The 121,896-nt window shown below is 40.1% G+C and overlaps 2 protein-coding genes across 12 annotated transcripts; one reads left to right on the top strand and one right to left on the bottom strand.

The window, feature by feature from the left end:
• Positions 1 to 3,551: 3,551 nt before the first annotated feature.
• Positions 3,552 to 80,110, top strand: ano2b (anoctamin 2b). Of its 7 annotated transcripts, XM_026146593.2 has the most exons (27): positions 3,552 to 3,708; positions 13,594 to 13,790; positions 15,363 to 15,404; positions 18,926 to 19,327; positions 30,389 to 30,487; positions 30,836 to 30,987; positions 31,368 to 31,422; positions 31,516 to 31,567; positions 34,944 to 34,999; positions 37,082 to 37,129; positions 37,859 to 37,923; positions 39,474 to 39,608; positions 40,265 to 40,425; positions 42,811 to 42,893; positions 43,197 to 43,286; positions 46,220 to 46,303; positions 52,303 to 52,377; positions 52,874 to 53,075; positions 54,326 to 54,437; positions 54,569 to 54,626; positions 54,747 to 54,847; positions 56,330 to 56,472; positions 63,160 to 63,312; positions 63,893 to 63,945; positions 65,675 to 65,853; positions 73,597 to 73,702; positions 76,232 to 80,110. In XM_026146593.2, the coding sequence occupies exons 1-27, from the start codon at positions 3,672 to 3,674 to the stop codon at positions 76,610 to 76,612; spliced, it is 3,321 nt and encodes a 1,106-aa protein (XP_026002378.1). In that variant the 5' UTR covers positions 3,552 to 3,671; the 3' UTR covers positions 76,613 to 80,110. The 7 variants fall into 7 exon arrangements, with proteins under 7 accessions (XP_026002378.1, XP_026002379.1, XP_026002380.1 ...); XM_026146594.2 differs by lacking the exon at positions 15,363 to 15,404; XM_026146595.2 differs by lacking the exon at positions 46,220 to 46,303.
• A 14,523-nt stretch (positions 80,111 to 94,633) lies between these two features.
• LOC113009178 (uncharacterized) lies at positions 94,634 to 105,432 on the bottom strand. 5 transcript variants are annotated; one of them, XR_003270124.2, is made up of 7 exons: positions 105,241 to 105,430; positions 105,042 to 105,097; positions 103,624 to 103,734; positions 103,432 to 103,500; positions 95,554 to 95,649; positions 95,230 to 95,331; positions 94,634 to 95,002 (listed from the first exon to the last, which is right to left on the bottom strand). XR_003270124.2 is itself a non-coding variant. In XM_026147353.2 (6 exons), the coding sequence occupies exons 2-6, from the start codon at positions 105,081 to 105,083 to the stop codon at positions 94,913 to 94,915; spliced, it is 408 nt and encodes a 135-aa protein (XP_026003138.1). In that variant the 5' UTR covers positions 105,084 to 105,097; positions 105,241 to 105,432; the 3' UTR covers positions 94,634 to 94,912. The 5 variants fall into 5 exon arrangements, 3 of the variants coding, with proteins under 3 accessions (XP_026003138.1, XP_026003139.1, XP_080147498.1); XM_026147353.2 differs by lacking the exon at positions 95,230 to 95,331 and having other exon boundaries at positions 105,241 to 105,432; XM_026147354.2 differs by lacking the exon at positions 95,230 to 95,331 and having other exon boundaries at positions 105,042 to 105,103; positions 105,241 to 105,426.
• Between the last annotated feature and the right edge of the window lie 16,464 nt (positions 105,433 to 121,896).

Below are 121,896 nucleotides of genomic sequence, written 5' to 3'. Positions count from 1 at the left end.
AGGAGCATCGGGTGAGGGTATGACCTGGTTATATTAGGGTTAGGACCTGGTTTGAGGTTAATTAGAAATAATTAGTGTGTGTAGGGCTGTGTAGAACCAAAGGTTAAAGACTGCAAAGGCACTAAAATAATTGTGTGTGTGTGACTTGTGCATGCACATGTGCACATATCTGTGTATGCACAACTATGTTAATGTAAATGCTGTTAAACCGTATGTGCATGTATATGCCTATGATGTGTGGGTGTGATTCACTCTGTTTGTGGTGGGTGTTTTGAAGTGGCTTGAAGGGCATAAATATAGATTTGATGCTTTCTCTCTGAATTCGCAGTGTGAGTGTGAAGAGTACATGTTAGCTGTCGAAGATGTCTCCATTCATGCGCTTACTTTTGATCTTTTTTGCCACTGTAGTGTACATTTTTGAAAAATTAGATGTGAAATGAAATTTCATGATAGGTAAACAAAATAATTACCAAACCATTTGTAATATTACTGCATTTTACACATGTATTTCTTGGGGATACTGGCAGAAGAATCTTCCAGACCAACCGAATCAAGAAATCGCTTAAATAGGGGCAAGGTTTAAATAGCAGTTTGCTGATCTGGACCATTCTGGTGTGTGCTAACACAATACCACAATCTTACCAGGAGAGGAGATCCCAGGAAATTCCCCTTAAGAGAAACTGCAAAAAATTCAAGAGCTACATTTCAGACTCTTCAGGCCTCAGCATGTTAAAGATCATGACAATCAAAGAAAGACTAAGAAAGCCTCTTTTCTCTGGAAAAAGAGAAGTTGTATCTTAACAAACCACAAGAACTCTGGAGCAATGTCATTTGAACAGATTGGAGATTGGTTGGCCATAATGCACAGTGCCACGTTTGGCAAAACCAAAATACAGCCTAACAGCACAAATACTTGATTAAAAATGTCAAGCGTGGTGGTGAAGAGGTCATGATTTGGGCTTGATTTGTGGCCACAGGAGCTGGGTACTTTACAGTCACTGAGTCGACAGTTAACTTCTTTGGATAACAAAGAATTCTTGAGTCAAATGTGAGGCTGATAAACCTTGGACAATGATCCCAAGCACAGCAGAAAATCTGCAACAGAAATGCCGAAAAAGAAAAGAAATAGCTCAAAGTTCAGACCTCAACCTGACTGAAATATTATAGATATTATAACAAAATGACAACTGAACTAAAGCAATGTTGTAAAGAACAGTAGGCCAAAATATTATATATTACATATATTAGCTTCACACCCTGTACCTGTATACTTTACATTGCTTCGCCAAATGGTCAACCACATAACCACAGTCTGTAGTCTGAACATGACCTTTTACCGGTTTCCACGATTACAACACCTAGCCGTTAAAATTACAGCCTTTAATATTTAACGCCCTGAACATATCTGTACCCTCTGTAACTGGAGAATGAACGTGGAGTTGTGTCTGAGTACACACACGTGTGTGTCAGTGTGCCACATCAGATACTTTTACTGACAGAATACGAGGGTGCATGAAAGTGTGTGTTAGTGCGTGCATGCATGTGTGTGTGCAACCTGATGCTGCTTCTCGCACTCTATCTGTATTTAGCATCAGTTACCATCGGGTAGAACAATTAGTCACTGAGGAGAGAGGCCAAGCAGGAGGAAGTTTAACACACAAACCTGTAGCTAATTAGATCATTTATTTAATTAATTACTTTCCAAGAGAAGAAATAGAGAAGCAGTAAGGTCGAAATATATGCTTTTACTGATATGCAAATCCCATTTTAACCGTGGTGATTAAAACAGATACTTTGGTCCCATTTATTTAGCTGAATCACAGCTAAATAGTTTGACAGGAATAAAAATTATTTTTGCACTAACAAGGTGGTTCTGCACATCACAGTGTGCAGTATGTTCTTTTTTCTGAGAAAACTGGATAACTGGAGGACAAAAAAAGAAGTGACAGCCCCCCGCCCCCCAAAAAAACCTCCACAGCAGTGAGTATAAGACCTGACGCACAACATGAGAGATGCAGAGAAGACCTGAGAAAAAGCTGAAAGTCAAAGACAAAGGTGTAGCTAGTCATTTTGATTTTAATCGAATGAAGAAATTGTAAAAATGGCCATAAAATCCAAATTGGAAAAAGTAGCTACTAAACAGGACCCACTCAAAATCAGGCCAGCAAAGAAAAACACAGCTAATGTTAACATAACATAACTGACGTCCCCTAGCGACACACAAGAGTATATATTGATATAGGAGACACATAAAAAGGGGAAAACTAACACAAACAACAACCAAAAAGCCCTAACGTAGCATAACAATTTTTTTTACAAACCAACATTTATCATATTTATCATATTTATATAATCACATTTGCCATGACCCTCTCAACCAGCCAACCAGTCCTCTTGAGCTTAGGGAAACACAAGTAGCATTTGAGCCAATGGTGTTGAATTTGATGGAACTGTGAATGCAGATCAAATTTTAGATCTGTAAATCACACTGCACACTGTGCACACACCGGAAATTGAGTAGAAGCATACCTGGAGAGAGAAAACACAACATGCAATGCTATCAGTCATGGATTGGCCTCCCCAGAACCTTAACATACCAAGGAACAAATATCCAAAGAAGAGCTTTGAATGTCCTTCAAGAAGGACATGGAGAGCCATATCTGAAGGCTTCTACTTTCACTGGTTTTTTTTCGCCCTTCCTGACACAACTCCAGAAATAGTTGTGCCTTCTCCCAGGATCAAACTAGAGAACTACTGTTTGTTAGGTGAATTTATAAACCACTACACTATGGAGCCAGTCAAAGAAATGACTAAAAAACTGGCCTAAGAGAGATGTGTAAATGTGGCCATTGCAAATATTTAAACATACTGACTTTCAACCTCATTAAAACTGTACAAAAATTTTAAAAAGATCAAAATCAGGCCACTTCTATAAAATTGTTGCGACTCATAAACAAGTACCACAAGTGATAACACCTGACTCATCTCCATGTCACGATTAAAATGACAAAAGGGAATTAAATGTCGCAAAGGACTCTTTTACACTTCAACCTAGTGCACATATAAAGGTATAGGGCTGTTTTTCACAATCTTGCTTGAACATATATTCTTTATTCTTGCTCTATAATTAGCTAGTAATATCTGGACTTGTTATTGCCCTGTTGAAGGTGCACCTAAAGTCCGTATGTGCTGCTCCTAATGCGAACTGTCACTATCGCGCTCTCTGCTCCTTGTATAATTTTAATTTGTCCCAGGATGCCTCTCTCAGGTCTTAAGTCCTTTAAGACACCACAGGTTTGCAGCTAAATCTAAACAGAAGGCACAGTAATTACTGCACATTTGATGCCCCAATAATCTCCGCTCAAGTATGCGGGGCTATAAACACCCAATCAGCCAGCTGGTCTCTTACCCATGAGCCTGGTGTACAGTGCATTAAGCAAGTGTACACAATAAGCTGAGCTACAGAGTTTCTGTCGCCCTGCCAGCCAGTTGGAGAGGAGCATTATCCCATCAGAGCTAAGCTTCATCAGAGCTTAGGATTGTACTACTGAGTCAGAGTGTTGCTGTTCTTCCTCTTACCTGCTGCTCTCTGCAAAACAGCATGGTTAACTGACTGGCTGACTGGGAACTTATGGGAAACGAGTCTCTGCTTCAGTAACAGAGTTGGTGAAATGGCCTTCCGCAGATCTCCCTCCTCTACCTGTGCAGGTGAGTGCTGCAGACACAGATAGAAAGGCCTTGTCTCTTTCCTTTGTGTGGCCTGTGTGGCCTGTCCCTCCTGTATCTTCACCTAACAAAAGACAGGACCACTGTAGAGTAACCCACCTTTTGTACCTTCCCTGTTCCCCCAGTGTGTGTGTTTGTGTGATTGTGTCAGCAGGCCACGTGGGGCAGCCATCAACAGGCAGCTCTTTACAGCAGGCAGGGTATATGGTTGCATGTGAGTTTAATACAGATATGCAGTCAGGCCCCTCTTGAGCCTCTTGCTGTTCTCAGCTTGTCTCAGAGAGGAAATCCTTTGTCATATTTGAACAGAATTAATCAGTTTTGAGAGATGACTGTTTCTCAGACATGTGCTCTCTCGAGGTAAGCCTCAGGCAGAGCAGTAATCCCAATTTATTTACATGGCTGACTGCTGCTGTGATTCACTGTTAGTCAGGCGAGGAGCCTCCTGGGCCTAAGGTGAAATTTTATTTTTGGGTTTAAACAGCAGGATACTGGCAAGGCAACATTCTCAGAAACTCAGAAAGACATAGGTTAAAAGAAACCGTCCTTTTATGCCCCACCACCCCCACCTGGAGGCTTTCTCTCCCAAAGTCAATAAGAGAATAATGACTGATAATTTATAACTGTCTTTGATCTACTGCCCATGCTACCTTCTTTTTCATTTAATAGTGTGTACAGTATATGTGCATAAAAATACAGACACATGAATGAATCTGAAAGACACAAGCAGAAATCTGTAGTTTTTCTTGGGGGAAAGACATGGTGTGACATAAGGTATTGCCGTTGGTAACTGCAATACCTTATGGTAACTGTGAAGCATGGTGGCTTTGGCCTGCTTTGTTACCTCAAAGCCTGGATGCCTCTAATTGCTGGGAGAAAGCCATTTACCCATATTGTCCATAACAGAGAAAGTCCTTTAGCCAACATGAATAATTTGTTTAATTATTAAGTTATTCAGGTAACATATTGGTACATTAAAAAACTAGTTCTATATGATATTAGACACAAAATACCTTTTACTTCACAGAAAAGTGCCTTCTCGTGGATTAAACATTACCATTATGTAGGCTGGACCATGACTGGTCTTCAAACCATTAACTAAGACTGATATACAAAACCCATCAAGAAATGTGAAATTCATTTTTCATCAAAGGGGACTTTGATATGTGACAAAAATTCTTGTGCAATTCAGCCCAGCTCAGTGCTCAGCTAATGGTGGAAGTCTCCAGCGCTGTAACACAATCATTTTTCCCTCTAATTAGTAGTTAATAACATAAAACCAAATAAGACACTGTTCAGGCAGATGTGTCCGTGCAATCAGGCAACTAGAGCTGAGGCAGCATGTACTAAAAGCATCAGCATTAAGTCTATGTGCCGTGCTGCTGCCCATTAGCTGTTCTCTGAAAGGTGCCCTTTGTCTCTGCCATTAGAAATCAGTGTGAAAATAGAGAGAGAGTTTATCTTACACAATCATTCTGAGAAACAGACGCTGGATGAAACTGCAAGAGCTTCTGGTATAAAGCAACAAGGAAAGTGAGGAAGCTTTTTTATGTCAGGCACCTCAAAAGAGATACAGCGTCCCAATTTAGAATAATATGTCTCATGGGACACTCCTTGCAGTGCAATCTCTGAACACAAAATACAGAATAAACGTTTTGTATTCACATATTTTCCAATCAATTTTCAGAGTACAGAGATTAAGCTATCACTTTTTCAGATTTGGACCCCCGCATGCTCCCTCTAAGACCCCCTGCTGCTCCCGAGAAACCATTTCATGAACAGTTTGTCATTTGCAAAAAATATATTTAATTACCTGCTGTGTTCTTTTAAGTTGGACTGCCTGTTGGTGTGTATGGCATCAGGGCCATAGGGGACACCTCGGGTAGCAGGGATAACCACAAAGGTGGTTTGGAGTGTATTGAATGGTATTTATTAGAGCCCGAATGAATGATTTTGGCATCTTTTATGGTTTTGGGGGGATACAATATTAGCTTATTAGCAGATATTTGTTGTATAAATGCACAGATACTGTTTGTCCACACACTGAGTTATACTGAGCAGAGAAAATGATGGGGTCATTATGTCACAAGCTAGTTCGCAACTTAATGTAAAGACCGCACTTGACTCATCACCTGCGCGGCTGTGATGCTACTCTGCGATGTGCCGCAGAGAGTGCTGCAAGCAAGGAGTTGGAGCTGCTCTCCTGCTCAAACTGTGTGATGACCATTGTTTGATGACACTTTCGGAATAACCCCTGGCATGTTTTTCTGCATTATGTTGTGTAATGTTGAACAAGCTGATATCTGTGTTAGGCCAATATCAGATGATAATATTGTCAGGCTGTCCTGTGAAGATATATTTATGTTCTGTGGACTGAATCTGTCAGTACAGTAGTTTTGCAGCTGTGTAAAACTGTTGCAGGTGTTTATTAAAGGTCATGTATGAAGATGGGCGTGGTCTGGCTCAGGACTACTACTATATCGCTGGTACACATTCTTTTTAATTACCTCTGCCAAAGAGGTCATGTTTTTTTAAGCATTTGCATATCATACTGTCTGTAAACATGGCAGCTCACAAAGATTTAAATGAATTCTGATGGCTTACATCCAACAAGATCTCCGAGGTCAACCCAATGATTTATTGGTTGAAAATTGACAAAAAAAAAAAAGAGATTTTTACAAGTATTGTGTGTATTGTCAACACATAGAAAATACCATTTAAAGATTTCAAATAACATATTTCACCTCTGACCTCTCCTTCAATGTCAATAGATTGATCCGAAGGTCAAAGTGATAAGAATGCTTCATGGAGCTGTCTATTAAAACTATGTTTCCACCTGCTATTATTTATACTGACAACATACACTCAACAAAAATATAAACGCAACACTTTTGTTTTTGCTCCCATTTCCCATGGGATGGACGTAGAGACCTAAAATTCATTCCAGATACACAATATAACCATCCCTCCCAAACAGTGGTCACAAATCAGTCCAAATGTGTGGTAGTGGGCACATCTGCTATATTGAGATAATCCATCCCACCTCACAGGTGTGCCACATCAGGATGCTGATCTGACATCATGAGTAGTGCACAGGTGTACCTCAGACTGCCCACAACAAAAGGCCACCCTGGAATGTGCAGTTTTGTCTCACAGCAAAATGCCACAGATGCCACAAGCAATGAGGGAGCATGCAATTGGCATGCTGACAGCAGGAATGTCAACCAGATCTGTTGCCCGTGCATTGAATGTTCATTTCTCAACCATAAGCCGTCTCCACAAGCGTTTCAGAGAATATGGCAGCACATCCAACCGGCCTCACAACCGCAGACCTCGTGTAACCACACCAGCCCAGGACCTCCACATCCAGCAGGTTCACCTCCAAGATCGTCTGAGACCAGCCACCCAGACAGCTGCTGGAACAATTGGTTTGCACAACCAAACAATTTCTGCACAAACTGTCAGAAACCGTCTCAGGGACGCTCAACTGCATGCCCGTCGTCCTCATCGGGGTCTTGACCTGACTCCAGCTCGTCGCCGTAACAGACTTGTGTGGGCAAATGCTCACATTCGATGGCGTCTGGCACGTTGGAGAGGTGTGCGCTTCACGGATGAGTCATGGTTCACATTGTTCAGGGCAAATGGCAGCTGAGAATGTCCCAGTTCTTGCATGGCCAGCATACTCACCGGACATGTCACCCATTGAGCATGTTCGGGATGTGCTTGACCAGCGTATACGACAGCGTGTACCAGTTCCCATGAATATCCAACAACCTCGCACAGCCATTGAAGTGGAGTGGACCAACATTCCACAGGCCACAATTGACAATCTGATAGACTCCATGCGACTATGTGTTGCACTGCATGAGGCAAATGGTGGTCACACCAGATACTGACCGGTTCTGGGTCCCCAGACCCCCAATAGAACAAAAAACTGTAAACTTCCAGGGTGGCCTTTTGTTGTGGGCAGTCTGAGGTACACCTGTGGACTACTCATGGTGTCAGATCAGCATCCTGATGTGGCACACCTGTGAGGTGGGATGGATTATCTCAATATAGCAGATGTGCCCACTACCACACATTTGGACTGATTTGTGACCACTGTTTGGGAGGGATGGTTATATTGTGTATCTGGAATGAATTTTAGGTCTCTACGTCCATCACATGGGGAATGGGAGAAAAACAAAAGTGTTGCGTTTATATTTTTGTTCAGTGTATATGCATATAGGGAATGATATAGGGTGATTCTAAATGTCACTAAATGTCACTACTTTGGACCTCTGACCTCGTCTTCAAAGTCAAATAAGGTTAAAAATTCAGAAATTTTCCATTTATCTTTAAAACGATGCTGAAAATTCTACTGTCTTTGTTCGTATTGTATTGTATGTAGGAAATGATGCAGTTATGTGGGGGTTTTGACTATCACATTATAGTTTGCATCCAAATATCATCTCACATTTAACCTCAGATCTCACTTTTACATTTCACATCTGCCTTTCTTTTAATTGTTAAGAGAAATTATTAAGAGAAAGAGAATGAACTGCCTTGTTAAAGTATTTAGAAATATACTGTAGTATGATATTATATAATAACCTAAAAATATTCTTTACAAATAAACACCTATTATCCGTGACCTACTCCTACATAATGTTTGTGTAATCAAAGAAAACAGATGTTATACTACCCTTAACTCATTTTTGCTGCACTACAACTTTTTTGGTCATCTGTGTTTGAAGCTTGTGAGCTTTGTGTCTCTTCTTGTGCCCTTATGTTTCTTCCTGCTATTCCCTGAGTAAGAGTATTCTTTTAAACACTTTCATTTAATCTAATTTTGACTGTACATATTTGTTCTGAGCGTTTTTACTTTTTTGGGGCGTGTGGTGTTCATCAAAGTAAAGGTAAAATTTGAAGATGGGTGTAGTTGGAGAACTTGCTAAGATGATCTCAAGTTCATGTTTTATTTGACAATTTAGACACACTAAGTAGGGCTTTACATAAATATATAGTTTATGGGGATATTCTCAATAATTTCCCCCTCCTACCAGATTTAAATTGGCGACCTTCCAGTGACAGGCCTGCCTCTTGCACCTCCAGGCTACTGTGATGCTATATACAGTGGGGCAAAAAAGTATTTAGTCAGCCACCGATTGTGCAAGTTCCCCCACTTAAAATGATGACAGAGGTCAGTAATTTGCACCAGAGGTACACTTCAACTGTGAGAGACAGAATGTGAAAAAAAAATCCATGAATTCACATGGTAGGATTTGTAAAGAATTTATTCGTAAATTAGGGTGGAAAATAAGTATTTGGTCACCTCAAACAAGGAAAATCTCTGGCTCTCACAGACCTGTAACGTCTTCTGTAAGAAGCTTTTCTGTCCCCCACTCGTTACCTGTATGAATGGCACCTGTGTGAACTCATCATCTGTATAAAAGACACCTGTCCACAGCCTCAAACAGTCAGACTCCAAACTCCGCCATGGCCAAGACCAAAGAGCTTTCGAAGGACACCAGGAAAAGTATTGTAGACCTGCACCAGACTGGGAAGAGTGAATCTACAATAGGCAAGCAGCTTGGTGTGAAAAAATCAACTGTGGGAGCAATCATCAGAAAATGGAAGACATACAAGACCACTGATAATCTCCCTCGATCTGGGGCTCCACGCAAGATTTCATCCCGTGGGGTCAAAATGATCATGAGAACGGTGAGCAAAGATCCCAGAACCACACGGGGGGACCTGGTGAATGACCTGCAGAGAGCTGGGACCAAAGTAACAAAGGTCACCATCAGTAACACACTACAACGGCAGGAAATCAAATCCCGCAGTGCCAGACGTGTTCCGCTGCTGAAGCCAGTGCATGTCCAGGCCCGTCTGAAGTTTGCCAGAGAGCACATGGATGATACAGCAGAGGATTGGGAGAATGTCATGTGGTCAGATGAAACCAAAGTAGAACTTTTTGGTATAAACTCAACTCGTCGTGTTTGGAGGAAGAAGAATACTGAGTTGCATCCCAAGAACACCATACCTACTGTGAAGCATGGGGGTGGAAACATCATGCTATGGGGCTGTTTTTCTGCCAAGGGGACAGGACGACTGATCCGTGTTAAGGACAGAATGAATGGGGCCATGTATCGTGAGATTCTGAGCCAAAACCTCCTTCCATCAGTGAGAACTTTGAAGATGAAACGAGGCTGGGTCTTCCAACATGACAATGATCCAAAACACACCGCCCGGGCAACAAAGGAGTGGCTCCGTAAGAAGCATTTGAAAGTCCTGGAGTGGCCTAGCCAGTCTCCAGACCTCAACCCCATAGAAAATCTGTGGTGGGAGTTGAAAGTCCGTGTTGCTCGGCGACAGCCCCAAAACATCACTGCTCTCGAGAAGATCTGCATGGAGGAATGGGCCAAAATACCAGCTACTGTGTGTGCAAACCTGGTAAAGACCTATAGTAAACGTTTGACCTCTGTTATTGCCAACAAAGGTTATGTTACAAAGTATTGAGTTGTATTTTTGTTATTGACCAAATACTTATTTTCCACCCTGATTTACGAATAAATTCTTTACAAATCCTACCATGTGGATTCATGGATTTTTTTTTCACATTCTGTCTCTCACAGTTGAAGTGTACCTCTGGTGCAAATTACTGACCTCTGTCATCATTTTAGGTGGGGGAACTTGCACAATCGGTGGCTGACTAAATACTTTTTATATATATATATAAAATTGTGTGCTTGAAATCCTAAAAACATTTTACCCCTCTTGACCTCACGGATAGATCTCATTGTCATACCATATTTTTTAGCATGGTGCAACTATTTGGATGACCAAGAGAAAGAGCTGTCCGTGGTACTGAAATGAGAGCACAGCACGTGGCCTGGTGCGTTACTATGGCTACAGCTGTCTGTATCCCTAAAATAACCATACACACACACAGAGAGTAACCTTATTACAAAAAAATGGCAATCTGTTCAGTTCCTGATAGCACAGTGGTCACACTGATAAAAGCGGACAAATATCGTTTTTGTCACTAATGCTCTCAAACTCCCTCCGAGGTACCATTTGGAAAATCAGCACTCAGTGCTATGCAACAAGTAACCTGCTGTTTTTTTCTTCCTTCGTGCCCTTAATGCAGGATAAAAATGAAGTCTACACGCTTACAGTATTTTTTTTGTTTCTTGTATTTTTTTTTCTTTGTGTTACAATGTGTCCTTTGTGCTCTGAGGCAAATTGAGAAGTTGGCACTTTGTAGGCTTGTCTTTTGTAAAGTGCTTTGAGACAAACTTTGTGATTGACTGACACATGCATCAATTTGCACAGTGGGAAACAAAGCTCCACCGGGCCACTTTGCATATTTGCAGCTCCAAATACAGAGAAAACTGGCTGAAAATGTTGAACGCAAGACTGCCAAACCTGTGTGACACACTGACCTGGGGATAAAATAGTGTATATACCCATTTTCAAAAGGACAGATGGCAGCATGTTTATTGGTGGGTCACCTTACTTTTTGAAGCTGAGTATATATTATGTTGCATTATGGAGAAGAAATGCAGTAAACAAAAGCTTAAGATAGTGAAGAATGGTGGAACAAAACAGTTCTGGGATATAAATGACCTTACTGAGAGTTAGAGATGATACCTTCCATTCTCTTCTGCTTACCCAATTCAGTGTCACTGGAGTGCTGGAGCCTATCCCGACTGTCACAGGGTGAGAAGACAGGGTACAACCTGGACAGGATGCTAGAATTTCACAGGAGAAAATACTAGAATTATTTATGTATTTAATATACACCAAGCAAATGTTTCGAATGTTTTAAACTTTTTAAACAGATACAGTGCATCCAGAAAGTATTCACATCCTTTGCTCAGCACCTTGTTGAAGCACCTCTGATAGTAACTACAGACTCTTTTTCATTAGGATGCTACAAGCTTGGCACACCTATTTTTGGGAATTCTCTCCCATTCTTTTTTTGCAGAACCTTTCAAGCTCATCAGGTAGGATAGGAAGTGTCGGTGCCATTTCTCAAGAGAGGTTCAAGTCTCAGCTCTGGCTTGACTGGTCAAGGACATTCACAGAATGATTTTAAAGCCACTCCTTTATCTTGGCTGTCCAGAGTGCTCAGGAGCAGGTTTTCATCAAGGATGTCTTTGTACATCGCTGCATCCATCTTTCCCCAACCGTAACCAGCCTCCCAGCTGCCTCCCAGCTGCTGAAAAACATCCCCACAGCATTAAACTGCCACCACCATGCTTCACTCTAGGGATAGTATCGGCTAGGTGATGAGTGGTGCTGGTTTCCTCCTGACATGAGGCTTGGTATTCCTTTTTTTTTTTTTTATCAGATCGGAGAATTCTGTTTCCCATGGTCTAAGAGTCCTTCAGGGGGCTTTGTCAAACTCCAGGCATACTGTCATGTACCTTTTTCAAAGGCGTGGCTTTCTTCTGGCCACTCTACCATACGGGCCTGATTGGTGGAGTGCTGCAGAAATGATTGTCCTTTTGAGAGATCCTCCTTTCTCCACAGAGTAAAACTAGAACTCTGGATCGCTCACTTCTTCCCTTTATGGATGTTGGAGCCGACTGTGCTCATTGGGACCTTAAATACAGGAGAATTTTTCTATACCCTTGCCCTGATCTGTGCCTCGATACAATCCTGTCTAGAGGTCTACAGGCAGTTTCTTGGATTTTTGGTTTGTGCTTTGACATGAACTGTACATGACTGAATCTTGTATAGACAGGTGTGTCCCTTTCCAAGCCATGTCCAATCAACTTAACACAAGTGGACTCAAGTTGTAGAAACATCAGAGAGATGATCAGTGGAAACAGGATGCACCTATGCTCAGTTTGGAGTGTACCTGTTATATTGTTGTATTTGCTTTTTTAATACATTTTCAAGAGTTTCTCTTTGTCATTATGGGGGATTTTGTGTAGAATTTTGAGGTGAAAAATGAATGAAATCTATACAAGAATAAGGCTGTAACATGACAAAATGTTGAAGAAAAGAAGTGCTGTGAATACTGTATCTGTATGTAAATGTACAAAATATGTAGACCAAGGAAAAGCTTTCAGGCACTGGAACCTTTCTAGTTTCTGTTTGTAGTACACCTGTCGTCCCAGTTTTATTGACTGGGCTTGTATGAGCAGTCTTTGGTTACATGCAGGTAAACAGTCCAGGTGGAGAGTAAAAGAGCGATTTCATTTCAAACACATCTGCTGTCATGTGATGGTAGACACTAACTTTAAAAACTGTACAAACGATTAGTTTTGAACTGGATAGCCATTATCTGCTATCCACAGATCCTGGCTAAGTGAACAGACCAGCAGGTGTGTTCCACAATAGTCTGCAGCTTAGCATTAAAACATAAGTCAGACAGAAACAATTGGACAATGGTCGCACAGCCTGACTGGCGACCTGTCCAGGTTGTACCCTGCCTCTCACCCTAAGACAGCTAGAATTGGTCTAGTTTGCTTCAAATGTAACTAAATTTGTTGTTAAGTTCTTAGGAAGTTTGCCGGTTAACATGTTTAATCTTAATTGTGGTCAGTTTGGGGTTTTACGGAGAGATTATGTGTTGAACTATGTCTTGATGGGGAAACAGCAATTTCCTGAGACCTGGAAGCCAGTAACTTCAGAAACTCACTGCACCTGGTTACTCAAGTCACACAGTGAGTGTGACTTTACATGAAATCACACACATGAGACTTGTGTTTCATAATAGACAGATTTTTCTACATATACATAAATTACAGCTAGCTCATTGTTGTTTCTTCAGTAATTGTATTAAATAAAACTGATATGTGAACAATATCAGTTCACAAACAGTTGAATAATCTGCAGCTGTGTTTAATTTCCAAAATAAATGTCTTGCAGAGTCATGGCCTAATGGTGCAGGCTTCAAGCGAGTGGCCACAGTACTCAGCGAATCTTCCTCAATCCATAGTGATGCGCTGTGCTACCTGAACAAGGACATGTCCGGGATTGGACTGGAACCCATGTCCTACAGCACCCTGGAGCCTGGACCTTATAGAGAAGAACCATGGGCTGAGGAATCACAAAGTCTGCTACAGGTAACTACAGGACCAGAGAAAATGTGCATGTGTGGGGAACTATAATAACATGCTTAAAAAGCTATAATATTTTTTGGGGAACCAGTCTAATGTTTTTTTCCCCCTTTCATTCTTTCGTTACCAACTTCCTCAACTAAGCCAATCACGTAATATTTCCTGTGAGCTCATGTGTTTCATTGCATTGCATCATTGTATGATTTATCATGTCTCATTAAAATGACCCCAGATAAGACTGTGATAATGATGAAGGAGGCCAGTCTCTGAGGTTTAATGATGTTTGTTCCTGTACTCTTTCAAAATAAAAGTCGCATCTGAGATATTTGAACAGCCTAGAATCACCTCGGACTGACTTTGAGAAGAAGTTTAAAATGATTGTAAGAGTAAGGAAAAGACTTGAGCTCAATCTGTGTGTGTGTGTGAGTGTGTGTGTGTGTGTGTGCGGGTGGGGGGGGGGGGGGTTCTACAATACACCCTTTATAATGCATCAAAACACAGTTAACAGAACATGTATATACTGATGCAACACAAAATGTGCTCACTTCTCTTTCTTTTCTTTGCATACCGTTTCCTTACACTTGTACGTTAGTCCCTCCATCACACAAGTACAAGCGCACAAAAAGAAAGAAAAATCGTTCAAAATTTAAATTGGAAAAACGGGCATGCTGTGAAAAGCACAGATATGCTGCTGGGGCACAAAAGCACTGTTTCAAAAACATTTTGTTGCTTTAATGATGTGAAAACACAGGTCTCCCTGCAAGTTACATCACCGAAGTGTGGAAACAGCCAATGCTGCTCCCTCTCTCCACGCTGCAAAAAGTGTCCATCCTAACCATCTTACCCAAAACTAAAAATGAAAAGTAACAAACACTGGGGAGTCCTATATTTTACTGTAAATAAACTTGGTCTTTTTTTCAGGTGGTTGAATGTCATATACACTAAAAAAAAAAAAAGAAAAAGAAAAATCTACCCAAAATGCTGATTTTAACTAATAATGTAAAATGTCCACGTAATTTTGTTAGGTACAATAGGTACAATGTAAAATGTAATTTTACATTCAGGTTAAAGATTAAGTATGTAAATAAATTAATCTTTGAATATAGCGACATGTATACTCAAAAAAGGAAAAAAATATTCAAATTAAAAAACTCAAATTAACTGAGGGTGTTTTTTTTCTTCTTTTTTTGAGTATACATGTCGCTATGAGCAGCAAGACGAAAACAACATATTGGAGATGGGCATTTTTTACAGCGTGGGACGCTCCGTGCCAAAAGCGCAGGCAGCGCGCAGCCAGCCTCCAGATCACACAGTTGGATAGATGGGTATCACCAGCATGTGATCAGGCTGCCGATTGCATACGAACTGCCTCATACATCTGACAGACAAAGAAAATAATGAAACCTGAGACACTCGATCCGTCGCTCCACCTGGACTGTCGACTAACTGGAGTGACTTCATGAATCTGATGGGAGGGATGGGAGGGATGATGAATCCGGAGGTATTTTTCTGCCTAAACCGCCAACTTTCACTCCTGCTCTTCTTCTTCTCCCACTACTCCTCTGTGTGTCTTTAAAGCGCAACAGCATGCAGGTCTCCCCGAGTGAAGACAAGATCCCAGTAAGTACAACGACAGCCTCCCCGCACGCCGCTTCTCTTGGTCTTCTGGTCGTGGTCTGGAGTTAGTTTTTACTACACCTCAGTGTTCGTGACATATTTACGACTCTCTATGGTAGTTTTCATATTCGTTTTACATTTGGTGACATTGCCGAAAGCTCGGCTTTAATTTTTGATTTGAAGTGTTTCTCCATCTACTATATTTACTTGGAACCTATAATTAGTTAATTTGTCCATGGGGCTACAAGAAACGTAAGACGACGCTTTCGATTATACGTGAGAACATCATAATTGGCTATCATATACCACTTTATGATGAGCAGACAGGTGAGGCTCAGTAAAAGGTTTGGCAACCTCCAGGGAAGGTCTTCCCAGGAGTTTTCATTAAGCTCTTAACAGAACAACAACTACCGGGGGATTCTTGGTACTGGTTAAACTAAAGCAACTAAAAATCCCTGCACACCTGTCTCTCTCGCTCTGTTATGTGTGAGCAAACACAAGCACTATAGTGAAGCTCCAGGAGCGTGACTGTAGCAGCGTTTGTGTCCTGCAGAGTAGTGCAGACAATATGTATTGTTGTGCGGTTATGCAGTCAAAATAATTAGAGCTTTCGTAAGTAATTTGAGTAATAGTCTATAGACTTTGTACACATGCAGCAAACAGTTTTTGTAATAGCAACTGTAGCTGAAGCACAAGAACACCCGAGACATTAGGAACAATGCGCTGGAGTAATTTACACCGTTACACAGGTGTCTGTTGATTAGACCCAAGTCGGTCGGCGCTATACTAACTCAGCTTTTCTTGGGAGTCCGCTCAGCAGCGACTTTTAAAGTTCACATGGAGTGTTGTAAACTAAGTGGAATCTGAAAGTGAAGACACGGCTCAAAGGTGAAATAGGGTCTTTCATCCAGCAGGTGCAGCTAATTAGCTTGATAGAAAGAAACACCTTGAATAAACTACACCGATAAGCTAATCTGGTGAGACTTGGCAATACATGCTTCAGGAACATCTAAACTTGTTTTGACTTGCCTGAGCCATGAAATAAGTCGGTAATGCACACCTTCCTGAATTTGCACTCATTCGGTTTGTTCTACCGTACTAGACAGGAATTCAAATGTCTAAAAAAGGCCTAGCTGTTTGGTGTGCTGTCTGTTTGGTTAACAATTGGCAAGTTAAAGGTAGCTAAGGGAATTATTATTATTATTAATTATTGTTTTGGTCTTTTTTTTTTTTTTTTTTAGTTGCTTCAGTCATTTACTGCAATGTGTTTGCCAAGGGTGTGTCCAGAAGAAGGGCATGGGGTGGCACTGCTTCTCCCAAAAAGGAACAATTTCTGTCATGCTTGTTTCTTTGCCTCTATTCTACTATATATTGCATTAAAATATTATTATTTTTTATTTAGCTTCTAATCACATTGTTTTAAATCATGCTACTCAACAACATATAGGAAATTAAAACCATCAGCTGCATCATTAAAGTGATATAGAGTACACATTACTGAACTGGTAATCATGACATCCTCTACTTAGGATGAATTACAGATACTAGTGTTTAAAAAAAAATGCACCAGTAAAACTTCAAGAGCTGGTTCATTTTATTTACTCAAGTAAAAGTGGAAAATGAGCAGGTTCTGAAATGTACTCTAGAAAAGTTTAAAAAGTAGCTCTTTGGAGGATGTTTCTACTACCTATTTAACTCTAGTATCTATTTTTATGCAAAGCAAACTGAATTTTGTGCCATATTAATGTCACATAAAAATAATATTAGTAGACAGGAATACAAATATGATTTCTGTCTAAATTGTAATTCTAATAAAGGTACTCAACTTGAGACAGGTAAGCAGAACATGAGCAGAGAAAAGGAAGGAGAAAAAAATAGCTCCATTTTCTGTTGCCTGCATTGTAGAGGGTGACTTTCCCTCTAAACAAGAAAATGAGTAGGGTACAGGTTAAAGTGGGATTCAGCAGGTGGGGGAACCCTAAAATCAGCTGAAATGGCCCAACATCGGAACAAGAATCACAACTCACAATAATTTTTATCGAGGGGTCAAGTAGATTTTCTTAATGTACCTGCTGTGATCAGTTGATTGGGGATACTGCAGCTCTGAGGTTTACTGATCTTTGTGGATATACACTGAATTTAATACGATGTCAGCAGGTGTTTCATGAGTTGTCCTGATTAATCTCCATCCTCTACACTGACAGTATGCTGTTTATGCTGTCTTTATACTCTAGGGCATACAGTTGGCATGAAAGGTGGAATTCAGCTAATGAATCTAAGCATCATCATCATTTAACTAAATTAATCTCTGGTGCCCTTTAAACCATGCCTCATTTTGATTTGCTGCATGTTTCACAATATGAAAACCCCCCATAATACCACAAAAACATGAGGACTTGCATGCAAGCTTTACATTTCCATTGATCAAACACAACTGAGCAGTTCTTACCTTTAAATCTAACTTCTCTTCTTCCTCTCCTGTCCTGTCTTTTTTATCTTTCTCCATTTCTGAGTGAAGTTCACTCTTTCTTTTCTCTCACTATGGAAAAAAAGGATAAGGCCTACACTGTTGTCTCAAAGTTGCTCTTGTAATGTAGTTTTCAATCAGCTTTAGTGATATTAAGTATTGGCAAATTCAACAAAATTTACTTTCAATAGTGATGCTAGCTTTTTCTAGCTATATCATATCAGATATTTCTAAAAACCAAGCTGTTAAACTTAGCATGTTTTTTCTTTCTTTTCTTTTTTTAGTGTACTAGTCTATTTCATGCTCAAATAGTTTAAAATGTAAGCACTTTGTGATCGTTCATGTACATCTTCTCTCTCCCTTGGTCTCTGTTTTGTCCTGTTTCTGGTCATGGCAGATGGTTACCCCCTCCCTGAGCCTGAATCTACTGGAGGTTTCTTCCTGTTAAAAGTAGTTTTTCCTTCTATTCTCACCAAGTGTTTGCTCATGAGGGATTGTTTGACTGTTGGGGTTTTCTCCAGAATACTCTGGTCTTTACTTTACAGTATAAAGATGGCACTCGCTGTGATTTGGCGTTATGTGAAAAAACCTGATGTGTATTCAACCGAAGCACAGTGTGTGTTTAGGTTAAAGTGTAACAGAGTAATACAACAACATACATTGATGGTAAGAAATCTCCCATCATGCTCAGAGTATAGAGCTTTGCCTCTTGTGTCCTCCATGTTTAGTCTCGCTCTCTGCTTTCCCTCTGTCTAAATAAAGAATAAAACAGCCAAAGGTGAGCTGACTGCCCACTCTGCTGCTGAAGGTTCTCACTTCAGTGTTTTTGAGAACCTGCCAAAAGCCACTTGTGGTTGTGTGCACTGACACTGCAGTAATGTTTAAGTTCATTCAAACACTTATTACATAACTCCACTGCTGCTTAAAGGTGTTGTATGCTCTCTATAACCAGTTTGTATTTGACTGGGATACGCTACAATAATTATTCTAAATCTTTTAGGTTTTTTAATATATAGTGCACCAGTATTGATGTTTGCTTGATATTTATATTTTACAGGTCATGGGATCAACTTCAGGTCCTCATGCCATCGGAGAAGGCCTTTACTTCAGTGACGGCCGACGGAAAGTCGACTATGTTCTGGTTTTTCATCAGCGAAGGCACACCTCGATACGATCTCCTGCTAGTGCCTCCGTTTCACAAGACCGGTTATCTATTGTTTCTAATGGCAACTTTCCTTCAATGGCGGCCTCAGATGTGGCACCAGGTGGAAGTGGTGGTGGTGGAGGCGGCGGCATTCCAGGAGGGGAGGGTGCGGGCGCCAGCGAGGTGTTCATGGAGCTTGGAGGAGCAGGAGATGGCGAGCCAATGGAGCCCGGTGACCATGAGATGCGTCTAATCAGGCAGGAGTTTGAGGCTAACCTACTAGAGGCTGGTTTGGAGATTGAGAGAGACAGAGAGGTGAGTGTGTGTATGGTCATGCTAAGCTTCTTTTATTCTCATTTGCACAACACTGGCTAAATTTAATGCAGCTGACAGGTAGGCTTTAACAGACACTTTCCAAAGACATGTAGTTAGTGGGATCAGGTTAAATGGTCATTCTAAATGGTGTCAGTTGGCGACCTGTCCAGGGGGTACCCCACCTCTCGTCCTATGGTAGTTGGAATAGGCCCCAGCCCCCCTGTGACTCTGATGAGGATAAGCGAAAGTGGAACTGAAAGTGGTATTTTAACAAAGTGGAAGGAAGCAATTGGGAACAACAGCAACTAAGCCACTAAGTGGTAGAACACGTAAAATCGCAGAGCTAGGTCAGCCAATGCTGAGGTGAATAGTGCGCAGAGTTCAGGTATATTTAAAAACCATTAGTTTTCATTAAGGCTTGGAAAAAACAAAAGCTTTGTTTTTTATTTTATTTTATTATTATTTATTTATTTATTTTTATCCCAAATCCTTGAGAAATAAATGGGATTATAATTTGACACACTAGACTCTGTGTTTTTGAACACAGGCTAAATTCTATAGCTTCACTGACTTCACAGGCTTTTTGAAGTTGAACCTCTACACAGGATCTGACGTAACACTATCTTGAGCTATTTAAGGTGAGTGCCTACATAGGAGCCTGGCTCAGATAGTAGAAGGAGGTGGGAGAGACTGTGTAACAACAGCAGTTGAGCTTGTCTTGAGGTTTCTGCTGATTGTACCAAAGTGTTCAACCTTCTTTAATCATCCTGCTGCTGTGGGACAAAACAACAGAAAACCTACATGAGTCATCCCAATTTAGGGCAGCTGCAAAGTGGGTTTGTCTTTAGGGGCTTTAAGTTGGTGATTATATTTTAGCCTAAACCATATTACGATATCGCCAGTTTCTGTCTACTTATGTGAAATTATGAAACTTTATTCCTCTACATAATAATAATAATAATGGATTGGATTTATATAGCGCTTTTCAAGGCACCCAAAGCGCTTTACAATGCCACTATTCATTCACTCTCACATTCACACACTGGTGGAGGCAAGCTACGGTTGTAGCCACAGCTGCAACCGACAAATATTTCCATAGGTACTGGTTTAGACACCCCCATGACTCAGGGGTTGGCAATCTCAGTCCACGAGGGCCGGTGTCCCTGCAGGTTTTAGATCTCACCTTGGGTCAACACACCTGAATCACATGATTAGTTCGTTACCAGGGCTCTGGAGAACTTCAGGACATGTTGAGGAGCTAATTTAGCCATTTAAATCAGCTGTGTTGGTTCGAGGACACATCTAAAACCTGCAGGGACACCGGCCCTCGTGGACTGAGATTGCCCACCCCTGCTCTATGGGCTCCTGAGGTGTGGGGAGGGTAAAAAAAAAAAAAAAGGGTACAAGGAATTTGCCACTTGAATAAACACACATCAAAATAGAGATGCTTTACAAAATGGAAAGTCAGAATAAATGTCAGCATTGTGGGAAACGTGGACAAAATTCATCACTGAAGTTCACCAATAAAAACAAACAAAAACCTCTAGAACTTAAAGCAGTTTCACAGAAACTTCAGTAACGTTGTGGTTTTAGAGAATGGCGGCTTTCTGTGTCAGAAATGGCTTGTATCCAAGGGCAACCCACTGATGCATAACTTGGTGCAAGCTGCACCAAACCTGCAAACCTGAGTGATGGGAGAAAAAAGTCAAGCCTGAGTCATTCAGCCTTCTGCCTTCATCCGTAAATGCCTGCAGAAAGGAAACCTTTAACTGTCAGTGTTTTCTACCATTATAGATGGATCTGTGTCTACTGTGTCTACTAAAAACACAGAGATTGCTCACTGTTGAGCATGGGGTGGAATATAGCCAAATTAGCAGCTCAACAAGTTGAATTTGGTGTGTGCACATTCTACAGCGTTCCCGTACACTGGGCTATGTCTATTTACCACAAGTGATTTCATCACGTCAGATGTTTTGCGACGCACCTTTTGCCGCAAGACTTTTGCAAAGTCTTACCTTGTGACTTACCTTTGCTGCTGTTTTCTGGTTACTGGCAGTCTAAATTTAAATGTTTATTTATTGTAATTTAACATATCAGCAACTTGATGCACTGAGGCAGGTAGCCCAAATTGAGCATGGGGAAGAAGTGACTTTGAGCATGGCATGGTTGTTGGAAATGGTTGTTTGCGTTGGTGGACCTCTTGCTAAAACCCAGGTATGCATAATCTGTGAATGCACAACATGTCAAACTTTGGAAACTGATGGGCTGAAGGAGCAGAAAACTGCATTGGCTGCCACTTCTGCTGTCTAAGACCAGGAAACGGTACCTGTTATACAACCTGGTGTGATGAGTTTCAATTACTGCTGTGACATTTTGATCTGAATTTGGCACAAATAAAATGAGGCATGGATCCATCCTGGCTTGTATGAACTGTTTAGGCTAATGGTGGTGGTGTTTTGATATGGGGGTGTAGTTTCTTGGCAGACCTTAGTACCAACTGAGCATCAAAGCTCAAATGATCTCAAACTAGTTTCTTGAACATTGTACTTAAATGGCTTCCAGAGTCACAGCTCTCAATCCCGCAGAGCACCTTTAGGAAATGGTGGATCATAGATTATGGATATGCAGCGGACAAATCTGCAACAACTGTCCATCCATCCATCCATCCATTCGCTTCCGCTTATCCTTTTCAGGGCCGCGGGGGGCACTGGAGCCTATCCCAGCTGTCATAGGGCGAGAGGCGGGGTACACCCTGGACAGGTCGCCAGTCTGTCGCAGGGCCAACACACAGGGACGGACAACCATTCGCGCTCACATTCACTCGCACATTCACACCTAATGGCAATTTGGATTTTCCAATTAACCTATCCCCACAAGCTGCATGTCTTTGGACGGTGGGAGGAAGCCGGAGTACCCGGAGGGAACCCACGCAAACACGGGGAGAACATGCAAACTCCACACAGAAAGACCCCGGCCTGATGTTGGAATTGAACTCAGGACCTTCTTGCTGTGCGGCAACAGTGCTAACCACCGTGCCACCGTGCTGCCTTAAAACACCTTGTTGAACCATGAAAAACAAAGAAAGTTCTGATGGCAAAAGGGTGCCCAAGCTGGGTAAAAGCAGGGTGTACCTAATAAAATGTCCAGTTAGTGCAGATCCTGTTTGTTTTGAGTCAGCATCCACAGTGGCCTTGATGTTTCATCGGTGCTAAAAGCCTTTAATTCTGGTCACTTTAGCTGACACAGCTGCTGCTCTGACCTCTGCATCGATTTCCTAATTTGGCCTAAAACGGCTAATTTTGTTTTGACACGCACAAATCACTTTTGCTGTCATTGTGTGTTACTGGCGCTAGCTTGTGTGGCTCTGTCCTGCTTTTGTTGTTTGTGCGTGTGTGTGTGTGTGTGTGCGCGTGCATGCATGCTTATGCGTGGCACTTGGCACAACACACGGCCTATGTGCTCTGCCTGCTTGTGGTAATGATGCTCCAGGCTTACTGCCACAAAGTTGTACAAATGCAGTTTTTGTTAAACTTCCGTTTGTCAGTTAATGAGCTTCTGCTGCACTTTGGCTTCAACAAGAGGATTAAATTGTTAAATTTAAGCGATGCTTACTTGTTTCGCTCGTAAAGTAAAAAAACAAAATAGATTTTTTTTTTTTTTACACAGCACAAGGCAAAAACAGCATAAAAGTCTCATGTACTCTAAAATGTTTAAGAAATAGTGTACTGTAGTGTCTAACTTACCAGTGCAGGGCTTGTCGTGTGTATGATACCCATTTTGCTGTGTGTGTGCGCGCGTGTGTGTTGGCTGGCAGCCAGTTGGCAGTGTGTGGAGTCTGCAGGCTAGTATTAATCAGATTGTTGACAGTGTGGCAATGGAGCCTAAGCCTGGATGAGATTAACTGACTGACTGATAGCTTTTTATCTCGTCTCACAGATCTAGGGCTAAAATCTGCCACCGAGAGAAACAAACATCCCAATATCCTTAATTTGAACAAAGTGGGAAGCACTCTGACAAACATAACTGCTCTCCTTCCATCATTGTATAGGCCGCAATGGGTGAGAAGCAGCCTTACAGATATAATAAGTCATGTACCAAAAATCAATTTTCCACTGTACTCTGTGTGCACATAATCGGGTGAAGCTGTTCAACATTAATCATAGTTAATCAAGTGCATACAACAGAAGTACAAACTGCACCTCTAACTTAAAATAAAGCAGGTAATTAACGGATGGCCTGCTGGCGTATGTTGGTAGTTAAATGTTTTCCAAAGGCTTTGGAAGACACTTTTATTTTTGAGAGATTAGGGTCAGTGTAAGTGTCTCACTCGACATGGGTAATGATAAATGTCAAATGTCATTTTGCTTGAAATGTTTTAGCATTTTGAAGTTGGTAACATTAGTCTTTTTTTCCCCCAGTGAGAATCTGATGCGTTTTAAAATGTTACTTTATTTACATCTAAAAGCTTTCTATCTAACATTTGAACGCATTCACAGTCTGATTAACGCATCAGGAGCAACTCACGGCTTAGTATCTTACGCAAGGGTACTTTGGCACGCAGACTGGAGCAATCAGGGATTGAACCAGCAACTCTGAGATTAGTAGATGGCCTATCTACCTGAGCTACAGCTATTCTTGAGTGAGGTAGAAGGAATAGTTTTTGCTGTTCTGTTTTAAAGATATATACATTGAGCATCACCATTAGCAAAGTATACTTTTTATATAATAAAAAAGATGATCCTTATTGTGCCCAACCTGTTTGACTTCAGATTAACTTGATGCTGGTAAAGAAGAGTGACTCAAATGTCAAACTTGTTGATTGTGTCTCAGGATTATTGCGCTGACCTTTGATCTCTTAGGGACATCCTCTTAGAGAACATGCTTAATTAAATCAGAGCGAGATTTTAATTGAAGAAGTAGAGCTGGGACTTGTCAAGATTTCAGTCCATGGGGTTTTTAGAAACATTTTAAACACTTAAATGTTATGTTAGTATTTTTAGATGAAGGCATGGGAACATTAATAATCAGAAAAAATAAGTATGTTCCACTCGTCTTCTAAAACATATTTGTGTTGCTGTGGACTCCATGCTAGGATTCATCCGGCATCTTGCCTTAGTTTTAATTAACCAAATGAATAACAGCTCTATACTTGTGCTAAACATGCAAACTGCAAACCATACAGTATTTTTATACATGAAACTATTTTTCTTCCATTCTACACCGATACAGTGACTGTGTATTTGGCAGTAAGTGCTGCCAGAAAGCAGCACTATGTAGATAAAAATGTAGCGCCGAAACTGGTGCTCTGCTAATATTTTTGTCCTGTTCTTCCCACGTAGACATTTTTGTCAGCAAAGTAATTGCAGCTTCAGTCCATCACCTGTCTGTAACTGAGTATATGCATACACAGTATCAAGTGTATGTTACCTGCATTTTGACTGCGCTCTCCATCTAATACACCAGCAATGGGTTTTGTTTTTTTTTGGCTTTGTTTTATAAATTAATTTTTTTGTTGTTTTCAGTGTAAAGGTCAAAAATCCAACAACACTTGTGTGTGTAGAACACCTTGCTAGTCTAGACCTGTGTGTTTCAGAAGTAGGCTAAGGTGTATGAAAACCACCTACTCTGTTCCTAGTGCAAAATGAAATTTTATTTTATTATATATATGTATATGTATATATATATATATATATATATATATATATATATATATATATATATATATATATATATATATATATATATATATATATATATATATATATATATATATATATATATATATATATATATATATATATATATATATATATACATATATACATATATATATATATATGTATATATGTATATATGTATATATATATATTTTACTTGTTGAATTGCCATGAAAAACACACTGCACATTACGAAATCCAGTATATCCAGTCTACTGAACAGAATCTGAATCAGTCTAGCATTTTCTGAACCAAAATAACTGTTAAATCTACTCTGTTAATGTTGCAGATGGGCCACACTAATGACTGTTACAGATTAGCCTAGACTTTAACAGTTATGTTATTGTTAGCTTTAGCAGCTAACCAAAACCGTCATGATAATAGACCGCTAATGTGGCTAACACTTTAACTGCTAATAGTTATATGGGTAACATGAAAGTGTATGACGGCCAGGTTAATGTTAATGAAAAGTTTTTAATACTTAACTGTTTTCAAAATGGGAGCTTTACTCACCTCTCGAAATTTCTCCGTGTTATTTAGTGTTGTCAGCATCAGCTACGGTTAATGGGAATTGAGTTGTGTGTAGGGCTGCTAAATGTCCCGTTTAAGCCGGGACATCCTGTATAATGAGCAAAATTTGTTTGTCCCTTATTCCAACTTAAATGTCCCATATATTGACCATTACTTGAAATGTCACTTTCTGACCAACAGATTTGCACTCTTATAAATATCTAATTTGACCACAGTTATATCAGACGAGTGATTGTGTCCTGGAGTCGTGACTCGTAAAAAGACGGTGCTGTTTGGTCTACGCAGCATATTAACCTGGGTAATTGAAGCCTGTATTTGAATATTTTTTCTCTTTTGCTTATTTTTCAAAGGAAATGCCCATAGGATTTCTGTCATCACTTAATTTATTTTTCTTTATTGTTTTAGATGAGGTATTGATTAAACTTAATACTAACATTTTACTGGATTTTTACTGTAAGAAAATGAACATACATATTTTCACTATACACACCTGTCTGTGCATTGTGCTTCTGGCACACCAGACTGTCGCTTACTTGATAGTTAAAAAGGTAGCAACCCTAGTTGTGTGTCAGCTGCATTGCATTTAGTTTGAATGCTATGCACCTCCTGCATTTAGTTTATTCATTCTTGATGGCTGGAATGACTTCTTGCTGGGGGCTTCATGATTGGCAAGGTACACCCTGAACAGGTGTCCAGTCCATCACAGTGCTAACACAGGTGAGTTTTTTGCTAATTGATTTTAACAACAAAGAAAAAATCTAGCTACCTACAGGTATGATCCGACCACCTAGAGATCTGTAGAAAGTTACTGATGTCATCCTAACACCTAGCTATAGATGCTGTAAAAGATAGATGTACCTTGTGGATTGGAAAATAAAAGTGCCTCAAACCTGCATCTATCTTAAGGCCACCACATAGCGATAGCTGTGCTTGTAAAAGGACTTCTGGTCCTATAGAAATCTGACTTGAGCTCTGTAAACACTTTCTTTACCTTCTGTTGGCTGCTCCCTGTAGGGGACCACAGCAGATCATTTGCCCACGTCTCACCCTCTACTATCCTCCTCTGTCACACCAACCCTCTGCATGTCCTGCTTCATGACATCCATTAACCTCCTCTGAAGTCTTACTCTTTTCCTCCTCTCTGGCAGCTCCATATTCAACATCCTTTGTTCAGTGTATCCACTATATCCCTCCTCTACACCTGTCCAACCATCTCAGCTTTGCCTCTCTAACATTTTCTCTCAAACACTCAACCTGAGTGCTCCCTTTGAAGTACTCATTCTATCTTGTCCATACTGTCACTCCTGATGAAAATGTTAACATCTTTAACTCTGCCACCTCCAGCATTGCCTCCAAATTCCAATCTTGGAATTTTGCCTATGCCCATGTTTCCCATGGTTCAGTTTGTTTTTTGTATTTTCTTTGTTTATCTCACTCAACCAGTCCCCCCTCATCTCTCTTGATTTCTCTCCACTTCCTGCTATACTTTTCTTCCCAGCCATCCCATCACCCACCTGATCACCCTCTCATAACCCACCACCCTCCTACCCAAAGACGCCCCCGGCTGCGGCCTAGTTACGCCCCCAACAGAGATAAAGAGCTAATTGGAAATCGCTCTACTAATTAACCTTCTCCAGGCTAAAAGGTATTTATATCATCTGCTTTTTGATGGAGCGATAGCAATGGGAGGAGAGGTTGAGGAGGAGGAAGAGGGAGGAAAGGATTGGGAGACAGATGATAAATGTTGATTAAGCAGGTGAAACAGAATACTGGTGAGAGGGGCTACAAAAAAATTTCAAAGGAGCAAGTCGAGATGGAGTACATCGGCAATTCATTGCTTATTTCTCAGTTTTGTGGCAGATGGTCAGTTGTAAGGTTGCAAAATTTTCAGCCATCAGTTTGCTGCTTGACAAACACAGAAAAACCAGGTCAGTGTGGAGTGAAACCTGCTGGATTGTTTTGTCCTAAATTGACTGAAGTGTCTGCGTTTTTGATGATGGCAGATGGGGAAAGGGGTGAGGGTAAACCCTTGGGGGTGCAGAGGGACCTCGGGGGAAATGTAGTCTCTGGATACGTGTAGTCTAATTTTGTAAACTTTATCTAACAATAACACAGGCAGTAGAGTTCAACGGTTCTATCAATGGTACTTATGACAAGGATTACAGTTGATTACGCCAGAAGTGTTTACATTTTTTTTTTACTTTTAGTACTATGAATATTGTCATGAATCTAAATTTTGATTTAGACAAGAAAAGAAAACTTTCCTGAAATGATTAGATGAATTGTGGGAGTATCAAAGGAGATTGAAAAGGAACTGAAATATAAATCAAGAAATGCCCACAAATATAGGCCAGGCACTGCAGATTGTATAACATGTCTCTTAGGATATTCACCTAATGTTCAGGGGTTTCTTGAAACTCTGAGGTCTATAGTATTTTCAGTGTTGCACAAATGTGGTCTACACACATCATGCAGAGTATCTGATTTAAAGAAAGGAGACAAAGAAAATCTCCTCTCCAAAAAAAGTATGATATGACTTTGTGATTTTGTTTTTGAGGAAAAGGATCTAATATCTGCTAGAAGGAAAAACTGTGTCTGGTGTCAAATATTTTTAGTTGCTGTTTCCCCCTCGACTAAAGATTTCTGGGAATTGCTAAATGCTAATATTTCAAATATTTATTTCAACATACAACTGTTATACAAAAGAGGTGAAAACCATGAGACCATGTTTCACAGGTGTGATAACACAGTTGTCCTGCAGTGGAGTAGCTCCCTTCATCTGAACATAAAACTTCTCATTAAAACAAAAACTTCTATTTTGGTCTCATTCATCCCAATAACAGTCATTGTTTAAGCAGCCATCTGGCTCATCCATGTGATCTTTAGCAAACTGCAGATGGGCAGCAATGTCCTTTTTTGTTTTAATCCTGCCATGCACACCACACATTCAGTGATCTCCCGGTGATGGACTCATAAACCTAAAACAGTAGACCAGTTTTAGTTGCAGGCTTTTGCTTGATTAGACGTTGCTCTGGACTTTAACACCTCTTACTCGTGGAATGATCTTTGCTGATCGACCACCCGTGAGGAGAGTGGTAGTGGTCTTTGATTTCCTTGATTTTTACATTATCTGTCTGTTTGGGATGAATTATGTAACCCTTTTATAGTCTGATAAGCATAAACAACCTCTCAAGTCCTCAGGAATGTAAGCTTTTTGCCATGACACATAAACATACTGTGATGTGACAGATCAGTGTGTAACAGGACAGCAACAAGGTGAAAGCACTTCAATTTCACATTCAACTGAGTCTCCTCGTACTTTAGTGAGATAATTTACTTGTGTTTCTTTTAGTTATTTTTCTTCTATTTTGGTCATCTGTAAATGGTAAAAGTACATTTATTTTGTATGTGTGTGTGTGCCCGCACATGGATTATTTATAACAAATACATCTTATTAAAGTGAGGTGAATCTCAGGTGCCTTCGCATTCAGCTGTATGCAATGTGTGGGACTAAAGTCTGTGTGGATGTGACAGAGGGAGAGAGATGATAATGAAATAAGAGCAGTAAGACTGACAGTGAAGCAGTCAATCAGTCAGTGAAACAGTGTCTAGCGGGCAGCACAAGCTACAGTAATATATGTGAGGAGGGGAGGGTGGTGAGGGGGAGTGAAAGATCTCAGGAGAGTAGGAGTCGAGAGGAGAAAGGGAATAGTTTCAGGTTTCTGTCATTTGCCATACCACCTTTCTCTTTTCACTTCCCCCCCCTCTTGCAGAACCTAATGGGGGGGTCTAAGGAGGGTAAGGTTACCTGGCTGTCATCCCCCACTGGCTCCGCTTTCATTTCATTTACTCTCTCACTCACACTAAAAACCAGGTCCATCAGGCCTGCTGCAAACAATTTTTTTTGAATTTACTTTTGGAACAAATTTCTTGGAAATGTGTTGCTTCACTTATACTTTCTATTTATATTCAGCCACAGGAATCCAGAAGAAGTTTTGTCATCGCGCTCGTATTCAGGAATTCAATCATGTATCTCTTGGTGCTATTTGAAGCAACCAATTATCAAATTTTGCTAATGCATATTAATATTAATATACTAATTACCGTGTGGGCACTGGAACATGATTCATTAGCAGCTAGATGAGTCAGAATTTCATCTTACATACAATTAATATGTTACATTTGAAGTTGGAGGTAAAATCACAAAAAACAAACCTCCAATGTGTTAGGAACATTCTGCACCAAACTGCAAACGGCTCCAGGCTTTGCTGTAGGAGCACAGGACACATCTATCTTTAATAGATATCAGAGGAATGCTGCTGGCTAAACAGGCTAGCCAAAGCTTTTCTGTAGGTCAGAATGATGGCAAGGATTGGTTGCATCTGGCTTGGATTTCAAAGAAAACTCCGTGTTGAATGCAAAATGTTGAGTTGGCCCTTGCAGATGTCAACTGTAAGGCCTGAAGGGAAAAAGCACTGAGAAGCGAAAATATCAAGTGAGGAGCAGAATGTATTTAGGTCTCTCCTGCTAAAACAAAGTCTGCTGTATTGGATTGCAAAGCAGTATTGGCAGATGGTCTGGTAAGCCATTTTTAAACAGCAGGTACTGTCAGCCAAGCAGTCTGCTGATACATTTCCCCGAGCATAAAAAGTTGAGGGCAATAAAGCATTATTGGTAGAAAACAAGCTCAGTCATGGTAAGTGCTTGTAAACACTGAATCATGGCTAATCAAAACTGTGTTTGGATCTGATTAGCATGTTTAATTTCCCAAATTGCTTACATAAACACAACTGAATGTTTTTGTTTTTTTCAGTTAAAGAGCCATGGCCCCAGCTTTACCAGAGTCCACGCACCATGGCCAGTATTATGTCGAGAGGCCGAGTTTCTCAAGATTAGAGTCCCCACCAAGACGGTAAGATCAGAGTACCTCACTGCAGCAGTTTCTTGTTAGGTTAGCAAACAGCTGAAGTTGATATTGTGTCTCTGTAGTTATTTTTTTTTCTATATAATGGCTATTACAATAAACTTAAGGGTTGTAACATTTTAAGAAATTAAGTCTAAGACTTTGGTATGCCAGTTTTTTTAAAATTCAGTTAAAAGTACAGAGACAGTCATACCCATAATTATATTTACACGTGGGGTTATTACTGCAGTACCACTCAGTGTTAGGTCTTTAATTCTCAGACAGTGTTAAGTTCTTTGGATGTGTGTATCTTACAGGTAGTAACATGGTTAACTCTGTATGTTTTGGTTACCCCAGAGTTATGAAATCAAAGAGGAAACTGGTTTCGGCTCCAGTATGAGCACAGTGTGGAGAACGCTGACCAAGCCTTTCCAGCCTAAAGTACCACATCAAGATCATGGACGCACCAAATTTCTTTCACACTGCTTCTCCAGGGACAAGCTACACTTGTGAGATAAATATGAACACAGATTTATTTTCTATAGAGCCTTATTTTATGGTTTCAGTATAAAATAAGACTAAGTAATGATAAGAAAACCAACTGTCTAGTACGAGGGCTGGTCCTTAGTTGGATCTGACTATGGATGCTATAGTCACAACCTTCTATTAACCTAAACAACAAATGATGTCAAATCATTTATTGTCGAAAAGTCACTACACTTGTTTTTTTGTTTTGTTTTTTTAAACCACAAACTTGTAACACACAGCCACCTGTTTGGTGTTGTTGCAGGTGCATTTTGTGTTTAAAGTTGAAAAGACTATGTTTTGCAAAAACCTTAGCAGCCCTGCCATAGTGTACCATAGTGTTCATTGGTTGTGTTTCCTTCAGGTACAACATCACATCTAAAGACACTTTCTTTGACAATTCTACAAGGGGCAGAATAGTAAGTCTCTATGTTTACATCACTACCTCCTGTATCATATTTTTTTCAAGATTAGTCAATTTTTCCAGTCTAACAAGCTGAAATGTTCCACAGGTTTATGAGATCCTGAGACGGACGGTGTGTGCACGAACCTGTCAAACCATAGGTGAGGGTACAAAGCATTTCATTAGAAGTTTGCTGTGCCTCTGCTTTATCAGTGTTTAAATGTGTATTCCAATAGACTCCAATAGCAGATCTCAAGTGGTTTGCTGAAGGCATCAGTGTCTAATAGAAGTCACTAAGTTATTCACTCATTTTTTTTAACTGTCATGTTGCTAGTCTAAAATAGTTTTCAGTATAATTGATCTCATTCACCTGTGCTGGAAAGCAGCAACACTCCTCCAATCATATCCTTCCCAGCCTCCTGAAATTTGGTCCGCCATTGGTTACTCCCAGAACTAACTCATTTTAGATTATTTCTACACCAGTGCTTCTTAACAGAGACACACTGGTATGTCTTGAGGAAAGTTTATGTGAATTTATCATTTGCTAGCATAGTGTCAAGCATTATTTATTTATTTATTTATTTTTAAGTGCAAAAGGATCTGGTGTTCCAGATGACATAAACACTCTCTTCTGCAGATATAAAAACAGGTGTTGCTGGAAATTTTGCTTTGCTCTTTAGTGTGCCATAAAAACCTCTAAACCACTGGTCTACACCAGAGCCTATGACAATAAAACCCTGCTTCAAAATATGTTTGCATTCAATATGGATGTGTAGGTTCTCAGTCATCCAGATCATGGTAATCTCAATCTCATGGTAATCGAATCGAGGCACTCGGAAGAAACGTGACTGGACTTTCTATAGGCTTCTACTGCTGCAGATATGTGGATGACACCTGGGTCAAAATCAAAACCCAAGAAGTAGAAGCCTACACTGTTCACCTCAATTCAGTGGATAGAAACATAAAGTTCACCAGGGAAGACAAGAAGGATAATAGTTTGCCATTTCTGGACTGTGCTGTGCACATTGAAGAGAATGGAAACCTCAACATTGGAAGTTTACCAGAAGCCCACACACAGACCAGTACCCACTCTTTGACTCCACCGCCACCCTCTGGAACACAACATTGGAGTAATCAGAACCCTAGAACACCGGGCTGAAAACATTCCCTGTAAGCCAGAAAGGAAAGAAAAGGAACGCACACATGTAAAGAAAGCTCTTTAAACAGGTGGTTATCCCAATTCATCGAATCTGTAAAGATGCACAGGATAAAGGTCAGACACCAACTAGGAAGAAGCAGAATGACAAATGAAACAACATTGTCTTGTCATTGTCCACTTTGGGGTGGCTTACAACACCAACTTACAAGCCAGTTTTGAGATCCCTCCCCAGACACCTCAACGCCCACTCACATCTTCTGTGACTTGATCTCAATAGGTCACATGATCGGGTGAGCCAAGGTCTCACAATAGTTTCACCTGAAAACTCTGCTGATAATGACCCACACCCTTTTCACACCTTGGCTCATGTGATGAGGCACATAATCAATAGCGGGTCAACGGCCCTCTTAAGGGTTAATCCCACTAGGGATTAAATACTCCACCATTTGGTTTTAGAAATGAAGAAGCTTCTCTGATGAAGGTGAAACATCTTCAAGAAACCTAAAGAAATCCACTGGCTTTTCTTTCCAAGCTACTTAGATCTGTATACAATACGTATACAATACTGAGCATTTTGGTTACACCTTTGGTATAACAGCACATTGACTACACCCGTTTTATAGCACCCTTCAAACAGGGTGTAGCAATCAGGCAACATTTATTTGAGTCAATGATGATAAACTAAATAACACCCGAGCATCTCATATTGTCTTGTTCTCTGTTGTGAAAGGTAAAACTATAGATTTGTAGTTAAATGTTATACAGCAATAATTCTTAGTTTAGGAAGAAGAAGGTACTAGAAGGTCGCAGAGCCATGCAAGCTGTTTGTGCACTAGAGAGATAAAGTGACGTTCAAGTGGTTGTCTAAACAATGAGTGCTGTGCTGCATAGTTGGATGACACAGAGATCATTTTCCCAACAACCTATTCCCACCAGGCCGTTCCTAGAAAGGCTGCTCAATAACAATTCCTTTAACCATAGACACCCATAGGGACATTCAGCAGCTAAGTCAATATGTTCAGCCGCACTCTTTGTTTGTGCAATTGTGCGTGACCCATAATTTGTTGAGGTAATCTAGAAAATAAACATGCAAGGCACGCAGATGACGGCTGTCTTAAAGGCTTCATTGTACTTTCATTGGAATTTCCATTAAAATATATCCACCACTGTTTGTCCGTATGAGACATGAAAGAACTGCATGGTATCAGGTATCCCCTGATTCTTTGTTAGTGCAGCTCTTTCCTGTTTATATAACTGTAGCATTTAATTAGACGCAGATTATGGTTGCATCTGCCTGTCACACTTATAATGCCCATCGGTCCCATATAGATATGCTGATCCCAGTTTCATTTCTAATGTCCACCATATGTCTGGTTGGCTTGCCTATCACAGCAGAAGGTCTCAGCCAGCGGGTACTAATGAAGCTGTAGGGCAAGAAGGGACGAGAAAAATAGAGTTGCATCTTTTTAACCTCTATTTTCTCTCTTCCCCTCCCCCCCGCCCACCCAGGCTCACACAATCCCCACACACACACTCTCCCTCTCTGTCTCTGTTGCTTTACTCCATCTCTTCTACAAGTGGGTCATACTTCCCGGGTCAGGCTGAGATTGAAGCAGGGGCCACTGGGAGTTGTGGTTGTTTCTGGCTGGTTGAGTGAGCATTCATGCGTAGGTGTATGTGTGTTGGTCGTGATGTTCATTAATAGCACAGCTAATCGCTGCATAGGTCCGTGTCCCCTTTGAGGCACTGATAATTGATTAGTTAGTTTGATGGAAGAGGTAGTTGTGTATGCCGCGTCATGTCATGCATCAGCGTCCACCCCTGACATTGACAGGTAACGGGCAGGCCACGATTTAACGTGTGAAAACTTTCAAGGGCAAAAGACAGAACCAGTCTGTCTGACACTGAAAACCAGACTTTTTAAAATGGTACAGGCTATACAATACGTGTGGGGAAAGAACCATTTTTCTTTTTTATTATTATCCTTTTGGGACAACAAATCACATCCTTAAAAAAATCGAATCACAAGTAAGTAGTGCTGGATATTGGATAAATAAAAGGAGGTGCTCTTTTTCATTGTCTAAAAATGAATTTCCTCTTAGCCTGGAACAGTTATTTTAACCTCAATCCTTAATTCTTTTTCAGTAAAAAATGTGCTTACACACCTCTTTGTAAGTGCCTCAAACACTTATTTTTTTAAAAGCCCAGCCAGCTGTTTGAGTTTCTGGTTGAAACCTCACTTGCCTTTCAATGCAAGTAAAAACTGCCGTCTTTTCAGAGGATGCAGTTCACGATGCTTAGCAGGAAAAGGAAACCCCTCATAAATGACACTCAAACTCTCTTGGGGTTGTCTCACGTCTCTGCTCTCTCTCTTTCAGGCATCAGCACATTGATAGCTAAAGGCGTGTATGACGCTGCCTTCCCTCTTCACGATGTAAGTGCAAAGTCCCCTGAGACGCTGATGGTTTTAATGTGTTTTACTAGATTTCAATTTTCAGTGAGTGGAAACATTCTTGGAGTAGAAATCTTACACTCTGACAAATGACGTAGCAAAATACTGACTAGTGCAGGAATTTCTCAAGTTTTGAAATTAACGGGTACATATAATACATAATTGGGCCTTGAGGCGACTTATGTTGTGATTTGGCGCTATATAAATAAAATTGAAATTGAAAATTGAAATATAAGGAAGAATTACTGTTCTGTGTTAATTTTTGATTATCTAATTATATTTTGTGAGTGATAATTCAATTCAGTTTTATTTATACAGCACCAAATGACAACAACAGTCGCTTCAAAGCACTTTGTATTGTAAAGACCCTACAATGACAGAGAAAAAAGCCCAAAAACATATGACCCCCTTTAAGCTAGCACTTTGCGACGGTGGGAAGGAAGTCTCCAAAAGTTGATTCTGTTCATCCGGACGTAGCGTTTTGTGGAAGAAACGTTTCGTCACTCATCCAAGTGACTTCTTCAGTCTGCAGTCAGCTGAGTCTGAAGAAGTCACTTGGATGAGTGATGAAACGTTTCTTCCACAAAACGCTACGTCCAGATGAACAGAATCAACTTTTGGAGATTTACTTACCTGGATGATTGAACATGCATCAAGAAGTGGGAAGGAAGAACTCCCCTTTAACAGGAAGAAACCTTCAGCAGAACCAGGCTAAGGGAGGGGCAGCTATCTGCTGTGACAGGTTGAGGGTGAGTGGAAGGAAATTGGACAAAACATGTACTGAGGAAGAGAGCCAGAATCGAATATCTGATAATTAAATGCTGAGGCAAAAACAAGTGAGTGAGAAAGAAATGCTAAGTGAATCATGGAAAGCCCCAGCAAGCCGTGTCTATTGTAGTGTTTAGTTACACTAAATTCAGGATCACCTGATCCAGCCCCAGCTAAGCTTTAACAAGAGGGAAAGTTTTAAGCCTGAACTTAGAAGACACTCTCTCTGCTTTTAAGTTCAAGCTGGGAGCTGGTTCCACAGAAGAGGGGCCTGAATGCTGAAGACTCTGCCTGTCATTCCACTTTTAAATATCTTAGGAACCAGAAGGAAATCTGAGAGCTAAGTGCTCTACTGGGGCCTGATTATTTAAGACCTTGTTTGTGAGGACAAGGATTTTAAATATAATATCAGCTTTAACAGTGATTGAAGAGGAACCAGTATGGTGGAAAAAAGCTGTTTGTAGTCCCTGTCAGTACTCTTGCTGCAGCACTTTGGATCATTTTTCCTAGAACAAATAAATGCATGGAATAGTTTTTCAGCATCACTCTTAGACAGGATATTTCTATTTTTTAAGAGATTGCACAGATGGAAGAAAGAAGTCCTAAATATTTGTTTAATATAATAGATTCCTTACGGTGATACTGGAAGCCAAGGTAATGAGGCCAAGCAGCCATCAGATTTCTAAGATCCTTAGGAGTGAGTCGAATAACCCCAGTTTGATCTGATTTTAGAAGCAGTAAATTAGAGGTTATCCAGTCTTTTTCTTTAAGACATTCCTGCAGCTTAGCTAATTGGTGTGTATCATTTACTTTCATAGATCCCCTGAGTTTCATCTGCATAGAAATGAAAATGTATGTCTAATTATGCTGCCTAAGGGAAGCATGTGTAATAGAATTGGTCCAGCATAGAACCCTGTGGATCTCCATATTTAACCTTAGTGTGTAGAAAAATCCATTTAAATGAACAAATTGGAGTCTATCATGCCTTCTCTGACCTAAAATGATAATTTCAGTTTCTGAAAAGTCTTTGGCTCTAAATTAAAGATGTACACTGGCATGGCCCCGTGGTTTAACCAGCTATAAAACTGACAATTACTCTGACATCTAACTTGATTGATATTAACACTTCAGACAACCTCCTCTTACCACATTATCTGCTCTTAACAACTTCAAATACTGTATTTCGAGTGTTTTTAATTTCTGTATTTCTACATGTTTTCCACAAGTGCACTGTGCTGCCTGTTGTCGTGCGCCTGTGTGCACTCATGCTTTTCATCCTCTCTTCTCACTGCTCAGGGTGACTACAAGGTCATCGGACACCTGGAGGAGAGGAACGACAGACAGGTGCGTTGACTCAGCCTTTCATTCCTGTCACCCCCTTTGTTCCTTTAAGTGATGTGGTACAGCTATGAAAACTCAGTCTCAGTCAAGTCAGCTGTCCAAAACATGTTAACTCCCAGCAACTCAAAAAGGGACCTCCACTTTTCTGAACAACTGAGCTTTAGTTTGCCATCCTCATCTCATATTTAATTTGATTTTCTTCCAACATCTGTCTAACGTGTTTACAAAACTCTCAAAGTGCAAAAAAACAGGATCCGACTCAAATTTCAAAGCAAAATATTAATAGAAAATTGAAATGTGAAAATTGAGAGGATTAGTCTTTATCCTTGTGTTTACTCCAGTTTTTGTAACATGTTCTAGTTCAACCACATACCTTGTTAGATTTTTATCTTTTAAGCACGAGGAGCACCAGGCTTCATAATGCGGTTTTCCTCCTCTCTTACTGCATTTCACTTGGCTGCAGGATAATGTTACTTATACTGCAGCTTGTTGGCTTCATCCACTGAGGTTTAATTCGGCCAATCAGAATGTTACTGCCTACAGATGAGCTCTACCTCTGAGAATCATTTTCAACTTACAACATGACAAAATACGCCCACACTGACTCTCTCTCTCTCTCTCTCGCTCTCTCGCTCTCTCGCTCTCTCGCTCTCTCTCTCTCTCTCTCTCTCTCCCCCTCTCTCTCTCTCTCTCCCTCTCCCTTTCTCTCTATTGCTTTGTCTTGTCTGTCAGGTTCTGCATGAAGAGTGGGCTAGATACTCAGCCTTTTACAAGTACCAACCCATTGATCTAGTCAGGTAAAGTAACCACAGCATCAACACGAAGACCTCCGTTTTTCTTTTAATTTAATATGACTCTGCCATACATGATTAGTGAAAGATGTACATGGGGACCTGCCAGGCACGGGAGCCGCCGCCAGTCCCCTCAGAGCCCTTCCCCAAACAGCAGCTCAATTCATGTTTATGCCATTCACCTTTATCTACTAAAAAATGCTGTCAAACCTAAAATAAGAATGTCGGCCAGCTAGTGAAATGGTTCTTAAGATATTCACATGCCCATTTGTTCTTTGGCGTTACTAGTCACCATGTGTATACTGGTCATGAATGATTCCTTACTAGCCAAACCACCTTGTAAGACTCACAAATCAAGAATTTATATTTGTTTCAACTGCAAATTTTATATCTCAGCCTGACCCAATATTGACAGACTCAGGAACATAGAGGAGATTTTAGGAGCACAGAAGTTACTCTAGGAGAGCTGGACAGGGCTGTACCCATTAGCAGGACTGGTATGTGCTCAAGGAGGAACAGGATGAGCACTACCAGAGCTACAAAATGACCTCCAGCAGACTTCATACAGGTGGCCTGAAGGCCCGATGTCCCTTGTGCTCACTACCTGGCACTGTGGAGCCCATTTGACATTTACCATAGAACACCAGTCATAGCAGGTCCACTACTTGCACCCTGTGCTTTTCATAAATGAGAGCAGGTTCACCCCGAGCACCTGTGACAGTCGTGGGTTTGTAGAAGCTGTGGAGAATGTAATGCTGCATGCAAGCTCATTTAGTATGCCCTGTTTGGTGGTGGGTCGGTGATGGTCTGGGGAGGCATATATCCATGGAGGAATATCCACAGACCTCGACATGCTGGGTGTTGGCACCCTGACTGCCAGTAGATATGGGGATGAAATCCTTCGGCCTGCCATCAGACCCTACACTGACGGGTTTCACCTAGTGCTCGGCTTCATATGGTGAGAGAATGCAGGCAGTTGCTTGAATATGAAGAAACTGATACCATTCAATGACCCCCGTACTCGCCTGACCTAAATCCAATAGAACACCCAATAGAGTAGGCTGAGGGCTAAAATACTATGTACTGACACAATTATTGACTCAGCAAAATTACACAGAATGAAGAATGTTGCTTATCTCATTACATGTGGACACATTTGCTTTGTGGTAATAAACCTCTGACAATCATAAAAACTTGATGCTGCTATTTACTATATATTCTGTTGATTTGTACTTCTAAATAGTATAACTAAATAGTGTAACTAATTATACTATTTTGATTACTCTGCAGTAAGTAGCACAGATTTATCCATTGTTAAAGTTAATTAAGTCCATGTTGGAGTCTTTAGATCTTGCTCAGGCAGAATTTGTACACCAGTCTTTAAGAAGCAACTATTAAAGGCTTTGCAGAGGTAGGAAACACCCTAAATAATAAGAGCATTAGCCCTCTTAATCTATTTTGGGGTCAAACACAGCATCAGGATCCTTACACCTGTTTTACATACTAATTCCGTCTGCTGTGCCCTAACCATGAACTGCATTATTCCTTACCCACAGGAAGTACTTTGGTGAGAAGATCGGCCTTTACTTTGCATGGCTCGGCGTGTACACCCAGCTGCTTGTACCAGCTTCCATAGTGGGTATCATTGTGTTTGGCTATGGAGTGGCGACAATGGACACTAATATACCAAGGTACATTAGAAATCCACTGCAAAAATCTCTAGTTTTACTGTTGCAGTTTCATTTGAGAGAGAAAATCATTGTACAATCCCACACTGTAAAAAGTGGTTATGGAATGAGATGTTCCCTAAAATACGGATTCTAGCATAATGCAGAAAATAAGGATTTGTTCCTGCCATTGCATGCACATATGCCCATACACACATTTACTAGACAGGGATTGCCCAGATACCTGCTGTATCTGGCTTTAGTCAGGGTTGTGTGGGTGGCGCACAAAAGGCTCAGCTGGCTCTGTGTGCGTGTGTGCGTGTGCGTGTGTGCGTGTGTGCGTGTGCGTGTGCGTGTGTGCGTGTGCGTGTGTGTGTGTGTGTGTGTGTGTGTGTGCGTGTGTGTGATGAAGTGGAAGGCTGATAATTCAGCCTACACCAAGTATGAATAGGGTCAAAGTAGAAAAGCTTGTGTTGTGGTTATGTGTTAAAAGTTCCATTCATTTATTGTGGTTAAATGTAACAGACCCAAAGATCCATGCGCCTTTTTAGCTGAGAGTGAATCCACAGACAGAAATATAGAGCCTCAGTTAATCTTATAGTCATAAACATTAACACTACACCACGTGTTATATAATGGTGGGCACTCTAGATTTGATATTTTTTCCCCCTCTTCTTCAGTCTGGAGATGTGTGACCAGCGTCTCAATTTCACCATGTGTCCTCTGTGTGACCGAGCATGTGACTTCTGGCATCTCAGCACTGCCTGTGGAACCGCCAAAGCTTCACACCTCTTTGATAACCCTGCCACTGTCTTCTTTGCCATCTTCATGTCTCTATGGGGTAAGGTTATGTGTTTTTGCATATGCATACCGAGATGACAGGTGGGCTGGTTATGAAAATGCTCAGAGATACAGTCCTGATCAAAAGTTTAAGACCACTTGAAAAATGGCAAATAACATGTTTGGCATGGTTGGATCTTAACAAGGTTCTAAGTAGAGCTTCAACATGCAACAAGAAGAAATGGGAGTGAGACAAAACATTTTTTTTGAGCATGCAATTTATTGAAAACAATGCTTAAACTGAAACAGACTGTTTTACAGCTGATCAAAGGTTTAGGACCACATGCCTTTAAAAGGCCAAATCTGTGCAAAATGTGGATTCATTGTCATTTTCTGTCCGGTAGTCATACTGTCATGGTGTTCTGATGGCAAAGGCAAAATGTTCCCTTTTTGAACGGGGTCGGGTTGCTGAACTGCATAAGCAGGGTCTCTAGCAGCGCACAATCCACATTTTTGCACAGATTTGGCCTTTTAAAGGCATGTGGTCCTAAACTTTTGATTGGGACTGTATCTTATGACCTGAATTTTATGTCCTGAGAGAATCTGTATAAAATTACATGAGACTGAACACTAAGGAAGGAGCAGCAGGTTAGAGTGGTTAAGGATAGAGATGGAATTCTACTAATGACTGAATAGAGTATGCTGAGAAGATGGAAGGAGTACTTTGGGGAGCTCATGAATGTAAAGAACATGACAGAGGAGGATAAATGGTGTATTAAGAAGTGCAGAAGATTAGTAAGGAGGAAGTGAGGACGGCTATGAAGAGGATGAAGATTAGAAAGGTGGATGGTTCAGGTGGCATACCTGTGGTGGTATAAAGATGTGTAGGAGAGAGGGCAGTGGGATTTTTAACCAGACACAATCTTGGAGAGTGAGAGCATGACTGAGGAATGGAGAAGAAATGGCTGATGTGCAGAGCTATAGTACAGCAATCCCCAACGTTTCTTGCGCCATGCACTGGTTTAATGCCCAACAATATTTTCACAGACTGGCCTCTAAGGTGTTGCAGATAAATACAACAAAATAAAACCGGTAACTGTACCAAAAAAAAGATTTATGCATAACACATGGGAAAAGACCCAGGGAAACTGAGTTAACGATAAAAACAATAAAAAAAAAAAAAAAACGATAAAAACCCTGAGAACCATAAATTTCACACCCGAGCCTCAACTCTCGCAGCCGGATACCAAACAACTCACGGACCGGTACTGGTCCGTGGCCCGGGGGTTGGGGACCGCTGCCATAGTAGATACAGAGGGATAAAGTTAACGAGCCACACCATGAAGCTGTGGGAAAGAGTTGCTGAAGCTAGGTTAAGAAGAGAGGTGACAATCAATGAGCAGCAGTGTGGCTTCACATCTGTAGTTCTTTCTCAGCATGATGTTTGGGTGTTGATGGAAAAGTATAGACTGTCAGAAGGAGCTGTACTGTGTCTTTGATGGTCTAGATAAAGCATATGAGAGGGTGCCAAGTGCGGAACTGTTGTACTGTATGAGGAAGGAGTGATAGAGTGAGAGTGCTGGTAGATGACATGTATGAAGATGGTAAGACAGCTGTGAGGTATGTGGTAGGATTGACATATGTCTGAGCTTTGAGTGGGATTAATCAGGGATCGGCTTCTTGTTTGCACTAGTAATGGACAGGCTGATTAATGAGGTCAGGCAGGAGTCTCTGTGGGGTATCATTTTCACAGATGACATTAAGATCTGTAGTGAGAGTAGGAAGCAGGTGGAAGAGAGCCAGGAGAGGTGGAGGTATACAGTGGAGAGAAAAGGACAAGTCCCTGGAAACAAGACAGAATAAGTTTGTGTGAAAGAGAGGGTGACTGGTGTAAGAGTGAAGCTGCACTCAGCAGATGTTTTGAAGATAGATGAGTTAAACATCTGTTGGCAGCTATCCAAAGCAACATACAGCACATGAGAGAGGTGAATAGGTGATTTTGTTGATAGCAGCAAGTGTGAAAGCAAAGGTTTGCAGGACAGTAGTGAGAGTTACTATGATGTCTGGTTTGGAGACTGGTACAAAGGCAAGATGGGAGGTGGAAGATGTTAAATCCTTCATTGGCAATGACCAGAATGGACACGATTAGAAATGAGTATATATGTTACAAATAAGTCACAGGAACAGCTCAGGTTGGGCAGCTGTAAATTTAAATTACACCAAGTCACTGTCAAAGAGCAATTAGGGGACAAATGCATTATTTCTCTCTTGCTTTCTTGCTTGCCCGCTATGTCGTTGAATCAATTGAAAAAGAAGTAGTTTAGTCAACTCTAAAATAAAAACTTAGGGTCAACTTTTAAGTCATATGATGCAGTTGGAAACTTGCAATTGGAGATTTACGATACTGTAACCTTTATTAAAGTTCCTCGTTTGTGTGATTGAGCAGCGGTGCTATTTCTGGAACAGTGGAAGCGACGTCAGATCAGTCTGAGCTTCAGCTGGGACTTGACAGGCATTGAGGAGGATGAGGTAAATGCTTTTTAAAGTGCAAACATAAACGCATCAAACCTACAAAATTAGCAGAAAAATTTCTGAACATTCAGATTGGCAGAGGTTTTTTCTTTTTTCTTAACCAGTTTCACTCCTACAATCTGCGTGTGGCCACACTACCTCCTCCTGCAGTGACACTTAACATTGGCACTAAATGCATTATCATCTAATGCTAATCCCACACTAGCCTGGAATGTACATGTGGCATACACATAGATGCCCACATGAGAGTCAGATAGAATGTCCAGAACCTAACTCCTTCTCACTCCTGTTTTCTTTCAGGAACACCCCAGGCCAAGATATGAGACCGTCCTCCTGCAGAAAAGACAGAAGAAGCAGAACAATAAGAAAAAGAAGAAGAAAAAGAATGAGGTAGGAAGGCAAAGAAAACAAAGCTATACTATTAAAGTGCTTACTATAGGAACGTGTTATGGTAACAAGTCATGTTTTTTAAATTCAGTGATCTGTATACATAATACAAATATGAAGGAAATATATTTCCTTTCACCCAGCTGGTTTTCAACATGTCCAAGATTATCTCATGACTGGGAGTGATCTAGATTCTCTGTGTAAACCAGGTCAATCACACTGAGTCCTGTTGGCCCACATACTTTTGCAGTGGTAACAGATGGCTGCCTGCTGCTGCCAGAGGGAAGCAGGGAACTGGTTCACATGACACAGGATCATCATTACACCATCCCAAAATTGATTAGGGAAGAAAAATAGAAAAATTTAAAAGATCTTCCTGGGAGCTGATCATATATACAGTGGGGCAAAAAAGTATTTAGTCAGCCACCGATTGTGCAAGTTCCCCCACCTAAAATGATGACAGAGGTCAGTAATTTGCACCAGAGGTACACTTCAACTGTGAGAGACAGAATGTGAAAAAAAAATCCATGAATCCACATGGTAGGATTTGTAAAGAATTTATTCGTAAATCAGGGTGGAAAATAAGTATTTGGTCAATAACAAAAATACAACTCAATACTTTGTAACATAACCTTTGTTGGCAATAACAGAGGTCAAATGTTTACTATAGGTCTTTACCAGGTTTGCACACACAGTAGCTGGTATTTTGGCCCATTCCTCCATGCAGATCTTCTCGAGAGCAGTGATGTTTTGGGGCTGTCGCCGAGCAACATGGACTTTCAACTCCCGCCACAGATTTTCTATGGGGTTGAGGTCTGGAGACTGGCTAGGCCACTCCAGGACTTTCAAATGCTTCTTACGGAGCCACTCCTTTGTTGCCCGGGCGGTGTGTTTTGGATCATTGTCATGTTGGAAGACCCAGCCTCGTTTCATCTTCAAAGTTCTCACTGATGGAAGGAGGTTTTGGCTCAGAATCTCACGATACATGGCCCCATTCATTCTGTCCTTAACACGGATCAGTCGTCCTGTCCCCTTGGCAGAAAAACAGCCCCATAGCATGATGTTTCCACCCCCATGCTTCACAGTAGGTATGGTGTTCTTGGGATGCAACTCAGTATTCTTCTTCCTCCAAACACGACGAGTTGAGTTTATACCAAAAAGTTCTACTTTGGTTTCATCTGACCACATGACATTCTCCCAATCCTCTGCTGTATCATCCATGTGCTCTCTGGCAAACTTCAGACGGGCCTGGACATGCGCTGGCTTCAGCAGCGGAACACGTCTGGCACTGCGGGATTTGATTCCCTGCCGTTGTAGTGTGTTACTGATGGTGACCTTTGTTACTTTGGTCCCAGCTCTCTGCAGGTCATTCACCAGGTCCCCCCGTGTGGTTCTGGGATCTTTGCTCACCGTTCTCATGATCATTTTGACCCCACGGGATGAGATCTTGCGTGGAGCCCCAGATCGAGGGAGATTATCAGTGGTCTTGTATGTCTTCCATTTTCTGATGATTGCTCCCACAGTTGATTTTTTCACACCAAGCTGCTTGCCTATTGTAGATTCACTCTTCCCAGTCTGGTGCAGGTCTACAATACTTTTCCTGGTGTCCTTCGAAAGCTCTTTGGTCTTGGCCATGGCGGAGTTTGGAGTCTGACTGTTTGAGGCTGTGGACAGGTGTCTTTTATACAGATGATGAGTTCAAACAGGTGCCATTCATACAGGTAACGAGTAGCGGACAGAAAAGCTTCTTACAGAAGACGTTACAGGTCTGTGAGAGCCAGAGATTTTCCTTGTTTGAGGTGACCAAATACTTATTTTCCACCCTAATTTACGAATAAATTCTTTACAAATCCTACCATGTGAATTCATTTTTTTTTTTTCACATTCTGTCTCTCACAGTTGAAGTGTACCTCTGGTGCAAATTACTGACCTCTGTCATCATTTTAAGTGGGGGAACTTGCACAATCGGTGGCTGACTAAATACTTTTTTGCCCCACTGTAGTTGCAACTCAGGATTTAGTATCTTGCCCACAGATACTTTGGCATGCAGGCTGGAGCAGCCAGGAACCCACCCAACCTTCTGATTAGTGGATGAACCACTCTATCTCCTGACCCATAACCACAATGAAGAAATTGATAGAGCTGTTAGTGTGCCACTTAAAGATTCCTCACCATCAATGGGTTCAACTTCTTATACGTTGACGAAAGACTTGCGAAAGTTAGCTGCAGGTCCTTCGGTGGCTTTCAGCCAATCAAATATGGGACACTCTTCAGAGCCAATGCACTTTGTGTTTGACCAGGTGTTTCCTCAGATTTGATGTGTTGCCATTTTTTTTTCCTTCATTTTCCTCTGCAAATGTTACAGAGAGCAATCGTTGCGCAATTTTTATTTTTATTTTTTGAAAGCGTAACCGCACCTGAGAGATCTTTTGGTTAACTTGAGTGATAGTTAGTAATAGTCATGCTCTTTCTTACGCTTACCTAAAATTTGGCACCGAATGATTTAGTGTGAGTTGGTTTTCAGTAGATAATTCAGTCAGTACCCTAAAAAGTACAGAGTTTGGTACCCAACCCTGACTTTATCAGAGTCTTTAGGTCCTTCATGTTTTTTTTGTTTTTTTATTTTTTATTTTTTGACTTTTAACAAACTTGTATTAGGTAATATAATGTGGAGTACAGGAATGCTTGTTGCTGAAAGTGTGCCACACAGATGGTCCATTAAAAAGGAGGTGTGATTCATAATTAATAGAATTGTTGTAAATCGATGTGACTTAAATAAATATGTTATATTTTATATAAACAAATATGCTTTATGTGCAAAGAGAAAAACATCCTCCAAGCTTTTGAGTGATAGTGGGTGTGTCTGTCTGTCTGTGTCTGTCTGTGTATTTGTCTGTCTGTCTGTGTGTCTGTAACTTGTCCCCCCTGTCTTTCAGCCAGCAAAGCAGGAGGACGGGACAGTGACAGGGAAGGACAGATGGAGACAAAAACTACTGTCAGCCATGTCTGCAGGAATACCGGTAACCCCTCCTCTCCTTCCCCTGTCCTCTTCTACCACCTGTCCTTTTCTTTTCCCTCCTGCTCCCACCTTGCTTTCCCTATCCTTTCTTTCCCCTCCTGCAGGCTGCTGTCTGTTCTTCTCTTCCTGTCCCATCCTCAGGGTGCTACCGTTTCCACTTCACAGGTATTTCTTTGTATGTTTTCTAGCATACCCCTTTTAAATATATCAATCCAGGTATGTGATGACCACAGCAGGAGTTAAAATTGCCCATATAGTTGGGCTAGTTGATGAACCCGAAAGCAGAGCACAGATATGAGCAGGAACAGGAAGATTGCGTATTTAAAAAAAAAAAAAAAAAAAAGCTCATTGTTGGTGGGAGAGAGTTGGGTTTGAATGGAGGTCACGATGAGGTTGAAGCAATAGGCAGGGCCAGGGCACCAATGCAGCTAAGGACTGCTGTATGAGAAGTTCAGAGAACAGAGAGCTCAGAACTGAGAAAGATAAGAAGGGGCTTAGGCAGATGAATGCTGCAGACAGAGAAGAACAGGTGTTGGTAAATGCGAATACATGAGTGGGCAATAAACTAACAGAGACTGCATGATCTGGCAGTTGTGTATACAATGTTTTCACAGTCAAAGTGTTGGATCTAGGTATTTATTGCAGAGCAGGATGATGACAAGCAGCTGGCAGTCTGACTTCCCCCGCTCATCACATCCTGCAATCAAGCAGGCAGAAAACAGAAACACAGAAAGTAGGGAGGGAAAAGATTGCGCTTTGCAGCTTGGTGGGAATGATGGTACAAGTGAAGGGCATGACACACAAAATTACCCTGCATTCCACTGCCCACGTCACCCTGTAGAACATGTGCTCTGGGAAAAATTCAGATAGTAGTGTATGATTTTTGCTTTTTTCTCAGAATGGAATGAAATCTGGCTCAACTTGGGTGCTGGTAGGTGACCCATGTGCGGCCTGGTTCTATTCCACCCTGGATGAGTTCGTGCATGTCTTTCCTTTCTCAAACTGCCTTGTCATTAAACAGGCTAAACACACGCTTTACACACTAATCAAAGAAGTAGTAATCCAGGTCTGAAAATAGTTCTCAACCAAAGCACTGTAGTACTGTTTTCCCAGGTAGTTAAGCTAATTAATGTTAAGAAATCCTTCCAATATAGTCTTTAAAAAAGGAACATTCTTTATAACACAGCAAAGGTAAAATGATTTGTTGGATCTAAAGGATTTCTTTTCTACAAACCTTGTTGCTAGACAGTTAACAGGACCCCCTTATGAATTGGGTGAGCTGCTAATCCTTCTTTGCAACCTTTATCTCTGTGGGCTTTTTCCTCATCGCAGGTGTACCACATGACATTAATGGACTCAACGGAGGCATACTGTTTGTTACACCTTTTCTTGTATGACAAGTTAATTGTGGTTAGGTCTACTGTCAAAAAAACAAACAAACAAACAGCTACAAGTACCTGGGGATCCCACAGGCAAATGGGAACCATGAAGAGGCCACTATGAAAGCTGCAAACACCAAGTACCTGCAGAGGTTCAGGCAAGTCCTGGGGAGTCAGCTGAATGGCAAAAACAAAGTCTAGGCTATCAACACCTAGCTCTGATCAGGTACCCTGCTGGGATAATAAGCTGGCTGAAGGAGGAGATGGAAGCCACTGACATCAAGACGCGGATGGAATTCTGTGAATGCAGAAATGACAGAGTGTGAGACTTAAAACACAAATTTATATGACAAAAAGATGCACAACACAAATAAGCCGACTTGGAGAAGTAGAGGGATGGAAAGAAACTGAGGGAGGGCGGGCTGAGTGGGAGTGATGCATGCTGGGCAGGAAGCCAGGGGTAAGATTAGTGACCGTCACTATGGCGACACACAACTCCCTCTCACACACTTGAACCATTGTTACCTGAATGTGCTGTAGGATCAAATCAAAAGATTATATGAACATATACGTGAGTAAAATGGGTCTTTGGTTTTTGAGTCTTCTACGTTGGTCCTGTTATTTTAAAGCAATATGCCTTCGGCATACTAAGCACTTATAAATGTTGGGTAAATCAAGTTGAGCATTCATTTTGGCTACTTTAAGTACAGAGCTCAGGCTGCATGCTTACATTTGCAAACTGACAGTAAAAGTGCCGTAACTACATCAGTGGCTAATCTTCAGTGACGGACAAATCACTGTCACAATGTTTCAAATCAGTTTTTGAACTACAGGGCATGTTAGTGCTAATAATACAAGACAAACTAAAAAAAGAGAGAGGGTCACATGTTTTAAAGCCCAGAATCCTAAAGGGAAGCCAGCTCTGTCTTAGACACTTACATTGCATTAGATGTGCCTGAAAATGGTGAAATGGTACTATATGTATAACATCATTCTTAACATTTAAGCAAATGTAAACATTTATTTGCTAAAACAGCCATGTAGTATACCAGAATAGTTCCCCACTGCTTAATATATTAAATACAGTGTTTTTCTGCATCTGCTTACATTTTGCAGAAATCAAGCCAGCATGGTTTTTAGTGATTCTGGTCCACAATACTCTGTGCTTGAATATTTGAGTTGCTCCAATGAAGTAGTGTTTTGCAGTCTATCCATAGTGAGTGCAGCAATACGTACTTCAAAAGGGGAACTGGAGTACGAACTGAAAGTGAAATTGAAAAAAGGAGCAATTTAAGAGCCAAGTCTGTCACAAATGCAAAGGCTTTGTTGGTCTTTCCTCAGTGGGCATTACAAGCTAAATATAAAGTCTGACCTACCTTTTTCTTTCTCTTGGTCAGGATGGCCATCACACTCTGAAGGTCTTTTTGTATACACTTTGTGTATGTAGAGGCTTCAGGGTGAGAGTGAGAGAGCAAGAATGGTAAATGGCCTGCATTTGTATAGCGCTTTAATCAGTCCCTAAGGACCCCAAAGCGCTTTACACTACATTCAGTCATCCACCCATTCACACACACATTCACACACTGGCGATGGCAAGCTACATTGTAGCCACAGCTGCCCTGGGGTGCACTGACAGAGGCGAGGCTGCCGGACACTGGCGCCACCGGGCTCTCTGACCACCACCAGTAGGCAAACGTGGGGTTAGTATTTAGTTAGTATTTTAGAAGAAAAGCATTTATTATGTTTGAAATGAAGGCTCATGTCCAAAAGGTGCGATTCTCAAAATGATGATAAATGTACAGATTAAAAACAAGTTGCTGATTTCGTTTCTGGTTCTTTTATACACTGCTCACTGCATAGACGTTATAAGTGAGAGACTGCATAAATCTGAATAATGGACTTGAGCAGAAAAGCACATTGTGTTCCATGTAACACTTTCATTTCCATTAAAGTTTTTATATTTAATATGTGCATGTTCAGTTAAGACAAAAGGCCCTCCGTTTGAAAGGCTAACGACTTTGTTCCAACAGAATAATGAGAAAGAAAAATGTTAGCGAAATTGTGTATTTTTAAATCAAATGTATTTCGTCAGTTGTAATCAGGATGAAACCTGTTTGTCATTTCTCAACACCGCACTCTGAGTGCAAACAAACACACTTTCCAGCGTTCCCAAGTTTAGAAGACTCAACGAGGTCGTTTTCAAGAAGCTTGCCAAAACCATCCGGTAAGTTAATTAAATGAGTTGGTTTGTTGTCTGAACACAGTGTAGACATCTGCTGCTGGTTACCAAAGTAGAACGCACAAGTTGATTTACACACTTAATCTAATCTGATCTAAACTGACAAGTATGCACATAGTGCCCACGTCACATTCAAGTGCTAACACGTTTTATTATTCTAGTAATAGTCTTTTAAAAAAGGTTAATATGAAGAATTTATACTTGGTAGCAGTAATAGTTTTGCATACATAGTACTATTTAATAATAGAAGTGGTAGTGTCTGTGAAAAGTAGAAACTACTGATGATAACTTGTTGCAGTTTAATGCAGCCTTATTTTACATTTCATTTAAATCTTGTTTTGCTCTTCTGTCTCTAGCAGATTGGAAATTTGTCACGAGTCCTGGTGTGATCAAATTTTCCTTCAGCACTTGAACCAGGCTAAGAGTCTGGAAAAGGGGGAGGAGAAGTGAGAACCTTAAGAGAAGATGGTATGGCTTTATTTTGATTATTTTTGGTTTTTGCTGAAAGATTGTTTCTTTTAAATATTTTTGGTGTTAATGGTTTCTTGGATTTCTGCCATGAATTGTCCTTTTGTTGGTCATTTTTTAAAACAAATTACTAGCTGAACTTTTGAAACACAGCAATGGAGAACCAGTCAGGTGGAGTCTAATCCAGAATGCCAGAGAGCTATAAAAAGTCACAGTCTCTGTTTTAACTTTTAATCTTACTTATTACTTAGCAAATTCTCAATTTTAACTAAAACTTTATTAGAATTGGGTTTTTAAAATGACTTGTCTTTTTTTTTTTTTTTTTGTTATAGGTCTTCAATCATCAGCGAACAACCTACAACCTGACCCCAAGTGAAAGGCTTCTGGACTCACTGTCTCTCTGGGAATACTTGCCAAAAGCTGCAAAGTGAACAATGTTGTAGAACTGAAGTGACAATAAAAAACTTCACATTTAAGAGATTTGTTTGTAATCCAATAATTTACTTGGCTAACACCTCATAATTAATTTGTCTCTTAAAGTTTGTAGTGGGCTTGAAAAACACATTATTAATTTTATAAAAACACAACTTGAATGTAGCATACACACCTCAGATCTGCAGTGCAAATGTTGGAGCAACCAAAGGACTACCTAATGATGTATGCAAGAAACATGCTTTAATGGTTAAGGCTGTCTAAATGTGCATTTACTATTTAGTGAAAAACCAAGAGGTCCTCAGATGACTAAAGGGCAGAACTCTTGAGTGGTTGAAGCAATTAGACCAGTATTAATGTAGTTCTAATAAATGTCAAAATGTCAAAATGTGTCCTTGCATGCAGAAATGTGTACGTCATTTTAATTCTACAATTCTATTGCGTCCCCATATTTTAAACTGATGCTACTCCTAGACGTGGTGTCTTACTCTAAATCTCAGATTAAATGTCTAACACTCCCCTTTCAACCCACTGTATAAGCTTATTCGTGACGGTTCATATGTATATTTGCCTGTTTCTGTTTTTAAAAAGCTTGTATTGCAGGGTGTACAATGCCATCATATTCACTAGATGGTGCCATTGCACTGCCAGGCTGCATAATCCCTCTTCAGAGTATACAGGGTTTTGATCCACTCAGGTCTGTGTGTGCAAACTGACTTCCTATCACTGTGTGAAGATGTTCATGTATGCATTATTTCCATATGCCTATAAGCACCACCTGGGGGTGGAAGATTTGAAACAGTTTGACAGCGGTTTTGTTCCACTGTAAACTGTAACTGTACAGGTTACATTCCATTATTAAAATTTCTGACATTCTGGGCGAGACTTTTGTTTGCACAGGGTTTAGTAGCTGGGCAAAACCAGATCCTTCTGTCATCTCCTAGCATTTTAAATTATGCATTGCTACTGTCTCCTGGCTGTAACCTGGTTTTCGAGGTTGTAGAAATCAATCTTCCTATCTGAATCTTGGCAAGAAAGCAGATACTTGTGTTTTCTTAGACCTGAAATCGCTCCAAAGTAGAAGCCAGTTAATGTGGTTAATGCCTGGGAGAATGGATGAATCAGCTGGGAGTCATCTGGATGTTAGAGATTCTCTGGAATAAAACGATGTCCTCAAGCAAGTGTTTGAATTTAGGCTGCGTACAGTAAAACACATTTTTATGCTCCCTTATGTCTGTGCTGAGATGTGGTAATGTTCCCCGTGGTCGTGTGAAATTCACTGGCTGCTTGTTTCGCTCTAAACTCAGTTTTTACAAACCATTTGAAAGGAGGAAGGGGCTTTGTTTTTCTCTCTTTTTAAGACGTCTCTGTAGGCTCTCTGTTCTGGATAACAGATTTAAAAACAAACTTAAAGATCCACAGATTCCTGTATGACTGATTTGGAATTTTCCCTCTTTTCTCCTCCTCTGTTTTTTCTGTCAGTCTCCTATAGAGAAGCTGACCTGGAAAGATCGCCTTCCCGGATACTTGATAAACGTGTCCTCTATCCTCTTCATGGTGAGTATTTAAAAATGTGTTTTAGGGCCAGTGTAGGATGAGAAAAATGTATGTGCAGAGCTGGGAATAAAAGGGATTCCTTTTTCCTTTTTTTTTTTTCTTAAGATCCATTTGACTTTATAAGGTTGGATTGACCTCATCAAGCAACAGCGGATAACAGAATACAATTAGATCTTTCTTTCCAGTTGGATTTAGCAGTAAAGAAATACTTTTAGCTCAAACTTACCAAAGCGCACATTTTTTCCTTCTAAATCAGAATCAGAATCAGAATACTTTATTCATCCCGAAAGTTACCACTTTAAGCACGAGTTTCTCAACATTACTATCCCCCTCTCTGAGATATGTATGATTTTAAAATAAGGTTTGGTTACATCTGATCTAGCCTAGCCGTGTCATTTTCTCAGAATTGAAGTGTGAGAGCATAATAAGTCTAGCCATTGCTCTATAACGATTTGAGTAATAACTACCCTTCCTTTGCTTGTGTTTTTGCTTCCAGTTTGCGCTGACATTTTCTGCAGTTTTCGGCGTCATCATTTACCGCATCACAATCTCTGCGATCATGGCGATGAGCCCTGACCCGGAGATCAGGCACAATGTTCGGGTGACAGTCACTGCCACTGCGGTCATCATCAACCTCGTGGTTATCTTGATTCTGGATGAAATCTACGGTGCTGTGGCAGTGTGGTTAACTGAGCTAGGTACAGACACACACACAGATGTCCTTTTACTCTATTCTAGTAAAGTAACTTTGGTTTCAAGTACCAGAGAGAATGGGGGGAAAACTGGATCCACTGGTGAACACTGCTAAAAACCTTGATTGGTTTTCTTTCCTGCCAAGAGTTAAGTAAAAAGATCATTAACATTTGAATATCTTTAATAATGAAGCTGTAACTGCACAAGATGTTAGCTTAGCTTAACAGTCACCATGCTGGTCACCATGCATGATATCAAGTCTCAAAGTCATCAAAGTCTGATTAACTTTAGAAATGTATTTTTTGAATTGCTATAAGTATGGTTTTTTTTTTTTATAGTTTAAAAAAAATATCTATCTATCGATCTATCGATAGATCGATCGATCGATCGATCGATCGATCGATCGATTTATTTATTATACAAGCTCTTCATACATCCTGTTAACTACAGTCTATTTGGGAACATGTACTGGCATGACAGTTGCAACAGACTGATATTTCCTACGTTAAGGCTAGGCCAGTAGATTGCCCTGGTTTTGTTTCTAAGCTAAGGTAATTATATCCTGCTAGTAATTTACTCCTTGAATCTAATCTAACCCTGATTTCTGGAAATCAGGGAGTTGTTTCAAATATCCAGAATGACACATTTACAAATGCTAGGAGTAAAATAATGCCTAGGTCTCTTGATAAAACATGTAATCATCTTCATCTTCTGTATCTGAGAAAGAGTCCTTCTGCCTCATGGTGGACAGCTTGATAAAACTTTGATGTTTTCATGCTCCAGCCATCCCATCAGTCATCCCAGGAGGGTTTTCCTACATTTATATTCATATTCAAAACCTCTGAAATAGAAAAAAATTAGATGGAAAAATGTGAGGGAAGAGAGAGAGAGTGTGTGTGTGTGTGTTGTGCGCTTGTGAGTGTGTGTGAGAGAGATGATGTGCAATGTGAAAAGTTCCAGTATTTTAACCTACTTCCAGCACAGTGATCATGTTAAACTCTCTTCACTTGCAGAGTTGTCACTTTCTGCTGAACAGACGCCATTCTTGTGCAGTCATAACAGTCTAGAGTCACACTGTAGAAAAAATAATGTGGACACCTTAGAAATACAAGCCTAATAGAGCTGTGCATGTGTTTGCTTGATGTTTCTTTTACATAGGCCCCATTTCATTTCTATTAGCATGTCTCTTTTTCTGTAGCACTCATGAAATACCGTGCTAACTCTTTCTCACTGTTTCACATCAACTATTTTTCAGAGATTCCTAAAACAGAAACCAACTTTGAAGAACGGCTCATCCTGAAAGCCTTCTTACTCAAGTTTATGAACGCATATGCTCCCATCTTTTACGTGGCTTTCTTCAAGGGACGGTAAGCCCTCTGTGTTTGTGTTCACCATTGTACCATGAACACCACATCTGAAATGTCACCTATAAAATGACACCCACTTCTTTTTAGTGTCACTACTGGGACCTAATGTTTTTTTTTGTACGTTTTTGCAGGTTTGCTGGACGCCCGGGAAATTATGTGTATGTGTTTAATGATTTTCGGATGGAGGAGGTGTGTGATTTTTACCTTTAAACATAAGTTTGTTTTTCATTTGGATTAGCGAAATTGGATTCAAAAGTTACAGTGTAATGTGTAAAAAAAAAAAAAAAAAAAATGATATGTATCCCCCAGTGTGCTCCAGGAGGGTGCCTCATTGAGTTGTGTATTCAGCTCAGCATCATCATGTTGGGGAAGCAACTAATCCAGAACAACATCTTTGAGATTGGCATCCCGTAAGTCCATCGATTTGTATGAAGATAAAAATGAAAAGAAGCAGTCAGGCAATAAGATTGTCCCTTGTATGTGTTTGATTGCTAGTGTTTGATATCATTTGGACATTGACATAATGCTTTCCCCAGCCGCTTACTCTAACCCTGAAAATCAAAAATGAATACCTTACCCTAAACCTATGCCAGTGCACTGAACCTATAATTAATGGCTACAGAAAAACCATGCTCTTTATACTTAACCGTAACCCAATTATAAACCTGACACCAACACCACATTTTGAGCCTCAACAATGCCTTCAAACACATGGGGACGAGTGTTTTGTGACTGTTGGTCCCCACAAGTATAGTAGCATGCCAATTTTCTATTCCCACAAAGATGTCTAAACGTGTGTACACACACACACACACACACACACACACACACACACACACACACACACTTGCTGACAATTTCTTGCAGCATCTGCTCTGCCCTTTCTTGTTCTAGTAACATTCCTTCCATGTCTGGACAGTGGTTTTGTGCAATAGCTTAGCATTAACATGCAAATCTGAAAGCTCAAAGGTCATCTACGTTTATAACAGATGTCAACCAGACACCCTTTCTAGCTTCAGGCTACACTTTTATTGTTGCTTTACTCACTCATTAGGTGAGCTTCATCAAAAGCTCTGTTAGTCATCTTGATGGACCTGCAAGTTGCAGCACATGCAATCATATCTGCATGCCATCCTTTCCACTGTTACACATTCATCTCCTTAAAAGTTTCACACCTGGTAGAATTGTTGTGTGCAGGTGTGTAACTCATCACATGTGCCCTGTTGCTCCATGTGTGTTTATGCAAACAAAACATAAAAAATATTTAGGTTGTATTGTATATCCCTTCACCAAACTGCAAACACACATGCATATTTATGGTTGTATTACTCATGTAAGAGTGCATTCTTAGAGAAACACCCATGCTCTCACTTTCCTTCACTGTCTCTTCAGTTCTCTGTTGGCTGTTCCCTTTTTCGCTTACATAAAAACCCTAAAACATTCAGCCCCTGGCTGTCAGTTCACTGGGTTTTCAACAAACATCAGCATTTCAGCACCTCTGTAAATACTTATTTTGCTATTATGTTTCACAAGCAGTCTGCAAATCTTTTATTGTTCCAGCTAAGGTCTAGAGAGTTTTAACGACTCTGTGCTGTGCTAGAAACTCCAAATGCGATCGTTTTGTTGGAGTCATTGCACTCATTCAACTGCATCGGTGCCACCTATTTTAGTTTCCAGCTTTGATATCTTTTACTTAAAGTAAACAAGAAAGCAGGAATTGTGAGTGGAAGGTATTCATGCCCTGCCTCTGACAACTTTAGAATGGATTTTTGCAGTAGGGATTAATCACAGCTATAACCCAGCAGTCAGTTGGAGCCTTACACATAGTACAGTTGCAGTAAAGGTAAAGTCTTTTATTGTCTTTGCACTTTCATCTTCCTTCATTTTAACAGGAAATTGAAGAAATTGGTCCGTACATTAAAGGAAAAAGAAACGACACCAAAGGCGAGGGAGGAAGAGAAGCCACCTCAGCAGTGGAACCTGGACTATGCCCTGGCTCCCTTTGAAGGCCTCACTCCAGAATACATGGAGATGAGTGAGTATGCATACACACAGAGAAAAATGGCCTCACAGTCTGTAGCCTGAAAACTTATATAAGACACATAAGACGTTTACATTATGCTGCTTTCCAACAGATGTCACTGCAAAACTGTGCAGTGCTGTGAGTTGATGAACTCTGTTTACTACAGTGGAATGCAGGGACATTTACAGGAAGGCAAGCAGAGACGAAAGACAGAAAATATTAAAAACAGGAGGCATTAGTTTTTAAAATAAGAACAATAGTATTTAGAATATTTATTTATAATAATGGCAAGGATTCCCACCCACCAGGAACTCCTGGTGGGAATTCCTGGACTCGTTCCTGGTGGGTGATGGGCTCCGCCAGGGCTGCCCTTTGTCTCCGGTTCTGTTCATAATTTTTATGGACAGGATTTCTAGGCGCAGCCAAGTGACGGAGGGCTTTCGCTTTGGTGGCCTCAGAATCTCATCTCTGATTTTTGCAGATGATGTGGTTCTGTTGGCTTCATCGGGTGAGGGCCTCCAGCTCGCACTGGAACGGTTCGCAGCCGAGTGTGAAGCAGCGGGAATGAGGATCAGCACCTCCAAATCTGAGGCCATGGTTCTCAGCCGGAAAAGGGTGGAGTGCCCACTCCGGGTCGGGGATGAGTTCCTGCCCCAAGTGGAGGAGTTCAAGTATCTCGGGGTCTTGTTCGCGAGTGATGGGAGAAGGGAGCCGGAGATCGACAGACGGATTGGGGCTGCAGCTGCAGTAATGCGGACGCTGCACCAGTCCGTCGTGGTGAAGAGGGAGCTGAGTGTAAAAGCGAAGCTCTCAATTTACCAGTCGATCTACGTCCCTACCCTCACCTATGGCCACGAGCTGTGGGTAGTGACCGAAAGAACGAGATCGCGGATACAAGCGGCAGAAATGAGCTTCCTCCGAAGGGTGGCTGGCCTCTCCCTTAGAGATCGGGTGAGAAGTTCGGCCATCCGAGAGGGGCTCAGAGTAGAGCAGCTGCTGCTCCACATCGAAAGGAGCCAGCTGAGGTGGTTCGGGCATCTGACAAGGATGCCCCCTGGGCGCCTCCTGGGTGAGGTGTTCCAGGCATGTCCCACCGGGAGGAGGCCCCGGGGCAGACCCAGGACACGCTGGAGAGATTATATCTCTCGGCTGGCCTGGGAACGCCTTGGTGTTCCCCCGGATAAGCTGGAGGAGGTGGCTGGGGAGAGGGAGGTCTGGGCCTCTTTGCTTAGGCTGCTGCCCCCGCGACCCGGCCCCGGATAAAGCGGATGAAGATGGATGGATGGATGGATGGATGGATGGATGGATGGATGGATGGCAAGGATTCCAATAAACCACTGTAAGCTGGAGCTGCCCAACTTATCATTGCCTGACACCACTCCATGCTATTTACGCCATTTTAAATGTATAGGCTTGCCATCAGTGTTGAGTGTTTAAAATCACCTTGGATAAGCAACAACTTCTCAGTTCTTTGTATGGCATCTTAGACAGGTAAGATGCCATACTCCTCAGATACAGTATCGAGGATACTTGAGGGCGCATGAGAGTTTGGCCAACAAGTTTATGTGTTTTCTGGACTTGGACATGGCATTCGACCTTGTCCCTGGGGTGTCCTGTGGGAGGTGCTTCGGGAAGCGTGATACAGCTGTTGCAGGAGTTTAGTCCGCTGGCAATAAGTCGGACTCGTTTCCGGTGGGTGATGGGCTCTGCCAGAGCTGCCCTTTGTCACCGATTCTGTTCATAATTTTTAGGCGTAGCCAAGTGGCAAAAGGCTTCCACTTAGATGATCTCAGAATCTCATCCCTGTCTTTTTGCAGATGATGTAGTTCTGCTGGCTTCATCAGGTGATGGCCTCCAGCTCGCACTGGGTGACATGTTAGATATCAGTGAGGTTGCTGACTGGCAGCTTTGAACTCAGTGAAACCTTGTAAATGTTGTTTTTCACAATACGGCTGAATGCTATGCTTTACTGTGAACCCTGAGAGAACAGACTTCTTGTTTTATTGGATTTTAAATCATTTTGACCATGTTTTTCACTCTGTGGTACTGACAGGTTTTTGGTACCTGGTGGCGCTGTGATTAGGGCCTTTCTGTGTGGGGTTTTCTTGTTCAATCCGTGTCAGCGTGGCTTCTTTTCGGGTACTCCGGCTTCCTCCTGCAGCCCAAAGACATGCGGTTATTAGGGATAGGTTAACTGGTGATTCTAAATTGTTCATAGGCGTGAATGTGAGTGTGAATGGTTGTGTGTCTCTCTGTGTTAGCCCTGCAACAGGCTGACAATTTGTCTAGCATACTGTTACGAAATCAGTTTCACCCCGGTTCTTTTTATTCCTCGGGCATCCAGAGACTGCACCGGAACTCAGTAGTCATTTTCACAAAACCTTTATTCATCTTTATTCATCTTCATTTAAGCATGCATCTTCTAGAAGGGAAGACGTGCAAGGCCGGTGTCCCTCTGCAGATCTTCCACTCCTTTGTTTGTTACAGTCAGCTTTATAGAAGCGACCCTATCATAATACCCCCATGGTGTACTGCAAACTCTGTCTGTGTGTGTATGCACGAGCGCGTGAGTGCCTGTGTGTGTGCGCGTACTCGTATGTCTATGTGAGTGCACGTGAGTGAGTGTGCATGTAGGTGTGGGTGCATCATAACAGTCAAAGCACTGTGTGTGTGTCTCTGTTTGTGACTTCCTGCCGGTCATAAAAGTAATCTCCTCACCTGAGCTACACCAAATTCCTCTACACAACAGAGAAAACAGAGTTAACATATTACAAACACTGAGACCCCCACCCAGGTCTCCCCTGGGCAATTTCCACTCAACATTAACTTCTCTTTGTCTTACTTTCACAGTTCAAAGTGGGTGGGCCTCCTAGAAATCTACTCCTAAATTCATGACACACTCAGGCCTTTATTGCATCCAGGGCAGTGTCAGTGTCTCTACAATAATTCTACATCCTACCTAACACATTTCTAAACTCTCAAATAAGCTACGCATATCTTCAATACCCAGCCTGCTATAGGGCGAGTTGGATGAGAGGAAGAAGATGGATGGATGGATAGAGGAGCATTTGGACCCAGAAACTGTTACTTACTTCAAACTTAAGAAGCAGATTTAAAAAATTTTTGAAGCTCATTAGAAACAAAACAAAGCATTTTGTATCTCTCATCAAAAGGCACAGCTAAAACACAACAGCCAATACAGTGAGGATAACCTATGACAGGGGAGAGTAAATTCCATGCATCATGCCTGTTTTGCAAACAATGAAGCTAGTGATATTTTGACTAAATTTCATTTAAGCCCCAACATTTTTCTTTGATTGGTTGATTACATTTTTTTGAGTCAATCTAATTCAGAGTGAGCTTGTGAAACTGCCTCTTTCAAAAGGTTTTACTGAATAGATAAATGAACATACATTTGAACCCTAATTTTGTACAGAGAATAAAAGAAAACAAGAAACTGAGATACAATCAACAAACAAATGAAAGACGTGCACTGTTTGAAGGAGACATGCAGCGCTGGCCTCCATGCTGCACGGCTTGAGGTGTCTGATCATTTCCCCACTGCTGATAGAAGTCTAAGCGCTGCAGCAGTTTCACAAACATGCATCAACAAGCTTGACCTGTAAAAAAAAATTGGTGTTGATCTTCGTGAACCCATAAAATGGGCCGTGTTTTCCTTGGATATCAGTGCCATATAGAACTTGTGTAACAGTGTTTTCAAAGTGAAGTTTTCTTGGCAGAATTTGATGTTTGTGGGAACCTTACACTTGGTTTCTATTAAGAACATCAAAATGATGGTAGTTTTATACTGCTGTAAAGTAATCCAGGTCAAACTGGATGAAAACCTGGTGATTTTTATGTTTCTGCTGTGTTTTAGTTATTTCATGTGACATGAATAGAGTGAGGACGGGCGGAACAAGAAGACTGGGCTGTAGCTGTAGGGCACACAGAGGAATGTCAGAAATGTCTGACACACGCACTGTAGCGAGTGTGTGTGAATGGATAGTCTGGATTTGTGTTAACTCATTTTTTAATTTAATGTATGCGCGTCTTTCTTTGTGTGACTGGGTCGAACTCGTTAACCTCGGCTCAGGTAGATGTTGGGTTATTCTAAGCTTGCCCTTTAGCGCTCGCTGTGCCTCGGCCGTATTTTCTTCCTTTCCACTCATTGTCTCAGTGTAGTGTCTTGAGGTGAAGCCGTCAGTCTTCCGCTCGCTGGAAATCCCCGTTCCCACACTGCTAAAGTTCCAATGCTCTGACAGAAGTCCTGCACTGGCCGCAGTCAGGAATACTGCCTTGTGTTTCTCAGGTTTCCTTTCAGCATTCTTCACAAGCGGGTGAACTGATCATGAGACGACTTGTTAGACAATTTATTTCTCCAAACCCAGCCCCATTTTGCTTTGTCAAACCAATCAGACTGTAAGCCCACCTTGAGGTTATTGATGCTAATATCATATGAAAGCTTTTACAATACTAAGTGGAGAAAAATTTGTATCACAGCAAGATTTCAGTTGATGTCACAGCACATTTGCTCTAACAAATACTAGTCCAGTTCTACCCAGTGTCCAAATAAACTGCCTAACTGCCTTTATGGTCCTCAGCCAAAAATCCAGACTTTATACTACTTTCTAGATTACTGCTTCCACTCTGTGTGGTTAAAAAGAATGTATTCATCCATCTAAACCTATTGTTTTTAACTAACATCTATGGTTATACAAAACCTACACGGATATATTGATTATGATGTTTGACAAATTCAGATTAAATCCACCTGATTAAATATCTCAGTCACACAGCACACAGTGTAGATGCACACCCCCATTAAACACTGCTTAATCATAAAAATGTCTCAGCTTGGCTGCTGCAGCAGAGGGTTTAACCATAAAAGGCATCTTCTGAACCACCAAAAAGCCCAGACAGACAGTGTGACTCTTGACCAGACAAATGACTGTTCACAAATGTCAATCCGAGGGTGTATTAGTGGCTACTGAAAAAATGTGCTTCCTGTGTTGTGGGTTTGATTTCCTTCTCATATTGCGTGAGATGTGGAAGAGCAGAAATACAATTGGAACCCAAAGTATTTGAGCAGTGGCGCTTCTTTGGTAGCTTGCCTATAGTGGATTTTAAACAATCAATATGCGATTGAATACTTAGATGCAAATTTTTTGAAGGTAGTTACCGCCTGAAGCCATCAGCATCACCAAATGTAATAGTTTAAATTTGAGATGCTCTTTCAGGCCTTTACTGCAGCTGCTTTCAGTTGCTGCTTGTTTGTGGGTCTCTCCGCCTTCAGTTTTACCTTCAGTCACCGAAGATTGCTGTCTTGGGTTGAGATCAGGTGACTGACTTGACCATTGAAGAATATCCCGTGTCTTTGCCTTGACAAACTCCTGGGTTTCTTTTGCAGTATGCTTTGGATCATTATCCATGTGCACTGGGAAGCACTATCTGATCCGTTTTGCAGCATTTTTGTGAATCTAAGCAGAGAGTGCAACTCTGTGCTCTTCATAATTTATCCTGTTACTTCTATCAGCAGTCACATCATTATTTAACACTATTGATGTGGTTCCAGTGGTTGCCATACGTGCCCATCCCATAACACTGCCTCCTCCATGTTTGACAGATGATGTTATGCACTTCAGAGCCGATTCTCTGCTTCTTTGTGCTCTTCTCTTAACATCATCAGTGGCGCAAACCACTGGTCACATTGTTCTGTATTTTCATTCATACTGGCAATTGTAGACTTTGCCATTGTCACTTCTTTGAAAATGTTGGTTTGTTGATGTTGTGAAGTGTTTTTTCCTAATCAAGGAAATAATTCTGTCATTTTGCACTGCAGTCATCTTCTGTGGCTTGCTGAGCTGCCCCAGTGCATTCATTCTTTTTATGAAGCTACCAGATTGTGGAAACTTGATTGAAAGATTAAAAACTGCTTGTCTGTCAATTGTGTGATTTCTTTTAAGCCTATGAAAATGGGAGACTTTGCATAAAAGCTGACGTAAACAGTTAGTCTAATGCTTTTGTTGAACCCTTTGAATTAAAGCTGAAAGTCTGCACTTGAATTACATCCTGATCATTTGATTTAAAACTCTGTGGTGGTGTACAGGGACAAAACTGCCAAAAACAAGCATCATCGTCCAAAAACCTGTCGACGTAACTGCAGCTTCACAAGGGTTAACTTGAAAACAGTTTTGAGGCAGATCCAGATATTTTCAGTTAAACAACTTTTCTCTCCAAAGCAAAATGTGCCAAACACTGGGGCTTATGTTAGCATGTGACATAAACTTGAACGTTGTAAACATCTGATTTGTTTTACTTTTCAATGGTTCAATGTTCTTTGTGCCCTTGAGACATCATAAATTAAGTAATGTAAATTCATGAAATGAAACTTTCATGAGTCCCGTTTTTGTTTTGCATGAGGCTTTGGGAGCAGATGTATTGTTCATCTTTATACTTAGATCATCACATCATCTACATGTAGAATGGCCATTAATATCATCAGCAAAATTACAGTAGGAAGTATGGGATATATCAACAATTAACATGTAAGCAGTGTTTTTTTTTTTAATTGGTAATTGTAAATATTGGTTTAAATATAGAACTTATTTATCTGAATACATGTAGACAAATTACCAAAAAACTTTTTAATGTCCTATATTATACATCCGATAGATGTAATAACTGTTTCTCTTTCTGCAGTCATCCAGTTTGGTTTCGTCTCTCTGTTCGTGGCTTCTTTCCCGCTGGCTCCTCTCTTTGCCCTGCTGAACAATATCATTGAGATCAGATTGGATGCCAAGAAGTTTGTTACAGAGCTGCGTAGGCCAGTCGCTGCACGAGCTAAAGACATTGGTAAGCTAATCTGACACTCAGTTTATGAATCGCCATTCTAAGCATCAACAAGATGCTACAACTCATCTTAAACCAGTCTGATTTGATTCTTTGAGTTAGCAGTGGCTTCAGGCAGTTTGGCTAATCTCACTAATACACAGACTGAAACCTCTCAGCTTGATTTCCAAGCATTTTTCACTGTACCCAGATACTTTTAAAGAGGTTTAATAAGCCCAAAAGCCACACTGTAAGGCAACCGATTCAATAACATTTTTCTAGGTAACTGATATCACCAGAATGATGGTTTGCCAGCGAAATAATTCACTTTGGATTATTAAAATAAGTAAATTCATAATCATCAGATGGATTATTTGTCTATGTGTAGCTAAGCTCTGGTCTATATGCAGATCACTTAAAAATTAGCTAACATTTGCATCACACTCAGTTATAAATATATCCTTTAAATACTTTATAGGTAAAGTTTAACTGACTGTCTCAGTCCCTATACAGTTTTATTACTGTACTTAATACAGACTTTCCTGTTTTTCCTGTTTATTCCCTTCAACTTATCCTTCTGTCTTTTTTGCTTCTCACCTTACAGGCATTTGGTACAATGTACTAAGTGGAATGGGCAAGTTCTCAGTCATTATAAATGTAAGTATAAACACAGTGTTCCACTCTTCCAGGTTTCTAAATTAGTAAATGAGGCAGATGCATGCAAAATAAAAACCTGAAGATAATTATTCTACAAATATTGTAGTAATATATGTGTTTTAATTACTTCACAAAACACCCAAACACTTAAACATTTATCACTGTTGGTGCAATTGGTAATCAATTTAAAGTCCTCTACAGCTCAGTTTATCTTGGGGAAAATGGTTGTATAGTATATATGTTGCATATACTGCATGGATCTTCCACTTCTTCATGTCTTTATAAGATTAAATGTTACCTGTTTTTAGAGACCGGAGACAGGAATGCACTAACAAAGTTGGCATAATGGTGCATTTCCAGACTTCTCTAACACAGATCTCTGTGCTGCTATAAGATAGGTGAAATTCAAAGTGCCTTAGAAATTATCAAATGAAAGAACAGAGAACAAGTGTAAAGTGCAAACGGGTCCAAACAGATCTCCTTTGAGCAGCACCTGGTGAGGAAATCCTCCTTTTAAAAGGAAGAAACCTTCAACAGAACTAGTCTCTGGATGGGCGGCCATATTTCTTGACTGATTAGTTAATAAGTAGTTAAATAATTGTTTATTATAGATTTTTAATAAAAAAAGATATTTGCAATTTTGGGGCAAATTTTACACGCAGGCATGGATAATGTGTGAAATACTCTTTTGGATCTGCTGATTAGACCTTTTGTCAATTTACAGAGTTGTATCTGAAATACATAAATATGCAATGTTTGTGGAGGGGAGGGGGAAGGGGGGTCAGGAAGGTTCTGCTTTGCATTTGTCTCTGGCCAGTGAGCTAAAGCCCATCTAGTTTACTTTTAATACTAAACAGATTTGTGGCAGATCCAAAAACAAGCAGCAGGAGTTTTTAATGTAATCTAGATCTGAGGGATTGGACACACACTGTGGACCGTGGCTGCTGGGGCTCTGTGGGTCTTCTCAGCCTGGCTGGGGGGCTTCTTTGCCTCTCTCCTGCTGTGTGCCCAGCCTGGAGGCTGCAGTCTGTGACCGGCTCCCGGTGCAGACGGCTCCCTGTGATAGCGTTTCCTCACCTGGCTCATGTCTGTCCAGCCCAATTTTACTTTTTAAGTGTGTGTGTGTGTGTGTGTGTGGGGGGGGTGGTATGTATCCATGATTGTTTATATTAATGAGAGTGTGGGGAGTGAGTTGGAGGGCAGGGTGGGGTGGGCTGCTTTTAACCATGTAAAGCACTTTGTGCTACATTGCTGTATGAAAAGTGCTTTATAAATAAAGATTGATTGATTGACCAGGAGCTTCACAACAATAACAGATGTGTATCTATCAGTTCTACTGACTTTAATGTTCCTTAAACTCAAATGTATATTAAACAAATGCACAGTTTACCAGATTTTTGCTCTTTGTAACCCCTGTCCCTCCTCTCACTGAAAAGAACAAGCATCAGTCTGAGGTTTTCTGTCCTTTACAGCTACAGATAGTTTGGCTTTGAGTAATAGCTGATCGTATTCTGATTTGATTCTGGTCTTACAGTAGCTTAATAAGCTACATTCTTCACTGTGAGAATGTTTCCTTAAAAATCAAATTGTTTGCATATATAAAAAGTGAAGGAAGAAATGTGAACAGCATAAAACATGATTCAGTTTTTATACTTTTCTATATCACTGGTCCTGACAGACAGACTGTTTCACTCTTTCTGTTTTGATCTCTTTGTCTTTCTGTCTATAGGCCTTTGTGATCTCCTTTACGTCCGACTTCATCCCTAGGCTCGTTTACGAGTACATGTACAGTCCGACGGGCACCATGCACGGCTTCATTGACCACACGCTGTCCTACTTCAACGTGTCCGATTTAAAACCTGGCACAGCACCACAGAACTCTGAGCTTGGAAACATAACTTTATGCCGGTAAAACACACACCCATGCTCACGAAGTATATTTGTAGCAATTACGTTTTGCTCACATTTCTGTGGGACGAGCACTTCTGTATTCAGCAAATAGCCAGTCAACATGGGAATACCTATTCAACTTGTTTATTCACTTGTCATACATGGACAAACGCTGTGCGTTTGGCCTTGTTGCTTTTGTTCCCTCAACTGCCAGTGAAGTATTTGGTGAGCATTCAAGAAAACATTCAGGCCAATTCATCTATTTTTACATCTGAGGAATTTAATTTGGGGAAGGATAAAACAGCATTTCTGTGTTTTGTCATAACTTATAATTTTGGCCTTTGCAGAAACATGCAAACAGTGTCTCTATTAACAAGGATTCACTCAGATTATTATGTATAAATTAAGGTTAATGGCCCTTTAATCTTGACTAAAGAATGTTTGTTTCATGGAGTTGAAATCTTCTCTTTATATCTGAACTTGTATTTGAGTTTAGGAACTTTATTTAGTGCTTTGAACGTTTATCACTGGTCTCAAAAATGTTTCTGTGATAAATTTAGTTAAACGTTGCTAATTTTGAAAATCATTACAAGTTTGGATTGCTTAAGAGTGTTTTGTTTTGGGTACAACAAACACTTTTTAATGCTCAACCTGAAGGCCTGTTCTGCATCTAATATTAAACTCCAATCTGAGGGAGGGACAGCTGATTTATTGATTTTTTTTTTTTTCACTTGATTTTTCTTGAGTTGGGTTGTGCTACAGGGCTAAGGGCTGCAGTTGAATGAACCAAAAACCTTTTGTAGTCGTCACTATCATACCAAATATTGATGTATTAATATTTTGTGCTAGCTACAAATGTGAAACACTCAATTAAACGGCGAGGAACTAAGTTCTTGATTAAGACGCACCATCGCACCCTCATGCAAACTGTAATGCCACTTTGAATGTGGAAACAACAAGAATGGATTGGAAAGGCATTATTGCAAAATGCACAATTGTATCTTTTATGCATTTTCACTCATTCCACTGGTAAGCATCTCTTTCATAATATCAATATAAAGCTTTGCAGAGGAAAAGGTCATGGATGCCAGCGCCCACAGACAACTGAGGCCGACCTGCTGTTACATAAGATGGCAAAGAATTACTATGCGAGAATGCAGTCTTTGTACCACTGTAGGCTGATATGTCACATCGCAAGAATGACCAGATAGTGTTCGCCTTGAACGTTTCATAGGCGTGAAATTGGCTGCAGGATGTTCCAGGAAGATTTTGTGTGTCTGCAGTGAGCAGAGCTGTGTAGTCATGTATAGACTGTATCTAGACAGTGCTGCTGATGTGGGCAGTGCCTCTGGGCTCAGTGCAAATGATTCAGCTCTGAATTTCAGATTCTCCAGACAATGGTTGCCTTTTTTTTTCTCCTTCTTCTTTCTGGCCCAGTTAATTTGGGGTTCTGGACATATGGATGAATGCATGCAATAGTCAAGATGAATGGATGGATAATAACTATCCATCCATTCAGAGGATGCAGAGATGAGGGGAGATATCATTGAACTGATGATCAGATAACAATACAAAGGAATGCTTTTTAAGACAGTAAGGAAACTGTTGAAATGGAAAGATATAGAAATGCCAGTGAGGAAATGAATGAATGAAGGCAGGGGGGTGGTGCTGCATATGGATGGGTGGATAAATAGATGGATGGTGTGACAGAAGCTACCCACCAAGGTTTTACATTTTTAATAAAATTTTAAAAACAGCAGTGTGAGGAAGTTGAAGATTCTGCATCAGTGAGCAGAGCATGACTGTACATCTCCGCAGTCCTTTTTGTCCTACAGTGTTGTCGGTGTCATCAAAATTCTGAATGTGAAACAAAGAGTTAAACATTTTAAGACTATGTCAAGAAAAGGACATTTTCCTTTTCTATTTTCCATTTTTGATGATGTTGTGATGCTGATGTTAGCTGTTTTGTGTAAATTTATATGAAAATAGCAGTAACAGTGTATCTGGTTAAAACTTTAAACAAATAATTTTTATATTATTATATCTTTTTAGTGTATAGCTATTTCAAAACTGTTTATTTAAGGAGATGAAATTTGAAGTGTGGGATGTTGAGTAGCCCCTGGCGTAGAGTAAAAGCTCACTTTTAAAACAAAACAAAAAAATCAGTTTTAAAACAGATTTGGAGTGGCTGTACCTCCTCTTATATCACATCTTTGACCTTTGACCTCCATGTGTCTGACATCTACTGATATAAGTTGGTTATAATAAAATTATATTTAGCTTGAAAGTGTAGATTTCGAGTGATTTACAGAAAACAAGGAACCTACCATTATAGATGGAAATGTATTGAAAATCATAATCTTAGAGGAAAACTGTTAAAATTGCCATTTAGGTATATACCTGCTTTATATCAAGACAGTACTCACTCCTGAGCTGACAGGAAGTTGGCTTTGCTAACAGGCTTATCAGCAGGAAGTCAATTGAGGGTTAAGCGGTTATGCAATGGATTATCAAATAATTTGTAAGGAGAGGTTTCCTCTCAGCATTAGGAGAAAATATTCTTTATTTTCAGTGCTTGGTTTAGTAATTCAATTCAATTCAATTTTATTTATATAGCGCCAAATCACAACAGCAGTCGCCTCAAGATGCTTTATATTGTACAGTAGATCGTACAATAATAGATACAGAGAAATCCCAACAATCATATGACCCCCTATGAGCAAGCACTTTGGCGACAGTGGGAAGGAAAAACTCCCTTTTAACAGGAAGAAACCTCCGGCAGAACCAGGCTCAGGGAGGGGCGGCCATCTGCTGCGACCGGTTGGGGTGAGAGAAGGAAGACAGGATAAAAGAAATGCTGTGGAAGAGAGACAGAGATTAATAACAGATATGATTCAATGCAGAGAGGTCTATTAACACATAGTGAGTGAGAAAGGTGACTGGAAAGGAAAAACTCAATGCATCATGGGAGTTTTAAGGAGTTATTAGGACATCGTGATAATAATGAATTGCAGTGGTCCAGCCTGGAAGTAATAAATGCATGAACTAGTTTTTCAGCGTCACTCTGAGACAGGATATTTCTAATTTTAGATAGATATGATACAAACCACTGCAGCGCATTACCTGTAATACCTACAGCATGCTTTAATCGCTCTAATAGAATATTATGGTCAACTGTATCGAACGCTGCACTGAGGTCTAGCAGGACAAGCACAGAGACGAGTCCCCTGTCAGAGGCCATAAGAAGATCATTTGTAACCTTCACTAAAGCTGTTTCTGTGCTCTGATGAGCTCTGAAACCTGACTGAAACTTTAATATATTGCCTCTGTATTAGTTTGCCATTACAGTATATTAATACTGTATTTGAGCAAATATTTGAAAATAAACTGGAATTACAGCAAAAACAAAAATGTCACAAGTGAAATGTTGAACAAGAATTCTAAAGCTGCTTAAACTAATGTCTGTTAAGTCAAGAACTTATGAAACAATAATTTAAAAACTTACTTTTTCAGGTTGGAGAGTATGGGTAATAGGGTTGTGACAAACATAGCACAGTAAAAAAAAAAACCTTGAAACTTATAGGGAACAGGTCAGGAGAAAGGTACAGTAGTGAGTGTGTACAGTAATCTGTAAAACATAGTGGAACACTGTCATGGATTGGCCTCCCCAGAGCCCAGACCTACAACATTACTGAAGCAGTGTGGGATAATTTTGACAGAACAGAACAAAAGTCAGTCGAAATCCAAAAAGCTTTGGAATGTCATTCAAGAAGCCTCTTAAAGACCGCTACCAACAGACTGCTACTTTTAGCTACTCCCTTATGTATAAGGAGTTACTACAGCTCTATGTATGATTTGGGAGTTTTATTTTGCCAGATGCCCTTCCTGAAGACTACTTGAAGAAATTACAGGAAAAGAATGATATGAAAAGTTTCTTAAAGAGTTCAGGCTGTGTTGAAGAACATTTGATTTGGTTTTCTGTCAGTTTATTATGTTCTTTGTGACGTAATACCAGACTGATTTGGCTACATCACGGCAACACTGAAGGTGGTCATATAAAATATTGACTTTACGTTTTTTATTATTATTATTTTTTTGAATTGTACAACTGTGGATTTGCCTTATGTTTTGTATTTCCATGTATGGTGGCACATTTAACTGAATCACATTTTCCTAGTGAAATATAAAGAGATGGGGACTGGCTCAAGACTTATATTACTGTACGCTGATTGCATTGATCCACATATAGTGTAAAGTTTAATACAGTATATACTGCCATTTGCCAGCATTAAATAATCCTCCATGTTTTTAGTTTGAAATGAAACGTGACCTCATTGGAAAAACAACATAAAATTTTGTGCCCCCAAAGTCTGCCCTCCAAAAGATTGCATCCGGCTCCATTTTCCTGCCTAGAGCGATCTAGAGACAATGAATAAACTGCACAAGGGTTAAAGGGGTTTGGGGCAAATGTGGGGTGATGCCAAACCTACCAAATGGATCCAATATGAAGCTCATATGTTCGTACAACAAACAGGATGATAGCTAACAGCTACCATGTTGCGTAACACAGGTTTACTGTGTATGTATTTATTTATTTATTTATTTATTTATTTATTTATAGATGGGAATGACCCAGACGAACACGCTCGTCTCACATAGTAACCCTAATCTTATTGAGAGGTCTTCTGAAAGAATATTGAGTTAAATGCTTCAGTGCTGCAGAGCTCCACTATTTTAACCAAACATGGAGCTTTGAGAAAACACATGCGTGCACACACACAAGAACAGAGAGAAAAATCATCTTTGATAGCACAACTGTATTTGTGATTCCACCTAAGAAGTGTTAAGTGAATTAAACTGACAGAGACTGGTCTTATTTTATTTTTATTTCATTTTTTTTTTTATATTTCAAGATGACCTAAAACAAAATGTTGCAAAAATATTACTGAGAGACTGAGAGACAGATGACTAGATCAAAGGAAAAAGAAAGGGAAAGAAGACTGACTCTCACGGACAGCATTCCTCACTCATGACTGTATAAGGAGAAGGAGTCAGGCATCATAAGACCATGCTAACACACACACACTGGCCCTCCCCTCCCTCTCTGTTATTTCTATACTGTTAGTCAAGTGCTTAGTGAGGCAGCTCATTCAGTCCCTTTAATTTATTTTGACTTCAGAGGAATTTTTTCATGACAGTGTGTGGAATTGACTTTTGTTGTGCAGTCATTTTAATGTAAAACTTTGATGTGAGACATCCTGTTTGCGTGACGTGTTAAACTGCCCTGCAGTTCGAGCTTCCTGCATTTCTTTTCTGTTATGCTTTTGTTTTGCTTCTTGGGGTGTGCAGTTTTAAATACATCTATGTAAAATATAAGGAATATAGTTTTCAGGTTCAAGCTCTGTCATGATTTGCGGGTTTATTTGAGCCAGTGTTGTTGGGGATCTTCCAGAACTGATCGAGTTATAAATGCAGGAAAGAAATGACTGACTTTCTGACTTTCATGCTCAAAAGAATATTACAATCTCTGTAATTTCTGTGAAGGCTCTCAGTCATCCAGGTCATTGTAGTCTAAAGAGCTTGGAAAGAAAAGCGTCTGGACTTCTTTAAGTTGCTTGAAGACGTTTCACCTCTCATCCGAGAAGCTTCTTCAGTTCTAAGGTCAAATGGTGGAGAGTCCCAGAATCTCTGTAATCATGTTTCCATAAATTGCTGCAGAAGTGAGAGAGGAACTTTGCACCACACTTGATCCAAGCATAGTGCAAGCAGTTAAAGTTTGAGTACTTGATTGAAAATTGTTCTTTGGTTGTGCTTTTCATAACATTTTAAGTCTCCACTAAAGTACATTTTTAAGTACGGAGTAAATGTTGCTTTTTAACCTGATTTTGAGTGTCTCCATGTCTTAAATGTGCACTGATTCAACCTAATGTTGAATAGATGTCTACTGTCTATAGCTACAGCTCCACATAAAGCCAGTCTTTGTCTCCACACTCTTCTGTACATTTAGTGGTTTCAGACGACGCGTTTTCTGCCTAAAGATGTGCTTGAGGTTAACAATAAGAGGGACTGTCTCCTAGTTCTTGGCTTCAAAGGAATGCTCTATGTTGTACTTTGCATCCCACAGGAAAATGCAGCCTCTTTTACAATAGCTGTGAAAACGGAGGCCAAAAGCAGTGTAACATAAAGCCAAGTGTCATTTTCTACATATTTGTAGAAGGTTGGTTGATGGTCAGATTAGTAACCTGCTGCTGAACTCTGGTGAGCTTCAACGTTTCAGATGTTTACAGGTTAAGGCTGTTCAATGCTTTTACTGGCATTTTAGTGATATTTCATAACATCTCATAATGCTGCAGGTTGCAAAGGTCTCTCAGCCAGTTCCATAACATGCATAGTAGTATTGTTATTTGGAGTTTCAATACCCACAATTTTACTAAATGTGTTTAGATGGAGGTATTTTAACCCACAGTTATTGCTCATTGCCTTTCTTTTGAAAATGCTTTTTTTTAAAATCCTAAAGTAGGATGTAAAGAGGGTGCAACCTTCATTAAGGAGCGAGTGAATTTAAGGAACTTGGAAATCTAAATAATCTTGGCTGTGCTGAAGTTGGATCATCTAGACTGTTAGTTTATGTATGCAGTAGCTCAAATCAGATGCCTGTCCACAAATGCTTTTATTTTCTTGGGAATTTTTTTTTTTTGTCCGTTTCACTTATTTTATTTTAAGAGAGAGTGGGTGGAAAATTGCCAACAAACCACTGAGGTTTTCTCCAACACTCACTCAGCAGGGTCTCTTTGATTTCATAATACTGCTGAATCTCAAACAGTCCAGTTGCAACTTGACATTTGTATTCTAATCCTCTCTGGTTGCATTTTAGCCAACAGATACAGAAGCAGCAGCAGCTCTGGTACCTGAATGTACCAGCTGTACCAACTATATTATTCATGTCTTTCTTCCAGCAGCAAATAACTCACATTTTTTCTCCAGTGTTAACAAACCGCTTTTTTTTTTTTTTTTTTTTTTAAAGTTAAAGATATAATGAATGAATAATGAATAATGAACCAACTGTGCTTTATTTATTTATTTATTTATTTTAATTTCACGTGTTCACTCCTCACCTCTTTTTACCCTTGAACTGAATTTGGACGACATCTTTCTGTGATGATTAAAACAGACTGACACAATTTCTGTATCACATCTGGTATTGCTGATCCTGTGGGGACCGCAATCTAATTACTCAAGATTTGGGGAACGACAAATCCCCATAATCTCAGTTTGTGCTTTTTAGTATGATTGGTAAGGGTTTGGGTGAGGATAGTAGTAGTTATGGTTAAGTGAAGTTTCCAGGTATAATGTCAAAGTGTGAAGTGGTGGTAAAATGGCTCTACTCTGTCTACCTTTTTGTTGTGCACTTGGCTGTTATTCTTAGTCCTTGTTATCTTATTCTGCCTCTGTCCTTATTTGGAGCATGTAGACAGTTTGTACAACATGTGGTTTGAGTTTCCCCATGTTTATTTTGAAGGTACAATAAAGAGTGTTTACTACAAGGACAACAAATGAAAGGAATCCTGATAAAGTTTATTGCACTTTAAGTTTCTCGACTGAGCCAAGGAGCTATATGTTTTGATTAGGCAAGGTCTCAGCTAGATAAAGATGCTGTAAATCAGTTTAATCTTAGGTTTGCCTCATATTCTCAAACTCTGGACTCGTAGATATTCTTGTCTCCATGGGTGTTTTATTTTATTTTATTTTTTTTTGTTCTAGGTATAAAGACTACAGGGAACCCCCATGGTCTCCAGACGCGTACCAGTTCTCTAAACAGTACTGGTGTGTCCTGGCTGCAAGGCTCGCCTTCGTCATTCTGTTCCAGGTGCAATTTCAGTGTATTACTCAGTTTCTGTTTTTTTCTTTTTTTTAAATCCTGTCTGCATTTGCAGTGATGCATATAAAAGAAACACGTGTGTGTGTGTGTGTGTGTGTGTGTGTGTGTGTGTGTGTGTGTGGGGGGGGGGGGGGGGGGGGGGTGGGATTTTTTGGCCAGTCATTCCAAACTGAGTGGATCACACTCTGCTCTCATTATGGTCAGGAAAACAACCAGATGCTTCATGTTTCTCAAATGTCCTTGGACAAGTTGTTAAAGTTTCATTCTTTATTTCTGTTAAGAAATAATCATGACCAGAATTCAGGTACTATACAGTTGCTCTTAAACTTTTGGTTCAATAGTTTTTTTGTGATGTGAATGGAACAGTGAGAAATCATTTTTAGTTTTACCCACTTATGTCCTTTATCTGTGATTGCTGCAATTTCCACTAAAAATCCTACTCCCATAAATAGTTGCATTAGTAAAACTATCTGAAATAGATGTAAAATTGTTGTCCTGAATAAACTCTCATACGGCATCAGAATGTAATCAAACTGTTTGTCAGAGGGAAATTGTAATTTTTACGACCCTTGAGCATAACAACAGAAAAAACAGCAGTGCTCACAGACTGAAAAGTTTGGGAAATCCTCAACAACTCACTTCAGTATTGCTGTCATCGGTCAGAAGTGAGCTTCTCTCACTCATTGGTCCATGTTGGACTCTTCAGAATGTTTCACCCAGCACTGACAGCTCCGGTTAACAATAGAGTGACGGCCTGCGCAGATAGGGGAAAAAGTCCGGAGTCACTTTGGTATCTGAGTAGTAATAATAATAATAATAATAATGGATTGGATTTATATAGCGCTTTTCAAGGCACCCAAAGCGCTTTACAATGCCACTATTCATTCACTCTCACATTCACACACTGGTGGAGGCAAGCTACGGTTGTAGCCACAGCTGCCCTGGGGCAGACTGACAGAAGCGAGGCTGCCATATCGCGCCATCGGCCCCTCTGGCCAACACCAGGAGGCGGTAGGGTAAAGTGTCTTGCCCAAGGACACAACGACCAGGACAGAGAGCCCGGGGATCGAACCGGCGACCTTCCGGTTACAGATACGCAGAGTACACACACTACCAGTGTTGGTCAAGTTAATCAGTAACTAATTACTAATTACTTCCCCAAAAGTAATCCCATTACTTTACTGATTACTTATTTTCAAAAGTAATTAGTTACTTAGTTACTTTTAAAAACATGATTTACAACCTGAATAGGTGATAAAGCAATAGATCTTTCAGCCCAGCTCTACTTTCTGCCTAATCCATCATATAAAATGTAATCAAATGGAAAAAGTCTCTTTTTAAAATTTGTTTTTATTAGTTTTAATCTTTATGACTTGACTTTATGCATCAAGAAAACATTAAATTATATGCAACATTCTCTGACTGGAAGAAATTTGTTTAACATCTAAACCTATTTTCTGCACATTCCTGCACATAAAATAAAATATTTTTTTGTGTTTACACTCAGTTTTTCAATAGATGCAAGTAAAACACAGCAGAAAATAAATAAAATCAAAGACTCAGCGGTCCTGTTGCTCTATTTTCACCTGTATAGCAGGAGTGGGGCAGGCAGAGGTTTGCCCTGGTGCAGGTGTGCCGCAGCGGTCAGTGGAAGTTTGTCTGTGAATTTCCCATTACGTCGTAGCATACTCGGTGCGTACTCGGTACTTGCTTGGAAGTTTAGGGGGTTTTTTTGCTGTAAAAAGAAGTTTTCTTCCCACGCAGTGAACAGTGGACGCTAATGTTTTTGTCACTTTTTTGTCACATTTTTACTTTGAGCTTAAGTTTTTAAGCTCAAAGTAAGGTCAGTACTTCCACACTTTAAAAGCTGCACGGGCATACTCTCTCCCGCACTCGATATATGCCACGAACGTCGCACTCGCTTACATCATTGTCATGAGACACTCACAAAAAAAATTACAGTTTTAGTAACGCAGTGTGCTTACCGGAAAGTAACGGTAATCTAATTACCTTTTTTTGCAATAGTAATCCCTTACTTTACTCGTTACTTGAAAAAAGTAATCGGATTACAGTAATGCATTACTGCCCATCTCTGCTCACTACAGATGAATGCAATCTTCAATCTACTGACGTGTTGCGGTGAAAAATTTACAGACTGTACCTTCTCGTTCTCATCACTTGAACTGGTTTGTCTTTGATTTGAGCAAAGACCTCAAAGTTGCACAAAGGCAAACATCAGCTTCTGCATTAAACTGGTCCAAATTGCTATCAGGGATCATCACTGATCAGCTGGTTCTCAGGTATAACCCAGTGGACGATTGTAATAGTGCCAGGATCCATTATTTCAACTTTGGCGTGTTACGCTAGCCGCGTATATATTTTTGACATAATGGCTCAGTGACATTGATATGGTTGATATACAGTATGTCACTGTCACAGTTATCATCAATTGCACTTGTTTCCACATGCATCAGTCTTTCTATCACTTATATTCCCACTTTTCTCCTATTCTTCAAGAACCTGGTGATGTTCCTCAGCCTCGTGGTTGCCTGGGTGATTCCTGATGTTCCCAAAACCATCGTGGAGCAGCTCAAAAGGGAAAAGAAGCTCCTGGTCGATGTCTTTTTACAGGAGGAGAAGGAGAAATTACAACTCATCCAGCGGCTGTTTGCCAAGGATGCCACCCTCCACCCCAGCGGCAACACGCTCCCCCCAGGGCAGGATCTGCCGATCCCGGGTCGCTACAGTACTTTGCCATCGGGGCCCACAGCTGGAGAGGACCGAGGAGGAGGAGGGCCAAGGGCAAGATGCAGGGCAGCCAGTTTCAGCCAGTTCAACAGGAATATTGCCTCTTCGCCCATGAAGGAAAACGAGAATTCAAAACACACAGCGGTGTGAGATGAAACACACGTTACGGGGGTGCTTCAGCTGGTTCTATGGATTGTCACTTGGGTGACTCGGTCCATGTATGTCTTTTCTGTGTCTTTTGTGTCCCGGTATGTGTGGCTTACCTTTTGAACATAAATTTTAAATTCACTGATATGTGAGTGGTTGACTCTGCAATGTTCACATTGATTGACTAAATGGGTGTGAGCGTGTGTGTGTATGTATGTGTTGTTCCTACTCTCACTGACTGTTTACCTGACAGAGTTGTCGTTTTTACTTTTTGGTCAAAATAGTGAGGCATACTAGCTTCATAGCGTAGAGAAGCAATAATCATCATGTTAGGTTAAACAACTAAATGTTGCAGGAACCTGGAAGAGACTGGAGATGAAGAGAGGACTATGAACTAATGGGTAGTCTTAATAAGCATTTAACCAACATGATTAAACTGACAGACATTGTGGCTCCTCATTAGGGCTGTCAATAGTTTCCTGCTTTATGTGCTTATGCTATTCATGTATTTTTGTTTACAGAATTTGTAGCAGTTGAAAAATACCACATTTTCTGTACTCTTCTCTTTAGAATTCAGGAATACACTTTGAACCCCTTTTTTCAGAATTCACTAAAATTGCCACTAAAGATTGAGCTGCTGGTCATTGTTTCTCTTTACCTTACCCTGAGTTTGAAATGATGGAAAAATGCTAATGTGACAAACCATGTTTATGGCACTCATTTCAGTTGAAGCTGTCGTGACAACTTTCAGCTGACTGTTGAATGACTTTAATAACTTGTGAATGCAAAGGAAAAGCCATCTCTTTTATAGACTGAGTCAGGTGAAAATGATCACACTGTGTCTTATTGACAGCGAAACAAAAGGCATTAGCTGTCCTTTATTATGAAACACCTGACAGTGTACCTTGACATTCCTTCAGGTAAGTAATCAATCTGAGCCCGTTCTGCTTAAACAGAAGACCTTAACATGGACTCAACATGCCCATTTAGTGGAAATCTGCATCTTCACACACACACAGATTTCTTTGATTGCGGTTAAATCACGTTTTGTTTTTTTTATTAGCTTGTTAGCTAGCCAATATGTAAAATGTTAACCCTAAGGTTCCCGTATTATGAAGGCAGTTCCATTCTCAATGAGTTACATGCAATGGGAACTTATTTTGTAATTTATGCAGCAGACCTAATTTGCTGCGGCGCAGATTATACTCTATATTAAATATGAACACGTAAGAAATCACTGCCTGCTGACAAATCAGTTCTCTGGAAAATAATACCTGACTTTGGCAGGGAACTGTTTTACAAAAGTTACTCCTTTGAAAACGGGGCGCCCATTTGTCTTTGTAGACCTAATATCAAATTGGCGCGTACCCTTGAATTCTGTTTTTATATTTATTCTATTTACTCATTCAAATAGCAACATGACTGCAACTGAAATAATGAAAACTGAAATTTTACTTTCAGACCAATAGAGCGGTGATATTGGTAAGCTTGTTAACTTAGCCCATACAATCAGCATTTCTGCTAGCTTTCCTTATTGACTTTAAATATGCCCAATTTGATTAACATGAAAGGTATTCACAGATTTTACTGACCAAAGCAATTCAAGAAGAGACACATTTATACAGCGCTTTCCCCCTCTCACAGTCATCCTCTCACTATTGTATTATTCTAATATGATAGTTATGTCTTCCAGATGCTCTACTGCAGTAGAATTTTCCATGTTTGTGATTGGTCAGATGATGCCAGCACAAACCCTTTCATGTGAATGTGCTCTTAGCCAGATTGATGAACCCTGGGTTAAAATATCCTGACATCCTAGGTACATCAAACTTGCTTTGTAGTAAAGACCCCAGGTCTGTTGGTGTATAGTTAAATGACATACAGATTAAAAGAGCTTTTGCATGTTATTCAAAAATTAAATTCTAAGAAATATAAGCTGTGATCATATTGTAGCTAATGTACATGCAATGGCATAAAACAGCTTCTCAGTAGGCAGTTCCTTTGCAGTCATTGATCGTCTCTTGGAAGTCAATGTTCATCGATGTACCTACTGAAACAGTCCATAGCTATGTAGCCTACAAATGTTAATTTAACAGATGGTCTCCAAACAAGCCCGCTTGTTGATGGTGTAGAATTTGTGATTTTAGAAAATTTGTCCCTTTATAACATCCAGTGTCTTGCAAGACCTTAAGCTATTAAGCTACTTTCTTTTATTCAGACAATGTTAATGTGATGTGCATATCATACTGGAGTAAATAAGTTCCCATCATGAAGTAGCGCTCACTCATAACCAAATCTGAGAAGGTTGAATTTGCAAAGAGGTGTTAAAATTAAATGGACAAAGCTACACTGAACACAACATTTTTAAACATCACACATCCATATCAGCATTATTGCTATCTGATATTCCAACAGTTAATACTGTTGTCAGCAAACAATTTGAATGTGCAAAGAATGCAGCTGAGATTAGTTTTTATTTGGTTTCTTCATGTTTAGCTTTTAGGACCCTAATGGATGAGAAGCCAGCTGTTATCCAATAAAAGCAAGTGTCAGTGAGAGAGACTGGTTACGTGACAGACCTACAAAAGTCATGTGCTCTATAGATGAAAAATGTAAAGGCTATGGTTAGTGGGGTTTTTTGTTTGTTTGTTTTTTTTAATTTTCTTTTTTTAAAGGGTGAATGCATCATGTACTGTAGTCTGAATACTTTCAGTATTGATGAATCCCCGCAAGACTGCATCTTCTTTTTAAATTCTTGAATTGATGAAGCTTATTAGCTTAGCTTGGTAACTTATTTCAACACCTATGAAATTCAGCTCCTGTACACTTGGTGCTGTGTTCATCCTACATTACAGAAGGTCTGTCATGAGGTATGTTAAATATCTATTTTGTCACAGTAATTGTGATCAGTCTGTGTTTCATAACATGAAATAGACATGGTATTTGCAGTAGGAGTAGACCCGCAAGCTACTATAAACTATTTGTAGGTGTCACAAGATATTAGACTGCTCAATTAACCAAAACTGCTTCAATTCATGCCCTCTTGGAAAAAAATACGGAGGGAAAGTGTTGTTAATTTTAATCTTCACAGATTTAACAGTGTGGAAGAATCACTCCTGCTGCTAATGTGTATTGCTGGCCAACTGCATATTGTATACTTTTCAAGGATGTGTGATGGGACAGTGAATCTTCACTGGAATGAAAGGGTACTTTCTTGACACTCAATATCTAGTTCTTGTAATAATGTTAATATGCCGACATGCTGTAAACCTTCAGTGCTGTTTCAGAGGCCTTGTAACTGCTCTTTACTTTGCATTTGTCACATCATCTGCCCATCTAATACTCAATGACAGACTGTTAACTTTATTTGTATCGACTTTAGGAAGTTGTAATTAAGATCTATTTGTTAAACGACTTTCTGTTGTTCAAAAAATGTTGGTCCTAGTTTAAGATGGTGTACAAAATCCTAAATACAGAATTGTTAGATGGATTGGTTCTTCACATTGTGTGATGTGTACTTTTATCCCATAGTTCTGTTTATTTATTGGTCTTTTTTTGGACCAGGTAGTCTTAGTGGGATTACTTGGTCAAAAGAAAAATACAACATGACGAATATATGAGGCTGTTAGAGCATGGCATTATCAGTAATGTCTGCTGGTAAATCCACATGAACAGACACTGGATTTTATTGACCAGTAAAAATCTGATGCATCAAAACTGCAACCGATGAAGAGAATAATCCTCATAAGGGAGTCTCTTCGTGCCTATGTCCAGTGAAATAAAAGATGGTTTGCTTCAAAGTACGTCTCATCCTGCCAAACACTGTCATAAAATCTGACGTCTCTTTGGACTCCAGCAAAGGTTGTATTTCTACATTAAATTTATGAAACACACCTTTTTTGGATTGCTTATACTACCCTGTATATGTCCATGAACACCTTGATACAAAAGTTGTAGCAACTGTTGTTTTAGGGTTGTTTCTGATTATTCCTGCCACCTGGTGGACAAAAGAGGCCCCGATACAGCTTTAAAAGTCTATCTTGTATTTTGACCATTGGTTTATGGTGATTTTCTGCAAATGCAAATTGCTGCAGAGAATTTTCCAGTGATGTAATACGTTAAATCTTACTGAGTGAAGTCACTGCTTTGCTGAATCGAAATATGAATTAATGGTTGAGTAGATGCAAAAATAAATACTGCACATTAGTAGCATCTGAGCTTTAACCAGGTAAACAGTACTGTTTATCTGGTTAAAGCTCAGATGCTACTAAACAGTACTGTTTTGTAATTCAGTTTAATATAGCAGCCAACCAAAACCTGTAAAACGCAGTCTTTGCGATCAAAATTCATACATTATATCCAAAAAGAGGTGAAATAAACCTCATAGGTATATCTAAAAAATTTACATCATGCATGAAATTAGTACTGATTTCTACCCACATGTTTTTCTACATTCAAATATTTTTTACAAGGGAATTTTGACAACTTTTTTGCCAGCTTTAGTTGATAGCAGTTGATATCAACTTAAGTTGATATAAGATGTCCTCATGAAGATGTGGATTCGTATTAGTTTGTGTGACTTAAAGTTTATGTTGCTAACTGATAATTGAATATCTGAATGGACAGCCAAGATACTTTCTACAACATAACTGTAAGAGAAAAGAGATGATGTGACACTTTGTAATATTTTTACTCCCTGACAGTATCCAGCTGCAAGTGTGAGCAAGTTGCTGCTGCTCTTCCTTCTATCACTGGACATGAGGTTACTGTTCATACTTTATCTGCAACAGCTGCTCATTCTATAGCGCTGTTGCATAGTGAGTCATTTCAACTTGTGATGCATCTGTGAAAGATGCGTTGTCTTCAACAGCCATCACAACAGTCATTCCATGTCCACACAGTTTCATCCATTTAAATCAAAAAATCCTAATCATAGCAAACAAAAAACAATCATTGCTAGTTGTGTCATCCAAAGTCTGAAATTTTAGTCATAGATTTGTCTTGGCAGTGCTCTTTGGGAGAGGCAGTCAATCTCTGTTTTTCTTTCTAAATGCTGTGACACGAACGGGTGCCTAACCGCGCAGCTGCAGCTGACGGTGCACAGACTCTTACCATAGTCACAACAAGCAGTGCATGATACTGTATCATACAACAGCTCTACTCCATTGGTTAGGTGAAATGCAAATGGTATTGCAATGCAAGGTAAATATATTGTTCTTATATTTTTAAGAATTTATGTACAAAGATGGTTCGCAATGTTAGAGTGACACTATCCGAGGCTAATGGGTTTTGCCTCTCCCTGTGTGATGGGCTGTTGTCACAACAAACAAAGTGGAAAGTAATCAGATGACAGCTGTGTGAACCAATGTTGACAGACAGTACTCGGATGCAGAAAATGAAAGGTTATATGCAGGCTGTTCTCAGGTGTGTAGATGCCAGCCTGCAGAGATGGAAGGCTACTGGTGCTAGCACTACTAATGTTAGCCACACATGTATACGGTGCAAGGTTCCATGCATTTCAGTGTCATTTAAAGCTTATTAACCAAGACTTTGACAGTCCCATATATCTTGTATATACACCCCTAGTATTTGTATTGCCAATGTTTATTACAAATATCATTAACTGGATTTAATTTTTCTCATGATTAATCAACTACAAATTAGTCGCCAACAACATTCGTAGTAGTCACTCTAAAAATAAGAAACTACACCTGTAGATGATATTTAACAAAATGTGTAAATATGTTAGATTATGGCCTCATCAATAAGGATTATGATTTGAATACTTCTTTAAAATAAAAATTTTCAGTCTGATGCTAGTGCAAGGTAAGAGCACACAGAATGTACTACAGTAAAGTAGTAATGTACTACAGTACTGTTTTTGCAAGCAATGTTAAATTTGACCATCAGCTAATGCTTAATTTGGAAAATCAATTTGTTTACTGAAGAAGCTTTGAAAAAAAAGTTGTCTCTTTTGTGTAAGATATTTTAAGTGTTGTCAGAATACTGATCAGATACAATAATACACATGTTTAACTGACTTATTAATTACAATATGTTGTTATTTGCATTGAGTAACTGACTATATAATAATCTGGCCCAACCCTGCAAACATGATTGCAACACAAGGCACAGAAATCAGACATCAACACCAAGTAATATGTACTACTGTTTGTGGCATTGCGCTTTCAAGTGTGTTGCAATGAAACACTATGAAAACATAGTTTTCCTTTTTTTATAGTGTGAGGCCAAATAGCTATGTTGTTGTTGGATGCCTAAGGAAAGCTAAACTTCACCACAGAAAATGAGCTTGTCGTTACATCAGATGACTGATGCTGGAAATGAACATGCATGAGCACAAGTCTAGCAACCTCTTTTCTCTGCCAACTTGTCCCTAAAGCCAAAATGTGTGCCCTACCATGTGCTGTGCGACCAGTCCACAGGACACACAAGAGCTAAACTAAGTCAACCTTCGTTCACCATTTGTCAGCTGGTTGAAACAGAAGGGAGCAACAACTCACAGAAATATGTGAATTATTCATGACCTCTTAATAATTAATCATGTGGTGGTAAGTGATGTGTTAAAATTACATAGCTACAACAAAGAAACAATGCCACTGGATGGTTAATTGGTAGCTGTGTTCTTGTGGGAACATAGTTTCCCTTGTGCTTAGAAACTGACAAAAACAGTCTGGCTTAAAGCGGTAGTTACTTATTGACTTTGGAGCCGGGTTCAACTCCCTCGTTGGACCATTACTTTAAAACACGAGGTTTTTATGTTTATTTTCAGCTATTGTGTGGTTAGGTGTACACCTAAAATGCTGGCTTCCAGCGGCATTCTGTTTTATAAATCTACAAGCAAAAACGGCCATATCTTCTTGTGTAAGCGTGCAGTTAATTTTGCTTTGCTTGCTAAGCAGAAAGACAATTAGCAACGCTAACTAGCACAGTTTTGGTTATGTTTAGGTTAAAGAATCTTTCTGGTTTTTTTTGTTTTTTTTTCAGTTTTACTTCCTCTTCCCATTTGATTACCAAATGTTTCTAATTAGCCATTTCAGCTTAGTATAGGCAGTCAGCATCTCCTGCAAGTTCCCAGGTTGTCTTTGTGCTTCATGAGCACAAAGAAATGACATTTCTTTGTTTCTTTATTGGATTCATTGTGTACGTGTTTTTTTCCTGTTCACATTTAGTTTCCAGATTCAGTATTCTCCATGTATGGACTTACCCCAGAAATACACTGGACATGACTGTGATTGCTCCCAATTAAGACAGTGCTTGGATGTCTTCCAGTGTGTTCAGTCCCAGCATTGGCTTTCCACTCCATGTTGTTCAAAATAGGTCTATTTTTATGGGAACTACATTATGCTGTACAGGAAAGAGGAAAAAGGCAGTTAGACACAGAAATCGGTGTCTGCTTAAATACTGGGTTGTTGTGAGAGACTCCACTCCTTTCTGGGATGCTTTGAACATCAGCAGGTATTAATACAAATGTCTGATTTAAAAAATCTTCAGTCTGTGACCTCCCTAGTACAAAGCCAGAGGGAAGTAACGGTATGTGGTCAATTTTACAGAAAGGTAAGGACGTACACCGGGTGATGCACACACAAACAAAAACATCTGCTTCCACTATTTAGGAATTGAAGATAAACTGGATCAGTTAAAAACAGACTTGCTGTCTGCAATCTACATGGACGTGTTTCTGCACTCCCTCCTGGTTGAACAATTGGAAAATTTTATTACTGCTATATTTAAATAAATAGCTACTATACTCCAAATATTATTTACTATTAGTTGACAACAACAAGTGGAGGATTTATATTACTGCTGCCAATATTTAAGGTTGAATTTGAATTATAGATGATGTATTTGAATTTCAGGAGTAGGACCACATCTCCATAGACACCTGTTCCAGTCTGGTGTTCTTGTTTACGTTCTTGTTTACATGCCCCACCCTCCCTGCAATTTCCAATTCATTTACTTTGCATTACTACATGGGGATCTGCCTGGCTCGAGAGCTGCAGCCAGTCCCCTGAGGCATTCCCCGAACAGCAGCCTCAATTCATGCTCAAGCCAAAAAACTAAAAGCTCAAACACAGGTCTGCTTCTTTATTTGAAAATAAAGTAATATTAAAATTTGTTATCAAAAAGAAAATCAGCTGAATTAAAAAGCTCGAGCAGGGTGTAATATGGTTATTGGTCCATACCAATGAAAAATGAATGTAGAGTGCTGGCAAAGTAGCTGGTTAAACATATTAGATTGAGACAATCGCGTAGATGCTAACCTGAAAGTGCTGTGAGCCTTCATCTTGCCTGTTTCATTAGACTAGATATGGTCAGCTTGCCCAGTTCCACTCATTTCAACAAGGGATGGCCACACCCATACAAGGAAAGAGACAGACAGCTACAGTTTCCTATGAGCACCTAACAAGCCCAACTTTCAGTGGCAGTAGCTGACTGTCTCACAAGATGGCAGTAACATATGGATTGATGGAAAAAGGTGAGAAGCTTTATGACAGCAACGTCCAAGATGAAAGTTGAGAGACATTGTTTTACTTTGGTATGTTCATTTATATCTATTTTTAGATTTGACAAGGCCTTGTCCTGACAAAACACCACTGGGTGATTGTCCATGAATTCACTGAGGCAATGGCTGTCCTGTTGGCTTCCCGCTCTACCCAGACAGCTCTCTTTGCCTAAGCCAAAGACGGTATTTCCAATGGTGAGAACAGAATCTAGTGTGGACTATCTCCTGCTGAGTGCAGTGGGTTGCTTATTCATCTGTGAAAGTAGCTTAAGTTAATTTAGAGAGAGAGAAAAAGGAGATAGCAAATAACCTTGTGGCTTTCTGTGGGCCAGACGCAGAATGTAGCAAAAACAGGTGGTTGTTCAAATATTTGTGTAAAACTAGGCTGAAGGACGTGCGCACACTTCTGTAGACATGGCCAAAATCTATAGAATCGGTCACAACTGTGTCTAATCACAATCCGCTTACATGATCGTGACACTGAGATTAAAATCAACACCAGCTGCCGAGTTGTGGGTGGTGGCAAACACATTCCTACAAACCGACATCCTGAGTGTGGCATTATGGGATTCACATTCCTCACATGGGCTAGGGTAAGGTTTAGTTGTTGCTAAAAATGTGTTTTCTGGTCTGTCAAGCAAACTTTTGCCTGACTTTTGTAAGTGGGCTGAGCGATCCAAAATTTGGTTATCTGCTCTCTAAAAGAGAGAAAATCACAGTTGCAGGCTAATGATGATGTAATGACACCGGAAATGTTCAAATTTCCTGTTAACTCAGCTAAAGCCGGATATGCAACGGATTTTTAACCTTATGTATTTGTCAGTCTGGTTTGACGGTCTGATCTCCTGAGTATATGTGTGCTTTCAGGGAGGATTACATTGGCCACAGGCTTAACAGGCAACGTATATTAAAGCCTGTAGCTGGGTCATTTGAAAAAAAGAAAAAAAAACCCCAAAACAAACGAAAAAACCCTGCTCTTGGGGACCAGAGGCACATAAATATTTGGATTTATTGACTTAGTTATAGCATGACACACAGTCTGAGCATAAGCTGATAGCTGACCACAAAATCATACGAACCTGTTGCACTCTCTCTGTCTTCATGATCGAAGGGTGTAAATGAGGTAAGGATATGCAAAGACACAGAGCTGAATAAATGCAAGTCTGGTTTGAGGCTATTTGATTGCAGAATATTGCATGAACATAATGAAAACCTTAAAGTGAAAGTGTAAATATAAGAGAAGGTTACCAAATGTTTTGGTCTGTTAAGCTCTACAAAGAAAAGAAAGATCAGCAGACAAAGAGTCAGAGAGAAATAAAAACGTAAATCCTCCTTTGTTTAATAAAGGATGTCTGGCTTGTCTGCTAAGCATTTGCTGCGATAATATTTAATTCATACTACAAATTGATTTATATTCTAAGCATGTGACATTTAGTTGCTCTTGTGGCGATTGCGTCGTTAGTCTGCAAACACCATAAATTAATGATGCATATCAGACCTTCGCAATGTGAAACATGTGAAATTAGACAGTTCTCACCTAAAGCTTTTTTTGTGCGCATGCGCCAACCAGCGTGCAGCCTGTTACAGTTGCTCCTGCTTTTTCTCTTAGTTTAGCTCTGTTTTCTTCTGTCTTTGTTAATGGTTATTTATAACGGAGCACTGTAACGAAAAAGAATTTCCCCTAGGGATCAATAAAGTATTCTGATTCTGATTAAAAGTGATCCACCAGGCACTAAAAGTAGATGACTCTAGATGACATGCACATGGTGTGCGTTTCATCAATTGTGTTTCATAAAAGTGTGTGTGTGTGTGTGTGTGTCAGTCACCTGCCTCAGGCTAATTCCTGACCTGCCCAGATTTGTCTCAAGTCTCCAATAGTGTTCACGCTTCTGCTTATGGTTCTCTGCACACACAGTTTGAGAACTAAATGTTTAACTAGCTCATCCTCCTTTATTACATTTCTATCATGAATTCTATTTGTAGGAGGAAAAAAAAAACCTTCATAGTCATAATACCGTTTACTTTTCTGAAAAGTGCTCCTTTTGTCTCTAGGTGTGTCTCTTTAGATGACAAAACTGTATTTCCTCCCATGATGCATCAGCTAGGTGCAGTTAACTTGTCTTGTTTTGGGTGTAATAACATGTTCTGCAAACTGTGGCATGTAACAGAGTTTCGCTGTCAGACTTATGTTGGTCACACAAATCTTACACTGAATAATTGCAAGACTTATAGCCAATCCTTTAAAAAAAAAAGGTTCATTTAAACAGGCCTCTGGAGCCTGTTCCAGCTGTCGTGGACAATGCTGTGTCGCACACACTTTTAGTGATAGAAATCAATATTTCCAAGGAGTTTTACAAACTTTTTTGTGGACTATGCAAAAGAAGTACAAGACAACACAACACTACAGGTTAGTTTTCAACCACTACTGTTCTCTGCATTAATATTAGCGTAACGGGAAAGGCTGTCTTAAGAGCTTGTAAAGAAGGCAGCTAGATTTTTTTTTTTAGGCATGTGAAGATGTTTCACCTGTCATCTGAGAGGCTTCTTGAGCTCTAAATACAAAAGGTGGAGACTCACAGTTTTATCCCTGTGTGTGTGTTTTCCCCCTGAGGGTCATTGACCTACTATTGAGCCAAAGTGTGAAAACATTGGGTGGGCTGGGGGGATTGTTAGAATCACCATTGGGGTTAAGGGTGAAACCACTGTGAGACCTTGTCCCACCCCATCATGTGACCGGTGGAAGGCACCCGAGGCAGTGAGTGGGGGTTGAAGCACCTGGTAATGCATCTCAAGACTCCACTGTAGGTGGTGGACAGCTGGTGTTGCCATGGTCGTTCACAGTGAACGATGTCCTCTTTTACCTCCCCTTTAAACCACCTCAGTCTAGAATGTGAACATTGGAATCATTGAAAGAGTGTGCTTTTCTTCTTCAAGTGAAGGTTTATGTTCTACAAGGTTCGAGGTCTGAACATATCAAACACTGTGCTGTGTAACTTGTGTTTGGGAGCTTGTCCTTGAGTTGAACCAGTTTTTGTTTAAGAGTGTTGCTGAGTCTAAAGTGCACCTTGGCCTATGTGACGACATGATCAATGCTAGTCCAACTACCCCGAGGACCACGTCTAAAGGGGACAACACCCACTAAGAGAACAGAATAAACTTTCTGGGAATTTCCTACCTGGATGATTGAGTATGCATCAAGACAACCCCCACTAGGGGTTAAATACCTGGGACTCTCCACCATTTGCTTTTAGAACCAAAGAGGCCTCTTGGATGAAAGGTAAAAATGTCTTCAGAAAATTTAAAGAAGTCCAATTGCTTTCTTTTCTTAAGCACTCAAGACTACCGTGACCTGGATAACTGACCCTACACAGACAATAAAAAAGGTCCTACATGCTAATGTGATTTTGCAATTCTCCAGAAGGATATTTGAGAACTGAGAAGTCCATTTTGCTGGATATTTGGGAGAGGAATGTTGTATTCTTGTGGACTCATGCACCTCTATACAATCAGAGATGCAGGCTTTTGAAGTGAGAGCTGATAACCTCTTAACCTGTCTTTAGTTCAAAGGATGTGGGGTCCATGTTTTCCAAAAAGAATTTCGATTCCTAAGACAAGGAATTTTCTCATTTTTCAACTTAGCCTCAGGGTAGGAGTTGTTGTTGTTGAGCTGTTTTAGAACACTGGTCAATTAAAGTGGCATCATCCTAAATTTATGCCTTAATAGGATCCAAATGTATGTTTGTTTGTTTTTTTAATTCATCCAGTGAAATGAAATGAAAAGGGAAACCTGAATGGTAACAAAAACTTTTTTTTTTCACGCCAGTATGGTGGTGTGGTGGTTAGCACTGTTGCCTTACAGTAAGAAGGTCCTGCACGTGTTACTCTCCAGGTAGCCCAGCTTCCTTACACGGCCCAGAGCTATGGAGTTAGTGGGTTAAGTTACTTGCCGTTTCTGAATTGTCCACAAAACATATTAAGGATTGTACATTAACATAAAACTGTTGTCGGAACCACACTGAACTTCACCACAGAAACATACACACACACACGCACACACACGAAGAGAGAGAGTATGCATAGTATGAGAACAGGACAAATCAACAACTGACAATGACTAATTAATATTAAAATCTGTAAAATAATGTATTGTTCGGAGTTTAGCCTGTTACTGTTACTATTTTTACCATTTCTTCTTGGAGCAACTGTAACCCACATAATTTCCTTAGGGATTAATAAAGTATTCTGATTCTGATTGTTTCAGGATGACCTGCCATTATCCAATGACACATCTGCTTACCTGCATCTTTTGCTCGTTTCTCCTCTCTTCTCTTCTTCTTCTAAACTGAGCACCTGATGGATTTGAACTTTTCTTGTCCATCTTCCAGTGGTTATAATTTTGCACTCCAGTATGAACACCCATCCCCCAACCCGAGAATCACCACAACATAACCTAAAAGACCTACACCTTAGTTCACAGATTCACTTTGTCTAGGGTTTATTTCTGGGATTACACGTAACCCAGGATTCAGATCATGAATAAATAATGGGCTTGGATTTACATCATTATGAATGAAATGTGCTATTTGGCAGCAGCCGGCCCCCCTCACCTTTCGACGGGTTGTGTGTGAGACTTTAAATCATCAAACTGTAAATTATAAATTTTAAATTGTTATTGATCCCTTTACCCCTGGTCCTAAAGTGTATGTTTATTTTCTTACTCTTCTTATATTTATTGTTTGTTTGTTTAACTGCACTGCTGTAACTGGAGCCTCGTCGTCTCCTCTCTCTATATACTGGACTGTATGTAGCAGAGATGACAATAAAGTTTTACTTTGACTTCGGCAGCAAGCAGGCGCACCGAGGGCTCTCGCGCTCACTTTTCGCGTATTGAATTTTGAAAAAACATCGGTGCAAATTATAAGTCTGTATTATAATGTCTGGTGTTTTCGTGTTTGTTGTTTTGTTTTTATTTTGTGAGTTGGTTATCCGGTCGTTAAGTGATGACGTGACGAATCCTACTTTCGGGCCTAAAGTAGTCTGCGTTTAATATGGCTTTTGTGTTGTTAACATGTTTAATGTTTTGTATTTTCTTCTATTTAATCTCAAAAAGCTCAGTGAAAACAGTCAGTGATCACTGTTGACCTCCCTCTGCTTTTATTACCGCTAATCATTTATTTAAGCTCAGTTTTTAAAACCTTAGGATTTAACTACAGCCCAGCCCATGCAGCAGTATATGAATGACTAACCTCGTATTGTGGATGGATTATCTCAGTTGCTCTCCTGGCTGAAGTTTGGTCCTTTTACAGCATCCTGCCATGCGATTGCATTTGTTCCTGACCACCGAGAACACTCATGTTAACTTTTATCGAGTGGAAAAAAAGTTAGCTTGTTTTTATTATGCTAACATAGCTGTGTCGCTAGCAGTCACGTAGCACATCATTATATACCAGTTAGCCAAACTTCAGTAACCCTACAAACGTCACTGCTGTTTAGTTTTCTGTCTTCATTTACGACCATGGCTCAGGGGGTTGGGAATCGCATCTGTAACCGGAAGGTCGCCGGTTCGATCCCTGGGCTCTCTGTCCTGGTCGTTGTTTCCTTGGGCAAGACACTTTACCCTACTTGCCTACCGGTGTTGGCCAGAGGGGCCGATGGCGCGATATGGCAGCCTCGCTTCTGTCAGTCTGCCCCAGGGCAGCTGTGGCTACAACTGTAGCTGCCTCCACCAGTGTATGAATGTGAGAGTGAATGAATAGTGGTATTGTAAAGCGCTTTGGGTGCCTTGAAAAGCGCTATATAAATCCATTATTATTATTATTATTCATTTATGTTGGAAATGATAACAGAGCTGTACGTTTTAATTTGTTTCCAAAACCCCGCAGTCAGGACATGCTATATACTGGATGTTAAACTCAATTGTTACACCTGGTAGAGCAGAACGCTGATCATTTTATTAAAGATGAAAGACTTTAGACAGTTTTTCAACTCTCAGTAATGCCATAGTGATCGTTTGATATATGGACCTGCAGCGGAGTTTAGGCCCAGACATGGCTAGTGACGTCAGACCTAACGACCGGATTAGATGCCGCTCCAGCCAGCCAGAGACTCCCCCGCCGCCCCGCCCTCTCCTTCCTGTGCCGCAAGCAGCAGGCGAACCTCGCAAACGGAGGTCACCCTTACTCCCAGCAAATGGGCGATAGAAAACCGATCGGTGCCTATGCCATTCCCAGTATGCGCTGGCATGACGTCAGGGCAGCATGAATACGAGCAATTTTTTTTTTTTTTTTTTTTTTGCAGATGCCCATGATGCCGCCCCCCACCACGATGCCGCCCCGGGCAACCGCCCGTGTCGCCCTTATCAAAAACCGCTACTGGGTGTGAATGGTCGTCCCTCAGTGTTAGCCCTGTAGCAGGCTGGTGATCTGATAAGGATAAGTGGAAGAGGATGGATGTTGGTTTGTTTTTTTTGAGCTGGCTGTGAACATCCTTTTAGGTTGAATTTTAACATGTGGGGTTTTATAACGAAATTTTGCAATTCACTTTTGAAATCAGCCTCAAGTGGCCACGCTGGGAACTGCAGTTTTTGGCCTTTGCATGTTGGCTTCATTTTTCAGCCCTGCAGGTCGCTTCTTGGGTTACAGAAGACTGTTTCACTGGTTTGCAGAAACATTTGAGACACTGTCTCTTAACCTGTTTTCTCTCCTTGGCTTTCCAGTCTTCTCTTCACTATCAATAAACAATAAAAGCCCTCCCAAAATACACTAAAAAATTTACTGTTTTTCTGTTCTGATTTTATATGTAGCAGCTAGTAGATTTCAAATTATCTGGAAAACTGACACATGCTGATAAATCAGCTAATACTAAAACTCCCATAATTTTTCAAGGGAGCAGATTCTGATTGTGCTGTATCACAGACTTCTTCTGCTCCCTTTATTGTTCATCACAGCAAATCAAATGCCTTTATCTCATCCTGGCCTTACCATCCTCCTCTGTCACACCAACCCTCTGCATGTCCTCCTTTGTTATATCCCTGAACATCCTCTGAGGTCTTCCTCTTTCCTCCTGCCTGCCTGTTCTTTATTCAACATCCTCTGTACAGTATATCCACTATCCCTCCTCTGCACATGTCCACACCATCCCTTGTCTCTCCCACTTTGTCTCCAAACTGCTAAACCAGAGCTCTTCCTTTAAAATAACAAAAATCTTATCATCTCCAACTGTTCAACATCAAGCTCTACCACATCGTCCATCATCTCACAGCACTACAGTCTCGTAAACTTTCCCTTTCAGTTTTGCTGCTATCCTTCTGTAATCTCCACCCACTCCAACCTGTCTGCACTCTTTTCTACACCTCTCTTGTGCACTCTATGTTGCTTTGGGTGTAACAGTTGAAAATGCAAAAATGAATAGTTAACTCCACAGAGCATTTGCTCTGCATATAGTGGGGGCTTTTTGTTCGTTAGAACATTGTGTGTTTTAATTGCACAATAAAACAAGCAATTAGAATAATAAAGCCTCTTTAATGTGGGAAACCTGTCCACAGTTTTAATAAATAAATATATCATATAAAATATAATAAATAATTATAAACACAGAAAAGGCTCACACTGTGGTATACTATTGAAGAGACACTGTGGGAGGGAGGGAAACGGTTCATGTTCCTGTATGTCTGTGTCCTCAGGCAATACTATACTTTGCATTGTAGGACATATTCTCCTCTTTTCTTCTCCTGATCTGCTCTTACACACTGGAAACTCCTGTTCCTCCTCATCTCACCTTTGCTCACTTCATCTCTTTCGACATGTTTTGTCCTTTTTTCCCCCTTCGGTGCACTGATGAAAGGGTCCTATAGGACCCAGGCCACACCTTAAATTCACACACACACAATGGTGGTGGGTTAATGCACTATATAAAATGTCCACACACATGTGCAGACAAATAAGTAAAAGTACTTTATCGCGCATGTGCAAAATGCACATGCTTGCATGTGAGGATGTGAATGCACAAAGCAGGAACTTTTAACTCCCACACACATTTATATTTAGAGGGATCACAGCTGAGACTCACCAAATTGTCTTTCCATCTGTGTCAATACATAAACTTTGAAGTGTGACAGGAAGGTGTGTGTGTGTGTAAGTTGTTGCAAGTCTTTCCTGAGTTTTTTCTTCATCGTTTCTTTTTACTTCCAAAACCCCCCCAAAAAACTCCAGAAAAGACATTTGGAAATGACGAGTGCTTACAGCAATCCAACTCATATTACCTTAATCTTGTTTGGCCTTTGCTGGGACATTAAAGCAAAGACATGCAAAATGGATGTTTACAGTGAACATTTCATGACAGTGTACTCAATTGATGGCTATGCCCTCTTTACACTTAACACTGGTTGGTTAAGTGCTCTCTTAGCGTAGCTCCTCTCCCTAGAATTTTCTTTTTAGTCAAAAGCCTATTATTAAAACTAAATTAAAATTTCAGTCAAAATTAACACTGCAGATGAAGCAAGAATGCAATTAAAATATTTCCCACAGTAACAAATTGCTCACACAAATTTTAGCCTAACGCTAACCACCACTGGGACATGGCGTGCGAGCACCTGCCTCCACTGTCAAAGTTCTAAGTAATGTGCTTAGCAGTACAGACTGATATACATACTTGGGGATAACAACTCTGACTATGCTAGCCCTGTTATTTGTTTCCTCGGTGACCCTAAAACTGCAGTAGACTTTGAATATATATAAAGGACTATTTTCTATCTTTTCCATTTAATCCCTCTATTTAGCCAGGCTTTCTTGACTGTCCTGAATGCACACACCATATTAGTTACATTGTATTGCTGGAAGCATAAATCCAGAGACCACTATCAGAGCCAACATACACTGAAACATTTTGAAAAATGCACCAAAGTGTGCATTTTAACATGCTGAAGATTTAAGTATGGGTATAATACCTCACTTAAGAAGCTGACCTGTGGACCAGAAGACATACGAAAAAATGAATTTACTTTCAGGTTCACAGTAGTTTTCAGGGGCCTGTCTTTCTGAATGTTCTTTTGGGCTTTTTCCTTCCCTTTAATTCAAACTAGGCTATGTTCTCCTGATAACACATGAGGCAGCCTCAGTAGTCCTTTGGACAACTGCGGTTTAATATAAGAATTTAACAAAAGAAAAGAAAAGAAACAGAAGCGATACAGTGGGATGAAAATGTATTGGGAACAGTCAAATATTATGTGAGCACAAGTTGCTGCACAGGCTCCCAAACTCGCCCTTCCTTAATCAGCCTTCGGTCGTGTCTACTGTATTAAAATAAGACGTTTAACATTTCCATCATGTCTGGTTGCCTGATGGCTGGTTTGAACTTTCTGAAGAGAAACAAAACTCGATGCTGACAATCTATTTCTTGGATATCCTGGAGGGAGCTGCACTGTGACGAATTCTAGAGACATTTTGACTGTTAGTCCGCCCCCCTCCCCCCCCCAAAAAAGTCACACCAGACAAACAGCCAGCTGATTTGCAACAGCAAGGAGAATGCATGCTTCATTTAGGCAAGATCACAATGTAACCAGTTCTTTGTTACAGTGTATCAAGATTTTTGAAACACTTGAGGAAAAGAACAGCAATCTCTGGTATAATCCCCAAGAAGCACTGTCAGATACAATAACTAACTTTAAAAGATTAAAGTAGTTCATTCAGTATGTGACTGTTAAATTTATATTTGCATTAGAATGCTATGTTCTGGCCACTAAAGCAGCGGTCAGCCTTCTTCTTGATTATCCTTTAATGCATCTACATCCTTGTGAGGAGTTGATTGACTGCCTGGCTGCTTGGTGCACCCTCCTCTCCAGACTCCTCTTCCATCACCTTCTTCTGGAACTCCTGCATGAAAAAAAAAGACTCAGAGTGTTTGAACATTAAACACTTACACATTTGATGATTGCTAGGTGCACAATATGTGTGTAGACAGCAATGGCATAAACCTGACCAGCATAGGAAAAAAAAACCCCTGATAGTGATATTTGACTGAAAGACAGATCAATGATCTTTTGGCACCAGAATGAATGACATAATGACAAAGTCATGAATATCGCTTCAAAGCTACTCACTAGTCTCTTTATCCAGCACCTGATCAATGACCCTAAATTGTAACTGCTCTGTAACTTGATGACTTCGTCCATGACCGCTCAGTGTCTCATAAACTCCATGTCCTTTATAAAAAAAAAAGAAAGAAAAAAAAAAGCTTTTCTGTGTTGCTGGAGCAGTGAAACTCTAGAAGCTTTGCGGCTGCTTAGGCTGTCGCTTTGTGGTGTTGAATCTCGTATGGTTAATGTGAATTTCAGCACAGCAACCACATCAAACAACAGCAGGTGCATGATTTTCACATCAACAGTTGGTAATGAGATCTGGATGTGTTTGCCTGTCATCCTCACCCTGAATCTGCGCAGCCTTGCCAGTCTGTCTTGCAGAGTCTTCTCCTGGCTGGAGGTCAGCTCTGCTACATGAGTGCGCCACAGCTGCTCTTTCTCCTGAAAGACCAAAATGCAGTTTTAAGATAGACTATATATAAAAGATGGACACATTTGTCTTAGCTGCTGGTTTTGTGAAATCCCTTCATTCCTTTTGAAATCAGATGTTAAGAACAGGAAGTGGTTCTTACTGGGGAAACCAAGTACATGGAATAATACTGCATGGTAACAAATTGTCAAACTCATTTTACACTGTGGGCCACATACAGGCTGCTTTGATCTTAAGTGTAACTCTCCATTCTGTCAGTGTAAAGAATCTGAACTGTACCCTGCTTACAAGCAATATTCCATGTAGAGTAGTCCAGCAGCTGGCACTGCCTTTTTATACTCCATTTGTCTTAATCAGCCATGAAAAATGAGTTTAACTACATCCGTAGTTTTCATAATTACAACAGTAACACGTCTGCTGACGGTTAATGTTTCAACCCAAAGCCCCTCTGACTGATCCTCACAATGACACTCCACAATCATCAAAACTTGGCAAATTGCTCCCACAAACTTGTCAGTGGAGTTGAGACGGAAAATAATCAACTCAATTTGTCAACTTGTCAGTGATCGCCCGTCTGAGCAAATTTGCACCAAGAGTGCTACCCCATATCCCTCTCCATAATCATTCAAAGGCCTTTAAAGAAAGAATGTCTTGGTTGTTTGTCTGGAAGTGTGTGTGTGTGTGTGTGTGTGTGTGTGTGTGTGTGTGTGTGTGTGTGTGTGTGTGTGTGTGTTCGCATTGACTGTGTAACTGCTTTCACCTTCACTCCATATGTGTCAGCGAGTCTTCCTCTTGAAACTGACTGACATTAGAGCAAATGGCTCCCTCGCTCACATCAACTTCCTCTAAACATTACGGCTCCCCAGACCCACACACAGCATGACGGGAACGTTAATTAATGACAGACGCTGTTCATTGAGCGCAACTCGCATCGGCCTTCTCTCTCACACACATGTGTGTAAATTCTACTTAAAAATACACACAAACACACTGCAGGAAATTGGATCCAAGAGATTCAACAAGAGATTCAAATTCGAGGTCAGGAACACACCCGCCAGCAGACCCAGAACTTTTCATCACACACACACAAGCACGCCTACTTAAGGCTCTGCGGTGCAAGCCCAGCAGAATGTATGTCCTGTTATATCACTGTACCAGGGGAACTTTAGCCATCAAAATAATCCTACAGAGCCTCAAAATATTATGGAGGATTAAGTGAGAATGATTGTGTATCTTTTCTGTTTTTCTGTCTTCTGAACTGTTTTTTCTTAGATTTATTTCCTCTCTGGATGTACTTGCTTATATGAAGAATTACAGGCGGACACGTGGATGTAACCTCCAGGTCTGTGAAGTAAAACTTCCATGGCCCTGCTGCTCACAGGCTTTACAACCTCTTACATACTTTGAGTTTATGGTCTCAATAACTTTTAAAGTCTCATTCCAATTAAAGTGAAACTTTATAACAGAGCAGGGGTGTTAAACATAAGGGCCAGAATCAGCCTGGCAAACACTCCAATTTGTTCCACTGGATGGATGGTTTTGGAAAATGTAAAGGCAGGTCTAGATTTTGGATGTTTAACCCTGTAACAACAACTACATTGCATTTGATACATACATAACAAAACAGGAAAAACACAGTTTTTCAGACCTCTACTAAATACATTCACCCTGAAAAAATGAAATAAATTACAATATACATGTTTAAGCAATAAATTGCCGGCTGTGACTTTTAGTACTAGTACTAGTAGTAGTAGTAGTACTAGTTTTTAGTTGAATTAACCTTTTAAAGTCTGAACTATGAAATAATTGCCAGAAAATTTAGATTTTGGGAAAAAGGAGTGTTTGGTAAACTTTCTGATAATTTCTTTAATTAAAACGAATTTGCATATATAAGTTTAAACGTGAGAGTGAGAAAATGTACCATTTTAAGAAAAATATTAGCTCATTTTGAATTAGATGGCAACAACACAGTTTGGAACAGCTTAGACGAGGTCATGTTTATCATTATGCAGCATCCCTCTTCTTTTTACAACAGTCTGTAAAACAGCGGTCCCCAACCCCCGGGCCTCAGACCGGTATTGGTCCGTGAGTCGTTTGGTACCGGGCCGCGAGAGTTGAGGCTCAGGTATGAAATGTATGGTTTTCAGGGTTTTTATCGGTTTTCAGCGTTATTTTGTTATCGTTTTTATCGTTTACTCGGTTTTCCTGGGTCTTTTCACGTGTGTTATGAATAAATCTTCTTTTTTTCGGTACCGGTACTAGTTTTATTTTGTTGTATTTATCCGCGACACCTTAAAGGCCGGTCCGTGAAAATATTGTCGGGCATAAACTGGTCCGTGGCGCAAAAAAGGTTGGGGATCGCTGCTGTAAAACATTTGGAAACTACAGAGACCAGTTGCTGTATTTTTGAGAGCACAGTGTTGTCCCACTATTGTCTGATGTAGGATTCTATAGTTGCTCAATGGTCCCCGTGCATCATTGCTGTGTTTTCTACTCCATGATGAGTCAGATGTTTTAAGCTGGTGAAAGGTCCGGACTGCAGACAAGCCAGTTCAGCGCCTGGACTCTACCTCAAAGCCGTGCTGTGTTAATAGCTGCAGTGTGTGGTTTAGTGTTCTCTTGCTGAAATGTGAAAGGCCTTCCCTGAAAAGAAAAAAAACATCAACAGGATGGGAGCATGTGTTCTAAAAACTGTATATTGCTGTTGCTGTTCCAAATGTGCAAGCTGACAGATCTGTATGTACTAATATACCCACATACAATCAGAGATGAAGGCTTTTTAAAATGAAACTCCTTTCAAATTTCAAACCATCTAACTACAGAACAGTTTTCCCACTTTGCCTCTGTCCATTTTAAATGAGCTTTAACCTGCATTTGTGGATGGTGCAGAGAACTGTGTTCACAAACAATGATTTCTGGAAGTGATCCTGGGCCCATGCTGCGATTTCCAAGACAGAAAAAATGCAGTCCTGCCTGAGAGCTTGAAGACCACAAGCATCCAAAATCAACTGTCACTGCCACTGTCTCCAAACCCCATCACAGCAGGTCCACCATCTTCTAAATTTGCCCATTTACTCTTGCTCCTTCTGTCATAGCTATCCAGATTCTCCAAATCTTTTAATGACATCAAGTACTGGAGATGATGAAAATTTTATTTTGGGAACATTATTCTCAAAATCGCCCATCTTTACCTCTGAGAAACCCTGCCTCTCAAAAAGACTCTTTTTTTATACTGAGTCATGTTACTGACCTGTTGCCAATTAACTTTTATTTCCCCCAGCTTTTTTGATATGTATTATTGCGATCAGATTCAAAATTTGCTAATATTTTTATTCAAAAATTTAATATTTTCTTAGTTTAAACATGTAATATTTTTTCTTTTGTACTGAGAATAAAGAAATGGATCTAGATTTTCAAATCATTTCATTCTTTTTTAAAAAAAATTGTTTTTAAATTTAGTTACATTTTGTTTTACAAAATGTAACTAAATTTGACATTTTGTCAATTGAGGTCGCAGTTCCTAATTAACCTTCATCTTGGCTCTAGTTAAATGTGTCCTGAAAGCAGTCAAAGTGCAGCTAATGAACACATAGTACAAAGATGTACATAGTATGCTAACTGCAATTCAAAGGCTGGAATCAAGTTTTGATCGCTGCACAGTCCTGTCTGTTTTCTGTGTAATGTTCACTCAAGACTGAGTCACAGCAGCTTTTGTTAGTAATCACTAATAATTTGGAAAAAGTTACAGAAATATGTAAACAAATGTGCGTTCTCTCTCTTTCTGTTTTTAGCAGTTTACATGCCCCCCCCCCCCCCACCCCCCTTGTGCAGATGACACTAGATGACAGAAGGTCATAATTATTGTATTTCACAGGAAAGTTATATAAGCATTTTAATCTGCACTACATGTGTGAAACACGCCAAAGTTTGGACGTCAACTATAAAAGAACAAATATTTGGAGGAAGGTCACACTTGGTTAACGTTGGTCTGTCATCTCGCAGAAGACTGGAGATGCTATAAGCCATTAAAGAAACTAAATAAAAACGTACTCCCACAGGATGCTGCGGGAACTGAAAGGTGAAGAAAGGTGAACTCCATCACTAACAGAACTAACGTGCAGACATTATTTGTATAAAAAACCCAAAGGAATAGCTTTCAACACATATAGGGGGAGTTAACAGTAAATATGAGCTAATAGACTGCATACAGCTATCATTAGTTAATTACTAAGTACTGAGAGTGAGACCCTCACCACACGAAAATCTCCTCTTTTCAATTGAATTCAGTTTTATTTATACAGCGCAAAATCACAACAGTCGCCTCAAGGCACTTTATATTGTAAGGGGTAAGCTTTGTGTTCAGATAAACTTCAGGTTGACAACTTTGGCAATGAACAAAACATCACTTTTGACAAAGGCTCTCAGCAAATTCCATTGGTTCCAGGAGTTTTCAATGCGTCCTATTGCTAATTAATATTTTAGCTTTTCAATCTAAAAACTAGGAAACTCTGAAGAAGTCAGAAGTCTGTCTATCCAGTTTGCTTCAAGAAGGAAAGATGCCAGACACATGTTGCCATGTCTTTGAAGATCAGCTCTGCGTCGTGCGTTAGAATTAGAGATATAAAAGGATGCTGTAGCTGACCTGTTTTTATGCTGCACCCTATGACTTTTTTCAGGTTGTCAAAGGAATGGGGGGAAGAGGAAAAATGCACATTCCTCAATAGATGGCTCTGAAGGTCAATGTGATAATAATGTTATATAGAACTATAAAATAAGTAAGTTAGCCTGTTGTAGTTTATAAAACGAAATGTTTTTTCTGTGAGATTTCAGTTGCTTGTTCGGTTTGTCGGACAGCAGAATGCCTCCTAACCATTAAGGATTCTGGCTTATGAAGTGTCACCTGGTAGCAATCAGGATGGTACCTGTCCTATTTAATGTGAAGGACAAGATGTAGATGATCTCCATTTTGCCCCATCTCATCAAAGAAAACAGCAGCTTTCCTAGGTCTGGTTAATGTACGGTATGATCTGTAACATGAACAATATGCATGCAGCAATGAACTATGCTAAGGTTTTCAGAATTTTCACTACAGATTCATAATTTGTATGTGTGTGGTGTTTTTTAAGGACTTTTAATGCAGCGCCAAAGTTGAGCAGCACAAAAGAATCTAATGTAGCCAGTAGTACAGTACTACCACTGTAACTGCCTCCATGTCTCTGAACCAAAGGCCTTTGATTTAGGTGATGTCAGATGCTTATGTAAGACTTAAAAAATGTTGCTTGTTCTTGCAATCACTATTCAGTGAGTTTGCCTATAATAGTACATAATTTAGCAAAAACAGGCTCTAAACCAAGAACTTTTTGCCCCAACTTCAGAGAACTAATTGGGAAATGCACAATATTGAAGGCAGACAAGTATGCACTTGTCTGCCTTCACACGCATTCACCAATTTCCTTCGGGGCCAACCTTCAGGATCAATAAAGTTTATTGAATTGAATTTGAACTTGAGTGTCATCCCATTTTTAATGCATAGGGTTTAATACCATGTTGGCCCACACTTTGCAGCTATAACAGCTTCAACTCTTCTGGAAAGGCTTTCCACAAGGTTTAGGACTGTGTTTATGGGAATTTTTGACCACTCTTCCAGAATCCCATTTCAGAGGTCAGACCTGGTCTGCAGTCTCTGCTCTATTTCATCCCAAAGGTCTTCTGTCTGGTTGAGGTCAGGACTTTGTGCAGGCCAGTCAAGTTCTTCTTCACCAAAGGTATAATCATCCATGGAGTTTGCTTTGTGCACCAGTGCACAGTCATGTTGGAACAGTAAGGGGCCATCAACAAAACTGCTTCCACAAAGTTGTGAGTCTGGAACTGTCTAAAATGTCTTGGTATGCTAAAGAACTAAGGGGCAGAGCCCAGCTCCTGAAGATAACCTTACATCATAATCCCTCCTTCACTAAACATTACACTTGGCACAATGCAGTCAGTAAAAGTACCGTTTTCCCTCCAAGCACCAAACCCAGACTTGTTCTTTGGATTCCCAGGAAAGCATGATTCATCACTCCAGAGAAATGCTTTACACCACTACATCTGACACTTTGCATTTTGCTTGGTGATTCAAGTCCTTTTTCAAGGACTTTCAGTTGTCCGAGACCAGGCTATAAAAATCAGTAAGTCCTGGATGCAGCTGAATTAATTCCTCACGACAAGTGCAATTGTGAGGAATATACAACTGGACTTTTTGCACAGGTGGCATCCTATCACAGTACCAATTCATTCGGAATTCACTGAGCTCCTGAGCGTGCCCCATTTTTTCCACAAAAGACACCCATCTATTAAGTTTTTCGTTTGGTTATTTTGGTTGAATTCATTGTAATGCACTCACTTAAATCTCCATGTTGACTTGTCAACATTACAACGGTTTTCTGGTATTCATATGGCTCGACTGACACATTCCAGTGGTGAGCACGTGTGACATTTTATACAGATTAACCCTTGTTTAATGAAGACTGGAGGTCTGTTTGGGTTCAGGTTGCTTTTCTGCATTGGCTGTATGTTTCTCTGTGTTCTCTGTGCACATGTCAGAGGACATAAGTCACTGAGTCCATGCACATTTGTGTGTACTTTTGATGTGTGGCTCTGGGTTAAGTTAGGGTTCAGCAGAAAGTACATTCCATACTGCTGTGAGAGTGACTGTCTACTCTATCAGGGTAAATGTTGTCATCAGCTTCCTGTCTTTTTATTTTTTCTGCAGAGAAGCAGAAACACTGACAGCAACAGCAAGCCCTCGTCCCCTGTTGACCTTAACACGCTCTTGTCAAAAATTGGGCAACTGCTCAAAGCGTCCACAGCTGTTTAGTGTATGCTGCATTCCAAGTCCATGAGAGTGTCCATCTGTTTTGGCAACTGTTTATGTGTTGTGTTGTGTTTTGAATAAATCCGTACTATCAATGCAAAACCACTTTCTTTTGTTTCATACTGCCAAATGTCTATTTCATTCTTCTACTGCGTGTGTGTCTACATGCTCTCCCAAAGCGACTGATAAACCCTGGCAGTCTTGACAGAGGGCCAGAATTGTGTTGCCTAGACTGTTAATTCCAGGAAGTCGATCTGATTTTGCCCTGAGCAACAAAGTGAACCTCAACGGTAGATTAATGCTCATTGATTTGGCGTCACACCACGGCCCGTCTACTTGATAGTTCAGCTCTCTGTTTCCATCAGACTGATTACTACAACCTGGTCTCACGAAAACCTAAGCTTGCCGTCTTAAAATGTGAATAAATGAGTCACCTTCACAGTGTGTGTGCCTCACAAGTGAAGGAAATAAAAAAACAAACAAAAAACACTGACTTCACATTTGGTATTTGCTAATAACTTAATAAGGAAGATCATTTTCACACAAAACCCTTGAAAAAGCTGTTTAAAAAGTGTTATGGAAAGCATCCTCCCAGTCAAGAACATTCAATTATTAAACTCTGAAAGGCTAAAACAGTGCCTGGTTTCCAATAAATAGCGCTGATGGCCAGCTTGATCTATCACAGCACCGGTCACATTCAGTTACTATTGCTTGGCTCCTGTGTCCAACCTGTGTGTGTGTGTATGTGTGTGTAACAGGCATGTGGTTTCTAAGAAGAAACAAGTACAAGCTGTTGAGCCTAAGCTGCTGTCAGTTAGCGCAACCCTTCATGCTGTGCCAAAGGTTGGAAGTGAAGACTATGTTTGTTTTGCAGATGTATGGACTTGTAGAGTGTGAACCATCCAGTCATGTGTGTATGTGTGTGCACGCGTCTGCTCACCTTCTTGCTCTCCTCTATTTCTCTGAGTCGTTTTTTTTCCTGCTGCTCCTGCTCTAATCGCCTGCGGACCTAAATCACACAGACACACATACATGCACACACACACAGCACACACACACACAAACACATGGATATACATGAAATTTGTGCACATTTGGGGTGTGATATTTGATTCGGTCGCACTTGCCATACCCTCTCTTCTTTCCTGTCTCTCCAGTCGTTCCCTAAAGCCGCCGCTCCTTCTGTCCTTTCCGATGTTCTCAGAAATGCATAGTCCTCCTCTTTACACAAACCTCTCATTGACTAGAACCAGAAAAGTGGCTTTTGTGAGTGTCATGAAACAGCGTCAATGCTGGAACACAGGCAATATGGTGAAGTGGTGAAAAAGTAGTCCCTTGGTGGTGTCTGGATATTTTCAGTATTTCAGTATTCAGTATTTATTTCTTACTAGAGACTCATTGAAGTTACATTTCTATGTGGCATTCATTCTTACACACACCACACTTTATGATTCACATAAAGCTTCTGTTCATAGTTTTATGCCACATATGTTACTGTAAGTGCAACACCCATGACTAGATGCTAATGTCCAGTGATGCACGCTAACAATGCTAAATGTTTTTTGTCTAGAGAACTGGCAAGTAGGTATTTGATTTGGGTAAAATTACCAAATACAAAAGTAAATGTATAAAATTTTTAGAAAAGTTTTAAAATTCATTTATTTTTGTGTATTTTAATTCACTTTAAGAAGTCATCAGATTTCAGTACATAAGGGTTAACTTACTTGCCTTTGGGAAGAAGCCATAGCATTCAGAGGAAATTTAGGCACAGGGAGAACATGCAAACTACACACACAGAATTGCCATCAGTGTTTCAATCCAGGAACCTTCTTGCTGTAATGCCACAGCGTTAACCACTGCCTCACTTTGCTAGCCTGCTGCCTGAGTCGGGATGCAGCCATTCATTGGTTTTTCTAACATGTTAATTATGACATGTTGTTTTTCTTGTCTGAGATTATTTTTTTACTTTAACTTTTTTACACCACTACATTTTCTGGAAGGTCTGAATAGCTTGTAACTTTGTGGTGACTGGTGACTGTTTCCCCCTTGGGCTTATTGACAGCAAAAGACATATAAACCTGCACTTTACCATGATGCCTGCCTTCCCTGCTTCCTTCATATTCACTGGGTTGAATCCAGGTTTTACAAATGTTCACTTATATAAACTTGAAACAGTCAAATGTAGGACATTGTCAATATGTAGGACAGCGGGACAAGAGATAAGTGCTGCTTCATAACTAGGTCACCCTTTTACTGGGATCACCAAAAGGTCTCATGAATATAAAAATGACACTAAATGACATCTGCTATGACCTCAGCTGCCTCACAAGATCTCAACCCAAATGACAAATACACATGTGGAACAAATGCACCGAGGAAATGGAAACTGTTTATTTGATTTACTGTGTTTCTTTTCTTGGCTTTTCTCAGAATTGTTCTACTTTATGTTATCTGAGGATAATTATCTATCTAGTTGGTGAAGAATAAATATATGAAGAAACTTTCAACCCTACACCCATGAGTCTTCAATCCCAGCAGCATGTAACTTACCTTTGACATGGGAATGCCTTGAAACCTCTTCTCGTGCGTCATCTTAAACAACAGATCTGCGGCTCATGACACACAGATGTTCACATTTTATTAAGTCTCAGTGATGCTTTTATGTCACACATTTAATTTTCTTTCAAAATCTGTGAAAACTTTGTAGCATTTAGAGTTAATAATCTAATCAGAAATTAGCTCAACTCACCTGTAGGTCAAGAAGAACTGTGTCCTCTCTTTTTACACACTCTTTCGGGTTCAGTGTGTTTTGAGATCTTTCTCACCCCGCTCTAATTGCCTCCTCTTCTGCTCAATCTTTTAGAATACCCACAGATGTGTCCTTACTCAGCTCAGAGTCCCAACAGAAAGCTGACGATCGGAGTCATGGACGTTTTTGTACAGTAACAGTGCAACACTTAAATGCTGGTTATTTCCACAGTGCAGTGATAGAATTGCCACTATCCTGCTAATAAAAAGTCAGGAAGCCAAGAAGAGCATAATAAATAGGTGACGCTTTTTAAAAATTAAAGTTCGTGGGTCACTGTATCTTAACCACGATGACACACAGTAAGAATTAAGTAAAAAAAAAAATTACCCTTGTTTTTTTGTTTTTTTTTTAAAAGGTACAGGCACATTTTAGTCTGTATGCTAATCGAAACAAACCAACAGCTTACATCATTTAATTTAACTATTTAATAAAAAATATGAATCTTTGTATCCTCAGGTATAGAAAAGTACCATTTTAATATGCCCACATGGGTCAAAAATAATTGTCAGCATTGTAAATATACAGCTTCATTTGTCTTTGCAGTTGGCATTCTGCTGCTGTGTTACCCTCCCCCATCTGGGATGAGTAAAGTTCATGATACTCTGTTATTTTAATTACTAGTATTTTCAGCAGGCTGCTAAAAAGGAGCCTGACAGCCACATTAGCTGCTCCTGTGATGGATATGCAGCACTGAGGCTCTGAGTGTTTCCACTGAACACGTTCTACCACAGTGTTGTTACATTGTTGCTGTATCAATTCAGATCAGGAGATGTGACCAAGAGAAGTCAAAGCTGAGTGAAACTTTTCACAGCAGGGATCACTTCCTTTCCAATTTCTCATTCAGATTCAATGAGACATTGGATTCTGTCTATAAAACACGATAAAGGCATGAATTTCAGTGCAGATATTTTGCATGAAACAGATCGCAGTAGTTTCCTGGACTGAAGAATGAAGCCGATACTGATGCGCCAAAAACTGCATCTCCTAAAACGACCACTTGAGGCTACCTCCAAAGTCATTCTGGCATTAAAATGTTCTCATGAAAAATCTGACACAAATCATTCAACAAGTTTGTGCTTCAGTTTTAACAAGTAAAGTTCTGATATTTTATTATTCTGTTACTTAATAAAATCAAACACAATAACAACAACAAAAATAAACATGGTGTTAATGCTTAAAACTATAAAGTCCAGAAACCGTCTTTTATGTACAGTCTGTGCTGCTATATGAACTTTGAACTTTATTTGCCAGGAACTTTCCACAGATAACAAAACAGTGATATACGAATAATAAAGAACTACAAAAACTTCCTGGTAATAGTTCATTAAACCTCTTTTTAGTTTTCTTTAATAATGTCAAATATTTGAATTTCCCTCAGACAACTCAACTTTGAAATTATTTGTACAGCAGCAGAATACAGTTATAGTCTGGTGTCTATGCATCAGAGTTCATCACTCTTTGGTATATGGTATGGAATTGGGGGTTGCTGAATAAAATCCAGCCAAAGGTGGATGACGAGGTGGCGGAGGGGTTGGAATTGCAGGTAACGATGCAAGGCGACGGTGGAACTGACATGTCAGAGGTAGATATTGGTAAGTGCAGGATAAATTGACCACCAAATTGGGGGGTTACTATGTAACTCACACCAATGGACTATAGGTTTAAAAACAAAAATTTATTTCTGTGGACCACATGAACAGACTCTTTCTCATGCTCCTTTTGCTTGTTGCTTTTTCACTGCTCGTCTTTGAGCTTTCTCTTTACCTCCACTGGTAAGGCTGATGGTCATTCTCTCTAATGCTCGTTCTGCCATAGTTTATGTCCTCTGTCCTCCCCCTAATTGCTGTTTTACAAATATAACTGTAGCTATTAAAAAAAGCTTTAAACAAGTTGGTGACCCCAGGAACAAAGTCACAGAGAAAAATCACATAGTAAAAGACCTCTTTTTATTGTAGTATGCCTGCATGCGAGTCTGAAACCCACACAGCCTAAATGAAAGCCATGCATGCTTTGTCCTGTTTAAAACATTTGGTTATAATCAACGATAATTGAAAGGCGATGATCCTTCAGCACTGTAACAGCCTAACAGTTATATGCTAACTGCATTAGTCCTGATCATAATATTGGATGGAATGAGTAAGAAATAACTATAATGACAATAATATCATGGTACGGCTTAGAAACAAGAAACATCTTGAAATCAAACACCAATCACGTAAGAATACAAAACCTCTGGATATTCATCAACTTTCTCCACTGAAATACAGCATAAGGAAATGTGATCCAACTTAAAGTATCAGAGGTGGTTATGCAAATGTCTTTCACACAATCACTATTTGCAATGATTTTTGAGTATTTTGTTTGTGCTCCATCTCATCCCAGACTCACAACAGATGCTTCTCCATACATGGATTCAGTCAGTGTCATTATTGCCCTCTTGGACTCTTTCATGCCACTGTAATCCATTTTTATTAGAACAAGTCTTCACGTTGTCTTTTATGGGCATGTGGGGAAAAACACACAGAACCAAACTTCTGTTTTAGGATTTTCCTCACTTAATAACTATAGGTTACAGAACAGAGTGGGTTACAAAGTGTACTTACTTACCATTTGCACAGGCTGGGTGTGTATATCATTTAAGGAAGAATGCTAAACTCCCACTGGGCCTCTGATTCTAGTTCCCATCCTTTTTTGACCAGTGGCATCAGGCTAACCAAGGTAGCCCAGATGTCTTTCTACTCTGTCACATCCTACAGCTTCTCCCTGGAGGCTCCCAAAATGTCTGAGAATGTCGTTTCAAGAAAAATGAGGCAGTTGTCTGGCAAATGCCTGACGAGGGCATGTTTTTAATTCCAACCGATGAGTTCGCTAATGTGAACACAGACAATGTTCTTAATGAAATGAAATATGTTCAAAATGTATACTCGCTTTCATGAAATTATTTTTATATTTGGTAAATGGCCTGCACTTGTCCCTTAGGACCCCAAAGCGCTTTACACAACCAGTCATCCACCCATTCACACACACATTCACACACTGGTGATGGCAAGCTACGTTGTAGCCACAGCCACCCTGGGGCGCACTGACAAAGGCAAGGCTGCCAGACACTGGCGCCACTGGGTCCTCTGACCACCACCAGTAGGCAACGGGTGAAGTGTCTTGCCCAAGGACACAACGACTGAGACTGTCCAAGCCAGGGCTCGAACCAGCAACCTTCTGATTACAAGGCAAACTCCAAACTCTTGAGCCACGATCGCTCCGTTTTTTCATATTTGCCTACATACTTTAATTTAATAACTTCTACATGATTTTAAAAAATCAGTGAGGAAATTTTCTTCACTGCCAAGTGCAAGACTAGCCAGAATTTTGACGTCAAATCTTTAGTTTTGTTGTGTTGTTATTGTTGAAAATTGAACTGAGTTGATCCTTATGCTTCCTTGTTTAAGTTTTTTTTCTAAAGCATTAAGTTTGAATTTTATTTTATTTATTTTTTGTGTGAAGACCAACTATTTTATAGTACTACATGGTGTATCAGCTTTGGCTTCTTTAAACTAACTTGTAACAGGCTTGCGATATCTTAAGCAATAAAATCTAATCGAACCTCAAAACTTATATTGTCACATAAGATAAATAGTTTTCCACACTGTCTTGTAATGGTTGTTTTTTGTAAATGCACAAATTGCTCTTTGACTCTACTAATTTTTTCCAAATTTTCAAGGGCATTATCCAAAGCTCATGACTGCAGCTGAGTGTTGGAACTTAGGCAGATTGGCAGGTAAGTTGAGAGCTTAACTACCTCTTTACCACAACATTAGTATAACACCAATCTGTCAGTCTCTGTCAGCACATGTTCCCCTAGCTTTTGAACACAAACCTGAGACACTTTGACGCTCTTCAAGAAGTAATTGTAGTTTTTATCCACTTTATATTCTTAGTTTACGTCACTGGATGAGGGATGTGCTTGGAAAGAAAAATGCAATACGATGAATATGAATTGACTTTGTACAGTAGTTCAGTTAGAACTTTCAACTTATAACCCTACAAAGGCACACAAACAAAAATAAAAAAAAAATCCCCAGAGTCTAAATATGGTCACATTAGACTCCAATCCTACAACTTCCTCCAAAATTCTCACGAGATTTTAATGTCCTCTTGGTTCTTCAGTGATAGCCATCCACCCATCCACAGCTGCAGATAAATACTGATGGTAAAGTTTTATTAAACACAGCGGTTAACTGAAATAACCTTCAAGTAATCAAGTTATCAAATTCCTTTACATTAGAAATGTCTTAATGCTTGAGTGAACTTAGATGTGAGTGTGTTGCTGAACTGGAGTGACCCTTCTTAAAAGCTCTTGTCATGAACCATCCTAACATGCTTTATGTCTTAACGCCTGATCCCTCTGTCACTAAGTCGTGCTTTGCAAGAGGCTTAACTTCCTATCTGTATACATTTGTCCAGCATAGCTCCAGGCCCCAGTGGACTGCATCTCACCCACAGGATAGTCATTACAGTGTAAGTGAAAGTATGTGCTTGTTTGTGTGAGCCCACAGATGGTGACCACAGGGATTTGAATATCCCCTTTTTGCCTTTTTACACATGTACATCAATGTGTGGATACAAACTGACCAGTTGAAACATTGTGTGGCTCACAATGCAACTCATAGGATGCAAGGATCTTCTTAAGTTCCTTGCATCCCATGCCAAAAGCTAAATTAATTTTGTGGCTATGTATTTACTATGTGTGTATATTTCTGATTTCAGATCCTGTTATCTTATCCCAGGCAGCATAGTGTTTTGACTGTATGAGATTGTTGTTGGCGTGGCACTGTTTGGACAATCCCCTGACCTCAATCTCTGTCAGGGCAGGATGTGTATGTGGGTGATTTTCTTTGGATGTTGCGTTAACAAGGCTGTGTTGAACATCATCCCAATCCCAGCAGAAAAAAACTATGTTTGGGCTTATTTTTCCTGCATAAGACATCTCATCTCATTCAGTCCAATGGCTCCAATATCTCTACATCATCATCTTCATCTATTTAAAGTATGCAGTTCAACACAAGACTGAGCACACCTGAACATGTTAAATTTGTTTGCCAGCTCAGTGTTTCTTCGGGTTATGATGTTTAGATGTTCAATTCATATTCTGATAGGGTTTTCTCATAAACACCTCCGGCTACAATAAACCAAGTATAATTTAGCTAAAAGGAATTTGGTTTGTGTTGCTAACATGGAGACGCTGCAGATAAATAGAGCTCAGAGCTGTCAGGTTATTTGGCAAAACAGTGCTTTGGGCTAATTCATGAGCATGCTAACATACTCATACTGATGAATCTGCCGGGTCAATGATTAGCAGGTATAATATATATAGGATTGCCAACTCCCTGAAAAATAAATAAGGGACACGTCGTGGCCAGGGCCGGGCAACCCAGTTCACCCTTCCCAGTGTGGTGAATTTTGTAGCTCTTTTTTTTGTGTGTGAAATTATTTTTTAACCATTTGACTTGAATTTGATTTAAGCAGATGCATATTCTTTGTGATATGACCATATGTGAAACAAATGATCATTTAGCCATTTATTTTTAGCTCAAAATGACAACATTAACACAGTAAAACAGGTCTCTTTCTTAAACAGAAGCCTGCTTAACTTTTGAGAATATAAGTAAATCTTTCTTTAAAAGAACTCTGTCCTGCTTAACTTAAAATTATATAAATTAATAGAAAACAATAGAACGAAAAACATTCTTGTAACAGTGCACATATAGTGCATTTAGTACAATTGGCTTCAGTTGAGGTATTATTTCAGCTTTTCTAAAGCTCATCAGCTGCTCCTGTTTGTAAACCCGCTTGTTCCCATGATTACGCATCATAACTCATCATCATTATTCATCTATGTATTACTTTTATGTATTAGTGATCTATTTGTTGTAATCATCTATCCTTGCAGTTGTTTATTACACAAAATAAATTATATTATCACACTTCTGGCCACATAGCGCTGATATTCACTGCAGATATTAACCTTTACCAGAGGGTTTAAAAACAAACAAACCAGTGTTTACATACCATATCTGCTTCTGCCGTGGCCTGGTGGACAAAAAATTGGTTAAGGGTTCCCTGAGCTTTCACGCCCCTCATGTTCTTCATGTGCCCACCACTAGAAGCATGCCTATGGAAAAAGTGTGCCGGCACACAGTGCAGTGCGCTTTAAAGGTGTTATCGTGCACTTTTCCAGCCAGGTGTTTTCCTTTTCCCATTCCTCCCTGTACTTTTGCAGCCTTTTTTTCTTTCTCTGAGCGAACAAACATTGCTGCTCTAACGCTGGGCTCACACTGTGCGATTTTTGGCCCATTTTGAGACGATTTTTGAGTCGTGCGACCGATTTGGTGATCGGCCTGATTTTGGCCTTCATCGTGCATCGTGTAGTATACGTGGGGTAACGAGAAGCGATTAACACCTCACGACCAGCTCCCGATCATCAATCGCTTGTGAGGGTGTCACCACAGCCACTCACACTGCTCACGCGCAAACACGTAAACGTCGGTGAAAAAGATGGAGCAGCACGGCTGTGTAGTCTGTGATCTGGACACAAGCGATGGAGGCACAACTTGTAGAACTTTGGAAAGCTCATCCGAGCCTTTTCGATGTGGCCTCACAAAATTACCATGACCACAACAACCGTGAAAATAGTTGGATTTACTTGCTGCTCAATCACAGCTGCCTGATCAATGTTTTTCATTAGCAATTTAGCAAAGTTGATGGTGGTGGTGTGCGTGTCTGTGTGAGTGAAAGACAGAGAGAGCGAGCGACAGATTTTCTGTTATAACCTTCATTTTATGGAGGCACAGTGTGAGCACTCAGGTCGCATCAGAGCATCGGGCGGTATAGTGTGAGACTCTGCATCGTGACCTACCAACTTCTAACCCCTGCGAGTCAATCGTGCAGTTTGAGCAGGAGCTGAATAACGTGACTGAAAAAATCGCACAGTGTCTGCCCAGCTTTAGGTGTACTGTCGTCCGAGACTTGCACCGCAGTGTCGGCGTTTGTTTCCCTGTTGGCCATGCTTGTTGTTGTGGTCATCTGTTGTCTTCCGGTATTTTCTCCGTAAGCGACCTTTCCTCGACCAATGAGATGAGCGGCAATCTGAATTGTCATACTCGAATTGTCATAAGTGTGCTGTCAGCTCATTGGTCACAAAGCAGGAGAGGGGCTGGGAATTATGTTTTCAAACAAAGCGTTAATTCCATAAACATTTATAGACTACTTTTGATTCTCACTGTATTACGGGACAGAGTGCGTCCCTTATTAGCTCAATACGGGACGTGTACTTTTGTTTCTAAATACGGGACGATTCCGTTTTTTTAAGGGACGGTTGGCAACCCTAAATATATACTATGTGCACCATTTTAATTTGCCATTTGGCATGCTAACAAGGTATGCTAACAAACAAAAAAAGATTATATTAAGGTGAGGCAATCAAATTTTTTTCAGTTTTTCCCAAGGGTCTGATTTCACTGTCTGTTGCTTAGGGCTTAAGCTTAAGTTGAAGCTTTGTAATGCGCAAACGTTTTAAAATCAAGTCAAGGCTGAGGGTTACTTTACAGGATTTACACACAGTGCAAAAACTTCTGTAGTTTGAGCAGTCACTTGGGAAAGGATCATGCCAAAAAACAAAACAAAAAATATATTTAGATTCAAGAAAAAGAATAGTTGATGCTCACAAAGCAGGAGATGGATAAATACATTTTTACAGCTTTTCCAATTATCATCAAGAAATTCAAAGTGAGGCACACAACACAAAACAAGCCTGACAAAGGTAGGAAGCAAAAGATTTTAAAGCCTGTAAAGAAAACTAGTGGAAGATTTGTCTAAAGACCCCAGAACTCCTGCCAATGACTTAGCCAAGTTGGGAAACGTAGTCTCAAAGAAAGAAGACAATCACTTTAACCCTGCACAGGAATGGACTAGCAAGAAAAACTCCACTTATGCAGGGGAAACACCTTACACATACAGCACAACCTATGCTAAGGATAACTTGGAGAAACATTATGAATACCAGAAGTGCGTCCTAAGGTCAGATGAGATGAGACTAGAGCGCTTTGGCCACAGAGAGGCTACTTATGTTTGGAGACCATCGAAACAACACCATCTCCACAGTGAAACATGGTGGGGGGAGGATTATGCTGTGAGGCTGCTTCAGTGTATCTGGAACTGGGAATCTTGTCAAAGTGGAAGGAATCATAAAGAATTTGAAAGAAACCTCAAGCAGCAGCAAAATGATCTGGGTCATCATGTTGTATACCATGAAAATGGATACACAGCTGACTGGTAGCATCAGAGGGGTGGGTATACCATACATTTTGTGAAATAACTTCATCGATTATTTTTGTGTTCAAATTAAAATAATGTAAGCATCCAAAATAAGATCCAACAAGGATTTTTGGAAAGCCTGCGTTAAAAATTCCTGTTTAGCAGAATTTGGAAAATACTCTTTGAAAATTTCATTTTTACAGGGAGAATTCTCTCCTTATTTCTAACTATGGTAAGTATAATATTTCCGAAATTCAATTGCTGTCATCCTCAAGGTGGTGCCACAAGTCAACAAAGACAACCACAGTTATCCTGTGTTCTACATTTTGATCCTTTCTCCTGTGACACAATTACGCAGAGGATTTCATTATGAAATTTCAACACAATTCATCAAATAGACATTGAGAAAGTTTCAACAAACACATCGCTATTTCGAGCCAGCGTTGACTAGTTAAAACTTCAGCTGTGGCTAAAAACTGGTTGCTCTGGATGATCTATGAGTTGTTTAATAATAACAGTTTATATTTGAACTACTTTGGACCTCCAAATTTTTTATATTGCCCCTAAAAATGACCCCAACCATCCAGACTAGAGAGTTATAGAGACCTACAGGTCAACATGTAATTAATGTATTTATGGTTTTCAGAAAAAATGTTTGATCAAAATATCAATCTTCCATTCAGTGCTGTAAGATGAATGTATATGAATATACATATTAGTCTAGTTTGTCTGGTAGCGAGACTCAGTGATTAATGACACCATCTCTGCATGAACTGCAGAAAAATGTATGATATTTTTATAGTGATCAATCTGCCCAAAGGAGTGATGTTTCCATTTTTTGTTACTAAGAAATATAAACATGAATATTTTATGACTGAAACTAGGCCAGTCAGAGAGTGAGAAAATGCTACGAGGTATCATTTAGAGTTCCTGGGTCACGACTTTTCTCGAGCAGGAACTAAAATAACATTATGTCAGTGAGTTATGGGAACAGGAGTACTGTGGAGAAGATATCTGTCTCTTCTCTGAAGCTCAGGGTTCATGTTTCCATCACTGTCTTCCATGAGGCTTTGATGTGGCATGGGAAAAAGACTAATTCTGTAGGACTTGACACAGTGCAAAGTCTTTAAAATAACAAGTACAAAAAGTACTGATTCCACAGAGAGTAAAAAAGAAACATAAACCATTTATAACAAAAAATGAGAAAAGACCCTAATGAAAGCAATTTAGTGTATAGAATGTCATTTGAAATGTCAAAGGATTTAGTTCTATGGCCTTGAGAGATTTTATAAAAACAGGAATGATAGACCTTGAATCCGTTGGGGACATGAAGCAGCATGTGTTACGGAAGTGCCTCTTGATCTATTAGCATGCATTTAACCTCCATTACTGCTGTCAGACACTTTACCCTGTCATGTTTTTTGGAGATTTTTTATTCAGAAAGTTGCATTTTTTTAATCTGGTCATTGCATGTAGACTCCATTGCTTTACTTTTCTATTTACAGAGATCAGCCAAAGAACCCGCACTCTTAACAACTGGGAATAAAAGAATCGGTAATGGAGACAACTGCCTGACAACTTTTTTATTTTATTTCATGTATATAAATTCTTATTTGTGAATGAAATGTGGACATTTAAAAGACTTCATCACTTCTGTGGAGCTTTAATCAGTGATTTTCAAAAGCTCTTGTAGATCTACACATACTTGATCAGACATGGAGGATTTTATATTTTCAAATGCAGCTTCAACCACTTCATATCACAAGCTGTATAAACTTGAGCTCCCAACCAGAGGAAAATAAAAGAGCACAATCTGTATTCTCGGTGGATTTCCAACCAAAATATTCATGCAATAACACATACAAAGATTTCGATGGGTGTGAATCATCCACCAGCGGAAAACAGAAACACACATGGGTTAGGTTTGCTTAACAAAAGACACCACACAGGCAAAAATCCTGTGGGATTAATTTCCTTCTCTGAAAAATGTATAGGCTCATAAGAGGAAAGAGTGGGTGGAGGAGGGGAGACCACATTTTTTAAAATTAATTTCTTTTCTTATCTTAAAGAGTTAAGATAAGAAAAGAAATTTATCTTTAGAAAGATGTTTTGCCACAATGACTGTAGACATTAATTTCTCACACTGGAGTCAGCTTGGGTGGTGCGACTAATCACTGGTTTTTAGAGGGTTTTGAATTAGAGTTGCATTAAAAACTGTAACTGTGATGCAAGTATCCTGCTTTAACTTCCAGTCTAAACTTACAGAGAGAAACGATAAAAAGAAAGAACCAGTTTGTTTTTTTAACTGGGGTTAATGCTAGACGAAGGGTTGAGCTGTGTTCAGCTTACCGCATCTTATATCAGTTGCACAAAAGTAGCTGTAAGTAATCTGGGCGCTACAGCTTTAAGCAGCTGCCCACGTTCCTGCGGACGGCAATCACTTTCTGCACGACGATCACTTTTTGGTAGAACACCTGGAGCTAAGGGGGCAAAACAATCGCATGAGTGCTGCTGTTTGACTGAGGTAGTCATGGTAAGCCAATCACATGACCACTTCAAGATGACAAAGCAACAATGTGCCAGTTTTTAAATTGTGTTGATAGGCCACGTAAAACCAGAGTCATGATAAACAATATATACGCGGCGTTTTTTCCTCAATACATTCGGGATGAATGTATTTACTGTCTACGGACAGCGCTAGCAAGCACTCTCTGCTTATGACCAAAATAAAACAAAACAAAATAAACAAAAAACAGCCGTTTCATGTTGGTGGAAAAATGTACCATGTTAACCAATCAAAAACGATATGGCAACATGACATTTGGTTGTTTAGGACGAGGGGGAAGTTTTAGGAGTAACACCAGGCGAGAGAGAGAGAGAGAGAGAGAAAGAAAGACAGAAGAAAAAGAGAGAGAGCGAGTTTTGAGATGTGAGAGATTTGTGACGTTTAGCGTGTTTGGAGTGTGTAGTTAATGTGTTGTGGATAGTTTTGTGTTGTGTCTCAGAACAATGAGGCGACTGCTGTCTCCAGGTAGAAACAGGAGTGATACACCTGCTGCTGTCAGACCTGCAGGTATCAGGCTGTGATGTTCTCCTTGTGGCACAAATAATTTGTGTGGCATCTTATTGAATGCAGAACAGCTGATTGTTATGTAAATAGTTTAAAAGGTAAATGGCTGCAAATAACTTGACTTAACTTGCAATTAAAATTGACAATTTATATTTGCATTTAAAGTTATGAAATATGATTCATTGTGGTTGTTACAGTAAAAAAATACAACTTTTTTTACTTGGATTTTATGTTTTTTGTCTGATTTTAGATCAATTGTGTTAGTACAGTACATCAAAATGAAAAGATAACTGTAAATCCAGACATGTGAGGTTGTGCTGAAAAGAATGATACCAAACAAGGCAAAGTAAATAGTTTTTAAAGGTGAAATGTGGAGGGAAAATCAAAAGTAGTTAAAAATGGCCAATTATACCCTGGACCCCAGAGGGTTGAACATTTTTTTAAAGTAACGTAATAGTTACTTTTCAAGTAATTAATTACTTTTAGAATCTTGTAACCCAGTTACTAACTCAGTTACTCTTTTTGAGGAAGTAACTAGTAACTATAATTAATTACTTTTTCAAAGTAACTTGCCAAGCACTGGTGATATCTTTGGAACAAAATACTGAAGCCAGTGCTTACAGTAAGTATGGCGGCCCGGAGAGTTCAATTGCACTGCAACTAAAGAAAACATCCGCAAATAGAAATGCTTCAAAGACATACTAAATGAGCAGAAGTTGAACAAGATGGCAAAATACAAATATTAAAAAAAAAAATCTCTGAATGAAAGTGTTTTTGGGAAGATGGAAAAGCTGCAAACGTGACAGGAACTAAAACTCAGAAGGGACCGAGATGTAAAAGAACTGGAGACGTGTTGAGAGGGTGTGTTGGTGTGTTGTGAGGGACAAAAATAATATGTGTTTTAAATGCATAACTCACATAATACTGTAGATACATGTTTGCTATTAGGTGTATACCATTAGGTTTTCACTTCAGCAGCTGTTCCATCACATTATTCTGCCACCCAAAACGCTTCTGTTGTGTTTTTTGTGACTTTGCAGCATTTCTGGCTGGTGTGTTCTTAAGATGCAGTGCATTAAAACTCTCAGAGTGTTAGGTGTGGCTGTGTGCAGGCAGGAATAGGACCCAAGGTGCAGACTTCGGAGACAGAACTTAAACCAAAACAGCTTTAATGCTGAACGCAAACATCATATAACTAGAAAAAACTCAAAATAAACTTACACCGGTGGATGAGCAAAACACACAGCAAAGTAAACGGTAGATCGCAACCCAGACACCAAGAAACACAGGGCTTAAATACACAGAGGGAGCAATCAGGGAATGGGTAACTGGAGGGAAACACAGCTGGGGCAAATCAGGCCTAACGAGACAAGGGGAAGCAAAACCAGACACATTAACATCAGACATGGACTTTCAAAGTAAAACAGGAAACATAACACAGACTCACGGGCAGGCACTATAACAAAGGGAACAGAGACGTGGGAACAGGGCAGACACAAACACTGACTGAACACGGGGATATAGGAACTTAAGATACACATAGACGCGAACTAGACAAGGGGATGCAGGTGATAGGGGAGACAGAGCAACTAAAGAAGACAGAGACATAAGCCATAAGACAGAACTCAAAGAAACCAAAAACTAGAAAGTATACATAATAATATTATAAACTCAAAAACCCTGGGTCGACGACCCAGGCATCCTAACACAGAGCCACCGTACATAGGTGGCAAAAGCTCCAGTTCTAAGAATGTCGACTTGAGCCGTTCATGAAGTAGACTTTACAGATGAAATTATGTGTTTATAGCCTGGAGGAAGAATTGGTTTTAGTCTCAGTAGCAAATTTGCTGCCATCATAACACCTCAGTGTGATGTGAATTTTCTTTAAGTGAAAGTTTGTTATTGTCATGATTTCTTCAGTTACCAAATTAGCAAAGTTAGCTGCTGCTTATCAGTCAGGTCAGATTGCAGGACTGCCTGACTGTTAGTCCCAGTTTTGTGTTTCTGCTCATGTTAAGGTAGCATGCAACATGCTATTTGCAGATGTCTACAGACACCTGATGGAGCTTATTTAAGCTCCATCAGGTTATTAATAACATAATAATGTAACAGATAGTCACTAAGTCAACACCAGTGTTGGGGAGTAACGGAATACATGTACTGCCGTTATTTATTTAAAATACAAAATATGCATAATTAATGCTTGGGTCTCAATCTCGCAGCCCATGTCACCTCTATTTGCGGCCCACATAATGACGTGAAGAAATATTTTTAAAAATTATTCAAAAAATGTTTTAATACGAAGCAATAGGCAGAGTGTTACAGGCATAGCCCTAAAGAATGTAGCCTCATGGGCAGTGTAGTCCATGCTGCAGAAAGAATGGACTGCCATACCCGTTATGTGTTTGTGTGCGCCAGGGAGGGAGAAAAAGGAAAGTCAAAAACGAGTATGAGTTGTCACCGAGCAGAAACGGGAGATGGAAGCGTGTAAACACCACTGCAGCCAAAAAGAGTGCCTGACGAGCCCAGTTGTAAGTAAGCTATTAATGCTCGACTGTACACTGTGTTTGTGTTTTCCTCCGAAACAATAAGTTCCGAGAACGAGATCGCAGATACAAGCGGCGGAAATGAGCTTCCTCTGAAGGGTGGCTGGCCTCTCCCTTAGAGATAGGGTGAGAAATTCAGCCACCCGGAGGGGCTCAGAGTAGAGCCACTGCTCCTCCACATCGAAAGGAGCCAGCTGAGGTGGTTCGGACATCTGACAAGGATGCCTCCTGGGCGCCTCCTTGGTGAGGTGTTCCAGGCATGTCCCACCGGGAGGAGGCCCCAGGGCAGACCCAGGACACGCTGGAGAGATTATATCTCTCGGCTGGCCTGAGAACACCTTGGTGTTCCCCCGGATAACCTGGAGGAGGTGGCTGGGGAGAGGGAGGTCTGGGTTTCTCTGCTTAGGCTGCTGCCCCCACGACATGGCCCTGGACAAAGCGGAAGAAGATGGATGGACAATAAGTTCCGTTGGAGCAGCCTTTCAACGCCTCTCTCTGTCTCTCGCTAGCAAAGTTGACCCAGACAACAAAGTAAAGCTAGTTTTTGGCTACAAGCACGACCCGGAACCTGGCGTATTAGTCAGAGGTCCCTTTACTACGGTTCGGAGCCACAGACCTGTGGCAGAATAGTTTCCTTTATGAGATTGCTGCTTAAAGTGCAGCCTCACCTAATGTCCACACTACTGTTACTTGTTTTATATTAAGATTTAAAAAGTTGGTATTGATGTGGCGAATAATCTTCAGTAATAGTAATAAATCACACAGCAATAGTAAATTCATGTAGTTGTAAAAAGCATGATAATATATTAAGTAATCCAAAGTATTCAGAATACGTTACTCTCATTGAGTAACGTAACGGAATACGTTACCAAATACATTTTGGGGCATGTATTCTGTAATCTGTAGTGGAATACATTTTAAAAGTAACCTTCCCAACACTGGTCAACACAATCAGCTCAAGAGTCATTATTATGACTCATCATATTCTCATTGGCATTCATAGAAATTACAAAATAGGAAAATCAGATGCACTTTGCTTTCTCATGCAGCAAAATACATGTGTTTGTCCACATTTCAACTTATGTTGTTTTAGTGTCAAGCTGTTGATTGTAGCTCTAATTCGACTTGGCAGTTGAGAATTGCAACACATTGGCAGATTTCATAAAGACCAAATGGATTTTATTTATGCGTGTCTGCACCTCCAACATTGTCGCTTTTCATTGCCCATTTGTTCTGTCTGCTCACACACACACACACACACACACACACACACACACACACACACACACACACACACACACACACACACACACTCTGAACCAGTGGGTGGTCAGTTCTGCATTTAACTCCAGATGTTCACACCACTGACCAGCTACCCAATATCGCAGGAAATTTTACCTGCCAATCATCTCAGTGACCTGCGCCTTCTCATTTCCTCTCTTATCCCCTGAAGTGTATGTACACACCACTGTGCACTCACCTACTACCATGTACACAGGCCTCCCATTGTCACCCAATTAAAGGCCTCCATGTGGGCTGGCTTCTATCAACCACAGCCAGTGTCAACACTTGATATTTTGTGGTCTAGAATCCTTTAAGATTTTTGATCAAGCCTTTGGCATCACTTCTGTTTTTCTTTTGGTTTCCAGTGTCAAAGACTGTCAGCACCACTATCATCTTTGCGGTGTGCTAAAAAAGAGGAAAACAGATTATGGGTAAAGTACTGTCTATACTTCCACTTCATAAAATGCTTCTGTCTTTGTTCAGGGTGATGGCATCAGTTTGCAGATTTTATGATGCCTTTGTGTTCTAACCATTACTTTTTAGGTAAACAAGTCAAAACGCTACACTTTTAACAGCATCTTTTGCAGGACCTGTGAGTGAATTGTTTGCTTTAAAATTTTGCTAAATTCACTGGATCCCTACCTACATGTTCCTATCCAAAGCTCTTAAACAATCTTAACCCAAATTCCAGCACATTGAGTGGCATATTGCACCATTAATATGCAGTTCAACAATGACTCACATTTAAATGATACTGTAGAACATACCTATTTTGGTGATAATGTGAGTGGGCCTCCTTGAGGACCATATAAGGCCATTTGTCTTGAAATGCAAGGAGTTTAAAAAACCCAGTATTAGTAGATCCCTCAAAGCCGTTTTATGGAATGCCTGACGTTGAACAAAAAACTAGCTTTGGGTATGATCTGCTGCTCTGAAGTACTCTTTAATCCTGAGGTCAAATGGACTGCAACTTAATAAAACACCAGCAAATAGAAAAACCCTACAAACGCTTATTTAAAATAAAATATAATAATAATAATAATAATAATAATAATAATAATAATAATAATAATAATAATAATAATAATAATAATAATAATGACAAAAATAAAAATGCCGGCTGTTTTAAACGCATAATTCATTTAATATTATAAATAATATTAGCTTGTCACTTCTGTTCTGTCATATTACTGTTTCCATAAAAACACTTCTGTTTTGTGATATATATAATTCAGCTTTTGCTGTGTTTTTCTGATTTCCGTTGTTTTGCTCAGGTTTACAGAGTTTCTCTTGACTAGCCCAAACACCAACACTGTTTGCATACTGTTTGCATGGCTGCCATATCGCGCCATCGGCCCCTCTGGCCAACACCAGTAGGCAGTAAGG

This window comes from Astatotilapia calliptera, chromosome 17, assembly GCF_964374335.1.
Source record: "Astatotilapia calliptera chromosome 17, fAstCal68.1, whole genome shotgun sequence".
Lineage (NCBI taxonomy): Eukaryota > Metazoa > Chordata > Actinopteri > Cichliformes > Cichlidae > Astatotilapia > Astatotilapia calliptera.
This window is presented reverse-complemented; position numbering and strand designations above follow the sequence as displayed.

Bases quoted from the DNA above. Each gene is read 5' to 3' on its own strand.
- ano2b (XM_026146593.2), top strand. From the start codon at position 3,672: ATGGCCTTCCGCAGATCTCCCTCCTCTACCTGTGCAG. The intron at 40,426-42,810 runs GTAAGGTTATGT...GTGATTGAGCAG, and splicing joins CATCTTCATGTCTCTATGGG to CGGTGCTATTTCTGGAACAG. The intron at 63,946-65,674 runs GTAAGTATAAAC...TTCTGTCTATAG, and splicing joins AGTTCTCAGTCATTATAAAT to GCCTTTGTGATCTCCTTTAC.
- LOC113009178 (XM_080291372.1), bottom strand. From the start codon at position 105,083: ATGACGCACGAGAAGAGGTTTCAAGGCATTCCCATGTCAAAG. The intron at 103,735-105,041 runs GTAAGTTACATG...TTCTGGTTCTAG, and splicing joins AAGGCATTCCCATGTCAAAG to TCAATGAGAGGTTTGTGTAA. The intron at 95,650-103,431 runs GTGAGCAGACGC...TTGGTCTTTCAG, and splicing joins AAATAGAGGAGAGCAAGAAG to GAGAAAGAGCAGCTGTGGCG.